Raw genomic sequence first — 144,179 nt, 5'->3', positions numbered from 1 at the left:
TGATGGGTGATGTGTTATACATAGTGAGGAGAGGTGACAGGACATGGTGTGGGGCATTGGTATGATGGGTGATGATAGATTATACATAGTGAGGAGAGGTGACAGGACATGGTGTGGGGCATTGGTATGATGGGTGATGTGTTATACATAGTGAGGAGAGGTGACAGGACATGGTGTGGGGCATTGGTATGATGGGTGATGATAGATTATACATAGTGAGGAGAGGTGACAGGACATGGTGTGGGGCATTGGTATGATGGGTGATGTGTTATACATAGTGAGGAGAGGTGACAGGACATGGTGTGGGGCATTGGTATGATGGGTGATGTGTTATACATAGTGAGGAGAGGTGACAGGACATGGTGTGGGGCATTGGTATGATGGGTGATGTGTTTATACATAGTGAGGAGAGGTGACAGGACATGGTGTGGGGCATTGGTATGATGGGTGATGATAGATTATACATAGTGAGGAGAGGTGACAGGACATGGTGTGGGGCATTGGTATGATGGGTGATGTGTTATACATAGTGAGGAGAGGTGACAGGACATGGTGTGGGGCATTGGTATGATGGGTGATAGATTATACATAGTGAGGAGAGGTGACAGGACATGGTGTGGGGCATTGGTATGATGGGTGATGTGTTATACATAGTGAGGAGAGGTGACAGGACATGGTGTGGGGCATTGGTATGATGGGTGATGTGTTATACATAGTGAGGAGAGGTGACAGGACATGGTGTGGGGCATTGGTATGATGGGTGATGTGTTATACATAGTGAGGAGAGGTGACAGGACATGGTGTGGGGCATTGGTATGATGGGTGATGTAGTTATACATAGTGAGGAGAGGTGACAGGACATGGTGTGGGGCATTGGTATGATGGGTGATGTGTTATACATAGTGAGGAGAGGTGACAGGACATGGTGTGGGGCATTGGTATGATGGGTGATGTGTTATACATAGTGAGGAGAGGTGACAGGACATGGTGTGGGGCATTGGTATGATGGGTGATGTGTTATACATAGTGAGGAGAGGTGACAGGACATGGTGTGGGGCATTGGTATGATGGGTGATGTGTTATACATAGTGAGGAGAGGTGACAGGACATGGTGTGGGGCATTGGTATGATGGGTGATGATGTTATACATAGTGAGGAGAGGTGACAGGACATGGTGTGGGGCATTGGTATGATGGGTGATGTGTTATACATAGTGAGGAGAGGTGACAGGACATGGTGTGGGGCATTGGTATGATGGGTGATGTATTATACATAGTGAGGAGAGGTGACAGGACATGGTGTGGGGCATTGGTATGATGGGTGATGTGTTATACATAGTGAGGAGAGGTGACAGGACATGGTGTGGGTCATTGGTATGATGGGTGATGTAGATTATACATAGTGAGGAGAGGTGACAGGACATGGTGTGGGGCATTGGTATGATGGGTGATGTGTTATACATAGTGAGGAGAGGTGACAGGACATGGTGTGGGGCATTGGTATGATGGGTGATGTGTTATACATAGTGAGGAGAGGTGACAGGACATGGTGTGGGGCATTGGTATGATGGGTGATGTGTTATACATAGTGAGGAGAGGTGACAGGACATGGTGTGGGGCATTGGTATGATGGGTGATGTGTTATACATAGTGAGGAGAGGTGACAGGACATGGTGTGGGGCATTGGTATGATGGGTGATGTGTTATACATAGTGAGGAGAGGTGACAGGACATGGTGTGGGGCATTGGTATGATGGGTGATGTGTTATACATAGTGAGGAGAGGTGACAGGACATGGTGTGGGGCATTGGTATGATGGGTGATGATGTTATACATAGTGAGGAGAGGTGACAGGACATGGTGTGGGGCATTGGTATGATGGGTGATGTGTTATACATAGTGAGGAGAGGTGACAGGACATGGTGTGGGGCATTGGTATGATGGGTGATGTGTTATACATAGTGAGGAGAGGTGACAGGACATGGTGTGGGGCATTGGTATGATGGGTGATGTGTTATACATAGTGAGGAGAGGTGACAGGACATGGTGTGGGGGCATTGGTATGATGGGTGATGTGTTATACATAGTGAGGAGAGGTGACAGGACATGGTGTGGGGCATTGGTATGATGGGTGATGTGTTATACATAGTGAGGAGAGGTGACAGGACATGGTGTGGGGCATTGGTATGATGGTTGATGTGTTATACATAGTGAGGAGAGGTGACAGGACATGGTGTGGGGCATTGGTATGATGGGTGATGTGTTATACATAGTGAGGAGAGGTGACAGGACATGGGGTGGGGCATTGGTATGATGGGTGATGATAGATTATACATAGTGAGGAGAGGTGACAGGACATGGTGTGGGGCATTGGTATGATGGGTGATGTGTTATACATAGTGAGGAGAGGTGACAGGACATGGTGTGGGGCATTGGTATGATGGGTGATGTGTTATACATAGTGAGGAGAGGTGACAGGACATGGTGTGGGCATTGGTATGATGGGTGATGTGTTATACATAGTGAGGAGAGGTGACAGGACATGGTGTGGGGCATTGGTATGATGGGTGATGTGTTATACATAGTGAGGAGAGGTGACAGGACATGGTGTGGGGCATTGGTATGATGGGTGATGTGTTATACATAGTGAGGAGAGGTGACAGGACATGGTGTGGGGCATTGGTATGATGGGTGATGTGTTATACATAGTGAGGAGAGGTGACAGGACATGGTGTGGGGCATTGGTATGATGGGTGATGTGTTATACATAGTGAGGAGAGGTGACAGGACATGGTGTGGGGCATTGGTATGATGGGTGATGTGTTATACATAGTGAGGAGAGGTGACAGGACATGGTGTGGGGCATTGGTATGATGGGTGATGTGTTATACATAGTGAGGAGAGGTGACAGGACATGGTGTGGGGCATTGGTATGATGGGTGATGATAGATTATACATAGTGAGGAGAGGTGACAGGACATGGTGTGGGGCATTGGTATGATGGGTGATGATAGATTATACATAGTGAGGAGAGGTGACAGGACATGGTGTGGGGCATTGGTATGATGGGTGATGATAGATTATACATAGTGAGGAGAGGTGACAGGACATGGTGTGGGGCATTGGTATGATGGGTGATGTGTTATACATAGTGAGGAGAGGTGACAGGACATGGTGTGGGGCATTGGTATGATGGGTGATGTGTTATACATAGTGAGGAGAGGTGACAGGACATGGTGTGGGGCATTGGTATGATGGGTGATGATGTGTTATACATAGTGAGGAGAGGTGACAGGACATGGTGTGGGGCATTGGTATGATGGATGATAGATTATACATAGTGAGGAGAGGTGACAGGACATGGTGTGGGGCATTGGTATGATGGGTGATGTGTTATACATAGTGAGGAGAGGTGACAGGACATGGTGTGGGGCATTGGTATGATGGGTGATGTGTTATACATAGTGAGGAGAGGTGACAGGACATGGTGTGGGGCATTGGTATGATGGGTGATGTGTTATACATAGTGAGGAGAGGTGACAGGACATGGTGTGGGGCATTGGTATGATGGGTGATGATAGATTATACATAGTGAGGAGAGGTGACAGGACATGGTGTGGGGCATTGGTATGATGGGTGATGTGTTATACATAGTGAGGAGAGGTGACAGGACATGGTGTGGGGCATTGGTATGATGGGTGATGATAGATTATACATAGTGAGGAGAGGTGACAGGACATGGTGTGGGGCATTGGTATGATGGGTGATGATAGATTATACATAGTGAGGAGAGGTGACAGGACATGGTGTGGGGCATTGGTATGATGGGTGATGATAGCTTATACATAGTGAGGAGAGGTGACAGGACATGGTGTGGGGCATTGGTATGATGGTTGATGATAGATTATACATAGTGAGGAGAGGTGACAGGACATGGTGTGGGGCATTGGTATGATGGGTGATGTAGTTATACATAGTGAGGAGAGGTGACAGGACATGGTGTGGGGCATTGGTATGATGGGTGATGTGTTATACATAGTGAGGAGAGGTGACAGGACATGGTGTGGGGCATTGGTATGATGGGTGATGATAGATTATACATAGTGAGGAGAGGTGACAGGACATGGTGTGGGGCATTGGTATGATGGGTGATGATAGATTATACATAGTGAGGAGAGGTGACAGGACATGGTGTGGGGCATTGGTATGATGGGTGATGTGTTATACATAGTGAGGAGAGGTGACAGGACATGGTGTGGGGCATTGGTATGATGGGTGATGATAGATTATACATAGTGAGGAGAGGTGACAGGACATGGTGTGGGGCATTGGTATGATGGGTGATGATGATTATACATAGTGAGGAGAGGTGACAGGACATGGTGTGGGGCATTGGTATGATGGGTGATGTGTTATACATAGTGAGGAGAGGTGACAGGACATGGTGTGGGGCATTGGTATGATGGGTGATGTGTTATACATAGTGAGGAGAGGTGACAGGACATGGTGTGGGGCATTGGTATGATGGGTGATGATAGATTATACATAGTGAGGAGAGGTGACAGGACATGGTGTGGGGCATTGGTATGATGGGTGATGTAGTTATACATAGTGAGGAGAGGTGACAGGACATGGTGTGGGGCATTGGTATGATGGGTGATGTGTTATACATAGTGAGGAGAGGTGACAGGACATGGTGTGGGGCATTGGTATGATGGGTGATGTGTTATACATAGTGAGGAGAGGTGACAGGACATGGTGTGGGGCATTGGTATGATGGGTGATGTATTATACATAGTGAGGAGAGGTGACAGGACATGGTGTGGGGCATTGGTATGATGGGTGATGATAGATTATACATAGTGAGGAGAGGTGACAGGACATGGTGTGGGGCATTGGTATGATGGGTGATGATAGATTATACATAGTGAGGAGAGGTGACAGGACATGGTGTGGGGCATTGGTATGATGGTTGATGTGTTATACATAGTGAGGAGAGGTGACAGGACATGGTGTGGGGCATTGGTATGATGGGTGATGATAGATTATACATAGTGAGGAGAGGTGACAGGACATGGTGTGGGGCATTGGTATGATGGGTGATGTGTTATACATAGTGAGGAGAGGTGACAGGACATGGTGTGGGGCATTGGTATGATGGGTGATGTGTTATACATAGTGAGGAGAGGTGACAGGACATGGTGTGGGGCATTGGTATGATGGGTGATGTGTTATACATAGTGAGGAGAGGTGACAGGACATGGTGTGGGGCATTGGTATGATGGGTGATGTGTTATACATAGTGAGGAGAGGTGACAGGACATGGTGTGGGGCATTGGTATGATGGGTGATGTGTTATACATAGTGAGGAGAGGTGACAGGACATGGTGTGGGGCATTGGTATGATGGGTGATGTGTTATACATAGTGAGGAGAGGTGACAGGACATGGTGTGGGGCATTGGTATGATGGGTGATGTGTTATACATAGTGAGGAGAGGTGACAGGACATGGTGTGGGGCATTGGTATGATGGGTGATGTAGTTATACATAGTGAGGAGAGGTGACAGGACATGGTGTGGGGCATTGGTATGATGGGTGATGTAGTTATACATAGTGAGGAGAGGTGACAGGACATGGTGTGGGGCATTGGTATGATGGGTGATGTAGTTATACATAGTGAGGAGAGGTGACAGGACATGGTGTGGGGCATTGGTATGATGGGTGATGTGTTATACATAGTGAGGAGAGGTGACAGGACATGGTGTGGGGCATTGGTATGATGGGTGATGATAGATTATACATAGTGAGGAGAGGTGACAGGACATGGTGTGGGGCATTGGTATGATGGGTGATGTGTTATACATAGTGAGGAGAGGTGACAGGACATGGTGTGGGGCATTGGTATGATGGGTGATGTGTTATACATAGTGAGGAGAGGTGACAGGACATGGTGTGGGGCATTGGTATGATGGGTGATGTGTTATACATAGTGAGGAGAGGTGACAGGACATGGTGTGGGGCATTGGTATGATGGGTGATGTAGTTATACATAGTGAGGAGAGGTGACAGGACATGGTGTGGGGCATTGGTATGATGGGTGATGATAGATTATACATAGTGAGGAGAGGTGACAGGACATGGTGTGGGGCATTGGTATGATGGGTGATGATAGATTATACATAGTGAGGAGAGGTGACAGGACATGGTGTGGGGCTTTGTATGATGGGTGATGTGTTATACATAGTGAGGAGAGGTGACAGGACATGGTGTGGGGCATTGGTATGATGGGTGATGATAGATTATACATAGTGAGGAGAGGTGACAGGACATGGTGTGGGGCATTGGTATGATGGGTGATGTGTTATACATAGTGAGGAGAGGTGACAGGACATGGTGTGGGGCATTGGTATGATGGGTGATGTGTTATACATAGTGAGGAGAGGTGACAGGACATGGTGTGGGGGCATTGTATGATGGGTGATGTAGTTATACATAGTGAGGAGAGGTGACAGGACATGGTGTGGGGCATTGGTATGATGGGTGATAGATTATACATAGTGAGGAGAGGTGACAGGACATGGTGTGGGGCATTGGTATGATGGGTGATGTGTTATACATAGTGAGGAGAGGTGACAGGACATGGTGTGGGGCATTGGTATGATGGGTGATGATTGATTATACATAGTGAGGAGAGGTGACAGGACATGGTGTGGGGCATTGGTATGATGGGTGATGTGTTATACATAGTGAGGAGAGGTGACAGGACATGGTGTGGGGCATTGGTATGATGGGTGATGTGTTATACATAGTGAGGAGAGGTGACAGGACATGGTGTGGGGCATTGGTATGATGGGTGATGTGTTATACATAGTGAGGAGAGGTGACAGGACATGGTGTGGGGCATTGGTATGATGGGTGATGTGTTATACATAGTGAGGAGAGGTGACAGGACATGGTGTGGGGCATTGGTATGATGGGTGATGTGTTATACATAGTGAGGAGAGGTGACAGGACATGGTGTGGGGCATTGGTATGATGGGTGATGTGTTATACATAGTGAGGAGAGGTGACAGGACATGGTGTGGGGCATTGGTATGATGGGTGATGTGTTATACATAGTGAGGAGAGGTGACAGGACATGGTGTGGGGCATTGGTATGATGGGTGATGTGTTATACATAGTGAGGAGAGGTGACAGGACATGGTGTTGGGGCATTGGTATGATGGGTGATGTGTTATACATAGTGAGGAGAGGTGACAGGACATGGTGTGGGGCATTGGTATGATGGGTGATGTGTTATACATAGTGAGGAGAGGTGACAGGACATGGTGTGGGGCATTGGTATGATGGGTGATGTAGTTATACATAGTGAGGAGAGGTGACAGGACATGGTGTGGGGCATTGGTATGATGGGTGATGTGTTATACATAGTGAGGAGAGGTGACAGGACATGGTGTGGGGCATTGGTATGATGGGTGATGTGTTATACATAGTGAGGAGAGGTGACAGGACATGGTGTGGGGCATTGGTATGATGGGTGATGTGTTATACATAGTGAGGAGAGGTGACAGGACATGGTGTGGGGCATTGGTATGATGGTGATGATAGATTATACATAGTGAGGAGAGGTGACAGGACATGGTGTGGGGCATTGGTATGATGGGTGATGTGTTATACATAGTGAGGAGAGGTGACAGGACATGGTGTGGGGCATTGGTATGATGGGTGATGATAGATTATACATAGTGAGGAGAGGTGACAGGACATGGTGTGGGGCATTGGTATGATGGGTGATGTGTTATACATAGTGAGGAGAGGTGACAGGACATGGTGTGGGGCATTGGTATGATGGGTGATGTGTTATACATAGTGAGGAGAGGTGACAGGACATGGTGTGGGGCATTGGTATGATGGGTGATGATAGATTATACATAGTGAGGAGAGGTGACAGGACATGGTGTGGGGCATGTGTATGATGGGTGATGTGTTATACATAGTGAGGAGAGGTGACAGGACATGGTGTGGGGCATTGGTATGATGGGTGATGATTGTTATACATAGTGAGGAGAGGTGACAGGACATGGTGTGGGGCATTGGTATGATGGGTGATGATAGATTATACATAGTGAGGAGAGGTGACAGGACATGGTGTGGGGCATTGGTATGATGGGTGATGATAGATTATACATAGTGAGGAGAGGTGACAGGACATGGTGTGGGGCATTGGTATGATGGGTGATGTGTTATACATAGTGAGGAGAGGTGACAGGACATGGTGTGGGGCATTGGTATGATGGGTGATGATAGATTATACATAGTGAGGAGAGGTGACAGGACATGGTGTGGGGCATTGGTATGATGGGTGATAGATTATACATAGTGAGGAGAGGTGACAGGACATGGTGTGGGGCATTGGTATGATGGGTGATGTGTTATACATAGTGAGGAGAGGTGACAGGACATGGTGTGGGGCATTGGTATGATGGGTGATGATAGATTATACATAGTGAGGAGAGGTGACAGGACATGGTGTGGGGCATTGGTATGATGGGTGATGATGTGTTATACATAGTGAGGAGAGGTGACAGGACATGGTGTGGGGCATTGGTATGATGGGTGATGGGTTATACATAGTGAGGAGAGGTGACAGGGCATGGTGTGGGGCATTGGTATGATGGGTGATGTGTTATACATAGTGAGGAGAGGTGACAGGACATGGTGTGGGGCATTGGTATGATGGATGATAGATTATACATAGTGAGGAGAGGTGACAGGACATGGTGTGGGGCATTGGTATGATGGGTGATGTGTTATACATAGTGAGGAGAGGTGACAGGACATGGTGTGGGGCATTGGTATGATGGGTGATGTGTTATACATAGTGAGGAGAGGTGACAGGACATGGTGTGGGGCATTGGTATGATGGGTGATGTGTTATACATAGTGAGGAGAGGTGACAGGACATGGTGTGGGGCATTGGTATGATGGGTGATGATAGATTATACATAGTGAGGAGAGGTGACAGGACATGGTGTGGGGCATTGGTATGATGGGTGATGTGTTATACATAGTGAGGAGAGGTGACAGGACATGGTGTGGGGCATTGGTATGATGGGTGATGTGTTATACATAGTGAGGAGAGGTGACAGGACATGGTGTGGGGCATTGGTATGATGGGTGATAGATTATACATAGTGAGGAGAGGTGACAGGACATGGTGTGGGGCATTGGTATGATGGGTGATGTGTTATACATAGTGAGGAGAGGTGACAGGACATGGTGTGGGGCATTGGTATGATGGGTGATGTAGTTATACATAGTGAGGAGAGGTGACAGGACATGGTGTGGGGCATTGGTATGATGGGTGATGTGTTATACATAGTGAGCAGAGGTGACAGGACATGGTGTGGGGCATTGGTATGATGGGTGATGTGTTATACATAGTGAGGAGAGGTGACAGGACATGTGTGGGGCATTGGTATGATGGGTGATGTGTTATACATAGTGAGGAGGGGTGACAGGACATGGTGTGGGGCATTGGTATGATGAGTGATGATAGATTATACATAGTGAGGAGAGGTGACAGGACATGGTGTGGGGCATTGGTATGATGGGTGATGTGTTATACATAGTGAGGAGAGGTGACAGGACATGGTGTGGGGCATTGGTATGATGGGTGATGTGTTATACATAGTGAGGAGAGGTGACAGGACATGGTGTGGGGCATTGGTATGATGGGTGATGATAGATTATACATAGTGAGGAGAGGTGACAGGACATGGTGTGGGGCATTGGTATGATGGGTGATGTGTTATACATAGTGAGGAGAGGTGACAGGACATGGTGTGGGGCATTGGTATGATGGGTGATGTGTTATACATAGTGAGGAGAGGTGACAGGACATGGTGTGGGGCATTGGTATGATGGGTGATGTGTTATACATAGTGAGGAGAGGTGACAGGACATGGTGTGGGGCATTGGTATGATGGGTGATGATAGATTATACATAGTGAGGAGAGGTGACAGGACATGGTGTGGGGCATTGGTATGATGGGTGATGTGTTATACATAGTGAGGAGAGGTGACAGGACATGGTGTGGGGGCATTGGTATGATGGGTGATAGATTATACATAGTGAGGAGAGGTGACAGGACATGGTGTGGGGCATTGGTATGATGGGTGATGTGTTATACATAGTGAGGAGAGGTGACAGGACATGGTGTGGGGCATTGGTATGATGGGTGATGTGTTATACATAGTGAGGAGAGGTGACAGGACATGGTGTGGGGCATTGGTATGATGGGTGATGATAGATTATACATAGTGAGGAGAGGTGACAGGACATGGTGTGGGCATTGGTATGATGGGTGATGTGATTATACATAGTGAGGAGAGGTGACAGGACATGGTGTGGGGCATTGGTATGATGGGTGATGTGTTATACATAGTGAGGAGAGGTGACAGGACATGGTGTGGGGCATTGGTATGATGGGTGATGTAGTTATACATAGTGAGGAGAGGTGACAGGACATGGTGTGGGGGCATTGGTATGATGGGTGATGTGTTATACATAGTGAGGAGAGGTGACAGGTCATGGTGTGGGGCATTGGTATGATGGGTGATGTTTTATACATAGTGAGGAGAGGTGACAGGACATGGTGTGGGGCATTGGTATGATGGGTGATGTGTTATACATAGTGAGGAGAGGTGACAGGACATGGTGTGGGGCATTGGTATGATGGGTGATGTGTTATACATAGTGAGGAGAGGTGACAGGACATGGTGTGGGGCATTGGTATGATGGGTGATGTGTTATACATAGTGAGGAGAGGTGACAGGACATGGTGTGGGGCATTGGTATGATGGGTGATGTGTTATACATAGTGAGGAGAGGTGACAGGACATGGTGTGGGGCATTGGTATGATGGGTGATGTTTTATACATAGTGAGGAGAGGTGACAGGACATGGTGTGGGGCATTGGTATGATGGGTGATGTGTTATACATAGTGAGGAGAGGTGACAGGACATGGTGTGGGGCATTGGTATGATGGGTGATGTGTTATACATAGTGAGGAGAGGTGACAGGACATGGTGTGGGGCATTGGTATGATGGGTGATGTGATATACATAGTGAGGAGAGGTGACAGGACATGGTGTGGGGCATTGGTATGATGGGTGATGTGTTATACATAGTGAGGAGAGGTGACAGGACATGGTGTGGGGCATTGGTATGATGGGTGATGATAGATTATACATAGTGAGGAGAGGTGACAGGACATGGTGTGGGGCATTGGTATGATGGGTGATGTGTTATACATAGTGAGGAGAGGTGACAGGACATGGTGTGGGGCATTGGTATGATGGGTGATGTGTTATACATAGTGAGGAGAGGTGACAGGACATGGTGTGGGGGCATTGGTATGATGGGTGATGATAGATTATACATAGTGAGGAGAGGTGACAGGACATGGTGTGGGGCATTGGTATGATGGGTGATGATAGATTATACATAGTGAGGAGAGGTGACAGGACATGGTGTGGGGCATTGGTATGATGGGTGATGATAGATTATACATAGTGAGGAGAGGTGACAGGACATGGTGTGGGGCATTGGTATGATGGGTGATGTGTTATACATAGTGAGGAGAGGTGACAGGACATGGTGTGGGGCATTGGTATGATGGGTGATGATAGATTATACATAGTGAGGAGAGGTGACAGGACATGGTGTGGGGCATTGGTATGATGGGTGATGTGTTATACATAGTGAGGAGAGGTGACAGGACATGGTGTGGGGCATTGGTATGATGGGTGATGATAGATTATACATAGTGAGGAGAGGTGACAGGACATGGTGTGGGGCATTGGTATGATGGGTGATGTGTTATACATAGTGAGGAGAGGTGACAGGACATGGTGTGGGGCATTGGTATGATGGGTGATGTGTTATACATAGTGAGGAGAGGTGACAGGACATGGTGTGGGGCATTGGTATGATGGGTGATGATAGATTATACATAGTGAGGAGAGGTGACAGGACATGGTGTGGGGCATTGGTATGATGGGTGATGTGTTATACATAGTGAGGAGAGGTGACAGGACATGGTGTGGGCATTGGTATGATGGGTGATGTGTTATACATAGTGAGGAGAGGTGACAGGACATGGTGTGGGGCATTGGTATGATGGGTGATGTGTTATACATAGTGAGGAGAGGTGACAGGACATGGTGTGGGCATTGGTATGATGGGTGATGTGTTATACATAGTGAGGAGAGGTGACAGGACATGGTGTGGGGCATTGGTATGTGGGGTGATGTGTTATACATAGTGAGGAGAGGTGACAGGACATGGTGTGGGGCATTGGTATGATGGGTGATGTGTTATACATAGTGAGGAGAGGTGACAGGACATGGTGTGGGGCATTGGTATGATGGGTGATGAGTTATACATAGTGAGGAGAGGTGACAGGACATGGTGTGGGGCATTGGTATGATGGGTGATGATAGATTATACATAGTGAGGAGAGGTGACAGGACATGGTGTGGGGCATTGGTATGATGGGTGATTGTGTTATACATAGTGAGGAGAGGTGACAGGACATGGTGTGGGGCATTGGTATGATGGGTGATGTGTTATACATAGTGAGGAGAGGTGACAGGACATGGTGTGGGGCATTGGTATGATGGGTGATGTGTTATACATAGTGAGGAGAGGTGACAGGACATGGTGTGGGGCATTGGTATGATGGGTGATGTGTTATACATAGTGAGGAGAGGTGACAGGACATGGTGTGGGGCATTGGTATGATGGGTGATGTGTTATACATAGTGAGGAGAGGTGACAGGACATGGTGTGGGGGCATTGGTATGATGGGTGATGTGTTATACATAGTGAGGAGAGGTGACAGGACATGGTGTGGGGCATTGGTATGATGGGTGATGATAGATTATACATAGTGAGGAGAGGTGACAGGACATGGTGTGGGGCATTGGTATGATGGGTGATGTGTTATACATAGTGAGGAGAGGTGACAGGACATGGTGTGGGGCATTGGTATGATGGGTGATGTGTTATACATAGTGAGGAGAGGTGACAGGACATGGTGTGGGGCATTGGTATGATGGGTGATGTGTTATACATAGTGAGGAGAGGTGACAGGACATGGTGTGGGGCATTGGTATGATGGGTGATGTGTTATACATAGTGAGGAGAGGTGACAGGACATGGTGTGGGGCATTGGTATGATGGGTGATGTGTTATACATAGTGAGGAGAGGTGACAGACATGGTGTGGGGCATTGGTATGATGGGTGATGTGTTATACATAGTGAGGAGAGGTGACAGGACATGGTGTGGGGCATTGGTATGATGGGTGATGTGTTATACATAGTGAGGAGAGGTGACAGGACATGGTGTGGGCATTGGTATGATGGGTGATGATAGATTATACATAGTGAGGAGAGGTGACAGGACATGGTGTGGGGCATTGGTATGATGGGTGATGTGTTATACATAGTGAGGAGAGGTGACAGGACATGGTGTGGGGGCATTGGTATGATGGGTGATGTGTTATACATAGTGAGGAGAGGTGACAGGACATGGTGTGGGGCATTGGTATGATGGGTGATGATAGATTATACATAGTGAGGAGAGGTGACAGGACATGGTGTGGGGCATTGGTATGATGGGTGATGTGTTATACATAGTGAGGAGAGGTGACAGGACATGGTGTGGGGCATTGGTATGATGGGTGATGTGTTATACATAGTGAGGAGAGGTGACAGGACATGGTGTGGGGCATTGGTATGATGGGTGATGTGTTATACATAGTGAGGAGAGGTGACAGGACATGGTGTGGGGCATTGGTATGATGGGTGATGTGTTATACATAGTGAGGAGAGGTGACAGGACATGGTGTGGGCATTGGTATGATGGGTGATGTAGTTATACATAGTGAGGAGAGGTGACAGGACATGGTGTGGGGCATTGGTATGATGGGTGATGTGTTATACATAGTGAGGAGAGGTGACAGGACATGGTGTGGGGCATTGGTATGATGGGTGATGTGTTATACATAGTGAGGAGAGGTGACAGGACATGGTGTGGGGCATTGGTATGATGGGTGATGTGTTATACATAGTGAGGAGAGGTGACAGGACATGGTGTGGGGCATTGGTATGATGGGTGATGTGTTATACATAGTGAGGAGAGGTGACAGGACATGGTGTGGGGCATTGGTATGATGGGTGATGATAGTTTATACATAGTGAGGAGAGGTGACAGGACATGGTGTGGGGCATTGGTATGATGGGTGATGTGTTATACATAGTGAGGAGAGGTGACAGGACATGGTGTGGGGCATTGGTATGATGGGTGATGTGTTATACATAGTGAGGAGAGGTGACAGGACATGGTGTGGGGCATTGGTATGATGGGTGATGTAGTTATACATAGTGAGGAGAGGTGACAGGACATGGTGTGGGGCATTGGTATGATGGGTGATGTGTTATACATAGTGAGGAGAGGTGACAGGACATGGTGTGGGGCATTGGTATGATGGGTGATGTGTTATACATAGTGAGGAGAGGTGACAGGACATGGTGTGGGGCATTGGTATGATGGGTGATGTGTTATACATAGTGAGGAGAGGTGACAGGACATGGTGTGGGGCATTGGTATGATGGGTGATGTGTTATACATAGTGAGGAGAGGTGACAGGACATGGTGTGGGGCATTGGTATGATGGGTGATGTGTTATACATAGTGAGGAGAGGTGACAGGACATGGTGTGGGGCATTGGTATGATGGGTGATGTGTTATACATAGTGAGGAGAGGTGACAGGACATGGTGTGGGGCATTGGTATGATGGGTGATGTGTTATACATAGTGAGGAGAGGTGACAGGACATGGTGTGGGGCATTGGTATGATGGGTGATGATAGATTATACATAGTGAGGAGAGGTGACAGGACATGGTGTGGGGCATTGGTATGATGGGTGATGATAGATTATACATAGTGAGGAGAGGTGACAGGACATGGTGTGGGGCATTGGTATGATGGGTGATGTGAGATTATACATAGTGAGGAGAGGTGACAGGACATGGTGTGGGGCATTGGTATGATGGGTGATGCTTGATTATACATAGTGAGGAGAGGTGACAGGACATGGTGTGGGGCATTGGTATGATGGGTGATGTGATTATACATAGTGAGGAGAGGTGACAGGACATGGTGTGGGGCATTGGTATGATGGGTGATGTGTTATACATAGTGAGGAGAGGTGACAGGACATGGTGTGGGGCATTGGTATGATGGGTGATGTAGTTATACATAGTGAGGAGAGGTGACAGGACATGGTGTGGGGCATTGGTATGATGGGTGATGTAGTTATACATAGTGAGGAGAGGTGACAGGACATGGTGTGGGGCATTGGTATGATGGGTGATGTGTTATACATAGTGAGGAGAGGTGACAGGACATGGTGTGGGGCATTGGTATGATGGGTGATGTGTTATACATAGTGAGGAGAGGTGACAGGACATGGTGTGGGGCATTGGTATGATGGGTGATGATGTGTTATACATAGTGAGGAGAGGTGACAGGACATGGTGTGGGGCATTGGTATGATGGGTGATGGGTTATACATAGTGAGGAGAGGTGACAGGGCATGGTGTGGGGCATTGGTATGATGGGTGATGTGTTATACATAGTGAGGAGAGGTGACAGGACATGGTGTGGGGCATTGGTATGATGGGTGATGTAGTTATACATAGTGAGGAGAGGTGACAGGACATGGTGTGGGGCATTGGTATGATGGGTGATGTGTTATACATAGTGAGGAGAGGTGACAGGACATGGTGTGGGGCATTGGTATGATGGGTGATGATAGATTATACATAGTGAGGAGAGGTGACAGGACATGGTGTGGGGCATTGGTATGATGGGTGATGATAGATTATACATAGTGAGGAGAGGTGACAGGACATGGTGTGGGGCATTGGTATGATGGGTGATGAGTTATACATAGTGAGGAGAGGTGACAGGACATGGTGTGGGGCATTGGTATGATGGGTGATGATAGATTATACATAGTGAGGAGAGGTGACAGGACATGGTGTGGGGCATTGGTATGATGGGTGATGATGATTATACATAGTGAGGAGAGGTGACAGGACATGGTGTGGGGCATTGGTATGATGGGTGATGATAGATTATACATAGTGAGGAGAGGTGACAGGACATGGTGTGGGGCATTGGTATGATGGGTGATGTGTTATACATAGTGAGGAGAGGTGACAGGACATGGTGTGGGGCATTGGTATGATGGGTGATGTAGTTATACATAGTGAGGAGAGGTGACAGGACATGGTGTGGGGCATTGGTATGATGGGTGATGATAGATTATACATAGTGAGGAGAGGTGACAGGACATGGTGTGGGGCATTGGTATGATGGGTGATGTGTTATACATAGTGAGGAGAGGTGACAGGACATGGTGTGGGGCATTGGTATGATGGGTGATGTGTTATACATAGTGAGGAGAGGTGACAGGACATGGTGTGGGGCTTTGGTATGATGGGTGATGTGTTATACATAGTGAGGAGAGGTGACAGGACATGGTGTGGGGCATTGGTATGATGGGTGATGTGTTATACATAGTGAGGAGAGGTGACAGGACATGGTGTGGGGCATTGGTATGATGGGTGATGTGTTATACATAGTGAGGAGAGGTGACAGGACATGGTGTGGGGCATTGGTATGATGGGTGATGTGTTATACATAGTGAGGAGAGGTGACAGGACATGGTGTGGGGCATTGGTATGATGGGTGATGTGTTATACATAGTGAGGAGAGGTGACAGGACATGGTGTGGGGCATTGGTATGATGGGTGATGTGTTATACATAGTGAGGAGAGGTGACAGGACATGGTGTGGGGCATTGGTATGATGGGTGATGTGTTATACATAGTGAGGAGAGGTGACAGGACATGGTGTGGGGCATTGGTATGATGGGTGATGTGTTATACATAGTGAGGAGAGGTGACAGGACATGGTGTGGGGCATTGGTATGATGGATGATGTGTTATACATAGTGAGGAGAGGTGACAGGACATGGTGTGGGGCATTGGTATGATGGGTGATGTGTTATACATAGTGAGGAGAGGTGACAGGACATGGTGTGGGGCATTGGTATGATGGGTGATGATAGATTATACATAGTGAGGAGAGGTGACAGGACATGGTGTGGGGCATTGGTATGATGGGTGATGTGTTATACATAGTGAGGAGAGGTGACAGGACATGGTGTGGGGCATTGGTATGATGGGTGATGTAGATTATACATAGTGAGGAGAGGTGACAGGACATGGTGTGGGGCATTGGTATGATGGGTGATGTAGATTATACATAGTGAGGAGAGGTGACAGGACATGGTGTGGGGCATTGGTATGATGGGTGATGTGTTATACATAGTGAGGAGAGGTGACAGGACATGGTGTGGGGCATTGGTATGATGGGTGATGATAGTTATACATAGTGAGGAGACGGTGACAGGACATGGTGTGGGGCATTGGTATGATGGGTGATGATAGATTATACATAGTGAGGAGAGGTGACAGGACATGGTGTGGGGCATTGGTATGATGGGTGATGTAGATTATACATAGTGAGGAGAGGTGACAGGACATGGTGTGGGGCATTGGTATGATGGGTGATGTGTTATACATAGTGAGGAGAGGTGACAGGACATGGTGTGGGGCATTGGTATGATGGGTGATGATAGATTATACATAGTGAGGAGAGGTGACAGGACATGGTGTGGGGCATTGGTATGATGGGTGATGTGTTATACATAGTGAGGAGAGGTGACAGGACATGGTGTGGGGCATTGGTATGATGGGTGATGATAGATTATACATAGTGAGGAGAGGTGACAGGACATGGTGTGGGGCATTGGTATGATGGGTGATGAGATTATACATAGTGAGGAGAGGTGACAGGACATGGTGTGGGGCATTGGTATGATGGGTGATGATAGATTATACATAGTGAGGAGAGGTGACAGGACATGGTGTGGGGCATTGGTATGATGGGTGATGTGTTATACATAGTGAGGAGAGGTGACAGGACATGGTGTGGGGCATTGGTATGATGGGTGATGATAGATTATACATAGTGAGGAGAGGTGACAGGACATGGTGTGGGGCATTGGTATGATGGGTGATGATAGATTATACATAGTGAGGAGAGGTGACAGGACATGGTGTGGGGGCATTGGTATGATGGGTGATGTGATTATACATAGTGAGGAGAGGTGACAGGACATGGTGTGGGGCATTGGTATGATGGGTGATGTGTTATACATAGTGAGGAGAGGTGACAGGACATGGTGTGGGGGCATTGGTATGATGGATGATAGATTATACATAGTGAGGAGAGGTGACAGGACATGGTGTGGGGCATTGGTATGATGGGTGATGTGTTATACATAGTGAGGAGAGGTGACAGGACATGGTGTGGGGCATTGGTATGATGGGTGATGTGTTATACATAGTGAGGAGAGGTGACAGGACATGGTGTGGGGCATTGGTATGATGGGTGATGTGTTATACATAGTGAGGAGAGGTGACAGGACATGGTGTGGGGCATTGGTATGATGGGTGATGTGTTATACATAGTGAGGAGAGGTGACAGGACATGGTGTGGGGCATTGGTATGATGGGTGATGTGTTTATACATAGTGAGGAGAGGTGACAGGACATGGTGTGGGGCATTGGTATGATGGGTGATGTGTTATACATAGTGAGGAGAGGTGACAGGACATGGTGTGGGGCATTGGTATGATGGGTGATGATAGATTATACATAGTGAGGAGAGGTGACAGGACATGGTGTGGGGCATTGGTATGATGGGTGATGTGTTATACATAGTGAGGAGAGGTGACAGGACATGGTGTGGGGCATTGGTATGATGGGTGATGTGTTATACATAGTGAGGAGAGGTGACAGGACATGGTGTGGGGGATTGGTATGATGGGTGATGTGTTATACATAGTGAGGAGAGGTGACAGGACATGGTGTGGGGCATTGGTATGGTGGGTGATGATAGATTATACATAGTGAGGAGAGGTGACAGGACATGGTGTGGGGCATTGGTATGATGGGTGATGTGTTATACATAGTGAGGAGAGGTGACAGGACATGGTGTGGGGCATTGGTATGATGGGTGATGTGTTATACATAGTGAGGAGAGGTGACAGGACATGGTGTGGGGCATTGGTATGATGGGTGATGGGTTATACATAGTGAGGAGAGGTGACAGGACATGGTGTGTGGCATTGGTATGATGGGTGATGATAGATTATACATAGTGAGGAGAGGTGACAGGACATGGTGTGGGGGCATTGGTATGATGGGTGATGTGTTATACATAGTGAGGAGAGGTGACAGGACATGGTGTGGGGCATTGGTATGATGGGTGATGATAGATTATACATAGTGAGGAGAGGTGACAGGACATGGTGTGGGGCATTGGTATGATGGGTGATGTGTTATACATAGTGAGGAGAGGTGACAGGACATGGTGTGGGGCATTGGTATGATGGGTGATGATAGATTATACATAGTGAGGAGAGGTGACAGGACATGGTGTGGGGCATTGGTATGATGGGTGATGATAGATTATACATAGTGAGGAGAGGTGACAGGACATGGTGTGGGGCATTGGTATGATGGGTGATGTGTTATACATAGTGAGGAGAGGTGACAGGACATGGTGTGGGGCATTGGTATGATGGGTGATGTGTTATACATAGTGAGGAGAGGTGACAGGACATGGTGTGGGGGATTGGTATGATGGGTGATGTGTTATACATAGTGAGGAGAGGTGACAGGACATGGTGTGGGGCATTGGTATGATGGGTGATGTGTTATACATAGTGAGGAGAGGTGACAGGATATGGTGTGGGGCATTGGTATGATGGGTGATGATAGATTATACATAGTGAGGAGAGGTGACAGGACATGGTGTGGGGCATTGGTATGATGGGTGATGATAGATTATACATAGTGAGGAGAGGTGACAGGACATGGTGTGGGGCATTGGTATGATGGGTGATGTGTTATACATAGTGAGGAGAGGTGACAGGACATGGTGTGGGGCATTGGTATGATGGGTGATTTGTTATACATAGTGAGGAGAGGTGACAGGACATGGTGTGGGGCATTGGTATGATGGGTGATGTGTTATACATAGTGAGGAGAGGTGACAGGACATGGTGTGGGGCATGGGTATGATGGGTGATGTGTTATACATAGTTAGGAGAGGTGACAGGACATGGTGTGGGGCATTGGTATGATGAGTGATGATAGATTATACATAGTGAGGAGAGGTGACAGGACATGGTGTGGGGCATTGGTATGATGGGTGATGTGTTATACATAGTGAGGAGAGGTGACAGGACATGGTGTGGGGCATTGGTATGATGGGTGATGTGTTATACATAGTGAGGAGAGGTGACAGGACATGGTGTGGGGCATTGGTATGATGGGTGATAGATTATACATAGTGAGGAGAGGTGACAGGACATGGTGTGGGGCATTGGTATGATGGATGATAGATTATACATAGTGAGGAGAGGTGACAGGACATGGTGTGGGGCATTGGTATGATGGATGATGTGTTATACATAGTGAGGAGAGGCGACAGGACATGGTGTGGGGCATTGGTATGATGGGTGATGTGTTATACATAGTGAGGAGAGGTGACAGGACATGGTGTGGGGCATTGGTATGATGGGTGATGTGTTATACATAGTGAGGAGAGGTGACAGGACATGGTGTGGGGCATTGGTATGATGGGTGATGATAGATTATACATAGTGAGGAGAGGTGACAGGACATGGTGTGGGGCATTGGTATGATGGGTGATGATAGATTATACATAGTGAGGAGAGGTGACAGGACATGGTGTGGGGCATTGGTATGATGGGTGATGATAGATTATACATAGTGAGGAGAGGTGACAGGACATGGTGTGGGGGCATTGGTATGATGGGTGATGTGTTATACATAGTGAGGAGAGGTGACAGGACATGGTGTGGGGCATTGGTATGATGGGTGATGTGTTATACATAGTGAGGAGAGGTGACAGGACATGGTGTGGGGCATTGGTATGATGGGTGATGGGTTATACATAGTGAGGAGAGGTGACAGGACATGGTGTGGGGCATTGGTATGATGGGTGATGTGTTATACATAGTGAGGAGAGGTGACAGGACATGGTGTGGGGCATTGGTATGATGGGTGATGTATTATACATAGTGAGGAGAGATGACAGGACATGGTGTGGGGCATTGGTATGATGGGTGATGTGTTATACATAGTGAGGAGGGGTGACAGGACATGGTGTGGGGCATTGGTATGATGGGTGATGTGTTATACATAGTGAGGAGAGGTGACAGGACATGGTGTGGGGCATTGGTATGATGGGTGATGTGTTATACATAGTGAGGAGAGGTGACAGGACATGGTGTGGGGCATTGGTATGATGGGTGATGATAGATTATACATAGTGAGGAGAGGTGACAGGACATGGTGTGGGGCATTGGTATGATGGGTGATGATAGTTATACATAGTGAGGAGAGGTGACAGGACATGGTGTGGGCATTGGTATGATGGGTGATGTGTTATACATAGTGAGGAGAGGTGACAGGACATGGTGTGGGGCATTGGTATGATGGGTGATGTGTTATACATAGTGAGGAGAGGTGACAGGACATGGTGTGGGGCATTGGTATGATGGGTGATGTGTTATACATAGTGAGGAGAGGTGACAGGGACATGGTGTGGGGCATTGGTATGATGGGTGATGTGTTATACATAGTGAGGAGAGGTGACAGGACATGGTGTGGGGCATTGGTATGATGGGTGATGTGTTATACATAGTGAGGAGAGGTGACAGGACATGGTGTGGGGCATTGGTATGATGGGTGATGATAGATTATACATAGTGAGGAGAGGTGACAGGACATGGTGTGGGGCATTGGTATGATGGGTGATGTGTTATACATAGTGAGGAGAGGTGACAGGACATGGTGTGGGGCATTGGTATGATGGGTGATGTGTTATACATAGTGAGGAGAGGTGACAGGACATGGTGTGGGGGATTGGTATGATGGGTGATGTGTTATACATAGTGAGGAGAGGTGACAGGACATGGTGTGGGGCATTGGTATGGTGGGTGATGATAGATTATACATAGTGAGGAGAGGTGACAGGACATGGTGTGGGGCATTGGTATGATGGGTGATGATAGATTATACATAGTGAGGAGAGGTGACAGGACATGGTGTGGGGCATTGGTATGATGGGTGATGTGTTATACATAGTGAGGAGAGGTGACAGGACATGGTGTGGGGCATTGGTATGATGGGTGATGATTGTTTATACATAGTGAGGAGAGGTGACAGGACATGGTGTGGGGCATTGGTATGATGGGTGATGGGTTATACATAGTGAGGAGAGGTGACAGGACATGGTGTGGGGCATTGGTATGATGGGTGATGATAGATTATACATAGTGAGGAGAGGTGACAGGACATGGTGTGGGGCATTGGTATGATGGGTGATGTGTTATACATAGTGAGGAGAGGTGACAGGACATGGTGTGGGGCATTGGTATGATGGGTGATGATAGATTATACATAGTGAGGAGAGGTGACAGGACATGGTGTGGGGCATTGGTATGATGGGTGATGTGTTATACATAGTGAGGAGAGGTGACAGGACATGGTGTGGGGCATTGGTATGATGGGTGATGATAGATTATACATAGTGAGGAGAGGTGACAGGACATGGTGTGGGGCATTGGTATGATGGGTGATGATAGATTATACATAGTGAGGAGAGGTGACAGGACATGGTGTGGGGCATTGGTATGATGGGTGATGTGTTATACATAGTGAGGAGAGGTGACAGGACATGGTGTGGGGCATTGGTATGATGGGTGATGTGTTATACATAGTGAGGAGAGGTGACAGGACATGGTGTGGGGGATTGGTATGATGGGTGATGTGTTATACATAGTGAGGAGAGGTGACAGGACATGGTGTGGGGCATTGGTATGATGGGTGATGTGTTATACATAGTGAGGAGAGGTGACAGGACATGGTGTGGGGCATTGGTATGATGGGTGATGTGTTATACATAGTGAGGAGAGGTGACAGGACATGGTGTGGGGCATTGGTATGATGGGTGATGTGTTATACATAGTGAGGAGAGGTGACAGGACATGGTGTGGGGCATTGGTATGATGGGTGATGATAGATTATACATAGTGAGGAGAGGTGACAGGACATGGTGTGGGGCATTGGTATGATGGGTGATGTGTTATACATAGTGAGGAGAGGTGACAGGACATGGTGTGGGGCATTGGTATGATGGGTGATGTGTTATACATAGTGAGGAGAGGTGACAGGACATGGTGTGGGGCATTGGTATGATGGGTGATGTGTTATACATAGTGAGGAGAGGTGACAGGACATGGTGTGGGGCATTGGTATGATGGGTGATGTGTTATACATAGTGAGGAGAGGTGACAGGACATGGTGTGGGGCATTGGTATGATGGGTGATGATAGATTATACATAGTGAGGAGAGGTGACAGGACATGGTGTGGGGCATTGGTATGATGGGTGATGTGTTATACATAGTGAGGAGAGGTGACAGGACATGGTGTGGGGCATTGGTATGATGGGTGATGTGTTATACATAGTGAGGAGAGGTGACAGGACATGGTGTGGGGGATTGGTATGATGGGTGATGTGTTATACATAGTGAGGAGAGGTGACAGGACATGGTGTGGGGCATTGGTATGGTGGGTGATGATAGATTATACATAGTGAGGAGAGGTGACAGGACATGGTGTGGGGCATTGGTATGATGGGTGATGATAGATTATACATAGTGAGGAGAGGTGACAGGACATGGTGTGGGGCATTGGTATGATGGGTGATGTGTTATACATAGTGAGGAGAGGTGACAGGACATGGTGTGGGGCATTGGTATGATGGGTGATGTGTTATACATAGTGAGGAGAGGTGACAGGACATGGTGTGGGGCATTGGTATGATGGGTGATGGGTTATACATAGTGAGGAGAGGTGACAGGACATGGTGTGGGGGCATTGGTATGATGGGTGATGATAGATTATACATAGTGAGGAGAGGTGACAGGACATGGTGTGGGGCATTGGTATGATGGGTGATGTGTTATACATAGTGAGGAGAGGTGACAGGACATGGTGTGGGGCATTGGTATGATGGGTGATGATAGATTATACATAGTGAGGAGAGGTGACAGGACATGGTGTGGGGCATTGGTATGATGGGTGATGTGTTATACATAGTGAGGAGAGGTGACAGGACATGGTGTGGGGCATTGGTATGATGGGTGATGATAGATTATACATAGTGAGGAGAGGTGACAGGACATGGTGTGGGGCATTGGTATGATGGGTGATGATAGATTATACATAGTGAGGAGAGGTGACAGGACATGGTGTGGGGCATTGGTATGATGGGTGATGTGTTATACATAGTGAGGAGAGGTGACAGGACATGGTGTGGGGCATTGGTATGATGGGTGATGTGTTATACATAGTGAGGAGAGGTGACAGGACATGGTGTGGGGGATTGGTATGATGGGTGATGTGTTATACATAGTGAGGAGAGGTGACAGGACATGGTGTGGGGCATTGGTATGATGGGTGATGTGTTATACATAGTGAGGAGAGGTGACAGGACATGGTGTGGGGCATTGGTATGATGGGTGATGTGTTATACATAGTGAGGAGAGGTGACAGGACATGGTGTGGGGCATTGGTATGATGGGTGATGTGTTATACATAGTGAGGAGAGGTGACAGGACATGGTGTGGGGCATTGGTATGATGGGTGATGATAGATTATACATAGTGAGGAGAGGTGACAGGACATGGTGTGGGGCATTGGTATGATGGGTGATGTGTTATACATAGTGAGGAGAGGTGACAGGACATGGTGTGGGGCATTGGTATGATGGGTGATGTGTTATACATAGTGAGGAGAGGTGACAGGACATGGTGTGGGGCATTGGTATGATGGGTGATGATAGATTATACATAGTGAGGAGAGGTGACAGGACATGGTGTGGGGCATTGGTATGATGGGTGATGATAGATTATACATAGTGAGGAGAGGTGACAGGACATGGTGTGGGGCATTGGTATGATGGGTGATGTGTTATACATAGTGAGGAGAGGTGACAGGACATGGTGTGGGGCATTGGTATGATGGGTGATTTGTTATACATAGTGAGGAGAGGTGACAGGACATGGTGTGGGGCATTGGTATGATGGGTGATGTGTTATACATAGTGAGGAGAGGTGACAGGACATGGTGTGGGGCATGGGTATGATGGGTGATGTGTTATACATAGTTAGGAGAGGTGACAGGACATGGTGTGGGGCATTGGTATGATGAGTGATGATAGATTATACATAGTGAGGAGAGGTGACAGGACATGGTGTGGGGCATTGGTATGATGGGTGATGTGTTATACATAGTGAGGAGAGGTGACAGGACATGGTGTGGGGCATTGGTATGATGGGTGATGTGTTATACATAGTGAGGAGAGGTGACAGGACATGGTGTGGGGCATTGGTATGATGGGTGATAGATTATACATAGTGAGGGGAGGTGACAGGACATGGTGTGGGGCATTGGTATGATGGATGATAGATTATACATAGTGAGGAGAGGTGACAGGACATGGTGTGGGGCATTGGTATGATGGATGATGTGTTATACATAGTGAGGAGAGGCGACAGGACATGGTGTGGGGCATTGGTATGATGGGTGATGTGTTATACATAGTGAGGAGAGGTGACAGGACATGGTGTGGGGCATTGGTATGATGGGTGATGTGTTATACATAGTGAGGAGAGGTGACAGGACATGGTGTGGGGCATTGGTATGATGGGTGATGATAGATTATACATAGTGAGGAGAGGTGACAGGACATGGTGTGGGGCATTGGTATGATGGGTGATGATAGATTATACATAGTGAGGAGAGGTGACAGGACATGGTGTGGGGCATTGGTATGATGGGTGATGATAGATTATACATAGTGAGGAGAGGTGACAGGACATGGTGTGGGGCATTGGTATGATGGGTGATGTGTTATACATAGTGAGGAGAGGTGACAGGACATGGTGTGGGGCATTGGTATGATGGGTGATGTGTTATACATAGTGAGGAGAGGTGACAGGACATGGTGTGGGGCATTGGTATGATGGGTGATGGGTTATACATAGTGAGGAGAGGTGACAGGACATGGTGTGGGGCATTGGTATGATGGGTGATGTGTTATACATAGTGAGGAGAGGTGACAGGACATGGTGTGGGGCATTGGTATGATGGGTGATGTATTATACATAGTGAGGAGAGATGACAGGACATGGTGTGGGGCATTGGTATGATGGGTGATGTGTTATACATAGTGAGGAGGGGTGACAGGACATGGTGTGGGGCATTGGTATGATGGGTGATGTGTTATACATAGTGAGGAGAGGTGACAGGACATGGTGTGGGGCATTGGTATGATGGGTGATGTGTTATACATAGTGAGGAGAGGTGACAGGACATGGTGTGGGGCATTGGTATGATGGGTGATGATAGATTATACATAGTGAGGAGAGGTGACAGGACATGGTGTGGGGCATTGGTATGATGGGTGATGATAGATTATACATAGTGAGGAGAGGTGACAGGACATGGTGTGGGCATTGGTATGATGGGTGATGTGTTATACATAGTGAGGAGAGGTGACAGGACATGGTGTGGGGCATTGGTATGATGGGTGATGTGTTATACATAGTGAGGAGAGGTGACAGGACATGGTGTGGGGCATTGGTATGATGGGTGATGATAGATTATACATAGTGAGGAGAGGTGACAGGACATGGTGTGGGGCATTGGTATGATGGGTGATGATAGATTATACATAGTGAGGAGAGGTGACAGGACATGGTGTGGGGCATTGGTATGATGGGTGATGTGTTATACATAGTGAGGAGAGGTGACAGGACATGGTGTGGGGCATTGGTATGATGGATGATAGATTATACATAGTGAGGAGAGGTGACAGGACATGGTGTGGGGCATTGGTATGATGGATGATAGATTATACATAGTGAGGAGAGGTGACAGGACATGGTGTGGGGCATTGGTATGATGGGTGATGATAGATTATACATAGTGAGGAGAGGTGACAGGACATGGTGTGGGGCATTGGTATGATGGGTGATGTGTTATACATAGTGAGGAGAGGTGACAGGACATGGTGTGGGGCATTGGTATGATGGGTGATGTGTTATACATAGTGAGGAGAGGTGACAGGACATGGTGTGGGGCATTGGTATGATGGGTGATGATAGATTATACATAGTGAGGAGAGGTGACAGGACATGGTGTGGGGCATTGGTATGATGGGTGATGATAGATTATACATAGTGAGGAGAGGTGACAGGACATGGTGTGGGGCATTGGTATGATGGGTGATGATAGATTATACATAGTGAGGAGAGGTGACAGGACATGGTGTGGGGCATTGGTATGATGGGTGATGTGTTATACATAGTGAGGAGAGGTGACAGGACATGGTGTGGGGCATTGGTATGATGGGTGATGGGTTATACATAGTGAGGAGAGGTGACAGGACATGGTGTGGGGCATTGGTATGATGGGTGATGTGTTATACATAGTGAGGAGAGGTGACAGGACATGGTGTGGGGCATTGGTATGATGGGTGATGTATTATACATAGTGAGGAGAGATGACAGGACATGGTGTGGGGCATTGGTATGATGGGTGATGTGTTATACATAGTGAGGAGAGGTGACAGGACATGGTGTGGGGCATTGGTATGATGGGTGATGTGTTATCATAGTGAGGAGAGGTGACAGGACATGGTGTGGGGCCTTGGTATGATGGGTGATGTGTTTCATAGTGAGGAGAGGTGACAGGACATGGTGTGGGGCATTGGTATGATGGGTGATGTGTTATACATAGTGAGGAGAGGTGACAGGACATGGTGTGGGGCATTGGTATGATGGGTGATGATAGATTATACATAGTGAGGAGAGGTGACAGGACATGGTGTGGGGCATTGGTATGATGGGTGATGATAGATTATACATAGTGAGGAGAGGTGACAGGACATGGTGTGGGCATTGGTATGATGGGTGATGTGTTATACATAGTGAGGAGAGGTGACAGGACATGGTGTGGGGCATTGGTATGATGGGTGATGTGTTATACATAGTGAGGAGAGGTGACAGGACATGGTGTGGGGCATTGGTATGATGGGTGATGATAGATTATACATAGTGAGGAGAGGTGACAGGACATGGTGTGGGGCATTGGTATGATGGGTGATGATAGATTATACATAGTGAGGAGAGGTGACAGGACATGGTGTGGGGCATTGGTATGATGGGTGATGTGTTATACATAGTGAGGAGAGGTGACAGGACATGGTGTGGGGCATTGGTATGATGGATGATAGATTATACATAGTGAGGAGAGGTGACAGGACATGGTGTGGGGCATTGGTATGATGGATGATAGATTATACATAGTGAGGAGAGGTGACAGGACATGGTGTGGGGCATTGGTATGATGGGTGATGATAGATTATACATAGTGAGGAGAGGTGACAGGACATGGTGTGGGGCATTGGTATGATGGGTGATGTGTTATACATAGTGAGGAGAGGTGACAGGACATGGTGTGGGGCATTGGTATGATGGGTGATGTGTTATACATAGTGAGGAGAGGTGACAGGACATGGTGTGGGGCATTGGTATGATGGGTGATGATAGATTATACATAGTGAGGAGAGGTGACAGGACATGGTGTGGGGCATTGGTATGATGGGTGATGATAGATTATACATAGTGAGGAGAGGTGACAGGACATGGTGTGGGGCATTGGTATGATGGGTGATGTGTTATACATAGTGAGGAGAGGTGACAGGACATGGTGTGGGGCATTGGTATGATGGGTGATGTGTATACATAGTGAGGAGAGGTGACAGGACATGGTGTGGGGCATTGGTATGATGGGTGATGTGTTATACATAGTGAGGAGAGGTGACAGGACATGGTGTGGGGCATTGGTATGATGGGTGATGGGTTATACATAGTGAGGAGAGGTGACAGGACATGGTGTGGGGCATTGGTATGATGGGTGATGGTTATACATAGTGAGGAGAGGTGACAGGACATGGTGTGGTGCATTGGTATGATGGGTGATGTCGGTTATACATCAGTGAGGAGAGGTGACAGGACATGGTGTGGGGCATTGTATGATGGGTGATGATGGATTATACATAGTGAGGAGAGGTGACAGGACATGTGTGGGGCATTGTTATGTGGGTGATTTGTTATACATAGTGAGGAGAGGTGACAGGACATGGTGTGGGCATTGGTATGATGGGTGATGTGTTATACATAGTGAGGAGAGGTGACAGGACATGGTGTGGGGCATTGGTATGATGGGTGATGATAGATTATACATAGTGAGGAGAGGTGACAGGACATGGTGTGGGGCATTGGTATGATGGGTGATGTGTAATACATAGTGAGGAGAGGTGACAGGACATGGTGTGGGGCATTGGTATGATGGGTGATGTGTTATACATAGTGAGGAGAGGTGACAGGACATGGTGTGGGGCATTGGTATGATGGGTGATGTGTTATACATAGTGAGGAGAGGTGACAGGACATGGTGTGGGGCATTGGTATGATGGGTGATGTGTTATACATAGTGAGGAGAGGTGACAGGACATGGTGTGGGGCATTGGTATGATGGGTGATGATAGATTATACATAGTGAGGAGAGGTGACAGGACATGGTGTGGGGCATTGGTATGATGTGTGATGTGTTATACATAGTGAGGAGAGGTGACAGGACATGGTGTGGGGCATTGGTATGATGGGTGATGTGTTATACATAGTGAGGAGAGGTGACCGGACATGGTGTGGGGCATTGGTATGATGGGTGATGTGTTATACATAGTGAGGAGAGGTGACAGGACATGGTGTGGGGCATTGGTATGATTTATGATAGATTATACATAGTGAGGAGAGGTGACAGGACATGGTGTGGGGCATTGGTATGATGGGTGATGTGTTATACATAGTGAGGAGAGGTGACAGGACATGGTGTGGGGCATTGGTATGATGGGTGATGTGTTATACATAGTGAGGAGAGGAGACAGGACATGGTGTGGGGCATTGGTATGATGGGTGATGTGTTATACATAGTGAGGAGAGGTGACAGGACATGGTGTGGGGCATTGGTATGATGGGTGATGATAGATTATACATAGTGAGGAGAGGTGACAGGACATGGTGTGGGGCATTGGTATGATGGGTGATGATAGATTATACATAGTGAGGAGAGGTGACAGGACATGGTGTGGGGCATTGGTATGATGGGTGATGTGTTATACATAGTGAGGAGAGGTGACAGGACATGGTGTGGGGCATTGGTATGATGGGTGATGTGTTATACATAGTGAGGAGAGGTGACAGGACATGGTGTGGGGCATTGGTATGATGGGTGATGTGTTATACATAGTGAGGAGAGGTGACAGGACATGGTGTGGGGCATTGGTATGATGGGTGATGATAGATTATACATAGTGAGGAGAGGTGACAGGACATGGTGTGGGGCATTGGTATGATGGGTGATGTGTTATACATAGTGAGGAGAGGTGACAGGACATGGTGTGGGCATTGGTATGATGGGTGATGATAGATTATACATAGTGAGGAGAGGTGACAGGACATGGTGTTGGGCATTGGTATGATGGGTGATGATAGATTATACATAGTGAGGAGAGGTGACAGGACATGGTGTGGGGCATTGGTATGATGGGTGATGTGTTATACATAGTGAGGAGAGGTGACAGGACATGGTGTGGGGCATTGGTATGATGGGTGATGTGTTATACATAGTGAGGAGAGGTGACAGGACATGGTGTGGGGCATTGGTATGATGGCTGATGTGTTATACATAGTGAGGAGAGGTGACAGGACATGGTGTGGGGCATTGGTATGATGGGTGATGTGTTATACATAGTGAGGAGAGGTGACAGGACATGGTGTGGGGCATTGGTATGATGGGTGATGTGTTATACATAGTGAGGAGAGGTGACAGGACATGGTGTGGGGCATTGGTATGATGGGTGATGTGTTATACATAGTGAGGAGAGGTGACAGGACATGGTGTAGGGCATTGGTATGATGGGTGATGATAGATTATACATAGTGAGGAGAGGTGACAGGACATGGTGTGGGGCATTGGTATGATGGGTGATGTGTTATACATAGTGAGGAGAGGTGACAGGACATGGTGTGGGGCATTGGTATGATGAGTGATGTGTTATAGATAGTGAGGAGAGGTGACAGGACATGGTGTGGGGCATTGGTATGATGAGTGATGTGTTATAGATAGTGAGGAGAGGTGACAGGACATGGTGTGGGGCATTGGTATGATGGGTGATGTGTTATACATAGTGAGGAGAGGTGACAGGACATGGTGTGGGGCATTGTTATGATGGGTGATGTGTTATACATAGTGAGGAGAGGTGACAGGACATGGTGTGGGGCATTGGTATGATGGATGATAGATTATACATAGTGAGGAGAGGTGACAGGACATGGTGTGGGGCATTGGTATGATGGGTGATGTGTTATACATAGTGAGGAGAGGTGACAGGACATGGTGTGGGGCATTGGTATGATGGGTGATGTGTTATACATAGTGAGGAGAGGTGACATGACATGGTGTGGGGCATTGGTATGATGGGTGATGTGTTATACATAGTGAGGAGAGGTGACAGGACATGGTGTGGGGCATTGGTATGATGGGTGATGTGTTATACATAGTGAGGAGAGGTGACAGGACATGGTGTGGGGGCATTGGTATGATGGGTGATGTGTTATACATAGTGAGGAGAGGTGACAGGACATGGTGTGGGGCATTGGTATGATGGGTGATGTGTTATACATAGTGAGGAGAGGTGACAGGACATGGTGTGGGGCATTGGTATGATGGATGATGATAGATTATACATAGTGAGGAGAGGTGACAGGACATGGTGTGGGGCATTGGTATGATGGGTGATGTGTTATACATAGTGAGGAGAGGTGACAGGACATGGTGTGGGGCATTGGTATGATGGGTGATGTGTTATACATAGTGAGGAGAGGTGACAGGACATGGTGTGGGGCATTGGTATGATGAGTGATGTGTTATACATAGTGAGGAGAGGTGACAGGACATGGTGTGGGGCATTGGTATGATGGGTGATGTGTTATACATAGTGAGGAGAGGTGACAGGACATGGTGTGGGGCATTGGTATGATGGGTGATGATAGATTATACATAGTGAGGAGAGGTGACAGGACATGGTGTGGGGCATTGGTATGATGGGTGATGTGTTATACATAGTGAGGAGAGGTGACAGGACATGGTGTGGGGCATTGGTATGATGGATGATAGATTATACATAGTGAGGAGAGGTGACATGACATGGTGTGGGGCATTGGTATGATGGGTGATGTGTTATACATAGTGAGGAGAGGTGACAGGACATGGTGTGGGGCATTGGTATGATGGGTGATGATAGATTATACATAGTGAGGAGAGGTGACAGGACATGGTGTGGGGCATTGGTATGATGGGTGATGTGTTATACATAGTGAGGAGAGGTGACAGGACATGGTGTGGGGCATTGGTATGATGGGTGATGTGTTATACATAGTAAGGAGAGGTGACAGGACATGGTGTGGGGCATTGGTATGATGGGTGATGATAGATTATACATAGTGAGGAGAGGTGACAGGACATGGTGTGGGGGCATTGGTATGATGGGTGATGTGTTATACATAGTGAGGAGAGGTGACAGGACATGGTGTGGGGCATTGGTATGATGGGTGATGTGTTATACATAGTGAGGAGAGGTGACAGGACATGGTGTGGGGCATTGGTATGATGGGTGATGATAGATTATACATAGTGAGGAGAGGTGACAGGACATGGTGTGGGGCATTGGTATGATGGGTGATGTGTTATACATAGTGAGGAGAGGTGACAGGACATGGTGTGTGGCATTGGCATGATGGGTGATGTGTTATACATAGTGAGGAGAGGTGACAGGACATGGTGTGGGGCATTGGTATGATGGGTGATGTGTTATACATAGTGAGGAGAGGTGACAGGACATGGTGTGGGGCATTGGTATGATGGGTGATGATAGATTATACATAGTGAGGAGAGGTGACAGGACATGGTGTGGGGCATTGGTATGATGGGTGATGTGTTATACATAGTGAGGAGAGGTGACAGGACATGGTGTGGGGCATTGGTATGATGGGTGATGTGTTATACATAGTGAGGAGAGGTGACAGGACATGGTGTGGGGCATTGGTATGATGGGTGATGTGTTATACATAGTGAGGAGAGGCACAGTATGATTGGTGAATGAATGTTATGGCTTCTCTCTGTGGCTTTGGGCCTCGGCCATCGGTTTCCCGGCGTTCCCTATTACTCGGCCTTGTTCTTGGACATTTCCATCTGGATATGAACCTCCTGGTCTCGGCCCCTTTCATTCTGATATTATATATATATATTCATTCTGAGCTTTACCATGGGATCTGCCGACTGCTCTCACATTCTACCACTTCTTGTCTGATATATTTCTTGTTGTAAATGTTATTTTTTTATTTTTAGAAAATGCATAAATAAAACCTTCAAAAAAAAAACATATAGGCTTGATAGACAGACACATTGTGGTGTGAACAGCACTCTACGGAAACTCCTTGGTATCCATAAGTTCCTGACATCTCCATGTGGAATAGCATAGCAAGACAGGGTCCACCAGATGTCCATGAGTCCTCCACATCTCCATGTGGAATAGCATAGCAAGACAGGGTCCACCAGATGTCCATGAGTCCTCCACATCTCCATATGGAATAGCATAGCAAGACAGGGACCACCAGATGTCCATGAGTCCTCCACATCTCCATATGGAATAACATAGCAAGACAGGGACCACCAGATGTCCATGAGTCCTCCACATCTCCATATGGAATAACATAGCAAGACAGGGACCACCAGATGTCCATGAGTCCTCCACATCTCCATATGGAATAACATAGCAAGACAGGGACCACCAGATGTCCATAAGTTCCTGACATCTCCATGTGGAATAGCATAGCAAGACAGGGTCCACCAGATGTCCATGAGTCCTCCACATCTCCATATGGAATAACATAGCAAGACAGGGACCACCAGATGTCCATGAGTCCTCCACATCTCCATATGGAATAACATAGCAAGACAGGGACCACCAGATGTCCATGAGTCCTCCACATCTCCATATGGAATGGCGTAGCAGAGCGCGTCTAGGATGGATCAGTCATGGCACCACCTTGGGGGTCCAGAGGGGTCTCTTAGGTCTAATCCCTTGGTGAGGCCACAGCGGGGTTCTGTGACCCTCACCTCTGACATCTTCTCTCACATGACTTGCAGATCATCGAACAGAGTTATAATGAATCCTACATCAGCCGCAGATCTCCACATTCCCAGTCAATGGACCCTGGACTCCTGCGGACGCTCTGGTCTCTGTCCGTGGCCATCTTCTCCATTGGTGGGATGGTATCCTCTCTATGTGTTGGAGTCGTGTCTCAGTGGCTTGGACGGTGAGTTTAAATTCTACGGTGTGCAGTTTATTGCTCCCTGTTGTCAGCCACTTCAGGACTGTATCATAAGGATGAATGACAGGAAACCCCCAGCAGGGGCCGGTCAATGTAATGTAACAATCTCCAGTCTATATGGAGCAGTAGTGGTGGTGGCGGGTCCTCCTGCCCTGCCCCTCCACCTCCCATCAGAATCCTGTACTGACATCACCTGGGGGTGGGAAATACTTGTAGGTGGTCCTGCTCTCCTTAATCAGGTGTCCCTCTAATCCTGTGATGGTGCCTGAGGTATCTCCCTCATCCTGTGATGCTGTATGAGGTCTCCCCCTAGTCCTGTGGTGATCTGGGAAGTGTCCCACTAATCCTGTGATGGAAGAGGTGTCCTCCTAGTCCAGTGGGGTTGTATGAGGTGTCCTCCTAGTCCAGTGAGGGTCTTGGAGGTATGCTTCTAGTCTTGTGATGGTGTATAAATAGTCCCGCCAAATCCAGTAGTGTTATATGAGGTGTATTCCTAGTCAAGTGATGGTCCATGAGTTGTTTCCCCAGTCCTGTGATGTTCTATAAGGTGTCACCCTACTCCTAAGGTGGTCTATGAAGTGTTCCTCTAGTCCTGTTATGGTCTATGAGATGTTTTCCTAGTCCTGCAATGGTCTATGAGGTATCCCCCTACTCCTTTGGTAGTGTATGAGGTGTACTGATAGTCCTGTAATGGTCTATGGAGTTTCCACCTAGTCCTGTGATGGTGTACGAGTAGTCCCCCTGTCCCTGTGATGGTCCTCCAGTCCTTTGATGGTCTAGGAGTTGTTCCTCTAGACCTGCGGTAGTCTATGAGGTGTTCCTCTAGTCCTGTGGTGGTCTATAAAGGTGTCGCCATACTCCTAAGATGGTCTATGAAGTGTTCCTCTAGTCCTGTGATGGTCTATGAGGTGTTTTCCTAGTCCGATGATGTTCTATAAGGTGTCCCCCTACTCCTAAGATGGTCAATGAGGAGTTTCCCTAGTCCTGTGACTGTTTATGAGTTGTGACCCAAGACTTGCTATGGTTTATGAGGTGTTTTCCTAGTCCTGCAATGGTCTATGAGGTGTCCTCTACTTCTGTGGTGGTCTATGAGGTGTACTTAATGGTCTATGGGGTTTCCACCTCATCCTCTGATGTGTATGAGGTGTTCCCCTGTCCCTGTGATGGTCCTTCAGTCTTGTGATGGTGTTTAAGGTGTTCCTCTAGACCTGTGGTAGTTTATGAGGTGTTGCTCTAGTCCTGTGATGGTCTATGAGGTGTTGCTCTAGTCCTGTGATGGTCTATGAGGTGTTCCTCTAGTCCTGTGATGGTCTATGAGGTGTTCCTCTAGTCCTGTGATGGTCTATGAGGTGTTCCTCTAGTCCTGTGATGGTCTATGAGGTGTTCCTCTAGTCCTGTGATGGTCTATGAGGTGTTGCTCTAGTCCTGTGATGGTCTATGAGGTGTTCCTCTAGTCCTGTGATGGTCTATGAGGTGTTCCTCTAGTCCTGTGATGGTCTATGAGGTGTTGCTCTAGTCCTGTGATGGTCTATGAGGTGTTCCTCTAGTCCTGTGATGGTCTGTGAGGTGTTCCTCTAGTCCTGTGATGGTCTATGAGGTGTTCCTCTAGTCCTGTGATGGTCTGTATGGTGTCCTCCTTGTTCTTGGCTATGATTATGATCTAATATTGTGATTTTTCACTGCGGGCAGGAAGCGAGCAATGATTATCAATAACATATTCGCCTTCATTGGAGGAAGCTTAATGGGACTGACCCAGATCAGCCAATCATACGAAATGATGATTATCGGGAGGTTCCTCATTGGAGTGTATTCAGGTAAGACATCTGTCTTCTGTCTGTCTATCTCTGTCCCTGTCTATCTATCTCCTATCTCCTATCTATCTCTGTCCCTGTCTATCTATCTCCCTCCTATCTATCTATCTCTTGTGGCCCGTGGTGTGGTGTTCTACTACCGGTAACACTGAGATGGTAGTGGTGACACCACTTCTATGGTGGTTGCAGTATAGCCTAGCCAGTGATGGTACTGTTGTGATGCCAGTCTTAGTTCAGCACACAGGTGTGGTGGTATACCTGATTTGTTTGGTGGCTGGCTATACTATCCCCCTGAAATGATCGGTGACCTGCCAGGCTGTGATGGGTCCCTCGGGCTCTTGTCACAGTGGTCCAGAGTGGGAAGATGACCCACCCAGACTGTTGGTACTGCCACCCACTGAAAGGGGAGAGTGACCCAAGGTGTATAGCCAATATGTGCAGGTGCAATGATCACAGAGTTCCAGTAAAATAAATAAGATGGCTTTACTGATAGTCTCTGGTAAAACAGGATAACTTGGCAATAGATAACTTCGGTGATACAGACTTGAACTCACTGGATCTGTGCTGAGGTAGAGGAGCAGTACTTGTGCTCGTGTTTTACTAAACCACCTTCTGCCCTGCTCTGTCGGGGTACCCGTCCTACTGGGGTTAAACAAGCCCCAGACTAAGTTACTTGGGCGAATTTAAGTGTTCAAGGATGTCCCGCTTTCACCTGAGCTGCGAGATAAAGTATGTAGACCTTGGTTACAGTAGCTTTGCTCTATCCGGGTCAGTTCCTCTGCCTTAGGATACCGCCCTGCACTTTTAAGAGAGGTTCACGGCGTGGGCTGGGGTGATGTCTGACTTGTCCTCCTTTAGGGTTGAACATTGCATAATGTCTGTAGTTATAGCTTGGAAGTGAAAGGTCTCTGGGTTCTACATACACGTGTATCTCTGTCCAATAACACAACTCAACAGTTCCCTAGGGGCTTTGTGTGTCTCTGTGTGTGTATATATAGAGCACACATAGGTAGAAAAGAATGAGTATCTCCTATTGGTCAGCACAGACCTTGTGGTACAGTAATATAGTAACCCTTTAGTGACTACAGCTGTGCAACACATAACAGAGCTTAAACATAACACTGGCACCTTGTGGTGAAACTAAAGAATGCACCTTCATCACCACTGAAGTGATAAGTGCTATAGGCACTGGTCAAAGTTAAGTGTGGGACACCACATACTCCCCCACTTGGAAAAAGCCACCCACAGCTTAACACCTGGAGGAAAGATAGAACTGAAGGTTAAGCACAGCAAGGGTTATAGAGTAACTTGGCAATATAATAGAAAAACGTGCAACAATATAAAGAACAGTATAACAAAGCAGAAGGCAATAACTAAATCGACCATAGTGCAATAACTTTGTAAACTTGCCATCAAGAGTCCTTAAGAGTTATATATATAGCAGAAGTTCATTAGTCCATGCCTTTTGGTACAAAGTCACTAAACTAAACTGACTACACTATTTACAAACAAACAATCAAGGGGAATAGTAGATCTAGGGGCCTAAATCGAGGGGCAAATCTAAATATATACCAGGTCATCATAGCGAGCTGGTGGTTGACCTTTGTTGAGCCTGGTAGATCTTCTTACGATGACGTTCTTTTGTGGGAGGATAACAGAGTCAAGGGAGCTGTTGTCCGCCCGTTGGTAGAGAGGGAGGTGATCTGGGTTTCTTGATGGATTATAGAAACCTCTGCTGGAACTGGAGTAGCAACAGGACCGTAGGGTAAATAGAGGCGCTCTGCCTTCAGGAGTACTTCCCCTATTGAGGGTAGACTAGCAGGAGCAGGATAGGTCTTAGGGTTTTCAACAGCTGACAGCCGGGTAGGTAGGTCTCCGTCGCTGCAGAGTTTCAGCCGGTTGCGTTGGACATTAACAGGTAGTTTCCCAATCTTTTGAACCTGGTAAATGCTGGCAGCTTCATGTGGCGTAGCTGTATTGAGGTATGGCTCTTCTGGAGGTACTGATAGGATGCAAGGGTGCACGGGCCTTGGTCTTCCCTCTTTTTGCAAGGTTGCAATCGGGCAACTCTGACACCATCCATCAATGTCAGTCTTCATACTGACCCAAAAAACCTTCTCCGGATTGTGGCTTCTGTTTTGTGCACTCCAAAGTGGCTGGATTGATCCTGATATGCATCCAAAATCATCTTGGCATCTCGCCTGGGGATGAGGATCTGCTGGACTCTTTTTTCCAGTGACAGGATCTAGGGAATTCCTGAGAATTAGGCCTCTTTGGAGGAATAGGTGTTTTTTTCTGGCGCCAGAGTTGCTGTAGCTCAGTGTCTGGGTGAGCTTTGCGTAGCCTGAGGGGTAACTTGCCGGTGAGCAAGTAATCATGAAGTTCTCCAAGGACACGGCTTTATGTCTGGAGCAATTTCCATTTGGGCAGGTCTTGGCGAGGGTCAGTCTTGGGACTATCTTCTTCCTGTTTGACCACCGTCATCCCCTCTTGATGGGCAAAACTGTTGTAGAGGGGTGGCATCTCAACATCTTCCCACTGATCTTCACAAGATGGCTTTTCGCCAGTCTGTAAGCAGGAGCATCATTGTTCACATTAGCCTTTCCACTGCGGTACGTGAAGTTGAAGTTGGCCAGACGTGAGGCCCATCTCTGCTCTAATGCACCAAGCCTAGCAGTGTTGAGGTGCGCCAGAGGGTTGTTGTCTGTGTAGACTGTAAAGCTGGAGGCCGCCAGATAGTCTTTGCACTTTTCAGTGACAGCCCAGACTCAGGCTAAGAGTTCTAATATGAAGGAGCTGTAGTTCTGATCATATTTTCACTTTCTCTAAGGCTTCTACTGGTATACTGGCTCTTTGTTATTTGGACTTGTGAGAGGACAGCTGGTAGGCCTTGGTAGCTGGCATCTGTGTATAGCCGCAATGGGGGGGTGTAATCTGGCTAGGCCAGAATTGGGAGCTGAGTAAGAGGAGATGCCTGGAAAGCTTACTCTTCTTCCTGTTGCCAGTTAATGGACAGTCTTTTGCCAGGAACAACTTTTGGACAGCCGCACAATAGCTCTGTCAGGGGGGCAGCAATTTGGGCAAAGTGTGGGATGAAGAGCCTGTGATATCCTGCAAAAAATAATAATAAAAATTTGTATAGCGCCAACAGATTCCGCAGCACTTTTATCTATGCAGACAGTACAGAGGTACATAATACACAGTAAAATAATTAGAATAAATAAAAACAACATAAAAATCCAAAGTATAAAGGAGACCTGCTCGTTGGAGCTTACAGAATACAACTTGGGTGACACCAGGCAGAAGGGTTTTATTTGTCCCTGGTCCGGCCATTCTACATAGTTAGAAATACAGGAGGAGCCAGTAACACCAATCCCAGGACACTTCTGACAATTTGAAACTGCAGTTGTCTTCTCTGGGTCATGCTGGATGCCTGTGCAACTGACAACGTGGTCCAGGTAGTTAACACGGGGTTTCAGAAGATGACACCATAAGGTGCTAGAAGGAGCGTTGCATAGGCCAAACGACATCCCAGTAAATTCATAGAGTCCCATGGTGAAAGCAGTTGTCTCCTGGTCTTCTGGGGCTACAGGTACTTGCCAGTATCCGCTGGTTAGGTCAAGTGTGAAGAAGTAGGATGCTGACCCCAGGGCTGTGAGGGATTCCTCTGTCCGGGGGAAAGGAAAGGCGTCTTTGTGGGTGCTGTTATTAAGCTTCCTATAGTCCATGCAGAAGCGGATAGCGCCATCTTTCATCTTTACTAGGACAATGGGGGCAGCCCAAGGGCTTTGGCTGTCCTGAATTACCTTGGCATCTTTCATTTCTTGTATGAGCTTTTACTGGTTGATACATTGCTGGGGCTGTTATGTTGTCTTCCCATAGTCAAGGGGATTCTTGCTTAAGGCCAGAGGATGTTTTTGGACTACCTTGAGGACTCCATTGATGTGCTCTGTAGGAGTGTTGGCATCTCCTATATGGAAGTCGGACACCAAGGGGTGGCAGGTGTGGAAGCAGAATGTGAGTTGACTGAACCCTGTTTATCCTTGGGGCTCTCTGCCAGGACATCTTCTGGATGCAATTGGTACAGCTGGGCCACCGCATGGTCCTTAGGCAGCCGAGCAGGAACATCACTAAGGTTGACAAGACGGACGGGTACTCGTTGGAGACTGTGACAAGGCTTTGATTAGTGGATGGCCATCATCATTGATTGGGTCCAAGATGGCTTGGTAGTCCTCATTCCCTATGCCGGATCGGGCTTGGTGCCAGATCACCACTTCACTATTGGCCGGAAGGAATACTGGCCGTGGTCTGCAATTCTGACTCTGCAAATTTCTCCCTGGGAATTGGCAAACTTGTGTTGGGCACTAAGCCAGCTGATGGCTTTCTGTCAGAGGAAGGAGCAGAGGAGAGAGAGGCAAGCAAGGCTTCAAGATGGTCAAAACAGTGCCGGATGGAATTCAAGAACACCATATCAGAGCTTGTACTTCCATAGGTTTCAGTCACAATTACACCTTGACCTGGTACCCATCTCTACCTAGCTGAATTGTAGCTTCCCAGTAACCAATCTGGGGGATGGGAGTGACAGACCTCCTGGAAATTCAACAGACAGATCCAAACAATCAAAACACCTGGTGATCAATGGTGGTGACTTGTGAGCCGGCGTCTTATAGGCATCTAGAGGTACACCATTGACCTGGAAAGTCACATGTGGGCAGGACAATAACAACCTTGACTCCCATTTGGACGCCTTCTTGTACCTTAAAGGTTTTCCACCCGAGGGTCGATCCCTTGCCTCAGGGCATCTCGTTCAACACCGCCAAGAGATCTATGCAATAGTTACCACATAAAAAAAACTGTGAGAAATTATAGAAGATAAAACAAAATAAGTAATAGGAAAAACTCCTGTAGACTGGAGCAGCAAGATGGCGGATCCGAGACTTCCGATTACAGGCTGTGTTGTTTCCTGTTCTGCCAGCAGGTGGCGCTGAAGCTATGGCAGCCTTTTGCGGGCGGGCTATTTGAAAGTTGTTGCGTAGCCAGAAAATACATGTTACAGTCCCGATACAATAAGATGGCTCCCCCACTTGTGATCTTCGGGGCACTTATCTTCTGGCTGGTCAGACTACTGTAATCCGCGTGAGCGGGTGAGGATACACAGTTCTTTAGTAAGCACCGAAAACAGACGGACAGGCAACGTACACAATACTGAAGGAATAAGGCAGCAACCAGGTCTGAATCCTGGTGGTGAACGCCAGATCTGTGGTGGCCGTGGTGTTGTGTTCTACTACTGGTCCCACACTGAGATGCTAGCGGTGACACCACTTCTATGGTGGTTGGTAGTGCAGTATAGCCTAGCCAGTGATGGTACTGTCATGTAATACAGACCCCTCCATGTAATATCACACATGTAATACAGACCCCTCCATGTAATATCACACATGTAATACAGACACTATCCATGTAATATCACACATGTAATACAGACACTATCTATGTAATATCACACATGTAATACAGACACTATCCATGTAATATCACACATGTAATACAGACCACTCCATGTAATATCACACATCTAATACAGACACTATCCATGTAATATCACACATGTAATACAGATACCTCCATGTAATATCACACATGTAATACAGACAGTATCCATGTAATATCACACATGTAATACAGACAGTATCCATGTAATATCACACATGTAATACAGACACTATCCATGTAATATCACACATGTAATACAGACACTATCCATGTAATATCACACATGTAATACAGACACTATCCATGTAATATCACACATGTAATACAGACACTATCCATGTAATATCACACATGTAATACAGACCCCTCCATGTAATATCACACATGTAATACAGACCCCTCCATGTAATATCACACATGTAATACAGACACTATCTATGTAATATCACACATGTAATACAGACGCTATCTATGTAATATCACACATGTAATACAGACCCCTCCATGTAATATCACACATGTAATACAGACCCCCTCCATGTAATATCACACATGTAATACAGACCCCTCCATGTAATATCACACATGTAATACAGACCCCTCCATGTAATATCACACATGTAATACAGACCCCTCCATGTAATATCACACATGTAATACAGACCCCTCCATGTAATATCACACATGTAATACAGACCCCTCCATGTAATATCACACATGTAATACAGACCCCTCCATGTAATATCACACATGTAATACAGACCCCTCCATGTAATATCACACATGTAATACAGACCCCTCCATGTAATATCACACATGTAATACAGACCCCTCCATGTAATATCACACATGTAATACAGACACTATCCATGTAATATCACACATGTAATATCACACATGTAATACAGACCGCTCCATGTAATATCACACATCTAATACAGACACTATCCATGTAATATCACACATGTAATACAGACACCTCCATGTAATATCACACATGTAATACAGACACTATCCATGTAATATCACACATGTAATACAGACCCCTCCATGTAATATCACACCTGTAATACAGACCCCTCCATGTAATATCACACATGTAATACAGGCACTATCCATGTAATATCACACCTGTAATACACACCCCTCCATGTAATATCACACATCTAATACAGACACTATCCATGTAATATCACACATGTAATACAGATACCTCCATGTAATATCACACATGTAATACAGACACTATCCATGTAATATCACACATGTAATACAGACCCCTCCATGTAATATCACACATCTAATACAGACACTATCCATGTAATATCACACATGTAATACAGACCCCTCCATGTAATATCACACATGTAATACAGACCCCTCCATGTAATATCACACATGTAATACAGACCCCTCCATGTAATATCACACATGTAATACAGACACTATCCATGTAATATCACACATGTAATACAGACCCCTCCATGTAATATCACACATGTAATACACACCCCTCCATGTAATATCACACATGTAATACAGACACTATCCATGTAATATCACACATGTAATACAGACAACTCCATGTAATATCACACATGTAATACAGACACTATCCATGTAATATCACACATGTTATACAGACACTATCCATGTAATATCACACATGTAATACAGACCACACCATGTAATATCACACATGTAATACAGACCCCTCCATGTAATATCACACATGTAATACAGACACTATCCATGTAATATCACACATGTAATACAGACCCCTCCATGTAATATCACACATGTAATACAGACCCCTCCATGTAATATCACACATGTAATACAGGCACTATCCATGTAATATCACACATGTAATATCACACATCTAATACAGACACTATCCATGTAATATCACACATGTAATACAGACCCCTCCATGTAATATCACACATGTAATACAGACCCCTCCATGTAATATCACACATGTAATACAGACCCCTCCATGTAATATCACACATGTAATACAGACCCCTCCATGTAATATCACACATGTAATACAGACACTATCCATGTAATATCACACATGTAATACAGACCCCTCCATGTAATATCACACATGTAATACACACCCCTCCATGTAATATCACACACGTAATACAGACACTATCCATGTAATATCACACATGTAATACAGACCACTCCATGTAATATCACACATGTAATACAGACACTATCCATGTAATATCACACATGTAATACAGACACTAACCATGTAATATCACACATGTTATACAGACACTATCCATGTAATATCACACATGTAATACAGACCCCTCCATGTAATATCACACATGTAATACAGACCCCTCCATGTAATATCACACATGTAATACAGACCCCACCATGTAATATCACACATGTAATACAGACCCCTCCATGTAATATCACACATGTAATACAGACACTATCCATGTAATATCACACATGTAATACAGACCCCTCCATGTAATATCACACATGTAATACAGGCACTATCCATGTAATATCACACATGTAATATCACACATGTAATACAGACACTATCCATGTAATATCACACATGTAATACAGACCCCTCCATGTAATATCACACATGTAATACAGACCCCTCCATGTAATATCACACATGTAATACAGACCCCTCCATGTAATATCACACATGTAATACAGACCCCTCCATGTAATATCACACATGTAATACAGACACTATCCATGTAATATCACACATGTAATACAGACCCCTCCATGTAATATCACACATGTAATACAGACCCCTTCATGTAATATCACACATGTAATACAGGCACTATCCATGTAATATCACACATGTAATATCACACATGTAATACAGACACTATCCATGTAATATCACACATGTAATACAGACGCTATCTATGTAATATCACACATGTAATACAGACCCCTCCATGTAATATCACACATGTAATACAGACCACTCCATGTAATATCACACATGTAATACAGACCCCTCCATGTAATATCACACATGTAATACAGACCCCTCCATGTAATATCACACATGTAATACAGACACTATCCATGTAATATCACACATGTAATACACACCCCTCCATGTAATATCACACATGTAATACAGACACTATCCATGTAATATCACACATGTAATACACACCCTCCATGTAATATCACACATGTAATACAGACCCCTCCATGTAATATCACACATGTAATACAGACCCCTCCATGTAATATCACACATGTAATACAGACACTAACCATGTAATATCACACATGTAATACAGACACTAACCATGTAATATCACACATGTTATACAGACACTATCCATGTAATATCACACATGTAATACAGACCACTCCATGTAATATCACACATGTAATACAGACACTATCCATGTAATATCACACATGTAATACAGACACTAACCATGTAATATCACACATGTTATACAGACACTATCCATGTAATATCACACATGTAATACAGACCCCTCCATGTAATATCACACATGTAATACAGACCCCTCCATGTAATATCACACATGTAATACAGACCACACCATGTAATATCACACATGTAATACAGACCCCTCCATGTAATATCACACATGTAATACAGACACTATCCATGTAATATCACACATGTAATACAGACCCCTCCATGTAATATCACACATGTAATACAGACCCCTCCATGTAATATCACACATGTAATACAGGCACTATCCATGTAATATCACACATGTAATATCACACATCTAATACAGACACTATCCATGTAATATCACACATGTAATACAGACCCCTCCATGTAATATCACACATGTAATACAGACCCCTCCATGTAATATCACACATGTAATACAGACACTATCCATGTAATATCACACATGTAATACAGACACTATCCATGTAATATCACACATGTAATACAGACCCCTCCATGTAATATCACACATGTAATACAGACCACTCCATGTAATATCACACATGTAATACAGACACTATCCATGTAATATCACACATGTAATACAGACACTAACCATGTAATATCACACATGTTATACAGACACTATCCATGTAATATCACACATGTAATACAGACCCCTCCATGTAATATCACACATGTAATACAGACCCCTCCATGTAATATCACACATGTAATACAGACCCCACCATGTAATATCACACATGTAATACAGACCCCTCCATGTAATATCACACATGTAATACAGACACTATCCATGTAATATCACACATGTAATACAGACCCCTCCATGTAATATCACACATGTAATACAGACCCCTCCATGTAATATCACACATGTAATACAGGCACTATCCATGTAATATCACACATGTAATATCACACATGTAATACAGACACTATCCATGTAATATCACACATGTAATACAGACCCCTCCATGTAATATCACACATGTAATACAGACCCCTCCATGTAATATCACACATGTAATACAGACCCCTCCATGTAATATCACACATGTAATACAGACCCCTTCATGTAATATCACACATGTAATACAGGCACTATCCATGTAATATCACACATGTAATATCACACATGTAATACAGACACTATCCATGTAATATCACACATGTAATACAGACACTATCCATGTAATATCACACATGTAATACAGACGCTATCTATGTAATATCACACATGTAATACAGACCCCTCCATGTAATATCACACATGTAATACAGACCACTCCATGTAATATCACACATGTAATACAGACCCCTCCATGTAATATCACACATGTAATACAGACCCCTCCATGTAATATCACACATGTAATACAGACCCCTCCATGTAATATCACACATGTAATACAGACCCCTCCATGTAATATCACACATGTAATACAGACCCCTTCATGTAATATCACACATGTAATACAGGCACTATCCATGTAATATCACACATGTAATATCACACATGTAATACAGACACTATCCATGTAATATCACACATGTAATACAGACACTATCCATGTAATATCACACATGTAATACAGACGCTATCTATGTAATATCACACATGTAATACAGACCCCTCCATGTAATATCACACATGTAATACAGACCACTCCATGTAATATCACACATGTAATACAGACCCCTCCATGTAATATCACACATGTAATACAGACCCCTCCATGTAATATCACACATGTAATACAGACACTATCCATGTAATATCACACATGTAATACAGACCCCTCCATGTAATATCACACATGTAATACAGACACTATCCATGTAATATCACACATGTAATACACACCCCTCCATGTAATATCACACATGTAATACAGACACTATCCATGTAATATCACACATGTAATACAGACCCCTCCATGTAATATCACACATGTAATACAGACACTATCCATGTAATATCACACATGTAATACAGACCCCTCCATGTAATATCACACATGTAATACAGACACTATCCATGTAATATCACACATGTAATACACACCCCTCCATGTAATATCACACATGTAATACAGACCCCTCCATGTAATATCACACATGTAATACAGACACTATCCATGTAATATCACACATGTAATACAGACACTAACCATGTAATATCACACATGTTATACAGACACTATCCATGTAATATCACACATGTAATACAGACACTATCCATGTAATATCACACATGTAATACAGACACTATCCATGTAATATCACACATGTAATACAGACCCCTCCATGTAATATCACACATGTAATACAGACCCCTCCATGTAATATCACACATGTAATACAGACCACACCATGTAATATCACACATGTAATACAGACCCCTCCATGTAATATCACACATGTAATACAGACCCCTCCATGTAATATCACACATGTAATACAGACCCCTCCATGTAATATCACACATGTAATACAGACACTATCCATGTAATATCACACATGTAATACAGACACTATCCATGTAATATCACACATGTAATACAGACCCCTCCATGTAATATCACACATGTAATACAGACCCCTCCATGTAATATCACACATGTAATACAGACCACACCATGTAATATCACACATGTAATACAGACCCCTCCATGTAATATCACACATGTAATACAGACCCCTCCATGTAATATCACACATGTAATACAGACACTATCCATGTAATATCACACATGTAATACAGACCCCTCCATGTAATATCACACATGTAATACAGACACTATCCATGTAATATCACACATGTAATACAGACCCCTCCATGTAATATCACACATGTAATACAGACACTATCCATGTAATATCACACATGTAATACAGAGCCCTCCATGTAATATCACACATGTAATACAGACCCCTCCATGTAATATCACACATGTAATACAGACACTATCCATGTAATATCACACATGTAATACACACCCCTCCATGTAATATCACACATGTAATACAGACCCCTCCATGTAATATCACACATGTAATACAGACCCCACCATGTAATATCACACATGTAATACAGACACTATCCATGTAATATCACACATGTAATACAGAGCCCTCCATGTAATATCACACATGTAATACAGACACTATCCATGTAATATCACACATGTAATACAGACCCCTTCATGTAATATCACACATGTAATACAGGCACTATCCATTTTATATCACACATGTAATACAGACACTATCCATGTAATATCACACATGTAATACAGAGCCCTCCATGTAATATCACACATGTAATACAGACATCTTTCTTCCGGTCTCTAATACTCTCCTTACTTTCCGCAGGTTTGGCCTCTGGGTTGGTGCCAATGTATGTGGGTGAGATTTCTCCAACACACCTCCGGGGGGCGCTGGGGACCCTGCACCAGCTGTCTCTTGTTATAGGTATACTGGTCGCTCAGGTAACATGAGAACAGTCTATTCCCTACTCCTATCTTTCATCTATTCCATATATCCGTATCCTCTATAGTACCCCTGTATTATCCTGTATCCTCTATAGTACCCCTGTATCCTCTATAGTACCCCTGTATTACCCTGTATCCTCTATAGTACCCCTGTATTACCCTGTATCCTCTATAGTACCCCTGTATTATCCTGTATCCTCTATAGTACCCCTGTATTATCCTGTATCCTCTATAGTACCCCTGTATCCTCTATAGTACCCCTGTATTACCCTGTATCCTCTATAGTACCCCTGTATCCTCTATAGTACCCCTGTATTATCCTGTATCCTCTATAGTACCCCTGTATTATCCTGTATCCTCTATAGTACCCCTGTATTATCCTGTATCCTCTATAGTACCCCTGTATCCTCTATAGTACCCCTGTATCCTCTATAGTACCCCTGTATTACCCTGTATCCTCTATAGTACCCCTGTATTACCCTGTATCCTCTATAGTACCCCTGTATTATCCTGTATCCTCTATAGTACCCCTGTATTATCCTGTATCCTCTATAGTACCCCTGTATTACCCTGTATCCTCTATAGTACCCCTGTATTATCCTGTATCCTCTATAGTACCCCTGTATCCTCTATAGTACCCCTGTATTATCCTGTATCCTCTATAGTACCCCTGTATCCTCTATAGTACCCCTGTATTACCCTGTATCCTCTATAGTACCCCTGTATTATCCTGTATCCTCTATAGTACCCCTGTATTACCCTGTATCCTCTATAGTACCCCTGTATTACCCTGTATCCTCTATAGTACCCCTGTATTACCCTGTATCCTCTATAGTACCCCTGTATTACCCTGTATCCTCTATAGTACCCCTGTATTACCCTGTATCCTCTATAGTACCCCTGTATCCTCTATAGTACCCCTGTATTATCCTGTATCCTCTATAGTACCCCTGTATTATCCTGTATCCTCTATAGTACCCCTGTATTATCCTGTATCCTCTATAGTACCCCTGTATCCTCTATAGTACCCCTGTATTATCCTGTATCCTCTATAGTACCCCTGTATCCTCTATAGTACCCCTGTATTACCCTGTATCCTCTATAGTACCCCTGTATTATCCTGTATCCTCTATAGTACCCCTGTATTACCCTGTATCCTCTATAGTACCCCTGTATTACCCTGTATCCTCTATAGTACCCCTGTATTACCCTGTATCCTCTATAGTACCCCTGTATCCTCTATAGTACCCCTGTATTACCCTGTATCCTCTATAGTACCCCTGTATTACCCCTGTATCCTCTATAGTACCCCTGTATCCTCTATAGTACCCCTGTATTATCCTGTATCCTCTATAGTACCCCTGTATCCTCTATAGTACCCCTGTATTACCCTGTATCCTCTATAGTACCCCTGTATTACCCTGTATCCTCTATAGTACCCCTGTATTACCCTGTATCCTCTATAGTACCCCTGTATTATCCTGTATCCTCTATAGTACCCCTGTATTATCCTGTATCCTCTATAGTACCCCTGTATCCTCTATAGTACCCCTGTATCCTCTATAGTACCCCTGTATCCTCTATAGTACCCCTGTATTACCCTGTATCCTCTATAGTACCCCTGTATTACCCTGTATCCTCTATAGTACCCCTGTATTACCCTGTATCCTCTATAGTACCCCTGTATTACCCTGTATCCTCTATAGTACCCCTGTATCCTCTATAGTACCCCTGTATTATCCTGTATCCTCTATAGTACCCCTGTATTACCCTGTATCCTCTATAGTACCCCTGTATTACCCTGTATCCTCTATAGTACCCCTGTATTATCCTGTATCCTCTATAGTACCCCTGTATCCTCTATAGTACCCCTGTATTATCCTGTATCCTATATAGTACCCCTGTATTACCCTGTATCCTCTATAGTACCCCTGTATTACCCTGTATCCTCTATAGTACCCCTGTATTATCCTGTATCCTCTATAGTACCCCTGTATTACCCTGTATCCTCTATAGTACCCCTGTATTATCCTGTATCCTCTATAGTACCCCTGTATTACCCTGTATCCTCTATAGTACCCCTGTATCCTCTATAGTACCCCTGTATTATCCTGTATCCTATATAGTACCCCTGTATTACCCTGTATCCTCTATAGTACCCCTGTATTACCCTGTATCCTCTATAGTACCCCTGTATTACCCTGTATCCTCTATAGTACCCCTGTATTATCCTGTATCCTCTATAGTACTCCTGTATCCTCTATAGTACCCCTGTATCCTCTATAGTACCCCTGTATTACCCTGTATCCTCTATAGTACCCCTGTATTACCCTGTATCCTCTATAGTACCCCTGTATTATCCTGTATCCTCTATAGTACCCCTGTATTACCCTGTATCCTCTATAGTACCCCTGTATCCTCTATAGTACCCCTGTATTATCCTGTATCCTCTATAGTACCCCTGTATCCTCTATAGTACCCCTGTATTATCCTGTATCCTCTATAGTACCCCTGTATTATCCTGTATCCTCTATAGTACCCCTGTATTACCCTGTATCCTCTATAGTACCCCTGTATTACCCCTGTATCCTCTATAGTACCCCTGTATCCTCTATAGTACCCCTGTATTACCCTGTATCCTCTATAGTACCCCTGTATTACCCTGTATCCTCTATAGTACCCCTGTATTACCCTGTATCCTCTATAGTACCCCTGTATCCTCTATAGTACCCCTGTATTACCCTGTATCCTCTATAGTACCCCAGTATCCTCTATAGTACCCCTGTATTATCCTGTATCCTCTATAGTACCCCTGTATTACCCTGTATCCTCTATAGTACCCCTGTATTATCCTGTATCCTCTATAGTACCCCTGTATTACCCTGTATCCTCTATAGTACCCCTGTATTACCCTGTATCCTCTATAGTACCCCTGTATTACCCCTGTATCCTCTATAGTACCCCTGTATTACCCTGTATCCTCTATAGTACCCCTGTATTATCCTGTATCCTCTATAGTACCCCTGTATCCTCTATAGTACCCCTGTATTATCCTGTATCCTCTATAGTACCCCTGTATCCTCTATAGTACCCCTGTATCCTCTATAGTACCCCTGTATTACCCTGTATCCTCTATAGTACCCCTGTATTATCCTGTATCCTCTATAGTACCCCTGTATCCTCTATAGTACCCCTGTATTATCCTGTATCCTCTATAGTACCCCTGTATTATCCTGTATCCTCTATAGTACCCCTGTATCCTCTATAGTACCCCTGTATTACCCTGTATCCTCTATAGTACCCCTGTATTATCCTGTATCCTCTATAGTACCCCTTTATTACCCTGTATCCTCTATAGTACCCCTGTATCCTCTATAGTACCCCTGTATTACCCTGTATCCTCTATAGTACCCCTGTATTACCCTGTATCCTCTATAGTACCCCTGTATTATCCTGTATCCTCTATAGTACCCCTGTATCCTCTATAGTACCCCTGTATTATCCTGTATCCTCTATAGTACCCCTGTATTACCCTGTATCCTCTATAGTACCCCTGTATTACCCTGTATCCTCTATAGTACCCCTGTATTACCCTGTATCCTCTATAGTACCCCTGTATCCTCTATAGTTCCCCTGTATCCTCTATAGTACCCCTGTATCCTCTATAGTACCCCTGTATCCTCTATAGTACCCCTGTATTACCCTGTATCCTCTATAGTACCCCTGTATTACCCCTGTATCCTCTATAGTACCCCTGTATTACCCTGTATCCTCTATAGTACCCCTGTATTATCCTGTATCCTCTATAGTACCCCTGTATCCTCTATAGTACCCCTGTATTATCCTGTATCCTCTATAGTACCCCTGTATCCTCTATAGTACCCCTGTATCCTCTATAGTACCCCTGTATTACCCTGTATCCTCTATAGTACCCCTGTATTATCCTGTATCCTCTATAGTACCCCTGTATCCTCTATAGTACCCCTGTATTATCCTGTATCCTCTATAGTACCCCTGTATTATCCTGTATCCTCTATAGTACCCCTGTATCCTCTATAGTACCCCTGTATTACCCTGTATCCTCTATAGTACCCCTGTATTATCCTGTATCCTCTATAGTACCCCTTTATTACCCTGTATCCTCTATAGTACCCCTGTATCCTCTATAGTACCCCTGTATTATCCTGTATCCTCTATAGTACCCCTGTATCCTCTATAGTACCCCTGTATTATCCTGTATCCTCTATAGTACCCCTGTATTACCCTGTATCCTCTATAGTACCCCTGTATTACCCTGTATCCTCTATAGTACCCCTGTATTACCCTGTATCCTCTATAGTACCCCTGTATCCTCTATAGTTCCCCTGTATCCTCTATAGTACCCCTGTATCCTCTATAGTACCCCTGTATCCTCTATAGTACCCTTGTATCCTCTATAGTACCCCTGTATCCTCTATAGTACCCCTGTATCCTCTATAGTACCCCTGTATTATCCTGTATCCTCTATAGTACCCCTGTATTACCCTGTATCCTCTATAGTACCCCTGTATTATCCTGTATCCTCTATAGTACCCCTGTATCCTCTATAGTACCCCTGTATCCTCTATAGTACCCCTGTATTATCCTGTATCCTCTATAGTACCCCTGTATTACCCTGTATCCTCTATAGTACCCCTGTATCCTCTATAGTACCCCTGTATTATCCTGTATCCTCTATAGTACCCCTGTATCCTCTATAGTACCCCTGTATTACCCTGTATCCTCTATAGTACCCCTGTATTACCCTGTATCCTCTATAGTACCCCTGTATTATCCTGTATCCTCTATAGTACCCCTGTATTACCCTGTATCCTCTATAGTACCCCTGTATTACCCTGTATCCTCTATAGTACCCCTGTATTATCCTGTATCCTCTATAGTACCCCTGTATTATCCTGTATCCTCTATAGTACCCCTGTATTATCCTGTATCCTCTATAGTACCCCTGTATTACCCTGTATCCTCTATAGTACCCCTGTATCCTCTATAGTACCCCTGTATCCTCTATAGTACCCCTGTATTACCCTGTATCCTCTATAGTACCCCTGTATTATCCTGTATCCTCTATAGTACCCCTGTATTATCCTGTATCCTCTATAGTACCCCTGTATCCTCTATAGTACCCCTGTATCCTCTATAGTACCCCTGTATCCTCTATAGTACCCCTGTATTACCCTGTATCCTCTATAGTACCCCTGTATCCTCTATAGTACCCCTGTATTACCCTGTATCCTCTATAGTACCCCTGTATCCTCTATAGTACCCCTGTATTACCCTGTATCCTCTATAGTACCCCTGTATCCTCTATAGAACCCCTGTATCCTCTATAGTACCCCTGTATTACCCTGTATCCTCTATAGTACCCCTGTATTATCCTGTATCCTCTATAGTACCCCTGTATTACCCTGTATCCTCTATAGTACCCCTGTATCCTCTATAGTACCCCTGTATTACCCTGTATCCTCTATAGTACCCCTGTATTATCCTGTATCCTCTATAGTACCCCTGTATTATCCTGTATCCTCTATAGTACCCCTGTATCCTCTATAGTACCCCTGTATCCTCTATAGTACCCCTGTATTATCCTGTATCCTCTATAGTACCCCTGTATTACCCTGTATCCTCTATAGTACCCCTGTATTACCCTGTATCCTCTATAGTACCCCTGTATTACCCTGTATCCTCTATAGTACCCCTGTATTACCCTGTATCCTCTATAGTACCCCTGTATTATCCTGTATCCTCTATAGTACCCCTGTATTACCCTGTATCCTCTATAGTACCCCTGTATCCTCTATAGTACCCCTGTATCCTCTATAGTACCCCTGTATTACCCTGTATCCTCTATAGTACCCCTGTATTATCCTGTATCCTCTATAGTACCCCTGTATTACCCTGTATCCTCTATAGTACCCCTGTATTACCCTGTATCCTCTATAGTACCCCTGTATCCTCTATAGTACCCCTGTATTACCCTGTATCCTCTATAGTACCCCTGTATTACCCTGTATCCTCTATAGTACCCCTGTATTACCCTGTATCCTCTATAGTACCCCTGTATTATCCTGTATCCTCTATAGTACCCCTGTATTACCCTGTATCCTCTATAGTACCCCTGTATCCTCTATAGTACCCCTGTATCCTCTATAGTACCCCTGTATTATCCTGTATCCTCTATAGTACCCCTGTATTATCCTGTATCCTCTATAGTACCCCTGTATTACCCTGTATCCTCTATAGTACCCCTGTATTACCCCTGTATCCTCTATAGTACCCCTGTATCCTCTATAGTACCCCTGTATTATCCTGTATCCTCTATAGTACCCCTGTATTACCCTGTATCCTCTATAGTACCCCTGTATCCTCTATAGTACCCCTGTATTATCCTGTATCCTCTATAGTACCCCTGTATTACCCTGTATCCTCTATAGTACCCCTGTATCCTCTATAGTACCCCTGTATTACCCTGTATCCTCTATAGTACCCCAGTATCCTCTATAGTACCCCTGTATTATCCTGTATCCTCTATAGTACCCCTGTATTACCCCTGTATCCTCTATAGTACCCCTGTATCCTCTATAGTACCCCTGTATTACCCTGTATCCTCTATAGTACCCCTGTATTACCCCTGTATCCTCTATAGTACCCCTGTATTATCCTGTATCCTCTATAGTACCCCTGTATCCTCTATAGTACCCCTGTATCCTCTATAGTACCCCTGTATTATCCTGTATCCTCTATAGTACCCCTGTATCCTCTATAGTACCCCTGTATTACCCTGTATCCTCTATAGTACCCCTGTATTATCCTGTATCCTCTATAGTACCCCTGTATTACCCTGTATCCTCTATAGTACCCCTGTATTATCCTGTATCCTCTATAGTACCCCTGTATTACCCTGTATCCTCTATAGTACCCCTGTATCCTCTATAGTACCCCTGTATTATCCTGTATCCTCTATAGTACCCCTGTATCCTCTATAGTACCCCTGTATTATCCTGTATCCTCTATAGTACCCCTGTATCCTCTATAGTACCCCTGTATCCTCTATAGTACCCCTGTATTACCCTGTATCCTCTATAGTACCCCTGTATTATCCTGTATCCTCTATAGTACCCCTGTATTACCCCTGTATCCTCTATAGTACCCCTGTATTACCCCTGTATCCTCTATAGTACCCCTGTATTACCCCTGTATCCTCTATAGTACCCCTGTATTATCCTGTATCCTCTATAGTACCCCTGTATCCTCTATAGTACCCCTGTATTACCCTGTATCCTCTATAGTACCCCTGTATCCTCTATAGTACCCCTGTATTACCCCTGTATCCTCTATAGTACCCCTGTATTATCCTGTATCCTCTATAGTACCCCTGTATCCTCTATAGTACCCCTGTATCCTCTATAGTACCCCTGTATTACCCTGTATCCTCTATAGTACCCCTGTATTACCCTGTATCCTCTATAGTACCCCTGTATCCTCTATAGTACCCCTGTATTATTCTGTATCCTCTATAGTACCCCTGTATTACCCTGTATCCTCTATAGTACCCCTGTATTATCCTGTATCCTCTATAGTACCCCTGTATCCTCTATAGTACCCCTGTATCCTCTATAGTACCCCTGTATCCTCTATAGTACCCCTGTATTACCCTGTATCCTCTATAGTACCCCTGTATCCTCTATAGTACCCCTGTATTACCCTGTATCCTCTATAGTACCCCTGTATTACCCTGTATCCTCTATAGTACCCCTGTATCCTCTATAGTACCCCTGTATTATCCTGTATCCTCTATAGTACCCCTGTATCCTCTATAGTACCCCTGTATCCTCTATAGTACCCCTGTATTACCCTGTATCCTCTATAGTACCCCTGTATCCTGTATAGTACCCCTGTATTATCCTGTATCCTCTATAGTTCCCCTGTATCCTCTATAGTTCCCCTGTATCCTCTATAGTACCCCTGTATCCTCTATAGTACCCCTGTATCCTCTATAGTACCCCTGTATTACCCTGTATCCTCTATAGTACCCCTGTATTACCCTGTATCCTCTATAGTACCCCTGTATTACCCTGTATCCTCTATAGTACCCCTGTATTACCCCTGTATCCTCTATAGTACCCCTGTATCCTCTATAGTACCCCTGTATTACCCTGTATCCTCTATAGTACCCCTGTATCCTCTATAGTACCCCTGTATCCTCTATAGTACCCCTGTATTACCCTGTATCCTCTATAGTACCCCTGTATTATCCTGTATCCTCTATAGTACCCCTGTATTATCCTGTATCCTCTATAGTACCCCTGTATTACCCTGTATCCTCTATAGTACCCCTGTATTACCCTGTATCCTCTATAGTACCCCTGTATTATCCTGTATCCTCTATAGTACCCCTGTATTACCCTGTATCCTCTATAGTACCCCTGTATTACCCTGTATCCTCTATAGTACCCCTGTATTATCCTGTATCCTCTATAGTACCCCTGTATTACCCTGTATCCTCTATAGTACCCCTGTATCCTCTATAGTACCCCTGTATCCTCTATAGTACCCCTGTATCCTCTATAGTACCCCTGTATTACCCTGTATCCTCTATAGTACCCCTGTATCCTCTATAGTACCCCTGTATCCTCTATAGTACCCCTGTATCCTCTATAGTACCCCTGTATTACCCTGTATCCTCTATAGTACCCCTGTATTACCCTGTATCCTCTATAGTACCCCTGTATTACCCTGTATCCTCTATAGTACCCCTGTATCCTCTATAGTACCCCTGTATTATCCTGTATCCTCTATAGTACCCCTGTATTACCCTGTATCCTCTATAGTACCCCTGTATTACCCTGTATCCTCTATAGTACCCCTGTATCCTCTATAGTACCCCTGTATTATCCTGTATCCTCTATAGTACCCCTGTATTACCCTGTATCCTCTATAGTACCCCTGTATTATCCTGTATCCTCTATAGTACCCCTGTATCCTCTATAGTACCCCTGTATTACCCTGTATCCTCTATAGTACCCCTGTATCCTCTATAGTACCCCTGTATTATCCTGTATCCTCTATAGTACCCCTGTATCCTCTATAGTACCCCTGTATTACCCTGTATCCTCTATAGTACCCCTGTATTACCCTGTATCCTCTATAGTACCCCTGTATTATTCTGTATCCTCTATAGTACCCCTGTATCCTCTATAGTACCCCTGTATTACCCTGTATCCTCTATAGTACCCCTGTATTACCCTGTATCCTCTATAGTACCCCTGTATTACCCTGTATCCTCTATAGTACCCCTGTATTACCCTGTATCCTCTATAGTACCCCTGTATCCTCTATAGTACCCCTGTATCCTCTATAGTACCCCTGTATTATCCTGTATCCTCTATAGTACTCCTGTATCCTCTATAGTACCCCTGTATCCTCTATAGTACCCCTGTATTATCCTGTATCCTCTATAGTACCCCTGTATCCTCTATAGTTCCCCTGTATCCTCTATAGTACTCCTGTATCCTCTATAGTACCCCTGTATCCTCTATAGTACCCCTGTATTACCCTGTATCCTCTATAGTACCCCTGTATTACCCTGTATCCTCTATAGTACCCCTGTATTAGGCTAGGTTCACACAGTATATTTCAGTCAGTATTTTTACAACCAAAACCAGGAGTGGATTAAAAACACAGAAAGGCTCTGATCACACAATGTTGAAATTGAGTACATAACAATTCCTAATAATACGTAATACGGGGGTACTATAGAGGATACATTAACAGTAAATAACGGCCATTATTTCAATATAACGGCCGTTGTTCTAAAATAACAGCAAATATTTGCCATTAAATGACGGCCATCAACTCAATTTCACCATTGTGTGAACAGAGCCTTTCTGTGTTTTCAATCCACTCCTGGTTTTGGTTACAATATGAGGACCACAATACTGACAAATATTTGTAGTGTGAACCCTGCCTTACCCTGTATCCTCTATAGTAGCCCTGTAATACCCTGTATCTCCGTATCCTATATAGTACCCTCACTGGGGAGAGGTCAGGCACTTATACTGGGGAGAGGTCAGGCACTTATACTGGGGAGAGGTCAGGCACTTATACTGGGGAGAGGTCAGGCACTTATACTGGGGAGAGGTCAGGCACTTATACTGGGGAGAGGTCAGGCACTTATACTGGGGAGAGGTCAGGCACTTATACTGGGGAGAGGTCAGGCACTTATACTGGGGAGAGGTCAGGCACTTATACTGGGGAGAGGTCAGGCACTTATACTGGGGAGAGGTCAGGCACTTATACTGGGGAGAGGTCAGGCACTTATACTGGGGAGAGGTCAGGCACTTATACTGGGGAGAGGTCAGGCACTTATACTGGGGAGAGGTCATCTCACAGTCAATTAATATTTTCCTGGCATTTGCCAAACCTAGACTGGTCCATCAGATGCCAGATAGAGAAGTGTGATCCACGAATCCACCTAAAATGTTTCAAACGATTCAGAGTTCAGTGGTGTTGGCTTCACCCCTCTCCATCTGAGCCCTGGCATTGTGCTTCTCTATGTGAGGTAAAAGTTCATTGGTGATGGCTTCACTCCTCTCCATGTGACGCTTGGCACTGTGCTTTGTGGTGTGAGACTTGCATGCAGCTGCTCAGTCATGAACTCCCATGCCATGGATATCCCAGGGGGCACAGCTCTTGTGCTGATGTTACTGCTGTGTGAGGTTTGGTCCCTGCAGTCATAGAATCAGTAGTGTGTTGGTAATTTATGCGTTTCAGCACTCGGTATCCCCCAAAGGGACGACATCTCACTGACTGGTTGCGGCGGTGGTTCCTATTACAGCTCCTTACTGTATTGGTGAACCATTCTGGCACTAATGGTCGTAAAGGCAGACTGCAATGGTCGGGCAATAGGACAAACACATGGAGCGATGGGGAAGAGTTGGGGCCCAATATCTTGCTTCATATGTGTATCATCATCTCTCTTCTATTGTCTTGGCCAGGACCTTTCTTCATCCGTCTGTTATTACCTCTGCCCTATTGTCTTGGACGGGACCTTTCTTCATCCGTCTGTTCTGACCTCTCCCCTATTGTCTTGACCGGGACCTCTCTCCCCTATTGTCTTGGACGGGACCTTTCTTCATCCGACTGTTCTGACCTCTCCCCTATTGTCTTGGGCGGGACCTTTCTTCATCCGTCTGTTCTGACCTCTCTCCTATTGTCTTGACCGGGACCTCTCTCCCCTATTGTCTTGGACGGGACCTTTCTTCATCCGACTGTTCTGACCTCTCTCCTATTGTCTTGACCGGGACCTCTCTCCCCTATTGTCTTGGATGGGACCTTTCTTCATCTGTCTGTTCTGACCTCTTTCCCCTATTGTCTTGGACGGGACCTTTCTTCATCTGTCTGTTCTGACCGGGACCTCTCTCCCCTATTGTCTTGGACGGGACCTTTCTTCATCCGACTGTTCTGACCTCTCTCCCTTATTGTCTTGACCGGGACCTTTCTTCATCCGTCTGTTCTCACCTCTCTCCTATTGTCTTGGCCGGGACCTCTCTCCCCTATTGTCTTGGATGGGACCTTTCTTCATCTGTCTGTTCTGACCTCTTTCCCCTATTGTCTTGGCCGGGACCTTTCTTCATCTGTCTGTTCTGACCGGGACCTCTCTCCCCTATTGTCTTGGACGGGACCTTTCTTCATCCGTCTGTTCTCACCTCTCTCCTATTGTCTTGGACGGGACCTTTCTTCATCCGTCTGTTCTGACCTCTCTCCCCTATTGTCTTGACCGGGACCTTTCTTCATCCGTCTGTTCTCACCTCTCTCCTATTGTCTTGGCGTCGTGGTACATTTCCTCTTTTGTCTCCTCTCAGGTCTTGGGTCTGGACTTATTCTTGGGCTCTCGGGATGGTTGGCCAGCCCTGTTCTGGGTGACATTGATTCCTGCTGCTGTACAATCAGTTTTGCTGCCGTTTTGCCCAGAGAGCCCCCGTTTCCTGTACATTGTGTGTGAACAGGAGGGCCAGGCTCGGATAAGTAAGTCATCTCCCATTGTATAGTGGCCATTCAGGGAAGGTCACAGCACTGAGGTTTTGTGTCGCCCATCATTCAGGTTTACGACGTCTTACCGGTCTCTTGGATGTCTCAGAAGATCTCTCAGAAATGAAGGAAGAGAAGAGACAGATGGATACACAGCAAAAAGTCTCCATTTTGCAGATCTTCCGATCTCGGAGCTATAGACAACCCATAGTAGTAGCCATAATCCTACAACTCTCCCAACAGCTGTCGGGTATTAATGCGGTAAGCCTGCCCCCCACCCTGCAGAGCTATGCTCTAAGCCTGCCCCCCACCCTGCAGAGCTATGCTCTAAGCCTGCCCCCCACCCTGCAGAGCTATGCTCTAAGCCTGCCCCTCACCCTGCAGAGCCATGCTCTAAGCCTGCCCCCCACCCTGCAGAGCCGTGCTCTAAGCCTGCCCCCCACCCTGCAGAGCCGTGCTCTAAGCCTGCCCCCCACCCTGCAGAGCCGTGCTCTAAGCCTGCCCCCCACCCTGCAGAGCCGTTAGCTAAGCCTGCCCCCCACCCTGCAGAGCAGTGCTCTAAGCCTGCCCCTCGCCCTGCAGAGCCGTGCTCTAAGCCTGCCCCCCACCCTGCAGAGCCGTGCTCTAAGCCTGCCCCTCGCCCTGCAGAGCCGTGCTCTAAGCCTGCCCCCCACCCTGCAGAGCTATGCTCTAAGCCTGCCCCTCGCCCTGCAGAGCCGTGCTCTAAGCCTGCCCCTCGCCCTGCAGAGCCATGCTCTAAGCCTGCCCCTCGCCCTGCAGAGCCGTGCTCTAAGCCTGCCCCTCGCCCTGCAGAGCCGTGCTCTAAGCCTGCCCCTCGCCCTGCAGAGCCGTGCTCTAAGCCTGCCCCTCACCCTGCAGAGCCATGCTCTAAGCCTGCCCCTCACCCTGCAGAGCCATGCTCTAAGCCTGCCCCTCGCCCTGCAGATCCATGCTCTAAGCCTGCCCCTCACCCTGCAGAGCCGTGCTCTAAGCCTGCCCCTCGCCCTGCAGAGCCGTGCTCTAAGCCTGCCCCTCGCCCTGCAGAGCCGTGCTCTAAGCCTGCCCCTCGCCCTGCAGAGCCGTGCTCTAAAACTGCCCCTCACCCTGCAGAGCCGTGCTCTAAGCCTGCCCCTCACCCTGCAGAGCCGTGCTCTAAGCCTGCCCCTCGCCCTGCAGAGCCGTGCTCTAAGCCTGCCCCTCGCCCTGCAGAGCCGTGCTCTAAGCCTGCCCCTCACCCTGCAGAGCCGTGCTCTAAGCCTGCCCCTCGCCCTGCAGAGCCGTGCTCTAAGCCTGCCCCTCGCCCTGCAGAGCCGTGCTCTAAGCCTGCCCCTCACCCTGCAGAGCCGTGCTCTAAGCCTGCCCCTCACCCTGCAGAGCCGTGCTCTAAGCCTGCCCCTCGCCCTGCAGAGCCGTGCTCTAAGCCTGCCCCTCACCCTGCAGAGCCGTGCTCTAAGCCTGCCCCTCGCCCTGCAGAGCCGTGCTCTAAGCCTGCCCCTCGCCCTGCAGAGCCGTGCTCTAAGCCTGCCCCTCACCCTGCAGAGCCGTGCTCTAAGCCTGCCCCTCACCCTGCAGAGCCGTGCTCTAAGCCTGCCCCTCGCCCTGCAGAGCCGTGCTCTAAGCCTGCCCCTCACCCTGCAGAGCCGTGCTGACACGACTCTTCTCTGCTGCAGATCTTCTATTACTCCACTGACATCTTCTCGAAGGCTGGAGTGGAGCAGCCGATCTACGCCACCATTGGAGCAGGAATTGTAAATACGGCATTTACAGTTGTGTCGGTGAGTTGTGTTATTCACTTCAATTATGCCAATTAATGACTCTTCAGCCTATTTGTAGGAGTATGTTCTGCCATAGGAGATCCAGGAAAAAAGGTTCCATCATGTCTTTCCCTCCTGTAACATATATAAAGGTTTCCATCATGTCCTCTCTTTCCCTTCTTCCTCCTGTAACATATATAAAGGTTTCCATCATGTCCACCCTTTCCCTTCTTCCCCCTGTAACATATATAACGGTTTCCATCATGTCCTCCCTTTCCCTTCTTCCTCCTGTAACATATATAAAGGTTTCCATCATGTCCTCCCTTTCCCTTCTTCCTCCTGTAACATATATAAAGGTTTCCATCATGTCCTCCCTTTTCCCTTCTTCCCCCTGTAACATATATAAAGGTTTCCATCATGTCCTCCCTTTCCCTTCTTCCTCCTGTAACATATATAAAGGTTTCCATCAGGTCCTCCTTTCCCTTCTTCCTCCTGTAACATATATAAAGGTTTCCATCATGTCCTCCCTTTCCCTTCTTCCTCCTATAACATATATAAAGGTTTCCATCATGTCTCCCCTTTCCCTTCTTCCTCCTATAACATATATAAAGGTTTCCATCATGTCCCCTCCTTTCCCTTCTTCCTCCTGTAACATATATAAAGGTTTCCATCATGTCCTCCCTTTCCCTTCTTCCTCCTGTAACATATATAAAGGTTTCCATCATGTCCTCCCTTTCCCTTCTTCCTCCTGTAACATATATAAAGGTTTCCATCATGTCCTCCTTTCCCTTCTTCCTCCTGTAACATATATAAAGGTTTCCATCATGTCTCCCCTTTCCCTTCTTCCTCCTGTAACATATATAAAGGTTTCCATCATGTCCTCCCTTTTCCCTTCTTCCTCCTGTAACATATATAAAGGTTTCCATCATGTCCACCCTTTCCCTTCTTCCCCCTGTAACATATATAAAGGTTTCCATCATGCCCTCCTTTCCCTTCCTCCTCCTGTAACATATATAAAGGTTTCCATCATGTCCTCCCTTTCCCTTCTTCCCCCTGTAACATATATAAAGGTTTCCATCATGTCCTCCCTTTCCCTTCTTCCTCCTGTAACATATATAAAGGTTTCCATCATGTCCTCCCTTTCCCTTCTTCCTCCTGTAACATATATAAAGGTTTCCATCATGTCCTCCTTTCCCTTCTTCCTCCTGTAACATATATAAAGGTTTCCATCATGTCTCCCCTTTCCCTTCTTCCTCCTGTAACATATATAAAGGTTTCCATCATGTCCTCCCTTTTCCCTTCTTCCTCCTGTAACATATATAAAGGTTTCCATCATGTCCTCCTTTCCCTTCTTCCTCCTGTAACATATATAAAGGTTTCCATCATGTCCTCCCTTTCCCTTCTTCCTCCTGTAACATATATAAAGGTTTCCATCATGTCCACCCTTTCCCTTCTTCCCCCTGTAACATATATAAAGGTTTCCATCATGCCCTCCTTTCCCTTCCTCCTCCTGTAACATATATAAAGGTTTCCATCATGTCCTCCCTTTCCCTTCTTCCCCCTGTAACATACAGCTTCCCCATGGATGGATATGCACCACTGTAGATGTGTTACTTACTCCGATAGCTTCCCCATAGATGGATATGCACCACTGTAGATGTGTTCTGGATCTTACTCCGATAGCTTCCCCATAGATGGATATGCACCACTGTAGATGTGTTACTTACTCCGATAGCTTCCCCATAGATGGATATGCACCACTGTAGATGTGTTCTGGATCTTACTCCGATAGCTTCCCCATAGATGGATATGCACCACTGTAGATGTGTTACTTACTCCCATAGCTTCCCTATAGATGGATATGCACCACTGTAGATGTGTTACTTACTCCGATAGCTTCCCCATAGATGGATATGCTCCACTGTAGATGTGTTACTTACTCCGATAGCTTCCCCATAGATGGATATGCACCACTGTAGATGGGTTACTTACTCCGATAGCTTCCCCATAGATGGATATGCAGCACTGTAGATGTGTTACTTACTCCGATAGCTTCCCCATAGATGGATATGCACCACTGTAGATGGGTTCTGGATCTTACTCCGATAGCTTCCCCATAGATGGATATGCACCACTGTAGATGTGTTACTTACTCCGATAGCTTCCCCATAGATGGATATGCACCACTGTAGATGTGTTACTTACTCCGATAGCTTCCCTATAGATGGATATGCACCACTGTAGATGTGTTACTTACTCCGATACCTTCCCTATAGATGGATATGCACCACTGTAGATGTGTTACTTACTCCGATAGCTTCCCCATAGATGGATATGCACCACTGTAGATGTGTTCTGAATCTTACTCCGATAGCTTCCCCATAGATGGATATGCACCACTGTAGATGTGTTACTTACTCCGATAGCTTCCCCATAGATGGATATGCACCACTGTAGATGTGTTACTTACTCCGATAGCTTCCCCATAGATGGATATGCACCACTGTAGATGGGTTACTTACTCCGATAGCTTCCCCATAGATGGATATGCACCACTGTAGATGGGTTACTTACTCCGATAGCTTCCCCATAGATGGATATGCACCACTGTAGATGTGTTACTTACTCCAATAGCTTCCCCATAGATGGATATGCACCACTGTAGATGTGTTACTTACTCCGATAGCTTCCCCATAGATGGATATGCACCACTGTAGATGGGTTCTGGCTCTTACTCCACTAGCTTCCCCATAGATGGATATGCACCACTGTAGATGGGTTCTGGCTCTTACTCCACTAGCTTCCCCATAGATGGATATGCACCACTGTAGATGGGTTCTGGCTCTTACTCCGATAGCTTCCCTATAGATGGATATGCACCACTGTAGATGCGCTACTTACTCCGATAGCTTCCCCATAGATGGATATGCACCACTGTAGATGGGTTACTTACTCCGATAGCTTCCCCATAGATGGATATGCACCACTGTAGATGTGTTACTTACTCCGATAGCTTCCCCATAGATGGATATGCACCACTGTAGATGTGTTACTTACTCCGATAGCTTCCCCATAGATGGATATGCACCACTGTAGATGTGTTCTGGATCTTACTCCGATAGCTTCCCCATAGATGGATATGCACCACTGTAGATGTGTTACTTACTCCGATAGCTTCCCCATAGATGGATATGCACCACTGTAGATGGGTTCTGGATCTTACTCCGATAGCTTCTCTATAGATGGATATGCACCACTGTAGATGTGTTACTTACTCCGATAGCTTCCCCATAGATAGATATGCACCACTGTAGATGTGTTACTTACTCCGATAGCTTCCCCATAGATATATATGCACCACTGTAGATGCGCTACTTACTCCGATAGCTTCCCCATAGATGGATATGCACCACTGTAGATGTGTTACTTACTCCCATAGCTTCCCCATAGATATATATGCACCACTGTAGATGTGTTACTTACTCCGATAGCTTCCCCATAGATGGATATGCACCACTGTAGATGTGTTACTTACTCTGATAGCTTCCCTATAGATGGATATGCACCACTGTAGATGTGTTACTTACTCCGATAGCTTCCCCATAGATGGATATACACCACTGTAGATGTGTTACTTACTCCGATAGCTTCCCCATAGATGGATATGCACCACTGTAGATGTGTTACTTACTCCGATAGCTTCCCCATAGATGGATATGCACCACTGTAGATGTGTTACTTACTCCGATAGCTTCCCCATAGATCAGGGGTGGGGAACCTCCGGCCCGCGGGCCGCATCCGGCCCCTGAGACCTCCCGATGCGGCCCGCAGCTCCCCTGTGACACGCGCTGCTGTGGAGGAGGAAGGAGCCGGCGCACACAGCATCCTCCGGTGTCTGTGACAGCTGCCGTGCTGTCTGTGTCGGCTCCTTCCTCCTCCAGAGCGGCGCGTGTCTTCAGTCTCCTGCGGGCTGCGTGCGATGACGTCATTTCATCGCGCGCCGCCTGCAGGAGAAGACCGGCACAGAGGTCCTGGGAGAGAAGAGGACCTGGGCAGCGTGGGAGCGGAGGTAAGGTGAGTGGGATGTTTATTTTTTTTTATTTGGGGGTTAAATAGGCCACCAGGGACATGACTGATGGGGGGGATAACTAGGCTACCAGGGACATGACTGATGGGGGTTAACTAGTCCACCAGGGACATGACTGATGGGGGGGGGGGGGATAACTAGGCTACCAGGGACATGACTGTTGGGGGGGATAACTAGGCCACCAGGGACAAGACTGTTGGGTGTTTACTGGTCCACCAGAGACATGACTGTTGGGGGTTAACTGGTCCACCAGAGACATGACTGTTGGGGGTTAACTGGTCCACCAGGGACATGACTGTTGGGTGTTTACTGGTCCACCAGAGACATGACTGTTGGGGGTTAACTAGGCTACCAGGGACATGCCTGATGGGGGGGATAACTAGGCCACCAGGGACATGCCTGATAGGGGTTAACTAGGCTACCAGGAACATGACTGTTGGGGGTTAACTGGTCCACCAGGGACATGCCTGATGGGGGTTAACTAGGCTACCAGGGACAGGCCTGATGGGGGTTAACTAGGCCACCAGGGACATGACTGTTGGGGGTTAACTAGGCCACCAGGGACATGACTAATGGGGGTTAACTAGGCTACCAGGGACAGGCCTGATGGGGGGTTAACTAGGCTACCTGGGACATGCCAGATGGCGGTTAACTAGGCTACCAGGGACATGCCTGATGGGGGGGGGGGGGGGGTTAACTAGGCTACCAGGGACATGAATGAGGGATTAACTAGGCTACCAGGGACATGACTGATGTGGGTTAACTAGGCTATCAGGGATATGCCTCATGGGGGTTAAATAGGCCACCAGGGACATGCCTGATGGGGGTTAACTAGGCTACCAGGGACATGACTGATGTGGGTTAACTAGGCTACCAGGGACATGCCTGATGGGGGTTAACTAGGCTACCAGGGACATGCCTGATGGGGGTTAACTAGGCTACCAGGGACAGGCCTGATGGGGGTTAACTAGGCCACCAGGGACATGACTGATGGGGGGGATAACTAGGCTACCAGGGACATGACTGATGGGGGTTAACTAGGCTACCAGGGACATGGCTGGGGGTTAACTACAATAGCAGGGGCACTAGGGGAACAATACCTTGCCTTGCCCTGGGTGCTGCAAACCCCCGCTACTAACTGCCGCCCACGGTATGCGGCCCTCGAATGATTTTATTAATGCCCGACCGGCCCTCGACATGGAAAAGGTTCCCCACCCCTGCCATAGATGGATATGCACCACTGTAGATGTGTTACTTACACCGATAGCTTCCCCATAGATGGATATGCACCACTGTAGATGTGTTACTTACTCCGATAGCTTCCCCATAGATGGATATGCAGCACTGTAGATGGGTTACTTACTCCGATAGCTTCCCCATAGATGGATATGCACCACTGTAGATGTGTTACTTACTCCGATAGCTTCCCCATAGATGGATATGCACCACTGTAGATGTGTTCTGGATCTTACTCCGATAGCTTCCCCATAGATGGATATGCACCACTGTAGATGTGTTACTTACTCCGATAGCTTCCCCATAGATGGATATGCACCACTGTATATACGTTATTTACTCCGATAGCTTCCCCATAGATGGATATGCACCACTGTATATATGTTATTTACTCCGATAGCTTCCCCATAGATGGATATGCACCAATGTAGATGCGTTACTTACTCCGATAGCTTCCCAATAGATGAATGTTCTGTAGTGGACTTGAGCTCATTCACCGCTCTCATCTCTCACATGTTGGATGGCAGCCACTTCTGTAAGGAACCAAGTCCTCTCCGCAATCTCTCCTGAATAAGGTGCCCCACCCTGTGTTAGATGCATCAGTGGTTGTCTCCACCCACTTCGAGGGTGAGGTTGGCCATTGACTGAAGAAAGCCATCACTTCAAGGAGGTCCTTGTCTCTGTGGATAGTTACAATCCCCTAATGTAGGCCGTTCATACTATGGTCTCATACTGACAGCATCTGCTGCTCGGGAGGCATCTGCTAACCTGCCTTGCTGCGTTGCTTGCAGACATCATGAGATCTGACATACTCATCATTGGGTGAAGGGCACCAACTGGGGAGTTCTGAGAACCCAGACCGCTTGTGTCACTTTCTCTGGTGGATGAGACAAGGTCACAGACTGAGCATCTAATCTACCCCAGGAATGGTCACCGGCCAGGAATATAAAGTGATGCAAGGTTTAGACATCATGCAGGAAGGAGACAATGGTGACCTTGGATTCTCTCAGGATGGTAACTACAGCTGATTGTCCCATCTACTTCGATCCTAAGATAAGAAGGGATTTATGTATAGACCAGGCAGGTAACCTTGTAGAGATATATGTATATACCAGGCCAGTAATCTTGTAGAGATATATGTATATACCAGGCCGGTAACCTTGTATAGATATATATACCAGGCCAATAACCTTGTATAGATATATATACACCAGGCCGGAAACATCATATACTGTGTAGGATAGAAGCCGGATTAGTCAGCAGTATATAGCTATAGGATAGAGGCCGGATTAGTCGGCAGTATATAGCCTTAGTGGGGCCAGGTTAGTCAGCAGTTTATAGCTATAGGGTTGGGTCCGGATTAGTTGGCAGTATATAGTTATAGTGTGGCAACAGTCTTATCTTCTCCATGTTTCCTTCCTCAGCTCTTCCTGGTGGAGCGCACTGGACGTCGGACCTTGCACCTTGTGGGTCTTGCTGGGATGATCACATGTGCAATATTGATGACAACGGCCATGGTGTTACAGGTGAGCAGCAATGCATGATGGACCACAATTGATAAATCCCATTATAACAAGAAACACACAACCCCATACATGTATGACAGGTGATCAGTCCCCCAAGGCAGAGATCAGCAACATCCATCTGCTAATGCATTAGCCACTACACAGCCGTGGAAGCACGCACATACACACACAGCCAAAGGAGCACACGCGCGCACACACAGCCAGGTACGCACACGCACACACATCACCAAGCACGCTTACACACAGCAGGAGGCACACGCTACGTCAAGCACACTCACAGCAGGGGGGCACACGCCGCCAAGCACACACATAGCCAGGGGCGCACAAACACGCTTAGAAGCTTAAAAGAAGGGGTAGAAGTGTGTCATAATTGTGACAGTCCAACAGTACAAAGCTGATGGGACACAGACGTGACACACAGGCCGAGATGTCCTCGCTGGAGCCCCCATACCAGGCCGCTCCGCATAGACGTGTGATACAGGCCAGAACATCCCCCCCTACAATCCCCCATGCCAGGTCGCTCCGCATAGACGTGTGATACAGGCCAGAACATCCCCCCCTACAATCCCCCATGCCGGGTCGCTCCGCACATAGATGTGTCACACAGTCCGGGACGTCCCCGCTGGAGCCCTCACGCCGGGATGCCGCTGGGATGTCCAGGCCTGCATCACACATCTATGCGGAGTAGCTCGGTGTGAGGGCTCCAGGACACCTCTCTTTGTAGCTTGTCCAGAGAACCTCAGCTCTCCTTTTACACACATTTATTCTGTTATTCCTTCGGTGTATAGGACATTTTAAGAAGGCTAGGCTCACACGTTTTTGCAAACCAATTATTGCAAAAAAAATGGATGAAAAATATAGATGCAATCGTGTGCATCTGTTTTCACATTGACTTCCATTAATTTCCATTATAAAAAAAGAAAATCAAAATGGAACTTATTTTTAACAGACACAAAACGAGGTCGACTGTTTATTTATATGTTAATCCATTTTGATCCCTTTTTTAATAATGGAAGTCAATGGGAAAAAAAGTGTGAACCCAGCCAAACCTTGTCAAGTTATCAGCCAATGAAGTCACTTCTGTAGTGATTATTGACAAGTTTTATATGTATAGAGAGATAATGGCAGCACTCCTCCGTCTCTCTCTCCTGACCCAACAACATCCAGGGAGAGATCGAGTGGATCGTTCACAGCACTCCACTCGACATTCAAACAAGTGACTTTATTGCATGAAAAAAACAAGTGAAAATTAACAATGTTGCACAGCAAAAATCAACGCAACGTTTAGGCGAATCAGTTGCCATTTTCAAGCGTCGCGCTACCTCCCGGCCATCAGCTGTATCACCAGTGAAAATCACTATGGGGGAGATTTATCAAACTGGCGTAATAGAATTGTCTTAGTCGCCCCTAGCAACCAATCAGATTCCATTTTTTACTCATCATAGGTCCTTTGGGAACTGAAAGGTGGATTCTGATTGGTTGTTAGGGGCAACTAATGGTGCGTTTACATGTAACGATTAACGTACAAATTTGCGCGATAACAAACGAATTCAAACGATAATCGTACTTGTAAACGCAGCGAACGATCATACGACGAACGATACATCGCGCATTTTGATCTTTCAACATGTTATCAAATCGTTGTTCGTCGTTCACACGGAACGTTTTGCGAATTTTTTGCGAACAGTTGTTTGCCGATTTAACCAATGTGTGAGATAGGCTTAAGCGTTTGCAAAACGATCACACAACAAATTTTCCGTACGATGTATCGTACCGTCTAAACGCTGCTCGTTATGAAAAAAAAACGTTACTCCGACATAGTTAATCGTACGATCGGGCCAATTATCGTTACGTGTAGCCGTATCACCAGTGGAAATCACAGTATACAGGTTAGATACAGGACGTCTCTGGGCTACCTCCCGGCCGTCAGCCCTATCACCAGTGGAAATCACAGTATACAGGTTAGATACAGGACGTCTCTGGGCTAACTCCCGGCCGTCAGCCGTATCACCCGTGGAAATCACAGTATACAGGTTAGATACAGGACGTCTCTGGGCTACCTCCCGGCCGTCAGCCCTATCACCAGTGGAAATCACAGTATACAGGTTAGATACAGGACGTCTCTGGGCTACCTCCCGGCCGTCAGCCCCATCACCAGTGGAAATCACAGTATACAGGTTAGATACAGGACGTCTCTGGGCTACCTCCCGGCCGTCAGCCCTATCACCCGTGGAAATCAGTGTACAGGTTAGATACAGGACGTCTCTGGGCTACCTCCCGGCCGTCAGCCATATCACCAGTGGAAATCACAGTATACAGGTTAGATACAGGACGTCTCTGGGCTACCTCCCGGCCGTCAGCCCTATCACCCGTGGAAATCACAGTATACAGGTTAGATACAGGACGTCTCTGGGCTACCTCCCGGCCGTCAGCCCTATCACCAGTGGAAATCACAGTATACAGGTTAGATACAGGACGTCTCTGGGCTACCTCCCGGCCGTCAGCCCCATCACCAGTGGAAATCACAGTATACAGGTTAGATACAGGACGTCTCTGGGCTACCTCCCGGCCGTCAGCCCCATCACCAGTGGAAATCACAGTATACAGGTTAGATACAGGACGTCTCTGGGCTACCTCCCGGCCGTCAGCCCTATCACCCGTGGAAATCACAGTATACAGGTTAGATACAGGACGTCTCTGGGCTACCTCCCGGCCGTCAGCCCTATCACCAGTGGAAATCACAGTATACAGGTTAGATACAGGACGTCTCTGGGCTACCTCCCGGCCGTCAGCCCTATCACCAGTGGAAATCAGTATACAGGTTAGATACAGGACGTCTCTGGGCTACCTCCCGGCCGTCAGCCCCATCACCAGTGGAAATCAGTTTACAGGTTAGATACAGGACGTCTCTGGGCTACCTCCCGGCCGTCAGCCCCATCACCAGTGGAAATCAGTTTACAGGTTAGATACAGGACGTCTCTGGGCTACCTCCCGGCCGTCAGCCCTATCACCCGTGGAAATCACAGTATACAGGTTAGATACAGGACGTCTCTGGGCTACCTCCCGGCCGTCAGCCCTATCACCAGTGGAAATCACAGTATACGGGTTAGATACAGGACGTCTCCGGGCTACCTCCCGGCCGTCAGCCCCATCACCAGTGGAAATCACAGTATACAGGTTAGATACAGGACGTCTCTGGGCTACCTCCCGGTCGTCAGCCGTATCACCCGTGGAAATCACAGTATACAGGACGTCTCTGGGCTACCTCCCGGCCGTCAGCCCCATCACCAGTAGAAATCACAGTATACAGGTTAGATACAGGACGTCTCTGGGCTACCTCCCGGCCGTCAGCCCCATCACCAGTGGAAATCACAGTATACAGGACGTCTCTGGGCAACCTCCCGGCCGTCAGCCCCATCACCAGTGGAAATCACAGTATACAGGTTAGATACAGGACGTCTCTGGGCTACCTCCCGGCCGTCAGCCCCATCACCAGTGGAAATCAGTTTACAGGTTAGATACAGGACGTCTCTGGGCTACCTCCCGGCCGTCAGCCGTATCACCCGTGGAAATCACAGTATACAGGTTAGATACAGGACGTCTCTGGGCTACCTCCCGGCCGTCAGCCCTATCACCAGTGGAAATCACAGTATACAGGTTAGATACAGGACGTCTCTGGGCTACCTCCCGGCCGTCAGCCCCATCACCAGTAGAAATCAGTATACAGGACGTCTCTGGGCTACCTCCCGGCCGTCAGCCCCATCACCAGTAGAAATCACAGTATACAGGTTAGATACAGGACGTCTCTGGGCTACCTCCCGGCCGTCAGCCCCATCACCAGTGGAAATCACAGTATACAGGTTAGATACAGGACGTCTCCGGGCTACCTCCCGGCCGTCAGCCCTATCACCAGTGGAAATCAGTATACAGGACGTCTCTGGGCTACCTCCCGGCCGTCAGCCCCATCACCAGTAGAAATCACAGTATACAGGTTAGATACAGGACGTCTCTGGGCTACCTCCCGGCCGTCAGCCCCATCACCAGTAGAAATCACAGTATACAGGTTAGATACAGGACGTCTCTGGGCTACCTCCCGGCCGTCAGCCCCATCACCAGTGGAAATCAGTGTACAGGTTAGATACAGGACGTCTCTGGGCTACCTCCCGGCCGTCAGCCCCATCACCAGTAGAAATCACAGTATACGGGTTAGATACAGGACGTCTCTGGGCTACCTCCCGGCCGTCAGCCATATCACCAGTGGAAATCACAGTATACAGGTTAGATACAGGACGTCTCTGGGCTACCTCCCGGCCGTCAGCCCTATCACCAGTGGAAATCACAGTATACGGGTTAGATACAGGACGTCTCTGGGCTACCTCCCGGCCGTCAGCCCCATCACCAGTAGAAATCACAGTATACAGGTTAGATACAGGACGTCTCTGGGCTACCTCCCGGCCGTCAGCCCTATCACCAGTAGAAATCACAGTATACGGGTTAGATACAGGACGTCTCTGGGCAACCTCCCGGCCGTCAGCCCCATCACCAGTAGAAATCACAGTATACAGGTTAGATACAGGACGTCTCTGGGCTACCTCCCGGCCGTCAGCCGTATCACCAGTGGAAATCAGTATACAGGTTAGATACAGGACGTCTCTGGGCTACCGACCGGCCGTCAGCCATATCACCAGTGGAAATCACAGTATACAGGTTAGATACAGGACGTCTCTGGGCTACCTCCCGGCCGTCAGCCGTATCACCAGTGGAAATCACAGTATACAGGTTAGATACAGGACGTCTCTGGGCTACCGACCGGCTGTCAGCCATATCACCAGTGGAAATCACAGTATACAGGTTAGATACAGGACATCTCTGGGCTACCTCCCGGCCGTCAGCCCCATCACCAGTGGAAATCACAGTATACAGGTTAGATACAGGACGTCTCTGGGCTACCTCCCGGCCGTCAGCCGTATCACCAGTGGAAATCAGTATACAGGTTAGATACAGGACGTCTCTGGGCTACCTCCCGGCCGTCAGCCCCATCACCAGTAGAAATCACAGTATACAGGTTAGATACAGGACGTCTCTGGGCTACCGACCGGCTGTCAGCCATATCACCAGTGGAAATCACAGTATACAGGTTAGATACAGGACGTCTCTGGGCTACCTCCCGGCCGTCAGCCGTATCACCAGTGGAAATCACAGTATACAGGTTAGATACAGGACGTCTCTGGGCTACCGACCGGCTGTCAGCCATATCACCAGTGGAAATCACAGTGCATTTATAGCGTACAAATAACGCTTAGTTACAGGACGTCTCATGGTGATAAACGTGCTCCGCTCTCTCGGTTCTGATCACTGCATCGGCCTTTGAGTAACCCCATATTACTGGATGTTCCGTAATGCCCACTAGAGAAGCCCATGTGGGAGGACAATCCAGTATCCAGAGCCTTCCAGTACAATACAGCAGGTAAAGGAGATTGAGAGGGTATATGAGATAGCACCTAGGATCTCAGGACCTCAAAGAATAATGTGAGATCGGGGAACTGAATGTGTTCATAGACAATACAGTATCCCTGAATAAGGTGCCCACCAAGGGAGGTCAGGGTCCTGCTGTAATAATCTCACCTTATTCTGCTATAAGTCATCTAATTTAGCCCATACTCCATTCAGAACTATGAAAACCAACCTCACTGGGTTCACACGGCCAGCAACTACCAGAGGCAAGGAGGGGTCCTCCATGTCCTAACGTAGTCCACTATGGAGTGTAAGGCCCCGTCCCGCTGTACCAGTCTGCCACTTAAGTCATCTGATATTACGTTACATGTGTGGAGCTCTGGAATCAAGGGCGCTTCATAATACTGGCTGTGGTCACTCGCTCCTGCTCCCCCACAGCTTCTCGCTGGTATCAGGACACAAAGGAAATGCCCTCAGTGACTCGATGGGGACTGAGAAACAGGTCGGGGGTGAGGAGTGCTGTACTTTTTATTGTAGCCTGGGAAGATTTCCATAAAATGTACCTAAAAGGCTAGACAATCCCTTCAAGCTTGCACATGTCCACCGCTTCACACCAGTCTAATGACCATGTTTTGTCCCCAGGACTCCATGCCATCCATCAGTGCACTCAGCATGGCAGCCATCTTTGGATTTGTTGCATTCTTTGAGATCGGTCCTGGTCCTATCCCCTGGTTTATTGTTGCTGAACTCTTCAGTCAAGGACCGCGGCCTGCCGCTATGGCCATCGCAGGGTGCACCAACTGGACCTCAAACTTCATAATTGGAATGGGATTCCCGTATGTAGCGGTGAGTAGTTGGGCTGTGCCAGTACTTCACACCAGATCTGGCAGCATTTCCACCAATAACCAGTATTTCCTTCTTCCAGGACCTCTGTGGCCCTTATGTCTTCCTGCTCTTCGCTCTGCTACTCTTGTGTTTCCTCATATTCACCTATTTCCGTGTGCCAGAAACCCGGGGAAGGTCATTTGATGAGATCTCACACGCTTTTGGCAGAAGAAATCCATCCCTGCTAGAGCATGAAATCAAGGCCTGTACGGAGCTGGACAGCCTTGGTGGTGGAGATGAAATGTAAGGCCTAGAGCAGACCTCACATCGCCATTATGTATCTCTGGGATCTGGTGCCGTTGGGGGGTCTTATGTGACTACCTGGAAGCCCCAGCTCCTGCTCCCTCCATTATATATCTCTGGCACCGTTACAGGGCCCTATGATGTGACTACCTGGAAGCCCCAGCTCCTGCTCCCTCCATTATATATCTCTGGCACCGTTACAGGGCCCTATGATGTGACTACCTGGAAGCCCCAGCTCCTGCTCCCTCCATTATATATCTCTGGCACAGTCACGGGGCCCTATGATGTGACTACCTCGAAACCCCAGCTCCTGCTCCCTCCATTATATATCTCTGGCACAGTCACGGGGCCCTATGATGTGACTACCTGGAAGCCCCAGCTCCTGCTCCCTCCATTATATATCTCTGGCACCGTTACGGGGCCCTATGATGTGACTACCTGGAAGCCCCAGCTCCTGCTCCCTCCATTATATATCTCTGGCACAGTCACGGGGCCCTATGATGTGACTACCTGGAAGCCCCAGCTCCTGCTCCCTCCATTATATATCTCTGGCACCGTTACGGGGCCCTATGATGTGACTACCTGGAAGCCCCAGCTCCTGCTCCCTCCATTATATATCTCTGGCACAGTCACGGGGCCCTATGATGTGACTACCTGGAAGCCCCAGCTCCTGCTCCCTCCATTATATATCTCTGGCACCGTTACGGGGCCCTATGATGTGACTACCTGGAAGCCCCAGCTCCCTCCATTACATCCCAGTCTCTTCAGCACTGCCCACCAAGAGGACTTCGGCTGCTCAGGACTCAAATGGTTTAATTAAGATTGGAGCCAATCTTGTATGCCAAAGGGTAACAGTGCCCCCTACTGGGAGATACCTAAGCTGTACAGAAGGTGCCAACCAATTAGTCCAGAACCAGTCGCCTGTACACAGAGTGCTATGACCCATCAAGTATATAGTCTTATGTATAAATGTATATATTGTTGCTGTGTCAGTAAAACATTTTAAACCAAGAGACAAACTTTTGCCCTCTACCACCCATCCGGGTACCAACTACACCCTGCATATCTAGAGGGCACCCCCAAAGCTGTCATACAGACCATGGCACAGCCTGTGTGCACTACATGCCAGGACAGGTCTCCCATCCTGTAAAAGGGGGGCCGGGGATTTCCCATGACGCCAGTCTGGCACAGGGGGGCCGGGGATTTCCCATGACGCCAGTCTGGCACAGGGGGGCCGGGGATTTCCCATGACGCCAGTCTGGCACAGGGGGGCCGGGGATTTCCCATGACGCCAGTCTGGCACAGGGGGGCCGGGGATTTCCCATGACGCCAGTCTGGCACAGGGGGGCCGGGGATTTCCCATGACGCCAGTCTGGCACAGGGGGGCCGGGGATTTCCCATGACGCCAGTCTGGCACAGGGGGGCCGGGGATTTCCCATGACGCCAGTCTGGCACAGGGGGGCCGGGGATTTCCCATGACGCCAGTCTGGCACAGGGGGGCCGGGGATTTCCCATGACGCCAGTCTGGCACAGGGGGGCCGGGGATTTCCCATGACGCCAGTCTGGCACAGGGGGGCCGGGGATTTCCCATGACGCCAGTCTGGCACAGGGGGGCCGGGGATTTCCCATGACGCCAGTCTAGCACAGGGGGGCCGGGGATTTCCCATGACGCCAGTCTAGCACAGGGGGGCCGGGGATTTCCCACGACGCCAGTCTAGCACAGGGGGGCCGGAGATTTCCCACGATGCCAGTCTAGCACAGGGGGGCCGGAGATTTCCCACGATGCCAGTCTAGCACAGGGGGGCCGGGGATTTCCCACGATGCCAGTCTAGCACAGGGGGGCCGGGGATTTCCCATGATGCCAGTCTGGCTCCGTGGGGTGGCTAGTGGGGACGAAGCCATTCTGGCACAGGGGGGCCGGGGACTTCCCATGATGCCAGTCTGGCTCCGTGGGGTGGCTAGTGGGGACGAAGCCATTCTGGCACAGGGGGGCCGGGGACTTCCCATGATACCAGTCTGGCACGGGGGTGGGGGGTGGATAGTGGGGACGAAGCCAGTCTAGCACAGGGGGGTTGCCCATGATGCCAGTCTGGCACAGGGGGGGCCAGGGGATGACCAGGTAAGTGACAGCCCCCCCAATGCGTCACATCATGCTCACAGTAATGCACAACACACAGGTTCTGCGCTTCCATCTTTACTAGCACACAAGTCAGTGCAATGAAGAAAACCCATAAAAGTGCAACAAAGTCCCAAACTGTGTAATGGGGGCGAAGTCCACCTCGCCCTAGGTCACGCCGTGTCACTGTGATCCCAGTGTCTGTGCTGCTTTACGATGGAAGAAACATCCCTTGTACCTGCCGAGACAAGAACAATGATCAGTGAAGACCGAAACGAATATATACAAGCCCTTCCCCAGCACCATCTAGTGTCCCATATACAGCTTCTGCCCCACCACCATATAACCTCTTACCACCATACATCCCCACACTGCCATATAGTCACCTGCATGGCTCCTAGATGAGAACGTACCTGGTAATGGAGGCATCACTCTACTGCAGGGGCTGGCACAGGACTTGGCGCAGACACCTGTAATATATGGAGAGATCCTTAGGGTACATAGGATGACAGGATAGCCCTGCTCATCAGCACATCTGCAGACTGCCCCCTACTGAGCCTAATGGGAACAGCAAGCAAAAGGGGTTTATAGAGGCCCCTTCCTCAACAACTCAGTCTATAAGAACAACTATAGAATAAAGCGCAGTCCCCCACCATACTAACTGGGGGTGGGGGGGGAACGAATGGGTGCTGTCACTATAGACTGATAAAAACTAATCTGACTCTAAGCCGCCCACCTGAAGACACCAAATCATCCATTTTAGAGGGGCTACAGTATGCAGCTATTTCCATCCCAACGCAAGGTCGTGAAACGTGCAGACCAGGCTGCGGCCCAAAGTATCCAGACACACAGGAGGCCGCCATGGCACTTGGTGAGCCAGCCAGGAGACACGTACGAGTTGTCAATGATTTCATCCATCCTTCAGCCCTTGTAGACTTTATTTTGCCCTTGGAATAGTATTAAGAGTGAGACGGCAGTATGTTTGGTTTTACAAACCCCCAAGGCTCAGGATTTGACTCCTGCGGGCCGGAGAGGATAGATGCAGCCCTACAGCCTATGGCTGTGTCTAGGTTTTCTGGACTGCCCTAGGGCTGAATATCTTCTCCAGCCATTGCGAGCCAACTGAGGAGGAAAAAAAACCTAGAAGTTACCACTGCCTATGGGGATCCTCCACACCATGGCCATTGCGGCATCTCTAAAACCATTTGAGGGCTGCACAACTGTATCACCACTGCCTTGTGAGACACTGATCGACCCAGTCGTGTCACACGCCATTCACTTATATGGCCCAAACATAGTCAGCTAGTGACCGAGTAATTACCTGTATCTTTTTACGTACAGATGTGTCATGTATAAACTCATGAGTGGGGAATCAGCTGAACATAGACTCGATTCACTGACGTAAAGCAGATCTGTATCAGTCCGACCATCAACATCTAATAATGGACATAACCATAGCATCCACCCTGCTAAAAATCAGCCGGCTATAGTGTCAAATAGACTGCCCCCCAATTATAAAGGACATGGCTGGAAAGGATTCTCCTAGGCCGGAAGGGAAATTCACTGGAAGTGATGACATTGCTATTCGGAGCTGGTTCTCCAGCTTTGTGGCAATCTGGATACAAGACAAAAAACCCCTCACAGCAGTACAAGGATCCAACCAGATGGATATTTCAGAGCATCTCCTCGGTAGGAAACCTATCCCTTCCCTTCACAACGCTTAAAAGACGTCCAGCAACGGGCACCAGAGCTACCCTGCTTAGACAAGGCCAATGCCCCTTGCTTTCTGCCCGTTCTGTGGCTGGATTCTCTCATGTTGAGATTATTGAGTACAACGACCGGTTCCATGTTAAAGGGGCGGCAAAAATGTTCAGTTCCATCTGTTCACTTCTCACATGCTGGAGTCTTCTCACTTCCTGACATTTATCAGCATAATAAAAGGGCTGTAGGCAGGGGCGTAGCTAGGATTCATGGGGTCCCACAGCAAAAAACTGTATGGGGCCCCCCTCCCCTACACACTGATATATATATAAAAAATATACACACACACACATACACACTCTGATTTGGCCGAAAAAAAATTATCTTGTGGCCAGAGGCAGAATCCTACGGTTATATACATAGGTGCAGAAACAGACTACCTTATGCTTAACCCTTTGTTTCCGGTCTCTTCCTGAGGTAACCGTACATAGTGTACAGGTGGATGGGGAGATGTTTCCGGTCTCTTCCTGAGGTAACCGTACATAGTATACAGGTGGATGGGGAGATGTTTCCGGTCTCTTCCTGAGATAATTGTACATAGTATACAGGTGGATGGGGAGATGTTTCCGGTCTCTTCCTGAGGTAACCGTACATAGTATACAGGTGGAGGGGGAGATGTTTCCGGTCTCTTCCTGAGGTAACCGTACATAGTATACAGGTGGATGGGGAGATGTTTCCGGTCTCTTCCTGAGGTAACCGTACATAGTGTACAGGTGGATGGGGAGATGTTTCCAGTCTCTTCCTGAGGTAACCGTACATAGTATACAGGTGGATGGGGAGATGTTTCCGGTCTCTTCCTGAGGTAACCGTACATAGTTTACAGGTGGATGGGGTGATGTTTCCGGTCTCTTCCTGAGGTAACCGTACATAGTATACAGGTGGATGGGAGATGTTTCCGGTCTCTTCCTGAGGTAACCGTACATAGTATACAGGTGGATGGGGAGATGTTTCCGATCTCTTCCTGAGGTAACCGTACATAGTGTACAGGTGGAGGGGGAGATGTTTTCGGTCTCTTCCTGAGGTAACCGTACATAGTATACAGGTGGATGGGGAGATGTTTCCAGTCTCTTCCTGAGGTAACCGTACATAGTATACAGGTGGATGGGGAGATGTTTCCGGTCTCTTCCTGAGGTAACCGTACATAGTATACAGGTGGATGGGGAGATGTTTCCGGTCTCTTCCTGAGGTAACCGTACATAGTATACAGGTGGATGGGGAGATGTTTCCGGTCTCTTCCTGAGGTAACCGTACATAGTATACAGGTGGATGGGGAGATGTTTCCGGTCTCTTCCTGAGGTAACCGTACATAGTGTACAGGTGGATGGGGAGATGTTTCCCGTCTCTTCCTGAGGTAACCGTACATAGTATACAGGGGGATGGGGAGATGTTTCCGGTCTCTTCCTGAGGTAACCGTACATAGTATACAGGTGGATGGGGAGATGTTTCCGGTCTCTTCCTGAGGTAACCGTACATAGTGTACAGGTGGATGGGGAGATGTTTCCGGTCTCTTCCTGAGGTAACCGTACATAGTGTACAGGTGGATGGGGAGATGTTTCCGGTCTCTTCCTGAGGTAACCGTACATAGTGTACAGGGGAATGGGGAGATGCGTCCGGTCTCTTCCTGAGGTAACCGTACATAGTGTACAGGGGGATGGGGAGAGGTTTCCGGTCTCTTCCTGAGGTAACCGTACATAGTGTACAGGGGGATGGGGAGATGTTTCCGGTCTCTTCCTGAGGTAACCGTACATAGTATACAGGTGGATGGGGAGATGTTTCCGGTCTCTTCCTGAGGTAACCGTACATAGTATACAGGTGGATGGGGAGATGTTTCCGGTCTCTTCCTGAGGTAACCGTACATAGTATACAGGGGGATGGGGAGATGTTTCCAGTCTCTTCCTGAGGTAACCATACATACTATACAGGTGGATGGGGAGATGTTTCCGGTCTCTTCCTGAGGTAACCGTACATAGTATACAGGTGGATGGGGAGATGTTTCCGGTCTCTTCCTGAGGTAACCGTACATAGTATATAGGTGGATGGGGAGAGGTTTCCGGTCTCTGAGGTAACCGTACATAGTGTACAGGTGGAGGGGGAGATGTTTCCGGTCTCTTCCTGAGGTAACCGTACATAGAGTACAGGTGGATGGGGAGATGTTTCCGGTCTCTTCCTGAGGTAACCGTACATAGTGTACAGGTGGAGGGGGAGATGTTTCCCGTCTCTTCCTGAGGTAACCGTACATAGTAAACAGGTGGATGGGGAGATGTTTCCGGTCTCTTCCTGAGGTAACCGTACATAGTATACAGGTGGAGGGGGAGATGTTTCCGGTCTCTTCCTGAGGTAACCATACATAGTGTACAGGTGGATAGGAGATGTTTCCGGTCTCTTCCTGAGGTAACCGTACATAGTATACAGGTGGATGGGGAGATGTTTCCGGTCTCTTCCTGAGGTAACCTTACAGGTGGCCTATATAGGTGTGTCCTTAAAGGGGGCCTATATAGGTGTGTCCTTACAGGTGGTATATATAGATGTGTCCTTACAGGTGGTATATATAGGTGTGTCCTTACAGGGGGTATATATAGGTATGTCCTTACAGGGGGTATATATAGGTATGTCCTTACAGGGGGTATATATAGGTATGTCCTTACAGGGGGCCTATATAGGTGTATCCTTACAGGGGGTATATATAAATGTGTCCTTATAGGTGGCCTACAGGTGGCTTTTCTTTATGACCTGATCTTTGTTTATAGTCCATTCCTGGCTTTGGCTTCAAATCTTTGGCAGATAATCTGTCAGATAATATTTCTGTGTAAATGGACCCTTAGTTGTTGTGACTTTCCAAGCCGCACATGATGCCGAAGTGGTAGACTTAGACTGGGGGGACACTGCCCTGAGATGAGAGGACCCCGATGACAGACTGGGGGGACACTGCCCTGAGAGATAAGAGAGGACCCCGGGGACATAGACTGGGGGGACACTGCCCTGAGAGATAAGAGAGGACCCCGGGGACATAGACTGGGGGGACACTGCCCTGAGATATGAGAGAGGACCCCGATGACAGACTGGGGGGACACTGCCCTGAGATATGAGAGGACCCCGGGGACAGACTGGGGGGACACTGCCCTGAGATATAAGAGAGGACACCGGGGACACTGCCCTGAGATATAAGAGAGGACCCCGGGGACATAGACTGGGGGGACACTGCCCTGAGATATAAGAGAGGACCCCGGGGACATAGACTGGGGGGACACTGCCCTGAGATATAAGGGAGGACCCCGATGACAGACTGGGGGGACACTGCCCTGAGATATAAGAGAGGACCCCGGGGACATAGACTGGGGGGACACTGCCCTGAGATGAGAGGACCCCGGGGACATAGACACTGCCCTGAGATATAAGAGAGGACCCCGGGGACAGACTGGGGGGACACTGCCCTTAGATATAAGAGAGGACCCCGGGGACACTGCCCTGAGATATAAGAGAGGACCCCGGGGACATAGACTGGGGGGACACTGCCCTGAGATATAAGAGAGGACCCCGGGGACACTGCCCTGAGATATAAGAGAGGACCCCAGGGACATAGACTGGGGGGACACTGCCCTGAGATATAAGAGAGGACCCCGGGGACATAGACTGGGGGGACACTGCCCTGAGATATAAGAGAGGACACCGGGGACACTGCCCTGAGATATAAGAGAGGACCCCGGGGACATAGACTGGGGGGACACTGCCCTGAGATATAAGAGAGGACCCCGGGGACATAGACTGGGGGGACACTGCCCTGAGATATAAGGGAGGACCCCGATGACAGACTGGGGGGACACTGCCCTGAGATATAAGAGAGGACCCCGGGGACATAGACTGGGGGGACACTGCCCTGAGATGAGAGGACCCCGGGGACATAGACACTGCCCTGAGATATAAGAGAGGACCCCGGGGACAGACTGGGGGGACACTGCCCTTAGATATAAGAGAGGACCCCGGGGACACTGCCCTGAGATATAAGAGAGGACCCCGGGGACATAGACTGGGGGGACACTGCCCTGAGATATAAGAGAGGACCCCGGGGACACTGCCCTGAGATATAAGAGAGGACCCCAGGGACATAGACTGGGGGGACACTGCCCTGAGATATAAGAGAGGACCCCGGGGACATAGACTGGGGGGACACTGCCCTGAGATATAAGAGAGGACACCGGGGACATAGACTGGGGGGACACTGCCCTGAGATATAAGAGAGGACACCGGGGACATAGACTGGGGGGACACTGCCCTGAGATATAAGAGAGGACCCCGGGGACATAGACTGGGGGGACACTGCCCTGAGATATAAGAGAGGACCCCGGGGACATAGACTGGGGGGACACTGCCCTGAGATATAAGAGAGGACCCCGGGGACATGGACTGGGGGGACACTGCCCTGAGATATAAGAGAGGACCCCGGGGACATAGACTGGGGGGACACTGCCCTGAGATATAAGAGAGGACACCGGGGACATAGACTGGGGGGACACTGCCCTGAGATATAAGAGAGGACCCCGGGGACATAGACTGGGGGGACACTGCCCTGAGATATAAGAGAGGACCCCGGGGACATAGACTGGGGGGACACTGCCCTGAGATATAAGAGAGGACCCCGGGGACATAGACTGGGGGGACACTGCCCTGAGATATAAGAGAGGACCCCGGGAACAGACTGGGGGGACACTGCCCTGAGATATAAGAGAGGAATCCGGGGACAGACTGGGGGGACACTGCCCTGAGATATAAGAGGACCCCGGGGACATAGACTGGGGGGACACTGCCCTGAGATATAAGAGAGGACCCCGGGGACAGACTGGGACACTGCCCTGAGATATAAGAGAGGACCCCGGGGACATAGACACTGCCCTGAGATATAAGAGAGGACCCCGGGGACATAGACTGGGGGGACACTGCCCTGAGATATAAGAGAGGACCCCGGGGACATAGACTGGGGGGACACTGCCCTGAGATATAAGAGAGGACCCCGGGGACATAGACTGGGGGGACACTGCCCTGAGATATAAGAGAGGACCCCGGGGACATAGACACTGCCCTGAGATATAAGAGAGGACCCCGGGGACATAGACTGGGGGGACACTGCCCTGAGATATAAGAGAGGACCCCGGGGGACAGACTGGGGGGACACTGCCCTGAGATATAAGAGAGGACCCCGGGGACATAGACACTGCCCTGAGATATAAGAGAGGACCCCGGGGACATAGACTGGGGGGACACTGCCCTGAGATATAAGAGAGGACCCCGGGGACATAGACTGGGGGGACACTGCCCTGAGATATAAGAGAGGACCCCGGGGACATAGACTGGGGGGACACTGCCCTGAGATATAAGAGAGGACCCCGGGGACATATGTTAGAGCATCCTGGGTAAATGGTGTGAACGACACATACTGTACCATATGGGAATAAACGTAGTAGAAATAAGAGAAATCCAATGTGGTAACTTCAGCTGTAAGGGGGCAATAAGTGATAAGAAACAAGCAGTCAGACTACTAAACAAGCAGTCAGACTACTAAAAACAAGAAGGTGGTGGGGAAGCATTGAGCGACTAGACAGAATAGAATTTGTTAAAAACAAATAAAGAAGCAAAAATTGCAACAGAAAGAAGGATAGAAACAGAAAGTAATAGGAATCCCAAAATGTTCTTCACCTATATAAATAAAAATAATTAGATGGAAAATGTTGGTCCCCTCAAAAATAATCTGGGTGTAATGGTGGAGGGGGAAGAGGAAAAGGCCAATCTACTAAATACATTCTTCTCTACTGTATTCACAGAGGAGAATCCCATAACAGAGGACATGACTGGGGATAATGTAAATCCTCCCATAAATGACCTCACCTGCCTAATACAAGTGGGGAGACACCTTAACATTAACCTCTTAAGGACATAGGACGTACCGGTACGTCCTATGTCCTCACTTGCACTTCAAAGCGGGGCCGCGCGGCGGCCCCGCTTTGAAGTGCCGCGATCCCGGGTGCCGCGTGTAGCCCGGGACCGCCGCTATTAGCGGGCACGGTCTGATCGCCGTGCCCGCTAATTAGCTAATCGGAGGCAGCTGTCAAAGTTGACAGCTGCCTCCGATTACCGGAGGCAACGTTTCCCTGGTGTCTAGTGGGGGAGATCGCTCCTCCGGGACCTTGTCCCGGAGGAGCGATCTCCGTTACTGATGCCGGCCGGGGACGCGTCCAAGATGGCGCCGTCCTCGGCTCGGCACTCGTTTGTTTTCGGCTGCAGCAGCCGAAAGCAAACGAGTGCCGATCTCATGGATCTCTGCAGCATATCTATGCTGCAGAGATCTCAATGAGAGATCCAAGTGTATATACTAGAAGTCCCCCATGGGGGCTTCTAGTATATGTGTAAAAAAAAAAAAAAAAGTGTTGTTAATAGTAAAAAGCCCCCGCCCCTAATAAAAGTCTGAATCACCCCCCTTTTCCCAGGTTTTAAATAAAAGTAAACAAATAAATAAATAAATAAACATGTTTGCTATCGCCGCGTGCGTAATCGCCTGAACTATTAATTAATCACATTCCTGATCTCGTACGGTAAACGGCGTCAGCGCAAAAAAATCCCAAAGTGCAAAATTGCGCATTTTTGGTCGCATCAAATCCAGAAAAATGTAATAAAAAGCGATCAAAAAGACGTATATGGGCAATCAAGGTACCGATAGAAAGAACACATCATGGCGCAAAAAATGACACCTTACACAGCCCCATAGACCAAAGGATAAAAGTGCTATAACCCTGGGAATGGAGCGATTTTAAGGAACGTATATTGGTTAACAACGGTTTGAATTTTTTACAGGCCATCAGATACAATATAAGTTATACATGTTATATATCGTTTTAATCGTAACGACTTGAGGAACATGCATAACAAGTCAGTTTTACCCCAGGGTGAATGGCGTAAAAACACATTTCCCCCAAATAAAAGAAATGCGTTTTTTTTTTCAATTTCACCACACTTCGAATTTTTTTCTGGTTTCGCAGTGTACTTTATGCAAAAATTCAGCCTGTAATTGCAAAGTACAATTAGTGACGCAAAAAATAAGGGGTCATGTGGGTTTCTAGGTGGAAAAATGCAAGTGCTATGACCTTTTAAACACAAGGAGGAAAAAACGAAAACGTAAAAACGAAAATGGGCCATGTCCTTAAAGGGTTAAAATCCATACGGGGGGGGATAGTGAGACAGTAGTATATATAGAGCAGGTGATGTCCGGGGGGGGGGGAATAGTGATAGACAGTAGTATATATAGAGCAGGTGATGTCCGGGGGGGGGGGAATAGTGATAGACAGTAGTATATATAGAGCAGGTGATGTCCGGGGGAATAGTGATAGACAGTAGTATATATAGAGCAGGTGATGTCCGGGGGGGGGGGGGGGGGATAGTGATAGACAGTAGTATATATAGAGCAGGTGATGTCCGGGGGAATAGTGATAGACAGTAGTATATATAGAGCAGGTGATGCCCGGGGGGGGGATAGTGATAGACAGTAGTATATATAGAGCAGGTGATGTCCGGGGGAATAGTGATAGACAGTAGTATATATAGAGCAGGTGATGTCCGGGGGGGGGGGGGGGGGGGGGGGGGATAGTGATAGACAGTAGTATATATAGAGCAGGTGATGCCCGGGGGGGATAGTGATAGACAGTAGTATATATAGAGCAGGTGATGTCCGGGGGGGGGGGGGGGGGGACTATATTGATAGACAGTAGTATATATAGAGCTGGTGATGTCCGGGGGGGGGGGACTATAGTGATAGACAGTAGTATATATAGAGCAGGTGATGTCCGGGGGAATAGTGATAGACAGTAGTATATATAGAGCAGGTGATGTCCGGGGGGGGGATAGTGATAAGACAGTAGTATATATAGAGCAGGTGATGTCCGGGGGGGGATAGTGATAAGACAGTAGTATATATAGAGCAGGTGATGTCCGGGGGAATAGTGATAGACAGTAGTATATATAGAGCAGGTGATGCCCGGGGGGGATAGTGATAGACAGTAGTATATATAGAGCAGGTGATGTCCGGGGGAATAGTGATAGACAGTAGTATATATAGAGCAGGTGATGCCCGGGGGGGGGATAGTGATAGACAGTAGTATATAGAGCAGGTGATGTCCGGGGGGGGATAGTGATAGACAGTAGTATATATAGAGCAGGTGATGTCCGGGGGGGGGGGGGGGGGGCGGGGGGGGCTGGAGAGTGATAGACAGTAGTATATATAGAGCAGGTGATGTCCGGGGGGGGATAGTGATAGACAGTAGTATATAGAGCAGGTGATGTCCGGGGGGGGGGGGGCTGGAGAGTGATAGACAGTAGTATATATAGAGCAGGTGATGTCCGGGGGGGGGGGGGGGGGGGGGCGGGGGGGATAGTGATAGACAGTAGTATATAGAGCAGGTGATGTCCGGGGGGGGGGGGGGGCTGGATAGTGATAGACAGTAGTATATATAGAGCAGGTGATGTCCGGGGGGGGGGGGGGGGGGGGGGGATAGTGATAGACAGTAGTATATAGAGCAGGTGATGTCCGGGGGAATAGTGATAGACACTAGTATATATAGAGCAGGCGATGTCCGGGGGGGGGGATAGTGATAGACAGTAGTATATATAGAGCAGGCGATGTCCGGGGGGGGCGATAGTGATATACAGTAGTATATATAGAGCAGGTGATGTCCGGGGGAATAGTGATAGACAGTAGTATATATAGAGCAGTTGATGTCCGTGGGTGGGGGTGGGGGGGATAGTGATAGACAGTAGTATATATAGAGCAGGCGATGTCCGGGGGGGGGGGGGAATAGTGATAGACAGTAGTATATATAGAGCAGGTGATGTCCGGGGGAATAGTGATAGACAGTAGTATATATAGAGCAGGTGATGTCCGGGGGAATAGTGATAGACAGTAGTATATATAGAGCAGGTGATGTCCGGGGGAATAGTGATAGACAGTAGTATATATAGAGCAGGTGATGCCCGGGGGGGGGGATAGTGATAGACAGTAGTATATAGAGCAGGTGATGTCCGGGGGGGGATAGTGATAGACAGTAGTATATATAGAGCAGGTGATGTCCGGGGGGGGGGGGGCTGGAGAGTGATAGACAGTAGTATATATAGAGCAGGTGATGTCCGGGGGGGGGGGGGGGGGGGCTGGAGAGTGATAGACAGTAGTATATATAGAGCAGGTGATGTCCGGGGGGGGGGGGGGGGGGCGGGGGGGATAGTGATAGACAGTAGTATATAGAGCAGGTGATGTCCGGGGAATAGTGATAGACACTAGTATATATAGAGCAGGCGATGTCCGGGGGGGGGGATAGTGATAGACAGTAGTATATATAGAGCAGGCGATGTCCGGGGGGGGCGATAGTGATATACAGTAGTATATATAGAGCAGGTGATGTCCGGGGGAATAGTGATAGACAGTAGTATATATAGAGCAGTTGATGTCCGTGGGTGGGGGTGGGGGGGATAGTGATAGACAGTAGTATATATAGAGCAGGCGATGTCCGGGGGGGGGGGGGAATAGTGATAGACAGTAGTATATATAGAGCAGGTGATGTCCGGGGGAATAGTGATAGACAGTAGTATATATAGAGCAGGTGATGTCCGGGGGAATAGTGATAGACAGTAGTATATATAGAGCAGGTGATGTCCGGGGGAATAGTGATAGACAGTTAGTATATATAGAGCAGGTGATGCCCGGGGGGGGGATAGTGATAGACAGTAGTATATAGAGCAGGTGATGTCCGGGGGGGGATAGTGATAGACAGTAGTATATATAGAGCAGGTGATGTCCGGGGGGGGGGGGGGGGGGGGCTGGAGAGTGATAGACAGTAGTATATATAGAGCAGGTGATGTCCGGGGGGGGGGGGGGGGGGGGCGGGGGGGGGATAGTGATAGACAGTAGTATATAGAGCAGGTGATGTCCGGGGGGGGGGGGGGCTGGATAGTGATAGACAGTAGTATATATAGAGCAGGTGATGTCCGGGGGGGGGGGGGGGGGGGGATAGTGATAGACAGTAGTGTATAGAGCAGGTGATGTCCGGGGGAATAGTGATAGACACTAGTATATATAGAGCAGGCGATGTCCGGGGGGGGGGATAGTGATAGACAGTAGTATATATAGAGCAGGTGATGTCCGGGGGGGGGATAGTGATAGACAGTAGTATATATAGAGCAGGTGATGTCCGGGGGAATAGTGATAGACAGTAGTATATATAGAGCAGTTGATGTCCGTGGGTGGGGGTGGGGGGGATAGTGATAGACAGTAGTATATATAGAGCAGGCGATGTCCGGGGGGGGGGGGGAATAGTGATAGACAGTAGTATATATAGAGCAGGTGATGTCCGGGGGAATAGTGATAGACAGTAGTATATATAGAGCAGGTGATGTCCGGGGGAATAGTGATAGACAGTAGTATATATAGAGCAGGTGATGTCCGGGGGGGGGATAGTGATAGACAGTAGTATATATAGAGCAGGTGATGTCCGGGGGAATAGTGATAGACAGTAGTATATATAGAGCAGGTGATGTCCGGGGGAATAGTGATAGACAGTAGTATATATAGAGCAGGTGATGTCCGGGGGAATAGTGATAGACAGTAGTATATATACAGCAGGTGATGTCTGGGGGGGATAGTGATAGGCAGTAGTATATATAGAGCAGGTGATGTCTGGGGGGGGGGGGGGGGGAAGGTTAGTGATATACAGTAGTATATATAGAGCAGGTGATGTCCGGGGGGGGGGGGTTGGGGTGGGGAATAGTGATAGACAGTAGTATATATAGAGCAGGTAGTATATATAGAGCAGGTGATGCCCGGGGGGGATAGTGATAGACAGTAGTATATATAGAGCAGGTGATGTCCGGGGGAATAGTGATAGACAGTAGTATATATAGAGCAGGTGATGTCCGGGGGGTATAGTGATATACAGTATATATAAAGCAGGTGATGTCCGGGGGGGGGCGGGGGGGGGGCCGATCGTGATAGACAGTAGTATATATATAGAGCAGGTGATGTCGGGGTGGGGGGGGTAGTGATATACAGTAGTATATATAGAGCAGGTGATGTCCGGGGGGGGGGGGGGGGGGAATAGTGATAGACAGTAGTATATATAGAGCAGGTGATGCCCGGGGGGGATGGTGATAGACAGTAGTATATATAGAGCAGGTGATGTCCGGGGGAATAGTGATAGACAGTAGTATATATATAGAGCAGGTGATGTCCGGGGGAATAGTGATAGACAGTAGTATATATATAGAGCTGGTGATGTCCGGGGGGGGGGGGGCTGGAGAGTGATAGACAGTAGTATATATAGAGCAGGTGATGTCCGGGGGAATAGTGATAGACAGTAGTATATATATAGAGCAGGTGATGTCCGGGGGAATAGTGATAGACAGTAGTATATATAGAGCAGGTGATGTCCGGGGGGGGGATAGTGATAGACAGTAGTATATATACAGCAGGTGATGTCTGGGGGGGATAGTGATAGGCAGTAGTATATATAGAGCAGGTGATGTCTGGGGGGGGGGGGGGGGGGAAGGTAGTGATATACAGTAGTATATATAGAGCAGGTGATGTCCGGGGGGGGGGGGTTGGGGTGGGGAATAGTGATAGACAGTAGTATATATAGAGCAGGTAGTATATATAGAGCAGGTGATGCCCGGGGGGGATAGTGATAGACAGTAGTATATATAGAGCAGGTGATGTCCGGGGGAATAGTGATAGACAGTAGTATATATAGAGCAGGTGATGTCCGGGGGGTATAGTGATATACAGTATATATAAAGCAGGTGATGTCCGGGGGGGGGGGGGGGGGGGGGCGATAGTGATAGACAGTAGTATATATAGAGCAGGTGATGTCCGGGGGGGGGGGGGGGGGGGGGGGGGGGTAGTGATATACAGTAGTATATATAGAGCAGGTGATGTCCGGGGGGGGGGGGGGGGGGAATAGTGATATACAGTAGTATATATAGAGCAGGTGATGCCCGGGGGGGATGGTGATAGACAGTAGTATATATAGAGCAGGTGATGTCCGGGGGAATAGTGATAGACAGTAGTATATATATAGAGCAGGTGATGTCCGGGGGAATAGTGATAGACAGTAGTATATATATAGAGCTGGTGATGTCCGGGGGGGGGGGATAGTGATAGACACTAGTATATATAGAGCAGGTGATGTCCGGGGGAATAGTGATAGACAGTAGTATATATAGAGCAGGTGATGTCCGAGGGAATAGTGATAGGCAGTAGTATATATAGAGCAGGTGATGTCTGGGGGGGATAGTGATAGGCAGTAGTATATATAGAGCAGGTGATGTCCGGGGGAATAGTGATAGGCAGTAGTATATACACTCAGCGGCCACTTTATTAGGTACACCCTGCTAGTAACGGGTTGGACCCCCTTTTGCCCTCAGAACTGCCCCAATTCTTGGTGGCATAGATACAACAAGGTGCTGGAAGCTTCCTCAGAGATTTTGGTCCATAGTGACATGATGGCATCACACAGTTGCCGCAGATTTGTCGGCTGCACATCCATGATGCCAATCTCCCGTTCCACCACATCCCAAAGATGCTCTATTGGATTGAGATCTGGTGACTGTGGAGGCCATTGGAGTACAGTGACCTCATTGTCATGTTCAAGAAACCAGTCTGAGATGATTCTAGCTTTATGACATGGCGCATTATCCTGCTGAAAGTCGCCATCAGATGTTGGGTCCATTGTGGTCATAAAGGGATGGACATGGTCAGCAACAATACTCAGGTAGGCTGTGGCGTTGTAACCATGCTCAATTGGTACCAAGGGGCCCAAAGAGTGCCAAGAAAATATTCCCCACACCATGACACCACCACCACCAGCCTGAACCGTTGATACAAGGCAGGATGGATCCATGCTTTCATGTTGTTGGCGCCAAATTCTGACCCTACCATCCGAATGTCGCAGCAGAAATCGAGACTCATCAGACCAGACGTTTTTCCAATCTCCTACTGTCCAATTTCGATGAGCTTGTGCAAATTGTAGCCTCAGTTTCCTGTTCTTAGCTGAGCGGAGTGGCCCCCGGTGTGGTCTTCTGCTGCTGTAGCCCATCTGCCTCAGAGTTGGCCGTACTGTGCGTTCAGAGATGCTCTTCGGCCTACCTTGGTTGTAACAGTTGGCTATTTGAGTCACTGTTGCCTTTCTATCAGCTGGAACCAGTCTGCCCATTCTCCTCTGACCTCTGGCATCAACAAGGCATTTCCGCCCACAGAACGGCCGCTCACTGGATGGTTTTTCTTTTTCGGACCATTCTCTGTAAACCCTAGAGATGGTTGTGCGTGAAAATCCCAGTAGATCAGCAGTTTCTGAAATACTCAGACCAGCCCTTCTGGCACCAACAACCATGCCACGTTCAAAGGCCTCAAATCACCTTTCTTCCCCATACTGATGCTCGGTTTGAACTGCAGGAGATTGTCTTGACCATCTCTACATGCCTAAATGCACTGAGTTGCCGCCATGTGATTGGCTGATTAGAAATTAAGTGGTAACGTGCAGTTGGACAGGTGTACCTAATAAAGTGGCCGGTGAGTGTATAGAGCAGGTGATGTCCGGGGGGGGGGGGGGGGGGGGGGGGGGAAGGATAGTGATATACAGTATATATAGAGCAGGTGATGTCCGGGGGGGATAGTGATAGTAGTATATATAGCACAAGTGATGTCCAGGGGGGATAGTGATAGACAGTAGTAATATATATATATATATATATATATATATATATAAGCAGGTGATGTCCGGGGGGGGACTGATCACTAAAGAGCAGAGATCTGCTAGATTACATCTGCCTATTACACGGCCTGATCACTAAAGAGCAGAGATCTGCTAGATTACATCTGCCTATTACACGGCCTGATCACCAATGTAAGAGCATCGATCTGCTAGATTACATCTGCCTATTACACGGCCTGATCACTAATGTAAGCGAGCACTGATCTGCTAGATTACATCTGCCTATTACACGGCCTGATCACTAATGTAAGAGCAGAGATCTTCTAGATTACATCTGCCTATTACACGGCTTGATCACTAAAGAGCAGAGATCTGCTAGATTACATCTGCCTATTACACGGCCTGATCACCAATGTAAGAGCAGAGATCTTCTAGATTACATCTGCCTATTACACGGCTTGATCACTAAAGAGCAGAGATCTGCTAGATTACATCTGCCTATTACACGGCCTGATCACTAATGTAAGAGCAGAGATCTGCTAGATTACATCTGCCTATTACACGGCCTGATCACTAATGTAAGAGCAGAGATCTGCTAGATTACATCTGCCTATTACACGGCCTGATCACTAAAGAGCAGAGATCTGCTAGATTACATCTGCCTATTACACGGCCTGATCACCAATGTAAGAGCAGAGATCTGCTAGATTACATCTGCCTATTACACGGCTTGATCACTAAAGAGCAGAGATCTGCTAGATTACATCTGCCTATTACACGGCCTGATCACTAATGTAAGAGCAGAGATCTGCTAGATTACATCTGCCTATTACACGGCCTGATCACTAATGTAAGAGCAGAGATCTGCTAGATTACATCTGCCTATTACACGGCCTGATCACTAAAGAGCAGAGATCTGCTAGATTACACGGCCTGATCACTAATGTAAGAGCAGAGATCTGCTAGATTACATCTGCCTATTACACGGCCTGATCACTAATGTAAGAGCAGAGATCTGCTAGATTACATCTGCCTATTACACGGCCTGATCACTAATGTAAGAGCAGAGATCTGCTAGATTACATCTGCCTATTACACGGCCTGATCACTAAAGAGCAGAGATCTGCTAGATTACACGGCCTGATCACTAATGTAAGAGCAGAGATCTGCTAGATTACATCTGCCTATTACACGGCCTGATCACTAATGTAAGAGCAGAGATCTGCTAGATTACATCTGCCTATTACACGGCCTGATCACTAATGTAAGAGCAGAGATCTGCTAGATTACATCTGCCTATTACACGGCTCGATAATTGTGCAGCAGTGGCTGGATGATATCAGTATATAGGAGTATAATTTCTCTTTCAATCTCTAGTTAGCAATGTCCATGCAGCCCTAGTGTAACACATTTATACATACCTCTCCATGCTTCACATTGTTCTCTTTGCTTCTGCCCGCTCCCAAGCTAATCACTGGCAGAGATGTGACAGCACCACGGTCATTGATTGGTTGAGTGGCTTGTGACTCAGAAGTTCCCGTGGCGGCTGCGGGCAGGAGAGGGGACGACACCGGGGAGCATGGAGATCTATAGGGTTAATCAGCTATCACACGTAGTAATGTGCGCTCAGTTGGCTGATCGTTGTCTATCACACAGAGCGATAACCTGCTGAATGGGTCTGATTTGGCAGAGTATCGCTCCGTGTAATAGTGGCTGCTACCTCAACGTCTGCCTTGTGCAAATCTTGTAGGAAAATCTGTTCTCGTAATATCCTGCTTCAGAGGAGCCACACCAATATCTGAGGTAGAAGAGGGCACTCATGGCTGCTAGATGAAGCTTTCCCAGTCCCCGTCATGTAGAAGGGCTGGGGAGGCCCCTACAGAACCAGGCAGGAGACTGAACCATCCTCTGGGCCACACTGGGGGTATGTAGAGCCCACCATGGCTCAGGTTTTCCTCTTTCATACACCACTTGAGAGGATTTTACATGCCAGGAGAGGATGACTTGTCGAGAGCGTTGAGATTCCACAGAGGATGAGAATGACTGACCCCAGGGCACAGCGGGGATAACAGGTAATGGATCCAAGAACCAACATTGTTTCTCATGGAGAATTTTTGGTGAAAGCAGATCCCTAGCTTGGGGTAGGCAGTGTGTAATGGCCAATCTCCGCCATTACTCTGCTGAATATACAGGGCGCAGAGGCAATGCTGCATGGGAGAAGCCCAGGGACTTGTGATTATCTATGAATACTGGCATCTTTTAGATACAGGGCTGCTATCCAGCCTCCTCACTGGATGAGGGAGAACCGCCATTGTTAAGGCTTCCACCTTGAAGATCTTGTAGAGCATAATCTAATTTAAGGGTCTTAGATTTACGATGGCTCTGAAGGAGCCATTTAGCTTTCACATAAGATGAAAGGAAATGTCCCTGACCCTAAACTTAGCCCCGATAGAAGATCTCAGATGCCGTCTAACATCTAATAGTTGCTCGTTTCCAGTGTTTGACCCCAATCTGCAAATACAGTTTCTCTCATACTCCAATTCCCAATAAAGAAAATGGTGGCGCCCAGCTCCGTAAAAAATGTATAACTTTATTAGACGTGCATAACAAACAGGCTAATAAAAACATTTGTTATGCACGTCTAATAAAGTTAAACATTTTTTACGGAGCTGGGAGCCACCATTTTCTTCACTGAAGTTTACATACGGGAGACTGCCCGCATTATTGCTCTACGTGCTCCAGGCCTACCTACCTATCTATCTATCGCATTTGGTGAGCTGACTCTTCCTTTTTTCATAAGAAATGTTGGCAACAGGCCAAGGGCACCAAGAAACGGCCTCAAAAGACTACTCTTCCCGGGATGGCAGAATACCTGTATTCCCCTCTAATGTGGTTTCTGATTCTGACAAAGGGCTTGTCCTCTAACTCTTATAAAGGGGAACTCTGAACCCTGTGGTTGAGCTATCATCCTCCATGAGGTAACCCATCACTGGTCCAGTAGGATATTCCTGTGGTGGAGCCATCATTCACCATGAAGTCACCCATCACTGGTCCAGTATGATATTCCTGTGGTTGAGCCATCATCCTCCATGAGGTCACCCATCACTGGTCCAGTATAATATTCCTGTGGTGGAGCCATCATTCACCATAAGGTCACCCATCACTGGTCCAGTATAATATTCCTGTGGTGGAGCCATCATCCTCCATGAGGTCACCTATCACTGATCCAGTATGATATTCCTGTGGTGGAGCCATCATTCACCATGAAGTCACCCATCACCGGTCCAGTATGATATTCCTGTGGTTGAGCTATCATCCTCCATGAGGTAACCCATCACTGGTCCAGTAGGATATTCCTGTGGTGGAGCCATCATTCACCATGAAGTCACCCATCACTGGTCCAGTATGATATTCCTGTGGTTGAGCCATCATCCTCCATGAGGTCACCCATCACTGGTCCAGTATAATATTCCTGTGGTGGAGCCATCATTCACCATAAGGTCACCCATCACTGGTCCAGTATAATATTCCTGTGGTGGAGCCATCATCCTCCATGAGGTCACCTATCACTGATCCAGTATGATATTCCTGTGGTGGAGCCATCATTCACCATGAGGTCACCCATCACTGATCCAGTATGATATTCCTGTGGTGGAGCCATCATTCACCATGAGGTCACCCATCACTGGTTCAGTATGATATTCCTGTGGTGGAGCCATCATTCTCCATGATGTCACCCATCACTGGTCCAGTATGATATTCTTGTGGTTGAGCCATCATCCTCCATGAGGTCACCTATCACAGATCCAGTATGATATTTCTGTGGTGGAGCCATCATTCACCATGAGGTCACCCATCACTGGTCCAGTATGATATTCCTGTGGTGGATCCATTATCCTCCATGAGGTCACCTATCACAGATCCAGTATGATATTCCTGTGGTGGAGCCATCATCCTCCATGAGGTCACCCATCACTGGTCCAGTATGATATTCCTGTGGTGGATCCATCATCCACTATGAGGTCACCCATCACTGGTCCAGTATGATATTCTTGTGGTGGAGCCATCATCCTCCATGAGGTCACCTATCACTGGTCCAGTATGATATTCCTGTGGTGGAGCCATCATCCACCATGAGGTCACCTATCATTGGCCCAGCATGACGTTCCTGAGGTGGTGGGGGCGTAATCAGCTGGTCAGATAATAACATTTCAAGCAAAAAAGATTGTGTCTGGAAGAGCCAGCAGCTAGAAGGGGGCCATCTCAGTCATCCCAAGACATGTGAATAATCCCTTTAACAATGTAGCTATAACTTTGGAGATAAGTGATGGGGACCCACAACCTCATTGCACAGGTGGAGCTCACTGACGGAAAGAGGTTGCTTGTGGGCTTCGCCTACCAGATGTCCAACGTTTGCATGTCAGACTATAGGCAGGTGCCATTCTGGAAGCTTGGATCATGGGTGGGCGTCAGAGGGTTTAGGGAAAGCGTCTGTTCCTGGTCCATGCTCTCCAGGTGGACTGTAGGAGGCAATCACACTTCACCTTTAGGGGTAGATCAGGAACAATTATTTCCTATTATAATACGTAGGAGGAATTTATCAAGGGCTTTGCGCCTAATTTTAGGTGAATTACATTTTTCTCACATTTTTGCTTCTATTTTTAAACCAGTAATCGACGGGAGAATATTTTTTAGATGCAACTTTTTAAACCTGTATGTTTTGAGTATTGACCCAAAAGCTCGCATAATCCGTGATTTGCAACTTTTTAAAAAGTCGGAGAAACTGGGGCAGGCCTGCGGCCGGTCAGTCACGGGGCGGGCCTGCGGCCGGTCAGTCACGGGGCGGGCCTGCGGCCGGTCAGTCACGGGGCGGGCCTGCGGCCGGTCAGTCACGGGGCGGGCCTGCGGCCGGTCAGTCACGGGGCGGGCCTGCGGCCGGTCAGTCACGGGGCGGGCCTGCGGCCGGTCAGTCACGGGGCGGGCCTGCGGCCGGTCAGTCACGGGGCGGGCCTGCGGCCGGTCAGTCACGGGGCGGGCCTGCGGCCGGTCAGTCACGGGGCGGGCCTGCGGCCGGTCAGTCACGGGGCGGGCCTGCGGCCGGTCAGTCACGGGGCGGGCCTGCGGCCGGTCAGTCACGGGGCGGGCCTGCGGCCGGTCAGTCACGGGGCGGGCCTGCGGCCGGTCAGTCACGGGGCGGGCCTGCGGCCGGTCAGTGCCAGGTGAATTTGTTTGCCACCTTGTTACTTAGTACACAATATATTAGAAGAAAACCACCAACCCCACAATAGAATAGCCGCACACATAAGACTCCTTAGTAAATATCCCCCACTGCCTCCATATAAAGTATTACAGCGTCTGCACCATCCCCCAAGGAGGCAGAGATCATACGACCACTCACACATTGCTTACAGAGCACAGATGGCAGACAGGGTTGGGAGGGGGAGCCGGAGTAGCCCTTTAAGGGTTTATTAGTTGGAGGTTCAGAGGACAGTCCCTTAGACAAGGCAGTAGTCAATAACCCCGCAGCGCTTACATGGGTGAAAGATTCCTGCTCTACTACTTAAGGCCCTATTCCACGGAACGATTATCGTCCGTATTCGGCTGCTACGGACGATAATCGGCCCGTGGAATAGAGTGCAATGATCAGCAGACATCGTTCATGTCGGCTGATCGTTGCAGTCGCTTGTTTTTCAACATGTTGAAAAACAAGCGACTGATATAGCAGCGATCTGCTGCAGTCGCTCCGTTGAATAGGAGAATCTGCAGCAGACGCTGCTGTATCCTATGGGCTGCCCGGACGATCAGCAATCACCCGGGCAGCCCCCCCTGGACGATCAGCACTCACCCGCTCACTGCAGCCACGTTGAATAGCTGCGGCAGCGAGCGTTGAGAGCGCTCGTTATCTTCTCTAAAACGACCCGTGAAATAGGGGCTTAACTTTACATCGTTTACACACAGGTTTGGTGTAGCCATCGGCCAATTTTACCATCCCCATACCTCACCCTCTTAGCCTGACTTTCTCCTACAAGTGAACCCCTAATGGACAGATAGTCACAGAGCAGAACCTTGTTGCACCTCCCCCAAAACCAGGCACAAATATATAGACGGAAATGGGGAGTCAGGCCTTCCGCCACAGTTTGTCAGCAGGGGTCTCTTTACCTGAGCATGCGCCTCGCCTGCACCAGCAGGGGGGTCCGGTGGTTTGGACGCATCTTCTGCAGTGGAGCCTTGAGGGGGCTCAGATGGGAGCTTTCCATCACCCTGCAAAGAAATTCAAGATGGTAGAATTCTGTCCTGTCACCAATGAAGCCCTCTCCTCGTCCTGTACTGGAAGCCTCACCTGGGCAGCTGCTTGTCCGGGGGCTGCTCCTGGCCGCCTGCGTCGTTGGAAGTACGGGCGACTGCGCTGCTGCTGGGGTGCTGGACGGGGGGCTCCATCAGACGCGGCTTTGGTGTCCCCATTCCCTCCCTCGATGGTTTGCTGAGGTGGAGGCCGTGGTCGGAAAGGTCTGCAGAGACAGTGGCCTGGGTACTGGGGCTGTACTGCACTATATGGTATATAGACTATACATCACAACGCACCAGGTCAGACCCAGTGCGGATGACACCAACAGCCTTGTGACCAGGACTACAGCCGTACACAAGTCATACAGTCCAGACTAGGCCCCATCCATATCCATCACCAGTGAAGGGTCCTGTCTGCTGTCATGTGACGGGCTCCTCAGACCACAGGTTCCTTCTGGTCTCACCTGCGGAATCTGGGCCGGAACCTGCGAGGAGTGGGTCTCTGCTGATCATCGCCATCCTGTGCACTGTCCGAGGCGGCTGGGTCTTTGGCCTCTGCGCTCTATGACAGAACCATGCAAAGGGAATCACACACCTGAAGACTGACAGCTCTGACAGTAGTCCCATAATGTGGAGTCTACCCCCCAGGGGGACACCGAGGCCATTAACCCTCAACCACCACAGGTGACCAAATAAAGGAGATTTCAGGGGTTCCACCCACCTCCTAAGACAACCACCACCAGATCAGCCAACATACAACTCACCTCTGCACCTGGGTCCTGCTGAGTCAGTGGTCTGGGACCCCTTCCAAAGCGTCGCCTGTAGAAGAATGGAGGAGGACGGCGGCGCTGGGGAGGCCTCTGCTGGGGGGAGCCGTCATCAGCACGTTCCCCTTCACTCACTTGCTCTGGGCTCACGCCTTCACCACCAGACTCTGCAGCATTGTCTCCCCTTGGCCGGTAGAAACGCCGACGGAACCTCCGCCTGTTGGGGGCAAATCTGCTTCCTTTAACCGGAACACCACCGGGTCCTGTGACATTGGCCGCCTCTGCACCCTGGCAGAGACAAGGGCTGTCTGTCAGTATACTGTGTGTAGACCCCCTCAGATATATAGACAATGCAGGGGAAGCTGCAGTGTAACCACCATCGATAAGGGAGAGTTCCCAGGTGAGACTACAGTAGAAGCGTGCCATACATCGGCCAGCCTGCAGAAGCATATGCCATGGTATAGCCGACCCTCCCCGGGTCAGGTCCCCCTAACAGCCACGGTATAGCCGACCCTCCCCGGGCCACGTCACCCTAACAGCCATGGTATAGCCGACCCTCCCCGGGTCACGTCACCCTAACAGCCATGGTATAGCCGACCCTCCCCGGGTCACGTCACCCTAACTGCCATGGTATAGCCGACCCTCCCCGGGTCACGTCCCCCTAACAGCCACGGTATAGCCGACCCTCCTTGGGTCACGTCACCCTAACAGCCATGGTATAGCAGACCCTCCCCGGGCCACTTCACCCTAACAGCCATGGTATAGCCGACCCTCCCCGGGTCACGTCACCCTAACTGCCATGGTATAGCCGACCCTCCTTGGGTCACGTCACCCTAACAGCCATGGTATAGCCGACCCTCCTTGGGTCACGTCACCCTAACAGCCATGGTATAGCAGACCCTCCCCGGGCCACTTCACCCTAACAGCCATGGTATAGCCGACCCTCCCTGGGTCACGTCACCCTAACAGCCATGGTATAGCCGACCCTCCTTGGGTCACGTCACCCTAACATCCATGGTATAGCCGACCCTCCTTGGGTCACGTCACCCTAACAGCCATGGTATAGCCGACCCTCCCCGGTCCACGTCACAGCCACCACATCTCAGCCGCACCTTACAGCTCTACTAAGAACTCTACAGAATGGGCTAAAATGTGCTCCCTATTAGGCCACCTCCAGTCCACAGGACAACTGGCATCACACGTAGTGAAGACCACCCTAAATAGATGGAGGAAGAGGACAGCCTATATAGATGGAGGAGGTAGCCGACCCCATGACTGGGAAAGTCCGAACTAGGCCAGTGACTACACCCCAGTTACCAGACACCTGTAGTAGAGGCTACACACCCCAGTTACCAGACACCTGTTACTGCGGGACGATCATGTCACTAACCTCATTGACTTCTTTAGTTATGTGACAAGTGTGGGCCGAAGGGGCCCGGGATGTCGCCTGCCTGGCCGAAGGGGCCCGGGATGTCGCCTGCCTGGCCGAAGGGGCCCGGGATGTCGCCTGCCTGGCCTTCAGCAACGCCTCAGGTCCCAAAAAGAGCTGAGAGAGAAGTTACTGGGATCCCGGGAGAGATCAGAGGATTTTTAACTGGTGAATAGACTTATGGTGAATAATCCAAGCAGAGACTTGTTACACATAGTGCTCCTGCTCTTTATTATGTGTTTTAGTAACATAGGAGAAGGATTGGTGGGTAAGGAAAATCTGTATGCAACAGGGTCGATATTCCTGGACACGACTGTAATATGGACAAAGATTTAGTTTCACTTTATATATGTTACAGGAGGGAAGAAGGGAAAGGGAGGACATAATGGAAACCTTTATATATGTTACAGGAGGAAGAAGGGAAAGGGAGGACATAATGGAAACCTTTATATATGTTACAGGAGGAAGAAGGGAAAGGGAGGACATAATGGAAACCTTTATATATGTTACAGGAGGAAGAAGGGAAAGGGGGGACATGATGGAAACCTTTATATATGTTACAGGAGGAAGAAGGGAAAGGGGGGGCATGATGGAAACCTTTATATATGTTACAGAGGAAGAAGGGAAAGAGAGGACATGATGGAAACCTTTATATATGTTACAGGAGGAAGAAGGGAAAGGGAGGACATGATGGAAACCTTTATATATGTTACAGGAGGAAGAAGGGAAAGGGGGGACATGATGGAAACCTTTATATATGTTACAGGAGGAAGAAGGGAAAGGGGGGACATGATGGAAACCTTTATATATGTTACAGGAGGAAGAAGGGAAAGGGAGGACATGATGGAAACCTTTATATATGTTACAGGAGGAAGAAGGGAAAGGGAGGACATGATGGAAACCTTTATATATGTTACAGGAGGAAGAAGGGAAATATGTTACAGGAGGAAGAAGGGAAATATGTTACAGGAGGAAGAAGGGAAATATGTTACAGGAGGAAGAAGGGAAATATGTTACAGGAGGAAGAAGGGAAATATGTTACAGGAGGAAGAAGGGAAATATGTTACAGGAGGAAGAAGGGAAATATGTTACAGGAGGAAGAAGGGAAATATGTTACAGGAGGAAGAAGGGAAAGTAAGGACATGATATTTCGGATGATAATCTCCGGGTGTGGACGTGGTATGTTTCTGCGGCCTGATGACGTATACCATAGCATATACTATAAGTGCAGTGTAGTATCAGGTGGGCGCTTCCTCTCATCGGCCGCTGCCACCATCTATAGGATCTCACTAACCTTCTCTCCTTCCACAACATCGAACTCCACCGTCTCTCCATCCCCAACACTGCGAAGGAACTTGCGTGGATTGTTCCTCTTTATGGCAGTCTGAAAAGAAAGAGCCCCTCCAGCTGAGAAGAGCAAGCACCAAATACCACCAAGAGTCAAGGAGGCGGAGCCCCATGAAGATGGCCCCACTGGGAGTGATCCCACAGAGGAAAGGGTTACATGGAGACCACACTGATCAGCGACTGATCCTGCAGCATAACTAGTGCCCTCAGCAGGATAGAAGTATCAGCCCCCCCATTTATCATGTTACCTGGTGGACGAACACATCCTCCTTGGTGTCGTTCCTGTGGAGATAGGCAGTGTTACTGGAGGTCATAGGTCAAGCCGAGCACATGACCCCTTCCCATCACACCATCATACCGATTTATGAAGCCGTATCCATTGCGAACGTTAAACCACTTCACCGTCCCCTGTACCTGGGTAGCTGCAGAGAAGAAGACTATGAGAAGTGTCACCTCAACATCAGCTTCCCCCAACCTTAACATCTAGCATCCCCAACATCCTATGCCTCCACAGAGCAACCCCAGACCCCGACCCCAACATCTGCCTCCAACCTCATCAAGTATCCCCAGAGCCCGTCCCAAACCCCAACATAAAGTATCCCCAGACCCTGACCCCAACATCTGCCACCCTCAACCCTATCAAGTATCCCCAGAGCCCGACCCAAACCCCAACCCCATCATCAAGTATCCCCAGACCCTGACCCAAACCCCATCATCAAGTATCCCCCAACCCCAACATCTAGTATCCCCAGACCCCTACCCCAACATCTGCCTCCAACCCCATCATCAAGTATCCCCAGAGCCTGTCCCCAACCCCAACATAAAGTATCCCCAGACCATGACCCCAACATCTGCCACCCTCAACCCTATCAAGTATCCCCAGAGCCCGACCCAAACCCCAACCCCATCATCAAGTATCCCCAGACCCTGACCCAAACCCCATCATCAAGTATCCCCCAACCCCAACATCTAGTATCCCCAGACCCCTACCCCAACATCTGCCTCCAACCCCATCATCAAGTATCCCCAGAGCCTGTCCCCAACCCCATCATCAAGTATCCCCAGACCTCAACCCCAACATCTGCCTCCAACCCCATCATCAAGTATCCCCAGACCCCGACCCCAACATCTGCCTCCAACCTCATCAAGTATCCCCAGAGCCCGTCCCAAACCCCAACATAAAGTATCCCCAGACCCTGACCCCAAAATCTGCCACCCTCAACCCCATCATCAAGTATCCCCAGAGCCCGTCCCAAACCCCAACATAAAGTATCCCCAGACCCTGACCCCAAAATCTGCCACCCTCAACCCTATCATCAAGTATCCCCAGAGCCCGTCCCAAACCCCAACATAAAGTATCCCCAGACCCTGACCCCAAAATCTGCCACCCTCAACCCTATCATCAAGTTATCCCCAGAGCCCGACCCAAACCCCAACATCAAGTATCCCCAGACCCTGACCCCAACATCTGCCACCCTCAACCCTATCAAGTATCCCCAGACCCCGACCCAAACCCCAACCCCATCATCAAGTATCCCCCAACCCCAACATCTAGTATCCCCAGACCCCAACATAAAGTATCCCAAGACCCCGACCCCAACATCAAGTATCCCCAGACCCCAACATCTGCCTCCAACCTCATCAAGTATCCCCAGAGCCCGACCCAAACCCCAACATCAAGTATCCCTCAACCCCAACATCTAGTATCCCCAGACCCCAACATAAAGTATCCCAAGACCTTGACCCCAACATCAAGTATCCCCAGACCCCAACATCTGCCACCCCAACCCCATCAAGTATCCCCAGAGCCCGACCCAAACCCGAACCCCATCATCAAGTATCCCCAGACCCCAACCCCAACATCAGCCACCCCAACATCAAGTAACCCAGGCCCCAACCTCATCTGCCGCCGGACCCTAACCTCTAGCACCCCCAACATCCTGTGCCTCCTGACGCCAACAGAGCACCCCCTGGCGCCGACCCCATCACCCGGCTCTAACCCCATCCGCTGCTGCTTTACAGAATTATGACACCCCTGTCTGAACACCATAGACCCCCATTCTGGGCCTGAGGAGCGTCTGAAGTCCCTGTCCTTAGACGGTAATCTCAATCAGCAGCATGTGATATAAGCGTAGGGGGAGAGATTTATCAGACTGGTGTACAGTAGATTTCTCAGTCGCCACCCGGAAACCAGACAGCGCTTTACATTTTTCAAAATATCTGTGAGGAACGAGAGCTGGAATCTGATTGGTTGTCGGGGCAACTGCGACAATTCTACTTTACACCAGTCTGATACGGCGCCCCCATGGTTTCGAAGATAGATCCTTTTTCTTTTTAAACAGTTTAAACACAGGAAGTTCTATACTTCCCAGGTCATCTGCGAGTGAGGGGAGTGATATGATGGACGGACTGAGCCCTGACACTGTACTAGCCGCAACGTCATGGACCATCATCCAGCCCAAGACCAGAGCTTCAGGGGACTGGGCCTGGATACAGTAAGTATAGCTGGTATATAGGAGGAGAGTGGTCCTGGATACAGTAAGTATAGCAGGTATATAGGAGGAGAGTGGTCCTGGATACAGTAAGTATAGCAGGTATATACATAGGGCCCCATCCCCCGCAGTGTATAGGTATATACATAGGGCCCCATCCCCCGCAGTGTATAGGTATATACATAGGGCCCCATCCCCCGCAGTGTATAGGTATATACATAGGGCCCCATCCCCCGCAGTGTATAGGTATATACATAGGGCCCCATCCCCCGCAGTGTATAGGTATATACATAGGGCCCCATCCCCCGCAGTGTATAGGTATATACATAGGGCCCCATCCCCCGCAGTGTATAGGTATATACATAGGGCCCCATCCCCCGCAGTGTATAGGTATATACATAGGGCCCCATCCCCCGCAGTGTATAGGTATATACATAGGGCCCCATCCCCCCAGTACATATATATACACAGCACCTCCCCCAGTATTGGTTTACACATAGGGCCCCATCCCCCCAGTATATATACACACAGCACCTCCCCCAGTATAGGTATATACATAGGGCCCCATCCCCCCCAGTATATATACACAGCACCTCCCCCAGTATAGGTATACACACAGCTCCCCATCCCCCCGGTATATATACACACATCACCTCCCACAGTATAGGTATATACATAGGGCCCCATCCCCCCCGGTATATATACACACACATCACCTCCCCCAGTATAGGTATATATACATAGGGCCCCATCCCCCCAGTATATATACACACACAGCACCTCCCCCAGTATAGGTATACACATAGGGCCCCATCCCCCCAGTATTGGTATATACATAGGGCCCCATCCCCCCAGTATAGGTATACACACAGCACCTCCCCCAGTATATATACACACACATCACCTCCCCCAGTATAGGTATATACATAGGGCCCCATCCCCCCAGTATTGGTATATACATAGGGCCCCATCCCCCCAGTATAGGTATATACATAGGGCCCCATCCCCCCAGTATATATACACACACATCACCTCCCCCAGTATAGGTATACACATAGGGCCCCATCCCCCCAGTATATATACACACAGCACCTCCCCCAGTATAGGTATACACATAGGGCCCCATCCCCCCTGGTATATATACACACACAGCACCTCCCCCAGTATAGGTATATACATAGGGCCCCATCCTCCGCAGTGTATAGGTATATACATAGGGCCCCATCCCCCGCAGTGTATAGGTATATACATAGGGCCCCATCCCCCCAGTATAGGTATATACATAGGGCCCCATCCCCCCAGTATAGGTATATACACACATCACCTCCCACAGTATAGGTATATACATAGGGCCCCATCCCCCCGGTATATATACACACAGCACCTCCCCCAGTATTGGTATACACATAGGGCCCCATCCCCACCAGTATATATATATATACACACACAGCACCTCCCCCAGTATAGGTATACACACAGCGCCCCATCCCCCCGGTATATATACACACAGTACCTCCCCCAGTATAGATATACACATAGGGCCCCATCCCCCCCAGTATATATACACACAGCACCTCCCCCAGTATAGATAAACACATAGGGCCCCATCCCCCCGGTATATATACACATACACAGCACCTCCCCCAGTATAGGTATATACATAGGGCCCCATCCCCCCCAGTATATACACACAGCACCTCCCCCAGTATAGGTATATACATAGGGCCCCATCCCCCCCAGTATATATACACAGCACCTCCCCCAGTATAGGTATATACATAGGGCACCATCCCCCCGGTATATATACACACACACACACACACACACACACACACACACAGCACCTCCCCCAGTATAGGTATATACATAGGGCACCATCCCCCCGGTATATATACACATCACCTCCCCCAGTATAGGTATATACATAGGGCCCCATCCCCCCAGTATATATACACAGCACCTCCCCCAGTATATATACACATAGGGCCCCATCCCCCCAGTATATACACACATCACCTCCCCCAGTATAGGTATACACATAGGGCCCCATCCCCACCAGTATATACACATCACCTCCCCCAGTATAGGTATACACATAGGGCCCCATCCCCACCAGTATATACACAGCACCTCCCCCAGTATAGGTATATACATAGGGCCCCATCCCCCCAGTATATATACACATACACAGCACCTCCCCCAGTATAGGTATACACATAGGGCCCCATCCCCCCAGTATATACACAGCACCTCCCCCAGTATAGGTATATACACACACATCACCTCCCCCAGTATAGGTATACACACAGCGCCCCATCCCCCCAGTATATACACATACACAGCACCTCCCCCAGTATAGGTATATACACATAGGGCCCCATCCCCCCAGTATATACACATACACAGCCCCTCCCCCAGTATAGGTATACACACAGCGCCCCATCCCCCCCGGTATATATACACACAGCACCTCCCCCAGTATAGGTATATACATAGGGCCCCATCCCCCCAGTATATATATATACATACACAGCACCTCCCCCAGTATAGGTATATACATAGGGCCCCATCCCCCCGGTATATATACACAGCACCTCCCCCAGTATAGGTATATACATAGGGCCCCATCCCCCCCGGTATATATACACAGCACCTCCCCCAGTATAGGTATATACATAGGGCCCCATCCCCCCGGTATATATACACAGCACCTCCCCCAGTATAGGTATATACATAGGGCCCCATCCCCCCGGTATATATACACAGCACCTCCCCCAGTATAGGTATACACATAGGGCCCCATCCCCCCCCAGTATATATATACACAGCACCTCCCCCAGTATAGGTATACACATAGGGCCCCATCCCCCCAGTACATATATATACACAGCACCTCCCCCAGTATAGGTATACACATAGGGCCCCATCCCCCCAGTACATATATATACACAGCACCTCCCCCAGTATAGGTATATACATAGGGCCCCATCCCCACCCAGTATATATATACACAGCACCTCCCCCAGTATAGGTATACACATAGGGCCCCATCCCCCCAGTATATACACACAGCGCCCCATCCCCCCAGTATATACACACAGCGCCCCATCCCCCCAGTATATATACACACAGCACCTCCCCCAGTATAGGTATACACATAGGGCCCCATCCCCCCAGTACATATATATACACAGCACCTCCCCCAGTATAGGTATACACATAGGGCCCCATCCCCACCCAGTATATATATACACAGCACCTCCCCCAGTATAGGTATATACATAGGGCCCCATCCCCCCAGTATATACACATACACAGCCCCTCCCCCAGTATAGGTATACACATAGGGCCCCATCCCCCCGGTATATATACACACAGCACCTCCCCCAGTATAGGTATACACATAGGGCCCCATCCCCCCAGTACATATATATACACAGCCCCTCCCCCAGTATAGGTATACACATAGGGCCCCATCCCCCCGGTATATATACACATCACCTCCCCCAGTATAGGTATATACATAGGGCCCCATCCCCCCCCAGTATATATATACACAGCACCTCCCCCAGTATAGGTATATACATAGGGCCCCATCCCCCCCCAGTATATATATACACAGCACCTCCCCCAGTATAGGTATATACATAGGGCCCCATCCCCCCAGTACATATATATACACAGCCCCTCCCCCAGTATAGGTATACACATAGGGCCCCATCCCCCCGGTATATATACACAGCACCTCCCCCAGTATAGGTATATACATAGGGCCCCATCCCCCCCCCAGTATATATATACACAGCACCTCCCCCAGTATAGGTATATACATAGGGCCCCATCCCCCCCCAGTATATATATACACAGCACCTCCCCCAGTATAGGTATATACATAGGGCCCCATCCCCCCAGTATATATATACACAGCACCTCCCCCAGTATAGGTATACACATAGGGCCCCATCCCCCCCAGTATATATACACAGCCCCTCCCCCAGTATAGGTATACACATAGGGCCCCATCCCCCCCAGTATATATACACAGCCCCTCCCCCAGTATAGGTATACACATAGGGCCCCATCCCCCCCCAGTATATATACACAGCCCCTCCCCCAGTATAGGTATACACATAGGGCCCCATCCCCCCCAGTATATATACACAGCCCCTCCCCCAGTATAGGTATACACATAGGGCCCCATCCCCCCCAGTATATATACACAGCACCTCCCCATCCCCCCGGTATATACACACAGCCCCTCCCCCAGTATAGGTATATACACATAGGGCCCCATCCCCCCCGATAGATAGAGATATATATATATATATATATATACACACACACACAGCGCCCCATCCCCCCGGTATATATACACACAGCGCCCCCAGTGGTAAACACGTGTATAGCACCCTCTCCTTACCCAGCACCCCATCCCCCCAGTATATATACACAGCACCTCCCCCAGTATAGGTATATACATAGGGCCCCATCCCCCCAGTATATATACACACATCACCTCCCCCAGTATAGGTATAAACATAGGGCCCCATCCCCCCGGTATATATACACATCACCTCCCCCAGTATAGGTATATACATAGGGCCCCATCCCCCCAGTATATATATATATATACACACACACACAGCACCTCCCCCAGTATTGGTATACACACAGCGCCCCATTCCCCCAGTATATATACACAGTCCCTCCCCCAGTATTGGTATATACACATAGGGCCCCATCCCCCCCGGTATATATATACATACATACACAGCGCCCCATCCCCCCCGGTGTATATACACACAGCACCTCCCCCAGTATAGGTATATACATAGGGCCCCATCCCCCCAGTATATATACACATACACAGCACCTCCCCCAGTATAGGTATATACATAGGGCCCCATCCCCCCAGTATATACACACAGCGCCCCATCCCCCCAGTATATATACACACAGCGCCCCCAGCGGTATACACGTGTATAGCACCCTCTCCTTACCCAGCACCTTCTTCCCCGCCTGGCTCCGGCTCGCAGGCCTCTTCTCCTCGGAGGACTCGGGCTGTGGCCCCTCCTGGGGGCCCCTGGACTCCACCTCGCTCATGCTCCTCCCGTTTGGGCCGTTGGTTACGTTTAGGACGTGCGCCTGCCCCTCCCCCACCTGTTACTGTGAGCCCCGCCCCGCCCGTCCTGCGCTCTCTATATACCTCAGCGGAACGCCAGCGCCGTCTCTGAATGGTTATCGGATACGCCAATTTCTCATCTTCGCCGATGATTGGACGACTTTAACTAATTCCGCCCACTAAGAAATTAGGCGGGAAAAACAAATTGCCGCCATGCTTAGGGTAAGACTTCAGTCTGTACGCGATTGGCTGCATGTGTCACGTGTCTGGCTCCTGATTGGCTTATAAATCTGTTGTCTCAGGCCGAGCTCCAGGTGTGTGAGGAGAAGTCTGACTGTGTATGCGGCGGCTAATGGAGAATCGCGCTGTGTGTGTATGGGGTCTGTGACGTCACAAAACGACCAATATACCTCAATATCATCAGTGAGGAGAAGTATATCTCTATATCATCATCTATAGTGTCCAGCTATTACACTATAATGTGTGATATATATAATGTCCAACCAATAGACTATAATGTATGATATATAATGTCCAGCTATTACACTATAATGTATGATATATAATGTCCAGCTATTACACTATAATGTATGATATATATAATGTCCAACCAATAGACTATAATGTATGATATATAATGTCCAGCTATTACACTATAATGTATGATATATAATGTCCAGCTGTTACACTATAATGTATGATATATAATGTCCAGCTATTACACTATAATGTATGATATATAATGTCCAGCTATTACACTATAATGTATGATATATAATGTCCAGCTATTACACTATAATGTGTGATATATAATGTCCAGCCAATAGACTATAATGTATGATATATAATGTCCAGCCATTACACTATAATGTATGATATATAATGTCCAACCAATAGACTATTATGTATGATATATAATGTCCAGGTATTACACTATAATGTATGATATATAATGTCCAGCTATTACACTATAATGTATGATATATATAATGTCCAGCTATTACACTATAATGTATGATATATAATGTCCAGCTATTACACTATAATGTATGATATATATAATGTCCAGCTGTTACACTATAATGTATGATATATATAATGTCCAGCTGTTACACTATAATGTATGATATATAATGTCCAGCTATTACACTATAATGTGTGATATATATAATGTCCAGCTATTACACTATAATGTATGATATATAATGTCCAGCTATTACACTATAATGTATGGTATATAATGTCCAGCTATTACACTATAATGTATGATATATAATGTCCAGCTATTACACTATAATGTATGATATATATAATGTCCAGCTGTTACACTATAATGTATGATATATAATGTCCAGCTATTACACTATAATGTATGATATATAATGTCCAACCAATACACTATAATGTATGATATATAATGTCCAGCTATTACACTATAATGTATGATATATAATGTCCAACCAATAGACTATTATGTATGATATATAATGTCCAGGTATTACACTATAATGTATGATGTCCAACCAATAGACTATAATGTATGATATATAATGTCCAGCTGTTACACTATAATGTATGATATATAATGTCCAGCTATTACACTATAATGTATGATATATATAATGTCCAGCTATTACACTATAATGTGTGATATATATAATGTCCAGCTATTACACTATAATGTATGATATATATAATGTCCAGCTGTTACACTATAATGTATGATATATAATGTCCAGCTATTACACTATAATGTATGGTATATAATGTCCAGCTATTACACTATAATGTATGATATATAATGTCCAGCTATTACACTATAATGTATGATATATATAATGTCCAGCTGTTACACTATAATGTATGATATATAATGTCCAGCTATTACACTATAATGTATGATATATAATGTCCAGCTATTACACTATAATGTGTGATATATAATGTCCAGCTATTACACTATAATGTATGATATATATAATGTCCAGCTATTACACTATAATGTGTGATGTATAATATCCAGCTATTACACTATAATGTATGATATATAATGTCCAGCTATTACACTATAATGTATGATATATAATGTCCAGCTATTACACTATAATTTGTGATATATAATGTCCAGCTATTACACTATAATGTATGATATATATAATGTCCAGCTATTACACTATAATGTGTGATATATATAATGTCCAGCTATTACACTATAATGTGTGATATATAATGTCCAGCTATTACACTATAATGTATGATATATAATGTCCAGCTATTACACTATAATGTATGATATATAATGTCCAACCAATAGACTATAATGTATGATATATAATGTCCAGCTATTACACTATAATGTATGATATATAATGTCCAGCTATTACACTATAATGTATGATATATATAATGTCCAGCTGTTACACTATAATGTATGATATATAATGTCCAGCTATTACACTATAATGTATGATATATATAATGTCCAGCTGTTACACTATAATGTATGATATATAATGTCCAGCTATTACACTATAATGTATGATATATAATGTCCAGCTATTACACTATAATGTATGATATATAATGTCCAGCCAATAGACTATAATGTATGATATATATAATGTCCAGCTATTACACTATAATGTATGATATATATAATGTCCAGCTGTTACACTATAATGTATGATATATAATGTCCAGCTATTACACTATAATGTATGATTTATAATGTCCAGCTATTACACTATAATGTATGATATATAATGTCCAGCCAATAGACTATAATGTATGATATATAATGTCCAGCTATTACACTATAATGTATGATATATATAATGTCCAGCTATTACACTATAATGTGTGATATATATAATGTCCAGCTATTACACTATAATGTATGATATATAATGTCCAGCTATTACACTATAATGTATGATATATAATGTCCAGCTATTACACTATAATGTGTGATATATATAATGTCCAGCTATTACACTATAATGTGTGATATATATAATGTCCAGCTATTACACTATAATGTGTGATATATATAATGTCCAGCTATTACACTATAATGTGTGATATATATAATGTCCAGCTATTACACTATAATGTATGATATATATAATGTCCAGGTATTACACTATAATGTATGATATATAATGTCCAGCCATTACACTATAATGTATGATAATGTCCAGCTATTACACTATAATGTATGATATATAATGTCCAGCTATTACACTATAATGTATGATATATAATGTCCAGCTATTACACTATAATGTATGATATATAATGTCCAGCCATTACACTATAATGTGTGATATATATAATGTCCAGCTATTACACTATAATGTATGGTATATAATGTCCAGCTATTACACTATAATGTATGATATATATAATGTCCAGCTATTACACTATAATGTATGATATATATAATGTCCAACTATTACACTATAATGTGTGATATATAATGTCCAGCTATTACACTATAATGTATGATATATATAATGTCCAGCTATTACACTATAATGTATGATATATAATGTCCAGCTGTTACACTGTAATGTATGATATATAATGTCCAGCTATTACACTATAATGTATGATATATATAATGTCCAGCTGTTACACTGTAATGTGTGATATATAATGTCCAGCTATTACACTATAATGTATGATATATATAATGTCCAGCTATTACACTATAATGTATGATATATAATGTCCAGCTATTACACTATAATGTATGATATATAATGTCCAGCTATTACACTATAATGTATGATATATAATGTCCAGCTGTTACACTGTAATGTATGATATATAATGTCCAGCTATTACACTATAATGTATGATATATATAATGTCCAGCCAATAGACTATAATGTATGATATATATAATGTCCAGCTATTACACTATAATGTATGATATATATAATGTCCAGCTATTACACTATAATGTATGATATATAATGTCCAGCTATTACACTATAATGTATGATATATAATGTCCAGCTGTTACACTGTAATGTATGATATATAATGTCCAGCTATTACACTATAATGTATGATATATAATGTCCAGCTATTACACTATAATGTATGGTATATAATGTCCAACGAGACTGAAGTTGGTTTCTTATTCGGCCAGTTTCTTATTCGGGGCTGAAGTTGGTTTCTTATTCGTCAGTTTCTTATTCGGAGGATTTTTCTTTTTCCTGTTTTAGCTATTATTCTTACAGAAAATGTATAATATTCATACCCTACCGTAAGTGAGGGGCCCTGAGAGGACTGGTGATAAAAATGGCAAAAAAGACCCCACGGTTGGCATAAAAATGGGCATGAAAGTAAAACCACAAAATTATTATTTAAAAATAAAATTGACTTTGGGCCACTGATCTCACACTGATAATACACAGAGAGGCATGCCCCGCATCACATCCAAGAGAGTCCAGCCTGGCCCAAAGTGGTTCTGGGTATAAAAACTGGCATCAAAGTGGGCAGATTGGCATTTTTCCCAATTTGAATAAGTAACAGCTGTTTTCAAAGGGTTAAATGAGTTTGGGCCACTGATCTCACAGTGATAATACACAGAGAGGGGGGACCCCGCATCACACTGATAATACACAGAGAGGGATCCCCCGCATCACATCCAAGAGAGTCCAGCCTGGCCCAAAGTGGTTCTGGGTATAAAAACTGGCATCAAAGTGGGCAGATGGGCATTTTTGTCCTATTTTGAATAAGTAACAGGTGTTTTCAAAGGGTTAAATGAGTTTGGGCCACTGATCTCACACTGATAATACACAGATAGGCATGCCCCACATCACATCCAACAGAGTCCAGCCTGGCCCAAAGTGGTTCTGGGTATAAAAACTGGCATCAAAGTGGGCAGATTTGAATTTTTTCCTGATTTGAATAAGTAACAGCTATTTTCAAAGGGTTAAATGAGTTTGGGCCACGGATCTCACAGTGATAATACACAGAGAGGGGGGACCCCGCATCACACTGATAATACACAGAGAGGGATGCCCCGCATCACACTGATAATACACAGAGAGGGGCCCCGCATCACACTGATAATACACAGAGAGGGATCCCCCGCATCACACTGATAATACACAGAGAGGGATGCCCCGCATCACACTGATAATACACAGAGAGGGATCCCCCGCATCACACTGATAATACACAGAGAGGGATCCCCCGCATCACACTGATAATACACAGAGAGGGATGCCCCGCATCACACTGATAATACACAGAGAGGGATCCCCCGCATCACACTGATAATACACAGAGAGGGATGCCCCGCATCACACTGATAATACACAGAGAGGGATCCCCCGCATCACACTGATAATACACAGAGAGGGATCCCCCGCATCACACTGATAATACACAGAGAGGGATGCCCCGCATCACACTGATAATACACAGAGAGGGATCCCCCGCATCACACTGATAATACACAGAGAGCGATGCCCCGCATCACACTGATACTACACAGAGAGGGGGGACCCCGCATCACACTGATAATACACAGAGAGGGATGCCCCGCATCACACTGATAATACACAGAGAGGGATCCCCCGCATCACACTGATAATACACAGAGAGGGACCCCGCATCACACTGATAATACACAGAGAGGGGGGACCCCGCATCACACTGATAATACACAGAGAGGGATCCCCCGCATCACACTGATAATACACAGAGAGCGATGCCCCGCATCACACTGATACTACACAGAGAGGGGGGACCCCGCATCACACTGATAATACACAGAGAGGGATGCCCCGCATCACACTGATAATACACAGAGAGGGATCCCCCGCATCACACTGATACTACACAGAGAGGGACCCCGCATCACACTGATACTACACAGAGAGGGGGGACCCCGCATCACACTGATACTACACAGAGAGGGACCCCGCATCACACTGATACTACACAGAGAGCGATGCCCCGCATCACACTGATAATACACAGAGAGGGGGGACCCCGCATCACACTGATAATACACAGAGAGGGACCCCGCATCACACTGATAATACACAGAGAGGGACCCCGCATCACACTGATAATACACAGAGAGGGGGGACCCCGCATCACACTGATAATACACAGAGAGGGATCCCCCGCATCACACTGATAATACACAGAGAGGGATCCCCCGCATCACACTGATAATACACAGAGAGGGATGCCCCACATCACACTGATAATACACAGAGAGGGATCCCCCGCATCACACTGATAATACACAGAGAGCGATGCCCCGCATCACACTGATACTACACAGAGAGGGATGCCCCGCATCACACTGATAATACACAGAGAGGGATGCCCCGCATCACACTGATAATACACAGAGAGGGATGCCCCACATCACACTGATAATACACAGAGAGCGATGCCCCGCATCACACTGATAATACACAGAGAGCGATGCCCCGCATCACACTGATAATACACAGAGAGCGATGCCCCGCATCACACTGATACTACACAGAGAGGGGGGACCCCGCATCATACTGATAATACACAGAGAGGGATGCCCCGCATCACACTGATAATACACAGAGAGGGATGCCCCGCATCACACTGATAATACACAGAGAGGGACCCCGCATCATACTGATAATACACAGAGAGGGATGCCCCGCATCACACTGATAATACACAGAGAGGGATGCCCCACATCACACTGATAATACACAGAGAGCGATGCCCCGCATCACACTGATAATACACAGAGAGGGGGGACCCCGCATCACACTGATAATACACAGAGAGCGATGCCCCGCATCACACTGATAATACACAGAGAGGGATGCCCCGCATCACACTGATAATACACAGAGAGGGATGCCCCGCATCACACTGATACTGCACAGAGAGGGATCCCCCGCATCACACTGATAATACACAGAGAGGGATGCCCCGCATCACACTGATAATACACAGAGAGGGATGCCCCGCATCACACTGATAATACACAGAGAGGGATCCCCCGCATCACACTGATAATACACAGAGAGGGATGCCCCGCATCACACTGATACTACACAGAGAGGGGGGACCCCGCATCACACTGATAATACACAGAGAGGGATGCCCCGCATCACACTGATATTACACAGAGAGGGGGGACCCCGCATCACACTGATAATACACAGAGAGCGATGCCCCGCATCACACTGATAATACACAGAGAGCGATGCCCCGCATCACACTGATAATACACAGAGAGGGATCCCCCGCATCACACTGATAATACACAGAGAGCGATGCCCCGCATCACACTGATAATACACAGAGAGCGATGCCCCGCATCACACTGATAATACACAGAGAGCGATGCCCCGCATCACACTGATAATACACAGAGAGCGATGCCCCGCATCACACTGATAATACACAGAGAGGGATCCCCCGCATCACACTGATAATACACAGAGAGCGATGCCCCGCATCACACTGATAATACACAGAGAGGGGGGACCCCGCATCATACTGATAATACACAGAGAGGGATGCCCCGCATCACACTGATAATACACAGAGAGGGATGCCCCGCATCACACTGATAATACACAGAGAGCGATGCCCCGCATCACACTGATAATACACAGAGAGCGATGCCCCGCATCACACTGATAATACACAGAGAGGGATCCCCCGCATCACACTGATAATACACAGAGAGGGATCCCGCATCACACTGATAATACACAGAGAGCGATGCCCCGCATCACACTGATAATACACAGAGAGCGATGCCCCGCATCACACTGATAATACACAGAGAGCGATGCCCCGCATCACACTGATAATACACAGAGAGGGATCCCCCGCATCACACTGATAATACACAGAGAGGGATCCCCCGCATCACACTGATAATACACAGAGAGGGATCCCCCGCATCACACTGATAATACACAGAGAGGGATCCCGCATCACACTGATAATACACAGAGAGGGATCCCGCATCACACTGATAATACACAGAGAGGGATCCCGCATCACACTGATAATACACAGAGAGGGATCCCGCATCACACTGATATTACACAGAGAGGGATCCCGCATCACACTGATACTACACAGAGGGGGGCCCCGCATCACACTGATAATACACAGAGAGGGATCCCCCGCATCACACTGATAATACACAGAGAGGGATCCCCCGCATCACACTGATAATACACAGAGAGGGATCCCCCGCATCACACTGATAATACACAGAGAGGGATCCCCCGCATCACACTGATAATACACAGAGAGGGATCCCCCGCATCACACTGATAATACACAGAGAGGGATCCCCCGCATCACACTGATAATACACAGAGAGGGACCCCGCATCACACTGATAATACACAGAGAGGGATCCCGCATCACACTGATAATACACAGAGAGGGGGGACCCCGCATCACACTGATAATACACAGAGAGGGGCCCCGCATCACACTGATAATACACAGAGAGGGATGCCCCGCATCACACTGATAATACACAGAGAGGGATGCCCCGCATCACACTGATAATACACAGAGAGAGGGGGGACCCCGCATCACACTGATAATACACAGAGAGGGGGGACCCCGCATCACACTGATAATACACAGAGAGGGACCCCGCATCACACTGATAATACACAGAGAGCGATGCCCCGCATCACACTGATAATACACAGAGAGCGATGCCCCGCATCACACTGATAATACACAGAGAGGGGGGACCCCGCATCATACTGATAATACACAGAGAGGGATGCCCCGCATCACACTGATAATACACAGAGAGGGATGCCCCGCATCACACTGATAATACACAGAGAGGGATGCCCCGCATCACACTGATAATACACAGAGAGGGGGGACCCTGCATCACACTGATAATACACAGAGAGGGGGGACCCCGCATCACACTGATAATACACAGAGAGGGGGGACCCCGCATCACACTGATAATACACAGAGAGGGATGCCCTGTGGGTCCTTACCAGACTTTGGAGCAAATGCCAAACTTTACTGATACGGTAATGAGGATTAGGGTAAAACACAAACCTTTATCCATGGTGTTTTTGGTGCAATAAGGAGCTATCAGCAGTTTAGATTAATCTAACTGGCTGACAGTTCCCCTGTAATAATGGTCATTATTTGCCATTATTTTTACTTTCTTTAAACATAGCCTAAAGGGTTATCCTGGAAAAATTGAAAAAAAAAAGAACGAAAATTAACCCTTAACTAAAGAACTTATATATTCCTTGTTGGCTTTCCTCGGAGATTGCTGGTCCAGTCACATGATGCAACCTTTCTTACAGTGATGTCCTACTTCCTTTCATCTTCTTGGGTATGGTGACGTCAGCACTTGGGGCAAAGCCATCTCTCGTACCCAGAATGGCCTTCCTACACGTGCGCAGTGCGATCATTAGTATTGCAGCATGCATCTGCTAATCCCACTGGGTACAGGGACATCAATGCTCCCGTAATCAGGTTCTGCTGGCTACAAGGGCGGTCTTACTGGCTACAAAGGGGTCCTATATGGCTACAAGGGGACCCTGACATTGCAGGCAACACATAGGACAAATATATTTCAATGGCCCTGTTCACACATCTGTACAAGTGTTCAGGTCCACGTCCCGCGCTACAAAAAAATAAAGGATAGATTATAGTGCGGACTTGGATTTGCGGCACGAATCATTGTCTTCTACATAGTGCTCCGTAAACTGCGTAGCACTGTTACTGCACATTCATAGTGCGGTCCACCATTACAGGTCCGTATTCACTGGCTGAACTATGGATGTGTGAATGAGGCCTAACATAGCCTAAAGCAGACCTGTCAGCAGAAAACATTGCTGCAGGTATTGTTATTATAGAAATGTATTCAGGGTTAGCCGAGAAATGTTTAATAAGACGAGATGGGACAGCGAATTCTGGGATCCTGTTATGCTGACAAATGCCTCCTGAGTACTTTAGCCCTGTTTGCTTAAAGGGATAGTGCGGCGCTAAACATTTATTCACAAAATACCCAGAACCACTTTGGGCCAGGTTGGACTCTCTTGGGTGTGATGCGGGGCATGCCTATCTGTGTATTATCAGTGTGATGCGGGGCCCCTCTCTGTGTATTATCAGTGTGATGCGGGGGATCCCTCTCTGTGTATTATCAGTGTGAGATCCGTGGCCCAAACTCATTTAACCCTTTGAAAACACCTGTTACTTATTCAAATTAGGAAAAAATTCCAATCTGCCCACTTTGATGCCAGTTTTTATACCCAGAACCACTTTGGGCCAGGCTGGAGTCTCTTGGGTATGATGCGGGGCATCCCTCTCTGTGTATTATCAGTGTGATGCGGGGTCCCTCTCTGTGTATTATCAGTGTGATGCGGGGTCCCTCTCTGTGTATTATCAGTGTGAGATCCGTGGCCCAAACTCATTTAACCCTTTGAAAATACCTGTTACTTATTCAAATTGGAAAAAATGCCAATCTGCCCACTTTGATGCCAGTTTTTATACCCAGAACCACTTTGGGCCAGGCTGGACTCTCTTGGATGTGATGCGGGGCATGCCTCTCTGTGTATTATCAGTGTGAGATCCGTGGCCCAAAGTCAATTTTATTTTTAAATAATAATTTTGTGGTTTTACTTTCATGCCCATTTTTATGCCAACCGTGGGATCTTTTTTGCCATTTTTATCACCAGTCCTCTCAGGGCCCCTCACTTACGGTAGGGTATGAATATTATTCATTTTCTGTAAGAATAATAGCTAAAACAGGAAAAAGAAAAATCCTCCGAATAAGAAACTGGCCGAATAAGAAACCAACTTCAGCCTCGTTAATGTCCAGCTATTACACTATAATGTATGATATATAATGTCCAACCAATAGACTATAATGTATGATATATAATGTCCAGCTATTACACTATAATGTATGATATATAATGTCCAACCAATAGACTATAATGTATGATATATAATGTCCAGCTATTACACTATAATGTATGATATATAATGTCCAACTATTACACTATAATGTGTGATATATAATGTCCAGCTAATAGACTATAATGTATGATATATAATGTCCAGCTATTACACTATAATGTATGATATATATATAATGTCCAGCTATTACACTATAATGTATAATATATATATAATGTCCAGCTATTACACTACAATGTATGATATATAATGTCCAGCTGTTACACTATAATGTATGATATATAATGTCCAACCAATAGACTATAATGTATGATATATAATGTCCAGCTGTTACACTGTAATGTATGATATATAATTCCAACCAATAGACTATAATGTATGATATATAATGTCCAACCAATAGACTCTAATGTATGATATATAATGTCCAGCTATTACACTATAATGTATGATATATAATGTCCAGCTATTACACTATAATGTATGATATATAATGTCCAGCTATTACACTATAATGTATGATATATAATGTCCAGCTGTTACACTATAATGTATGATATATAATGTCCAGCTATTACACTATAATGTATGATATATAATGTCCAGCTATTACACTATAATGTATGATATATAATGTCCAACCAATAGACTATAATGTATGATATATAATGTCCAGCTATTACACTATAATGTATGATATATAATGTCCAGCTGTTACACTGTAATGTATGATATATAATGTCCAGCTATTACACTATAATGTATGATATATAATGTCCAGCTGTTACACTGTAATGTATGATAATGTCCAGCTATTACACTATAATGTATGATATATAATGTCCAGCTATTACACTATAATGTGTGATATATAATGTCCAGCTATTACACTATAATGTGTGATATATAATGTCCAGCTGTTACACTATAATGTATGATATATAATGTCCAGCTATTACACTATAATGTATGATATATAATGTCCAGCTATTACACTATAATGTATGATATATAATGTCCAGCTGTTACACTATAATGTATGATATATAATTCCAACCAATAGACTATAATGTATGATATATATAATGTCCAGCTGTTACACTATAATGTATGATATATATAATGTCCAGCTATTACACTATAATGTATGATATATATAATGTCCAGCTATTACACTATAATGTATGATATATATAATGTCCAGCTATTACACTATAATGTATGATATATAATGTCCAGCTATTACACTATAATGTATGATATATAATGTCCAGCTATTACACTATAATGTGTGATATATAATGTCCAGCTATTACACTATAATGTGTGATATATAATGTCCAACTATTACACTATAATGTATGATATATAATGTCCAGCTATTACACTATAATGTATGATATATAATGTCCAGCTATTACACTATAATGTATGATATATAATGTCCAGCTATTACACTATAATGTATGATATATAATGTCCAGCTATTACACTATAATGTATGATATATAATGTCCAGCTATTACACTATAATGTATGATATATATAATGTCCAGCTATTACACTATAATGTATGATATATATAATGTCCAACTATTACACTATAATGTGTGATATATAATGTCCAACCAATAGACTATAATGTATGATATATAATGTCCAGCTATTACACTATAATGTATGATATATATAATGTCCAGCTGTTACACTATAATGTGTGATATATAATGTCCAGCTATTACACTATAATGTATGATATATAATGTCCAGCTATTACACTATAATGTGTGATATATAATGTCCAGCTATTACACTATAATGTGTGATATATAATGTCCAACCAATAGACTATAATGTATGATATATAATGTCCAGCTATTACACTATAATGTATGATATATATAATGTCCAACTATTACACTATAATGTATGATATATAATGTCCAGCTATTACACTATAATGTGTGATATATAATGTCCAGCTATTACACTATAATGTGTGATATATAATGTCCAGCCAATAGACTATAATGTATGATATATAATGTCCAGCTATTACACTATAATGTATGATATATAATGTCCAGCTATTACACTATAATGTATGATATATAATGTCCAGCTATTACACTATAATGTATGATATATAATGTCCAGCTATTACACTATAATGTATGATATATAAGGTCCAGCTGTTACACTATAATGTATGATATATAATGTCCAGCTATTACACTATAATGTATGATATATAATGTCCAGCTGTTACACTATAATGTATGATATATAATGTCCAACCAATAGACTATAATGTATGATATATATAATGTCCAGCTGTTACACTATAATGTATGATATATAATGTCCAGCTATTACACTATAATGTATGATATATAATGTCCAGCTGTTACACTATAATGTATGATATATAATTCCAACCAATAGACTATAATGTATGATATATAATGTCCAGCTGTTACACTGTAATGTATGATATATAATGTCCAGCTATTACACTATAATGTATGATATATAATGTCCAGCTGTTACACTGTAATGTATGATATATAATGTCCAACCAATAGACTATAATGTATGATATATAATGTCCAGCTGTTACACTGTAATGTATGATATATAATTCCAACCAATAGACTATAATGTATGATATATAATGTCCAGCTGTTACACTGTAATGTATGATAATGTCCAGCTATTACAATATAATGTATGATATATAATGTCCAGCGATTACACTATAATGTATGATATATAATGTCCAGCTATTACACTATAATGTATGATATATAATGTCCAGCTATTACACTATAATGTATGATATATAATGTCCAACCAATAGACTATAATGTGTGATATATAATGTCCAGCTATTACACTATAATGTATGATATATAATGTCCAGCTGTTACACTATAATGTATGATATATAATGTCCAGCTATTACACTATAATGTATGATATATAATGTCCAGCTATTACACTATAATGTGTGATATATAATGTCCAACCAATAGACTATAATGTGTGATATATAATGTCCAGCTATTACACTATAATGTATGATATATAATGTCCAGCTATTACACTATAATGTGTGATATATAATGTCCAACCAATAGACTATAATGTATGATATATAATGTCCAGCTATTACACTATAATGTATGATATATAATGTCCAGCTATTACACTATAATGTGTGATATATAATGTCCAGCCAATAGACTATAATGTATGATATATATAATGTCCAGCTATTACACTATAATGTATGATATATAATGTCCAGCTATTACACTATAATGTATGATATATAATGTCCAGCTATTACACTATAATGTATGATATATAATGTCCAGCCAATAGACTATAATGTATGATATATATAATGTCCAGCTATTACACTATAATGTATGATATATAATGTCCAGCTATTACACTATAATGTATGATATATAATGTCCAACCAATAGACTATAATGTATGATATATAATGTCCAGCTATTACACTATAATGTATGATATATAATGTCCAGCTATTACACTATAATGTATGATATATAATTAATGTCCAGCTATTACACTATAATGTATGATATATATAATGTCCAGCTATTACACTATAATGTATGATATATAATGTCCAGCTGTTACACTATAATGTATGATATATAATGTCCAGCTATTACACTATAATGTGTGATATATAATGTCCAGCTATTACACTATAATGTATGATATATAATGTCCAGCTGTTACACTATAATGTATGATATATAATGTCCAGCTATTACACTATAATGTATGATATATAATGTCCAGCTATTACACTATAATGTGTGATATATAATGTCCAGCTATTACACTATAATGTGTGATATATAATGTCCAACCAATAGACTATAATGTATGATATATAATGTCCAGCTATTACACTATAATGTATGATATATAATGTCCAGCTGTTACACTGTAATGTATGATATATAATGTCCAGCTATTACACTATAATGTATGATATATATAATGTCCAGCTATTACACTATAATGTATGATATATAATGTCCAGCTATTACACTATAATGTATGATATATAATGTCCAGCTATTACACTATAATGTATGATATATATAATGTCCAGCTATTACACTATAATGTATGATATATATAATGTCCAACTATTACACTATAATGTGTGATATATAATGTCCAGCTATTACACTATAATGTGTGATATATAATGTCCAACCAATAGACTATAATGTATGATATATAATGTCCAGCTATTACACTATAATGTATGATATATATAATGTCCAACTATTACACTATAATGTATGATATATAATGTCCAGCTATTACACTATAATGTGTGATATATAATGTCCAGCTATTACACTATAATGTATGATATATAATGTCCAGCTATTACACTATAATGTATGATATATAATGTCCAGCTATTACACTATAATGTATGATATATAATGTCCAGCTATTACACTATAATGTGTGATATATAATGTCCAGCCAATAGACTATAATGTATGATATATAATGTCCAGCTATTACACTATAATGTATGATATATAATGTCCAGCTATTACACTATAATGTATGATATATAATGTCCAGCTATTACACTATAATGTATGATATATAATGTCCAGCTATTACACTATAATGTATGATATATAATGTCCAGCCAATAGACTATAATGTATGATATATAATGTCCAGCTGTTACACTGTAATGTATGATATATAATGTCCAGCTATTACACTATAATGTATGATATATAATGTCCAGCTATTACACTATAATGTATGATATATAATGTCCAGCTATTACACTATAATGTATGATATATAATGTCCAGCTGTTACACTATAATGTATGATATATAATTCCAACCAATAGACTATAATGTATGATATATAATGTCCAGCTGTTACACTGTAATGTATGATATATAATGTCCAGCTATTACACTATAATGTATGATATATAATGTCCAGCTGTTACACTGTAATGTATGATATATAATGTCCAGCTATTACACTATAATGTATGATATATAATGTCCAGCTGTTACACTGTAATGTATGATATATAATTCCAACCAATAGACTATAATGTATGATATATAATGTCCAGCTATTACAATATAATGTATGATATATAATGTCCAGCTATTACACTATAATGTATGATATATAATGTCCAGCTATTACACTATAATGTATGATATATAATGTCCAGCTGTTACACTATAATGTATGATATATAATGTCCAGCTATTACACTATAATGTATGATATATAATGTCCAACCAATAGACTATAATGTGTGATATATAATGTCCAGCTATTACACTATAATGTATGATATATAATGTCCAGCTATTACACTATAATGTGTGATATATAATGTCCAACCAATAGACTATAATGTATGATATATAATGTCCAGCTATTACACTATAATGTATGATATATAATGTCCAGCTATTACACTATAATGTGTGATATATAATGTCCAACCAATAGACTATAATGTATGATATATATAATGTCCAGCTATTACACTATAATGTATGATATATAATGTCCAGCCAATAGACTATAATGTATGATATATATAATGTCCAGCTATTACACTATAATGTATGATATATAATGTCCAGCTATTACACTATAATGTGTGATATATAATGTCCAACCAATAGACTATAATGTGTGATATATAATGTCCAGCTATTACACTATAATGTATGATATATAATGTCCAGCTATTACACTATAATGTGTGATATATAATGTCCAACCAATAGACTATAATGTATGATATATAATGTCCAGCTATTACACTATAATGTGTGATATATAATGTCCAGCTGTTACACTATAATGTGTGATATATATAATGTCCAGCTATTACACTATAATGTATGATATATATAATGTCCAGCTATTACACTATAATGTGTGATATATAATGTCCAGCCAATAGACTATAATGTATGATATATATAATGTCCAGCTATTACACTATAATGTATGATATATATAATGTCCAGCTATTACACTATAATGTATGATATATAATGTCCAGCTATTACACTATAATGTATGATATATAATGTCCAGCCAATAGACTATAATGTATGATATATAATGTCCAGCTATTACACTATAATGTATGATATATAATGTCCAGCCAATAGACTATAATGTATGATATATATAATGTCCAGCTATTACACTATAATGTATGATATATAATGTCCAGCTATTACACTATAATGTGTGATATATAATGTCCAACCAATAGACTATAATGTGTGATATATAATGTCCAGCTATTACACTATAATGTATGATATATAATGTCCAGCTATTACACTATAATGTGTGATATATAATGTCCAACCAATAGACTATAATGTATGATATATAATGTCCAGCTATTACACTATAATGTATGATATATAATGTCCAGCTATTACACTATAATGTGTGATATATAATGTCCAGCCAATAGACTATAATGTATGATATATATAATGTCCAGCTATTACACTATAATGTATGATATATATAATGTCCAGCTATTACACTATAATGTATGATATATAATGTCCAGCTATTACACTATAATGTGTGATATATAATGTCCAACCAATAGACTATAATGTATGATATATAATGTCCAGCTATTACACTATAATGTATGATATATAATGTCCAGCTATTACACTATAATGTATGATATATAATTAATGTCCAGCTATTACACTATAATGTATGATATATATAATGTCCAGCTATTACACTATAATGTGTGATATATAATGTCCAGCTATTACACTATAATGTGTGATATATATAATGTCCAGCTATTACACTATAATGTATGATATATAATGTCCAGCTATTACACTATAATGTATGATATATAATGTCCAGCTATTACACTATAATGTGTGATATATAAGGTCCAGCTAATACACTATAATGTATGATATATATAATGTCCAGCTATTACACTATAATGTATGATATATAATGTCCAGCTATTACACTATAATGTATGATATATATAATGTCCAGCTATTACACTATAATGTATGATATATATAATGTCCAGCTATTACACTATAATGTGTGATATATATAATGTCCAGCTATTACACTATAATGTGTGATATATATAATGTCCAGCTATTACACTATAATGTATGATATATAATGTCCAGCTATTACACTATAATGTATGATATATAATGTCCAGCTAATACACTATAATGTATGATATATATAATGTCCAGCTATTACACTATAATGTATGATATATATAATGTCCAGCTATTACACTATAATGTATGATATATATAATGTCCAGCTATTACACTATAATGTATGATATATATAATGTCCAGCTATTACACTATAATGTATGATATATATAATGTCCAGCTGTTACACTGTAATGTATGATATATAATGTCCAGCTATTACACTATAATGTATGATATATAATGTCCAGCCATTACACTATAATGTGTGATATATAATGTCCAGCTATTACACTATAATGTATGATATATATAATGTCCAGCTATTACACTATAATGTATGATATATATAATGTCCAGCTATTACACTATAATGTGTGATATATATAATGTCCAGCTATTACACTATAATGTGTGATATATATAATGTCCAGCTATTACACTATAATGTATGATATATAATGTCCAGCTATTACACTATAATGTATGATATATAATGTCCAACCAATAGACTATAATGTATGATATATAATGTCCAACCAATAGACTATAATGTATGATATATATAATGTCCAGCTATTACACTATAATATCCGACCACTAGTGTAATTTGGTGGGGGCAGAGGGGGCGGTCGCTCCTGGGCCCACACAGGTAGGGGGCCCACTGAAGATTTGGCCAGTTAATGTTATTGCTTTTGCAGACAGATCTAACAAATGTCTATTTGCTGTAAGTGGCCCCTGGCCAGCAACCAGTGCTCTTGGGGGGGCCCACACGGCTACCTAACGTTGTGTCTGACCATTTAGCTGCATGCACTAAATACAGTTGAATGCAGCAGGGTGATTGACAAGGTGAGGTGAGCATTGCCAATCACTGTTATGGCCACAAGAGGCTGTTCCTTCCCTTAGAGCTGTGGGACATGAGTGATGAGTGTGTTCAATGAGCAACAAGCAACAAAGTATGTCCCCCCCCCCTCCTTAGTTACCTATGTGGGTGGGGCTAACTCATGGGATGTGCTGGCTAACTGAAAAGGGGGTACCAAATGTGGAGGTACAGTCTACTCACAGTGGTGGGGGTGGGGTCTAACCACCAGGGAGATTACTGCTGGGGAAGGGGGTGGCTGCAGGGGCACACATACCAGAGGGATTACCTACATTACATGGTGCTGGAGGGGATGCCTACATGGAGGATACTACCTTGGGGGGGGGGGGGGGAGGTGGGTGGCTGCAGGGGCACACATACCAGAGGGATTACCTACATTACATGGTGCTGGAGGGGATGCTTACATGGAGGATACTACCTTGGGGGGGGGGGGGGGAGGGGGGTGGCTGCAGGGGCACACATACCAGAGGGATTACCTACATTACATGGTGCTGGAGGGGATGCCTACATGGAGGATACTACCTTGGGGGGGGGGGGGGGGGGAGGGGGGTGGCTGCAGGGGCACACATACCAGAGGGATTACCTACATTACATGGTGCTGGAGGGGATGCCTACATGGAGGATACTACCTTGGGGGGGGGGGGGGGGGGAGGGGGGTGGCTGCAGGGGCACACATACCAGAGGGATTACCTACATTACATGGTGCTGGAGGGGATGCCTACATGGAGGATACTACCTTGGGGGGGGGGGGGGGGAGGGGGGTGGCTGCAGGGGCACACATACCAGAGGGATTACCTACATTACATGGTGCTGGAGGGGATGCCTACATGGAGGATACTACCTTGGGGGGGGGGGGGGAGGGGGGTGGCTGCAGGGGCACACATACCAGAGGGATTACCTACATTACATGGTGCTGGAGGGGATGCCTACATGGAGGATACTACCTTGGGGGGGGGGGGGGGGGGGGTGTCTGCAGGGGCACACATACCAGAGGGATTACCTACATTACATGGTGCTGGAGGGGATGCCTACATGGAGGATACTACCTTGGGGGGGGGGGGGGGGGGGGGGGGGAGGGGGGTGGCTGCAGGGGCACACATACCAGAGGGATTACCTACATTACATGGTGCTGGAGGGATGCCTACATGGAGGATACTACCTTGGGGGGGGGGGGGGGGGGGGGGGGGAGGGGGGTGGCTGCAGGGGCACACATACCAGAGGGATTACCTACATTACATGGTGCTGGAGGGGATGCTTACATGGAGGATACTACCTTGGGGGGGGGGGGGAGGGGGGTGGCTGCAGGGGCACACATACCAGAGGGATTACCTACATTACATGGTGCTGGAGGGGATGCCTACATGGAGGATACTACCTTGGGGGGGGGGGGGGAGGGGGGTGGCTGCAGGGGCACACATACCAGAGGGATTACCTACATTACATGGTGCTGGAGGGGATGCCTACATGGAGGATACTACCTTGGGGGGGGGGGGGGGGGGAGGGGGGTGGCTGCAGGGGCACACATACCAGAGGGATTACCTACATTACATGGTGCTGGAGGGGATGCCTACATGGAGGATACTACCTTGGGGGGGGGGGGGGGGGGAGGGGGGTGGCTGCAGGGGCACACATACCAGAGGGATTACCTACATTACATGGTGCTGGAGGGGATGCCTACATGGAGGATACTACCTTTTAGTGGGGGGAGGGGAGGGGGATTGCCTGCACAGATGGGTCTATATACCAGATGGATGCATAGAGGGGAGTTTAACTTCTATATATATAATTTCTATATGGGGCACAGAGGCCTAAGTACCATATGGATGCACAGAGAGGCTGAATTTCCACATGAAGGTACAGAGGGGCCTGACTACTATATGGGGGTGCACTGGGAGGGTCTATCTTCTATATTGAGGAACAAGGGGGGATAATCTACTATGTTAGGGTATAGATGGTGGCCTTTTTACAATAAGATAGCATAGAGGGACCCTGCAAACTATATGAGAACTTCAATTGGGTCTAAATACTACATGGAGGCATAAATTGGCTGCTCTCATATACCCTGTACGCCATGATTATCCGGGCCTTGTAAGGGCTTCAAATCGTCTGGCTGGGACTTGCAGTGCCTCAGTGGTGAGTGGCTGCTGGCAGAAAGGGGACATTAGGTGTGGCATACACCCCCCTAAGAAGTGCTCAGTACTATTATATGATTTTGTGGCTGGCGCTGCTGCTGTTGTACATTATATTGCTGGGATTTGTAGTACAGCTGCATAGAACCTCACTGCTCATTGTCCTGTGTAACAGGTGGCATAGACCATAGACCACCACTTACACACAGACTATACAACAGCCTCCAATTACTAGTGTGACACTGACCACCAGTATATTTTCTGATTTCTGTATTTCTCAGTGCAGCCATATCCAAGCTCGCTGCTAATTGCCCTGTGTAAGAGGGTGGCATGGCATACAGTATATAGCAGAACGTACCCACAGATTGTAATTGACAACCTCCAAAAACCAGTCTGACCAGTATATTTTCTTATTTTTTTATTTCTCAGTGCAGCTATATACAAGCTCACTGCTAATTGACCTGTGAAATGCTGCATTTACACGGAACGATTATTGTTCGAATTTGCACGATAACAATCAAATTCGAACGATAATCTTGTGTGAACGATCAAACGACGAGCAAGAAATCGTTCATTTTGATCTTACATGTTCTCAAATCGTCGTTTGCAAATAATTTGCAGATCATTCTGTGTTAACAGTCGTTGACCGATTTAACCTATGTGCGAGATAGGCTTATGCGATCACAAAACGATTTTTCCGTACGATATATCGTTCCGTCTAAACGCTGATCATTATAAAAAAAAAATTGCTACTTCTAAATCGTTCATCGTATGATCAGGCGAATTATGACTACGTGTAAACCCAGCATAAGAGGGTGGCATTCACTATATAGCAGCACTTAGACTTAGCTTCTGAGGGGGAAGCAAGGTCAGTCACAGGACCGGTTGGAAGAGGGGTGGGCAGAGGGAGAAGCAGGGCAGAGCGAGTACATCAGCAACTGTTCCACAGAGTCAAACTCCCATGGCCAGACCTAGATGTTCCCAAGTCTGGAGGTTAAAGAAAGTGCAGATGACCGATGGACTGTAGTGTGTAACGTGTACCACACCAGGGTCAGCAGGGGAGCCACCACTACCAGCGTAACCACTACCAGCATGCGCAGGCATATGAGAGCTAAACACCCCACTCAGCGGAACCAAGGCCGTTCAGTGACTGCAAGTCGCACCCCTGCTCCTTCCCCTGTGTCAGGTGCTGCTCTGTCAGTCCCCCCGCCCAGGCACAGCCTCCAAATAACTAGTGTGACCAGTATATTTTCTTATTGCAGCCATATCCAAGCTCACTGCTATTTACCCTGTGTAATTAGTGAGCTTGGTTGTGTGTGACAACGGGCGGAACCTGGTGGCGGCTCTGCAACTCGGCAGCCTCACACATGACCAGGTTTTTTTAATACACAGCCTACCAGGGCCAGCCTTAGGGGTGTGCAGCCAGTGCGGTTGCACAGGGCGCAGCATCACTCCCGGCCAGCAGGGGACGCTCCTGCTATTAGATGTTCTGTCTGCAGGAGCGCCCTCCTCCTCCCGCAGGGGTTTGTTCCTTTCCCCTCTCCTGCCTTCCTGACAGCGCCCTCAGGCCACACAGGCACTTGCCAGACTATCAGTACCCGGCAAATGCGGCCCTCTCAGCCCCCCGATGCCGCCTCTGGCCCAGGCTGGTTCTCTCTTCACACTCACATGCTGCATGGAGCTGCTGACGGCCCCTCCCCCTCTCTTGCTGTGTGTGAGGAGGGGGAGTGATGGCGGCAGCTGGAGGCCTCCTACCAGGGAATGGACTATGAAAAGGAGCAGCAGCAACTCTGTCAGTCAGTGTCATCATCAAGGTGCTGTCTGTCAGGCTGGTAGTATTTCCCAAACCCCCATTATACCCTGGTAGCTGGTGTGTGTTACATGACTACAACCCCCATCATACCCTGGTAGCTGGTGAGTGTTACATGACTACAACCCCCATTATACCCTGGTAGCTGGTGTGTTACATGACTACAACCCCCATCATACCCTGGTAGCTGGTGTGTTACATGACTACAACCCCCATTATACCCTGGTAGCTAGTGTGTGTTACATGACTACAACCCCCATTATACCCTGGTAGCTGGTGTGTGTTACATGACTACAACCCCCATTATACCCTGGTAGCTAGTGTGTGTTACATGACTACAACCCCCATTATACCCTGGTAGCTAGTGTGTGTTACATGACTACAACCCCCATTATACCCTGGTAGCTGGTGTGTGTTACAAGTGGTCTCCGGGAGGCTCGGCGCGGTCGGGAAGGATCAGCGGCCCCCAGTGCAAGCTGGCGTTTGGAGCGCCGTGAAGAGTGCTTGAATGGCAGTCAGGCGGCTGGCCGGACCCGGCAACGTGGAGCGGAGCGCGCCAGGTCCTCACCGGAAGTGGGGGAGCCGCGGCCATCTTGCTCCAGGCGACATCAGGTGACTGTGATGAGCGGACGGGGGGGGGGAGCTGAGGTCGATGGCTCCGCCCCTAGTGATGTCAGTGAAGGGGAGGTGGGAGGCAGGACCTTGCCTTCCAAGAACTTGTAACGTATTGCGATCCAATGGAAGGGTATTGTATGGCCTAGGATGCTGACTCTTGCAATGCTCTATACCTAAAGGCCCATAGCCTCGGATAAACGTCAGCCGTCGCAAGTCTTCTGGTTAGGACATTACCTGTTTGGTGAAACTCTTGTCCGGAGCACTTCTCCATTTGGCCTAGGCTAGCTATTTCTTAAGCGAATGTGGTGTTCATGCTGATTGTACCAGTTTGCTGGTTAAAAAGCTTTTTGTCTGCATTTGGCATTTGGGGGGTTTGGGTGTTGTCTAGATGCTCCTTTATTATAGGACTTAATGTTAAAAACTTTATGAAATCTGTATACTTGAAGTGGTGTGGGTAGCATTGTTTTTTTTCTCTCATCGCCCTATGACGGCACCCCTGGATAGGACCACCTCCTACTCCTATTGGACAGGAAACAGGACCACTGGACCATAAAAGAAGCACAACGCCCCACCAGCACCAGTTACTGTTTCCTGTCCCATAGGGCAGGATTACTCAGGATTCACTCCTGGACCTAAGAAGACGAGACTGGGGATCCCCGGTGTAGATTCCCACTCACCGGCTTCCCGGGCTGCGTAAGGCATCTTGAGCAGCAGCCCAGTCTGGTGGTCGCCCCGACACCTCCTGAAGAGGATCCCCGCTGCTCCCTTGGCCCCTCTGGACGCCGGCTGCTGCTATGTCTGCTTGCTCCTCCCGGCCGTAGCGTGCGCGCTGGCGGGGGAGGGGCGCGGACTGATGACGCGGCCGGGGGAAGTCCGGAGGCGGGACTATCTGCAGGCCGTGTTCGGCAGCGTCCGGGCTGCGGCCTGTCAAGGGGGGATTACGTCCAGCAGTGGGAGGGTGTGCCGCATCAGCGCCGCGGCGGGGGGGCGGAGCCAGCCAGTCTCCGGCGTTTTTGGGCGCCAAATTTAAAAGAGCTGCAGAGCACCAGGAAGTGTGCTCTGCACTAAGCAGCTGATATCCCTTCTGCTTCGGTTGCTGCCGCTACTGGCTGCTACACTTCTGAACTTCCAATTGTGGAAAGATGGAAGCTCAGGGCGCTGATCCTAAGGGAACCACTCAGACAGAATCCACTTCGGTATGTGGGGTAAGAGGGGTTTCCCCTGGAGATGTTTTTTGTGTATATCTCTTTGCTAAAGTGTGTTATATATTCCTTAAATGTCAGCAGGAAGAAAGTGCTAGAAAGGAAAAGGAGAAACAGAGGAGTAGAGATTGCCCTATCTGTAAAAAACACCTAAGCTCATCATATAATAAAGCGTTATGTGGTGGATGTATGAACCGTGTTCTTGAAGATCAGGGTCCTTCTTTCATGAGAAACATAAGGGACATGATCAGACATGAGTTTAGGGTATGTGCTTTGGATGTTGCTCTCGTTCCTACCAAGAATTATTTTCCTTTGTTTCACAAAATATTTTTTTATATATACCTTGTTTTCAGGCCTCATTACCCGCTAACCCTACAACCTCTGAGACTGTGGCTCCTCCAGCTCCGACAGCTATACCTTCAACAGCTCCTACTGAGTCCTCGCTGGTTGAATTACCTGGTCCTAGTAGACCAGCTCCCCTCCCTCCATCTATTGAGGAGGATCAGGAGCAGAGTTCGGTGCTTGATGAGCCTGGAGAGATAGCCTCTGAGGGTGAGAAGGAAGGAGAGGAGTCATCATCCCCTCTTCTGACTGTCGAATACATAGACTCCTTGGTTAAAGCTGTACGCTGCACAATGGAGATAGAAGAGACCCCTCAACTCAAATCGGTGCAGGACCGGATGTTTGAAGGCCTAGCTCCTAAGAAACGACCCGTGTTTCCAGTGCACCAGAGCATTAAACATCTCATATCAAATGAGTGGTCCAAACCAGATCGAAAATTTTTCATACCTCAAGCCTATAAGAGAAAGTACCCTTTCAGTCATGAAGACGCAGAATACTGGGAGAATGCCCCTATGATCGATCCTCCAGTGGCTAAGATCTCTAAGAAAAATGCCCTTCCATTCGAGGACTCGGCTACTATGAAGGACCCGATGGACAAGAGGGCTGAGGTTTACCTTAGAAAAAATTGGGAAGCTTCCACCGCGACCTTTAAACCTCTCATAGCCACTACCTCGGTGGCCAGATCTCTACAGATCTGGATGTCTGAACTGAAGGACAAAGTCTATGAGGGTAACCCTGAACAAGACTTTGCTACTGCTTTTAGTACCATTGAAAATGCAGTGTCTTTCATTTCGGAAGCCTCAGCAGATGCTTTAAAGCTTTCAGCCCGTTCTGCAGCATTGTCCAACTCTGCCCGAAGAACTTTATGGCTCAAAGAATGGAAAGGAGACACAACATCTAAGACAAGACTATGTGGAGTACCTTGCGAAGGAAAATTCCTCTTCGGCTCCGCTCTAGACGTGGTCTTGGAAAAAGCATCGGACCGAAAGAAAGGATTTCCCCTCATTCAACAGCAACAGCAGAATAGATCTTTCAGGGGCCGAGGTAGGAAGCCCAGAGGGGGATCCTCTACTTCTAGAAGGGATTGGAGGCCTACGAAGAAGGGGAAGGGGTTCCTCTTTCCTAGTACTGAGACCAAGAAACCCTCACAATGACGCGAGGTCCCTGTGGGGGGGCGATTGTCTTTTCACTTCTCTAGTTGGTGTAACATTTCTGGTAGCACCTTTGTTTTGGAGACAATAAAATCTGGTTTAAAGATCTCTTTTTCGTCCTCCCCAGGGAATAGATTTGTGTGTACTGACTTATCCTCTGATCCTGAGAAACAAGTTGCCTTAGTCTCAGAAGTCCACTCATTAATAAGTAAAAGAGTTTTGGTTCCGGTCCCTTCAGACCAGATAGCAGCAGGATTCTATTCTACCTTATTTTTGGTGAGGAAACCAAATGGCTCTTTCAGAACTATAATCAACCTAAAACCCCTTAATAGAGTTCTTACTTACGAGAGGTTCAGAATGGAATCAATACCCTCTACTATTCTGAACCTCTCGGAGAACTGTTACATGGCCACTCTGGATCTTAGGGATGCTTACTACCATGTCCCAATACATCCAGATCACCAGCGATTCCTAAGAGTGGCTGTTAAGATGGATAAGGATATTCAGCATTTTCAATATTCTGCCATGCCCTTTGGCATATCTCAGGCCCCTAGGGTATTTACTAAGATTATGGCGGAAGTCATGGCCCATGTCAGAGAGAAAGATATTATTATCATCCCCTACTTGGATGATTTTCTCCTAGTGAATAATTCTCCAACCATTCTAGAAGATAACATCCGCTGTGTAGAATCTATCTTCACATCTTTGGGGTGGGAAGTAAATGATGAAAAGTCCAATAAAATACCATCGCAGAAATGTAAATTCCTAGGCATCTACCTGGACTCTATCTCCCAACGATCCTTTCTTCCAGACAATAAGGTCTCCCAGATTTTGGCCAGAACTAGGGATCTGATTTCCCAACCTCTCACTACCTTCAGATCAGCTATGTCCCTTTTAGGGTTATTCACCTCATCCATCCAAGCTGTACCTTGGGCTCAATACCATTCTAGACGTTTTCAGGCCCAGATATTATCCGAATGGGATGGACTTATGGATTCCCTAGACTCCCCCTTTTTTCTTTCTCCACAGAGTCTGAGATCCCTTTTATGGTGGACGGTGGAGGAACACCTCAACAAGGGTCTCCCATGGAAACTACACGACGTAATTACAGTCACAACAGATGCCAGTCCTCAGGGATGGGGAGCTCACCTAGACTCCCTCTTGCTACAAGGACTATGGACTCCAGAAGAGGCAAAGGACTCTCAGAATATACGAGAATTAAGAGCCATTTTTCTATCTTTAGCTCAGGCCCTTCCCCAGCTACAAGGCAGAAATGTAAGGGTAATGACAGACAATGCCTCAGCAGTTGCCTATATCAACCATCAAGGAGGCTCAAGATCCCCAGAACTGATGAGGATATCTCACCACATATTCCGACTGGCAGAACCTCATTTCTTGTCCCTCACAGCACTCCATCTAAAAGGGATAGACAATTACAAAGCAGACTACCTGAGCCGCAATCAACTTCACCAGGGGGAATGGGAACTGTCACAAGAAGTTTTCCTTCAGATTTGCAGACTTTGGGGTTACCCCAAGACAGACCTTTTTGCAACCCGGGCCAACAGGAAGGTTCGGGAGTTCTTTTCACTATGCCCAGAGGACAAACCTACAGCCTTGGATGCCCTAGCCCAGAAATGGGAAGGGGGTCTCCTTTATGCCTTTCCCCCCATCAGAATGTTACCTCGAGTCATCCAGAAGATCAGGGAAGACAGAGCTCATCTTATTCTGATTGCACCCTTCTGGCCAAGGAGGGTGTGGTTTTCCTGGTTGAGAAGGATGTCAATCTCAGAACCATGGATACTTCCAGAGAGAGGGGATCTTCTCAGCCAGGGACCAGTCTCCCATCCTACAGCCGGGAGACTCCATCTGACAGCCTGGCATGTGAAAGGCAGCTGCTAATAGATAGGGGCATTTCCACAAGTGTTATTTCTACCCTCCTGGCAAGCCGAAAGAGAGTTACTTCGGCCATATATCTCAGAACATGGAAAGCCTTCGTTAGATTTGTTAACCAGCCCATTAATGTGCTTAGCCCTCCTAATATTCCATTAGTCTTAGACTTCCTACAGGAGGGCCTCAAGAAGGGACTCAGACCCAGCACAATTAAAGTCCAGATATCTGCTCTTAGTGCCTTGTTTGATTTTAAGCTGGCAGACCACCCCTGGATCAGTAGGTTTACCAGGGCTGCAAGTAGACTATGTCCAACCATCAAATCTAGACTTCCCCCTTGGGATCTCAACATAGTACTCTCTGGCCTCACCATGTCTCCATTTGAACCTATGGATAGTTGTAGCATAAAGTTTCTTTCCTTAAAATTAGCTTTTCTATTAGCCATAACATCTGCCAGGAGAGTAAGCGAAATTCGGGCCTTCTCTATCAACTCACCCTATCTGTCGGTTAGGGACGATAGAGTCATCCTCTCTCCTGACCCTGCATTTCTACCAAAAGTAGTGTCCGACTTTCATAGATCACAAGAAGTGATTCTTCCCTCTTTCTGTGATAATCCTTCCAATGACAGAGAGGCTTCTTTTCATACACTAGATGTTAGACGCATCCTCCTTTACTATCTAGAAACCACAAGGGAGTGGAGACGTAGTGACAATCTTCTTATTTCCTTTCAGGGGAAGAATAGAGGGAAGGCTGCCACTTCCCAGACTATCGCCAGATGGGTAAAGCTTACTATAGGTGAATGCTACAAGATCAGTGGGAGGGATATTCCAACGGGGTTTGGGGCTCACTCCTCCAGGGCCGTAGCTACTTCTTGGGCCGAGAGAGCTTCTGTCCCTATAGACCAGATTTGCAGGACTGCCACATGGAGTACTCCCCATACTTTCTTTAAGCACTACAGATTGCAGTTATCTTCTACAGAGGATTTAACCTTCGGCCGTAGAGTTTTGCAGGCAGTAGTCCCTCCCTAGGCGGGTTATTCCTAGTCCAATCTCCAGGGGTGCCGTCATAGGGCGATGAGAGAAAATATAAATTACTAACCGGTAATTGCTTTTCTTTGAGCCCATGACGGCACCCCGCCTAATACCCACCCGAAAAAAAAAAAAAAAAAAAAAAAAAAAATAATAATGTATAGATGTATATATGTATATACACATTATGAAATAGATAATTTATAGTATATGGAGAGAATATACTAGAGGACAAATACAGATATGTATATTTTGCTGTTTGTTGTCTTCATAAACTTTGCTCCTAGGTACCTTGCTGAGAACTGGTGCTGGTGGGGCGTTGTGCTTCTTTTATGGTCCAGTGGTCCTGTTTCCTGTCCAATAGGAGTAGGAGGTGGTCCTATCCAGGGGTGCCGTCATGGGCTCAAAGAAAAGCAATTACCGGTTAGTAATTTATATTTTTTTTTTGTTTGTTTTTTTTCATTATTATTATTTGTTAATATTTACTGGCTGATTATTTTATAAATGTCTCTAAAATGGCAGAACAAGAAAGCTGGTAGGGGTAACCCCGCCAAGGAGACAGCATCTCCACCTAAGATTGGGAAATACCTTAAATCCTCTTCAGCCAATATTATGGAAATGTCCCTAAATTCCACCTTGGGTGACTCCTCTGGTTCTTCGGTGGGGGCTACTGATAAGCCGGGAAATCTTAAGACTGATGTTTCATTGTCTTAAGACATGATGTTCACCATTACTGGCTGAAATACTAGCAGAAGTTTCAAAATGCTATCAGGCAGTCCTGAATCTGTCTACACAAGTTGGATCTGTCTCCTTGGACTTAATGTTGGTACGACAGGACCTGTCCAACATTCGGGAGAAGATGGGGGCGGTGGAAAGGCAGATCCTTTGGAAAAATCTGAGTTAATTCATAAGGAAATCGGGGTCCTGAAGAAAGATAATGAAGGGCTAAATAGCAAGCTTTGCGATTTGGAGGACAGATCTCGCAGGGCCAATGTACGGATAGTGGGCCTGCCGGAGGGGGAGTCCCCTGCTCTTTTTTGTTATAAATGGTTGGTTGATACCTTTTGGGGTGGACTCCTTCTCCCCCATCTTTGGCTTAGAGAGAGCCCATAGGATTCCAGGAAAGAGACCTCCAATAGGTAGCCCCCCCCCCCCCCCCCCCCCCCCGCACTCTTCTGATAAAAATTCTATGCTCAAATGATAGGGATGCCTTATTGAAGCAGACCAGACTTAAAGGGGAGGTTCTCTACAATGGATCTAGGGTCTTTTTTTATCCTGACTATTCTAGGGTTACGCAGTTAAAAAGATCTGCTAAAATTACCTTTTCGCTACTGTTTCCAGCCCGATTGCGTATTGTATACAAAAACTCAATTTGCTTCTTTAATTCCCCATCAGAGGTGAATGAATGGTTGGAGGGTGAGGGTATTAGTTGAGATTGTTTTTGATATGCATAATGCGGTTCTTGGTTAATAGTTTTGTTCTTTTTGGATTGAGGGACTGTGCAGCTCTGCGGGGGAGGGAAGGAAGGTGTTATTGGCTTAGGTTGAGCTGCGTATTAAGCGCAGCAGGTTTAGAGGGTATGGGGGGTTCAGGGGGGGGGGGGTTCTGGACGTGGAGGTTTTTTTTTTTTTTTTTTTTTTTTTCTCTTTTTACTTTCTCTATAGATGCTTTCCACTAGGGTACTGTCCTGGAATGTCCGGGGAATGGCAGATTAAGTTAAAAAAGGTTCCATTATTGAAGTGGTGAATAAACATTTGCCAGCTATAGTTGCCCTTATTGAGACCCACCTTTCCAAAGAATCTGTGATTGCTAAAAAGTGGGCGAAGTATGAGTTCCAATCTACTGTCTGCGTATTCCTCGGGCGTCTCGGTGTATGTGCATAACCAGATCAACTTTGTTCTTGTGAATAAAAAGGTGGATGAGAGGGGCCGTTACATCTTTTTATATGGATGACTTGACGGGGTATTGGTAATTTTGGCCTTTGTATATATAGCTCCTCCTTTCAAGACTTGATATCCTTGAATCCCTGAGTAAATTTGCAAATAGTAAAGTCTATGAAGCTCTCTACTCTATGGGTGACTATAACTGTCTATGGGATGCGCAGAGGGATCGAAGGGGAAGAGGAACTGGATGGGGCCTTGGCCCCTCAGAAGGTTTTGCTCTGAGGTGGGTTGGACTGACGCCTGGCACAAATTATACCCTGGCAAGCTAGGTTTTACTTGTTATAGTTCCTCCTACCAAGCCGCGTCAAAGATTGGTTTAGTGCTTTGTAACGAGAAGGGTCTCCTCTTGCCAGGAAGATTAGGTTGGAGCCTCGGTCTGTCTCTGATCATTCTCCCCTTCTCCTGGAGGTGGGAATGGGCAAGGGGTCTCCCCCTGGTCGTGTATTTCGGTTAAACCCACACTGGCTCTCTGTTTTGGACCAGGATGAATTCCTGCGTAAAGAAATACAATGGTTTTGGGCTTCTAACAGGTCCTCAGTATCAGTGTTGATAGCCTGGGATGCTATGAAAGCCTATTTGCGGGGGGTACTATTTAAAATGATTACCTGTAAAAAGAGAGACTTTAGCAGAGAGGGAGGCCGCGGAAGCTGTGGAAAGACATAGACTGCATTAAGAGCAAGATGATTCACAGGAGGCCTGGGTTGCCTTGCAGGAAGCACAGAAACAGTACGAAAGTCTACTTGGGGGGAAAGCGCAGCATAAGATGTTTTTTCTCGGTCAAAAAATATTCACTTTGGCAGGGAAGCCAAATAAAATTTTAGCCAATATACTTAACTCGAACCAGACCAAAGACCCTATAGTGGCCATAAGAAGTCAAGAGGGGCGGATTGTGAAGGGTAGTGAGAGGGTTGAGGAGGAGTTTGTGACCTTCTTTTTTTCCCAGTTGTATAGTTCGGAGGAACCAGAGTGTGAGGAGGAGCAGCAAAGCTTTTTAGACGGGCTGAATCTTCCAATTTTAACAGAAGAGCAGTGGGGAAGGATGGAGGAGGATATAACTCTTGCTGAACTAACAGAGGCCCTGGGGTCCTTCTCAGGCTATTCTTCCCCGGGTTCTGATGGCTTGCCTTTTCAATTCTATAGAAATTTATCTGATGCTGTCTTGCCTATCCTCCTTGAGGTTCTAAATGAATCCTTGAAGGGGGGGGGGCTACCTATGACCATGCGAGAAGCCCATATTGTTTTGATTCCCAAATTCCCAAGAAAGGAAAGGATCCCTTGGAGATCCCTTCATACCGTCCTATTTCTCTCTTAAATACGGACGTTAAGATTTTGGCAGAAGTACTTGCTCTGCGCCTAAAATCGGTTATATCTAGCTTGGTGGGTGAGGAGCAAGGGGGATTCATGCCTAATATGACTGTCCATGATAATATCCAAAAAGTCTATGCAGCTATTCAGTCTACGGGCCCTGGGTCCCGCTCCATCCT

At 46.4% G+C, this 144,179-nt stretch overlaps 2 protein-coding genes across 3 annotated transcripts; one reads left to right on the top strand and one right to left on the bottom strand.

The window, feature by feature from the left end:
* Positions 1 to 34,652: 34,652 nt before the first annotated feature.
* SLC2A4 (solute carrier family 2 member 4) lies at positions 34,653 to 77,376 on the top strand. Its single transcript, XM_069950375.1, has 9 exons — positions 34,653 to 34,818; positions 36,523 to 36,647; positions 49,000 to 49,115; positions 61,019 to 61,181; positions 61,258 to 61,445; positions 62,855 to 62,959; positions 69,686 to 69,787; positions 75,884 to 76,087; positions 76,167 to 77,376. The coding sequence occupies exons 1-9, from the start codon at positions 34,709 to 34,711 to the stop codon at positions 76,371 to 76,373; spliced, it is 1,320 nt and encodes a 439-aa protein (XP_069806476.1). The 5' UTR covers positions 34,653 to 34,708; the 3' UTR covers positions 76,374 to 77,376.
* Positions 77,377 to 78,547: 1,171 nt separating this feature from the next.
* Positions 78,548 to 111,656, bottom strand: YBX2 (Y-box binding protein 2). 2 transcript variants are annotated; one of them, XM_069953073.1, is made up of 11 exons: positions 111,300 to 111,656; positions 104,166 to 104,229; positions 104,056 to 104,089; positions 103,755 to 103,844; positions 102,422 to 102,577; positions 101,029 to 101,319; positions 100,729 to 100,826; positions 100,320 to 100,488; positions 100,139 to 100,240; positions 78,899 to 78,955; positions 78,548 to 78,723 (listed from the first exon to the last, which is right to left on the bottom strand). In XM_069953073.1, the coding sequence occupies exons 1-10, from the start codon at positions 111,400 to 111,402 to the stop codon at positions 78,914 to 78,916; spliced, it is 1,149 nt and encodes a 382-aa protein (XP_069809174.1). In that variant the 5' UTR covers positions 111,403 to 111,656; the 3' UTR covers positions 78,548 to 78,723; positions 78,899 to 78,913. The 2 variants fall into 2 exon arrangements, with proteins under 2 accessions (XP_069809174.1, XP_069809251.1); XM_069953150.1 differs by lacking the exon at positions 102,422 to 102,577 and having other exon boundaries at positions 111,300 to 111,650.
* Between the last annotated feature and the right edge of the window lie 32,523 nt (positions 111,657 to 144,179).

Source organism: Dendropsophus ebraccatus, chromosome 1 (genome assembly GCF_027789765.1).
Source record: "Dendropsophus ebraccatus isolate aDenEbr1 chromosome 1, aDenEbr1.pat, whole genome shotgun sequence".
NCBI classification, from domain to species: domain Eukaryota; kingdom Metazoa; phylum Chordata; class Amphibia; order Anura; family Hylidae; genus Dendropsophus; species Dendropsophus ebraccatus.
Note: the sequence above shows the minus strand (reverse complement) of the source record. Positions and strands in the feature narration are given on the sequence as shown.

Excerpts from the sequence above, each read along its gene's own strand:
- YBX2 (XM_069953073.1), bottom strand. The coding sequence starts at position 111,402 with ATGAGCGAGGTGGAGTCCAGGGGCCCCCAGGAGGGGCCACAGCCCGAG. Across the intron at positions 100,489-100,728 it reads TTCCGGCCCAGATTCCGCAG|ACCTTTCCGACCACGGCCTC; the intron begins GTGAGACCAGAA and ends CTGTCTCTGCAG. Across the intron at positions 78,956-100,138 it reads CAGGCGAGGCGCATGCTCAG|GTGTCTGCGCCAAGTCCTGT; the intron begins GTAAAGAGACCC and ends CATATATTACAG.
- SLC2A4 (XM_069950375.1), top strand. The coding sequence starts at position 34,709 with ATGGACCCTGGACTCCTGCGGACGCTCTGGTCTCTGTCCGTGGCCATC. Across the intron at positions 61,446-62,854 it reads AGCTGTCGGGTATTAATGCG|ATCTTCTATTACTCCACTGA; the intron begins GTAAGCCTGCCC and ends TCTCTGCTGCAG. Across the intron at positions 62,960-69,685 it reads CGGCATTTACAGTTGTGTCG|CTCTTCCTGGTGGAGCGCAC; the intron begins GTGAGTTGTGTT and ends TTCCTTCCTCAG.